General features: G+C 43.9%; 2 protein-coding genes across 4 annotated transcripts; both read left to right on the top strand.

Annotated features, from left to right (window-relative positions):
- The first annotated feature begins 23,283 nt into the window (after positions 1-23,283).
- R3HDML (R3H domain containing like) lies at positions 23,284-37,904 on the top strand. The gene is made up of 5 exons (XM_028735076.2): positions 23,284-23,669; positions 26,641-26,759; positions 28,689-28,791; positions 33,034-33,149; positions 35,265-37,904. Exons 1-5 carry the CDS (start codon positions 23,409-23,411, stop codon positions 35,395-35,397), a joined length of 732 nt encoding a protein of 243 aa, XP_028590909.2. The 5' UTR covers positions 23,284-23,408; the 3' UTR covers positions 35,398-37,904.
- A 5,405-nt stretch (positions 37,905-43,309) lies between these two features.
- HNF4A (hepatocyte nuclear factor 4 alpha) lies at positions 43,310-121,914 on the top strand. Of its 3 annotated transcripts, none has more exons than XM_028735075.2 (10): positions 43,310-43,454; positions 89,670-89,844; positions 100,195-100,289; positions 103,173-103,279; positions 106,738-106,896; positions 109,276-109,363; positions 111,523-111,678; positions 112,410-112,646; positions 113,479-113,604; positions 114,193-121,914. In XM_028735075.2, the coding sequence occupies exons 1-10, from the start codon at positions 43,406-43,408 to the stop codon at positions 114,333-114,335; spliced, it is 1,335 nt and encodes a 444-aa protein (XP_028590908.2). In that variant the 5' UTR covers positions 43,310-43,405; the 3' UTR covers positions 114,336-121,914. The 3 variants fall into 3 exon arrangements, with proteins under 3 accessions (XP_028590908.2, XP_077785387.1, XP_077785388.1); XM_077929261.1 differs by lacking the exon at positions 43,310-43,454 and adding an exon at positions 81,370-82,284; XM_077929262.1 differs by lacking the exon at positions 43,310-43,454 and adding an exon at positions 82,345-82,648.
- Positions 121,915-124,658: the final 2,744 nt, after the last annotated feature.

Below are 124,658 nucleotides of genomic sequence, written 5' to 3'. Positions count from 1 at the left end.
AGCTATACAATGCTATTATATGCAGCATTGCATCAAGTTGATTTCAGTTTGAGGAACTCAGGCAGTGTTTATTCAGCTGCAACAACTGATTTATTTAGCAAAACAGGTTCCGCCTTAGAATTTCCAGCAGAAAGACAACTCTTTGCAGGGGGTCTGTCATTCAGTGCTATTAACATTGTGAACAGAGTCTCTCCAACGTGGTGGTAAATTATATATTTCACACTGAGATGTGACAACTGAGGCTGTGTACACACTAACCCATTTGTAGTGTAGCACCCTGCTTGTGGTTAACGCTTAGCTGGAATGAAATATTCAACGCAGCAACAGAGAAATTAAAACAATAATTTATTTGTCAGACAAATAAATGAGAGGCACAGTGGTATATGGTTACCAAGCTCTGGCCTGGCCTCCTGCCATTATGGCCAGCACTTATATTTCCTTAATCCAGCCCCCTTTGCTCCTCCTGTGGCTGCCTCTGTCCAGTCAGCCTGGTTGAATTTCCTATTGGCTGATTGCTATGACCAATGTAAAAGATACACCCATTTCCTATTGCCTTTTATGGGATACAAATAGCTATATATTCTTCTATCTATAAATGACAAATAAGTAGTCATATATCTTACATTTGTCTCAACAAGGAATCTTAATTACCAGCTCACCTCTTGCCCTCCAAAACAGATGGTTAATAATTTTAAATTTTTATCTTGAACAGATGTCAGAGACCTTGGGTTCATATTCTCATGCATCATCAATGAAAGATCTCCTTTTTGGAGGTCTTTAAACAAATGCCTGACAACTATATATCAGGAGTGCTTAATGGCGTCTTCCTGTCTGGCAGGGGGGCTAGGCTGGTGGCTGACTTAATTTCAGGATAAATACAACTCTTACAACTATATGAAATAAGAATCTAGCATTTCTTAAATCCTTTGCATAATTACATCTATGCCAATATACTTAATACACAACACAGGTAGCCTCTTAAAAGGAATAAGGCCTTTGTAAAGTAGAAAAAGGAACTCAGTAAAAAACAGCTTCAAAAAGAAGCCTGTTCAGTCTACACCCCCTCCCTCAGCCAGCTGCTTTCCCCATTAGCTCTTTCCAACATTTATTGCCCTTCAACTCTCTCAGTTTAAGAAAGAAACAGCTTTTAAAAAAGACTTCCCAAAAATGCTCTTTTTCTGCCAGCTAGATGCTTCTCCATTGCTCTTGGCCTTTTAACCTTAGGAAGAAGATCTGGCTCATTTTACTGGGAGGCACATTGGTATTATTTTACTATTTACTCATTCCTAATTATGTTTATCTCTGCTTTTTTATCTTCTGTAACATGTAGGGTCAATGTCCTCGCTCTTAGCCTGTAATTCCCTTTTTTACGACTTTGAGAATTGTTTTCTGCTATAAATCAAGGGGCCCCTTGTCTAGGAGGAAAAACATTGCCAAGGTTCTCTAAGCAGCTGGTCTTCTGCCTGGCATGAAACTTTTGAAAATCTAAGCCCATTTAATTTAGGAACCTGATCAAGATATAAGCCAATATAAGTCTTGATTAAAAATGCAGTCTATATTCAGATGCTACATTAGCACACACAAAATGTAGTTTTTCCTCAGTCCAGATCATTCATGTTCATCCTCTAGATTGATTCTAGATCCTATTGTCCACAAAGGTGGGTGGGGTTGCTTGATACCCATTTGAAAACACTCCCGTTAGCTTATCCACAACTTTTCCATCCTGCATATGCCCCAGGTGAATGAAGAAGGAAGTGGTGATTGTGGTCTTCATATATGCCCATCCACAATGTCATTGGACAGGTGTGGACACCCCTTTGATGGCTGGAACTGCCTTTTTCTGTTTTCAAATGGACACACTGCAGAGTGATGCAGAATCAATTTACAGTGAAGTATAATTTGTACGCAGCCATATCTCAAAGGAACAGTTACATGCAAGGCTTTTACATGCAAGGCCTTGGACACCATGGAAGCTGTTGCTGTGTTCTCTATGAAATGAGAAAGACAAAGAAGCTGTCACCCTGCCCCTCTCCTCCATCCATCAATCTGGTCAGCCCTCAGTTACCATACATACGTTTACAAAGGATCAGTTTGTCCCTTGCTTCAGCATCCGTCTTCTAGAGAGAAGCTACTGCCAGAGGAAATGACAAATATATTCTTCACAAAAGTAACACCAACGTTGGCGGACTCATCTGTTTGATTGTGGCAGCAACAACTTCATTTTCTTTTCCTTCCTGCGAGAGTACAAGGGGAGAGTGTCACAATCCTGTGCACATCTATGTGGGTGTAATCCCCACTCAACTCAATGGTACTTTTGTTTGCATCCGTAGAGACAATGACTGCTAAACCATAAAGTATGAGTTCTGTAATCCAGACTGGGCAGAAGCTGTGTGTTGTCATGGAGCTAATTGTTGCCACTTGACTTCTCCCATTGCAAACCTAGACAGGCAAAGCTCAATTCCTAGAGTCATGGTTGTTCCAGCTTTACAAAACCATAGTCGCTGAGCCAACAGTGCTTTAAAACTAGTTTCAGCAACACGTAATAAAGAGCAGTGAGAAATATGATGTTACACTGTTACACTGTTTTAGTACCTTCCTTGTGCAATGCACCGTAATTGAATAGGGTTAAGAAATGATAGGTCTGTTTTCTTCTTCTGTATCTTCACAGTTACAAGAGGAAACAGAAGGTGGTGCTATTCTACAAGTACCGTATGTTAGTTTTTGAGCTTGACAGAAATTGCCACCCTCAAACCATCCAAAATTTGAAACAAATTGGGAGGGAACCTTGCTCATGGCAAAACATCTAAATTCTGGGAGAAGTCCAAAGTGATTTAATAGGACTAGCAGATTTTTTTTAATGGAGTGCATGACTGCACTTGTTTTGATTTTATAGAAATTGCTTAAACTTGAGGCCCCTAGTGAACTCCTGTGAACATCTGAAACAAAAAGAAACACAGTGTATATACACAGAGCGCACCTTGCTTGCTTGCTGTCTTTGAACTTTTTTCAGATTTTGCACAAGAGTTCCATTCAGCAGGTTAGTCCAGTGCAATCTACAACCTATTCACACCCGGACAAAACATACTTTATGTCAGTGATGGGATGTTCAGAAGAAGTAGATTGTATATCTTATGTTTATTCTGTTATAATTTTTCAAAGCTCCTTAAAAGAACATGGGATGTCCTATTTTGACTATGAGTGTGAGCCTATGGGGCAAAGAAGTTCAGTGGCAGGGGACAGGCCCAGCAAAAGCTAGGCAATCAAACCAAGCTGGAGTTGCAGAACCTCAGAGAGCTCCAAGCAGGCAACTTACTCAAAGGTGGGATATGTTCACATTACCACTTAGCCTGCACCCAATGTATTCACGCAACATTAGCCACAATCCATATAGATCTTATCGTTCCTCAACAAATATTGTTGCTGGATGCATTTCCCCCTCAAACCACCTTCAATCCAATTAGCAAACAGGATGCAGAGTAAATGGCAATGTGAACATACCCTAACAGTCACTGCACATGTGAAGATGAGTGTGCAAGCAGAGACGATATCTTAAAGAATAGGAGTTCCTGAAACAAACAAAAAAAGTCATGTGCATCAGGTGAAGACATCCCTGCAAATGTAGCTTGAAATGCTGCTGGGGAAAATGACCTTGCTGTGCTTCAAGTACGGTAACTAAAGCGAATGCACCTGTGGTCTGGAGCCAAGCTGAGCCCTTATGTATCCCTAAGTAAACCTTCCAGGTTCTGTCTCTTTGCTGCAGAGTGGAATGCTTTAAAGAGGCAGCGCTCTGGCCTGCGCTCTATTGCCCTTTCACACTGGTTCAGGGCATGTTTCAGGCACTGACAAGTGGGCTCTCTGTCTGCAGTGTGAAGCCCATGGGTTGAGGATATTCAGCAAGACTCCTCAGCAAAATCGGGCTCAGCAGCTGCAGTCTCTGGAGGTCCTGGCCTCAAGGTGACCCTGGTTTTGAGGGTGCAGGCTTGCTGTTAGAGCCCTGGCTTGAAAGTCTACAACCCCTTGCTTTCCTGGCCCAATTTGTCCCCTGCCTTCTGTGTCAGTGGCCAGGTGGCTTGCTTGGACTTGGGGTCATAACATGGAGGAGGATGTCTTTCCGTCTGCTACTAAATTCATGGCTCCCTAGGAAAGCATCACCACATGCACAAAGATGGTTGAATGGAATTCAGTAGGTTTTTAGCAGCAAGCAAGTTCTGGTGACATTAATAGGGGTGTATTGACTAACTTAAGTAATCGTACACCCTCCCTCTGAACCTTTCCCCCTCCCCAAACACCCTCCATAGGTTAGCTTTGCAAATTTAATTTGGTCATTTAATTTCCTATTTCCCCAACACTTTTCAGCCTCCAAAGTTATAAATATGCAATTTACTGGGGTTGTGTTTCCATCACTGAAATAAAGTCTCTGCTGGTGGTTCAGCAAAATTTGTGGAGAGTGATTTTTCTCATTTAAACAGGCTGCCATATATAATAGATGTCTGGCTTGGAAAGTTGTTTGGATATTGTAATAAATACAGGTACCTTACTGAGAGTCACGCAGAAACGCTTTCCCAGATGATGTATTTGAGGACACCGCCTTTCCCCTCATGTTTGCATTTTTAAAAATATTTTTGCATCCTTCAGAAGGCAAACTTGCAATATTTAAGAGGGAGACACACAGGCTTCCCTAACCCACGTGACAGGCAGTTGCCATCCCTTACCCACAGTTCTGGCATCACCACTCTGTCTAGATTTAAAAAATAACTAAATGTTGGCTTCCCACATTTTGTGTCCACTGTTTAGTGAAAAATATAGCAACTACCAATCAGAATTACCACCATTAGTTTTGTCGCAAAGGCTAAAATTCATGGTTTCCAAGACTTTGAATTTTTCTTTAAAATGTTTCATTTGTATCAGGAGTTGCATGCAGAACTTCTGCTTGATGATTTTCAGGGTGTGGACAGGATATAGAGAGTCCAGAAACTTGGCAGATACAGATTGTGAGCACAACCCAGCCAAAGTAAAGCATATTTACATCCCATTGATTTCATTGAGGGAGGGGAATTAAGCACATGCTTAATTCTCTTTTTGAACTCAGTGGGACTTAATATGTGCTTTATAAAGTTATGCATGTTTGTTCTGAAGTAACTTCCATGCATGGAGCTTTCTCTGATTGAATGTTAAACAGCACTGAATTATCCCCCTTTAAATTATGAAACTAATGAACTGTTACTGTCACAGAGTGAGTCGGGACACACACACAAACAAACACACACACACGCTCTCCGCTGCTTTCCCCCTTATGGCAACACCATTTAATCACCCTTCTTGCTCCCAGGTAACCATTGGAACAAAATGCAGGCTGGTCTCCTGGTTTTGAATGGAGAGCCAAGCTCACTTCTCATTTGTGGTGGCCACCTGCCAATTTAATTTACCCCAAATGCAATGTCCTGGCCCATATAGATTTCATAGACATCTATATGAAATCTATCTATATTTTCATAGATCTATGGGGCGAATCCTGCCCACCTAGCAGTTCGAAAGCACCCCTAAGTGCAAGTAGATAAATAGGTACCGCTTTATAGCGGGAAGGTAAACGGCGTTTCCGTGTGCTGCGCTGGCTCGCCAGAGCAGCTTCGTCACGCTGGCCACGTGACCCGGAAGTGTCTCCGGACAGCGCTGGCCCCCGGCCTCTTAAGTGAGATGGGCGCACAACCCTAGAGTCGGACACGACTGGCCCGTACGGGCAGGGGTACCTTTACCTTTACCTTTACTATGGGGCGAAGCACTGCATTTTGAGCAAATTTAAATACGTAGTGGGCAGCTACTTTGGATGGGAGCTGAGCTTAACTCCCACCCAGAAGAAGCAATGCTGCCCAGGGCCCAGCAAGGAAGATGGTAAGGGAACACAGTTGGAGCAGCCTATTGAGGAGCCCTTCTGAGCCACTGGAGCTGTTGGCCAGAGCCCACTGGCAGTGGGGCTGGTCATAAGAGCTAATGGTCAGAGATGTTGTTTGGAAGCAGTAACCGCAACATAATGCATACTACAAACAAAAAAATCCATTTTAGCAGATCCAAAACTTACTTGTTAATTTGTCACAAAAGCTGACAAGAGCATGTAAGCTTGAAATCTTGGGCAGATTTCAGGATGCTATAACACCACAAATTATTGTATAAATTAGAATTGCCATATTTCACCCTGTGAACACCTCAAAAGTTGTCAAGCTTTTTTTGTTTTGTTGTTGTTGTTGTTGTCAAGCTTCTTTTAGACAACCCCCAAAGTTGTTGTTATTACTATCTTTACAATAACACCCCCAAACCACAATTTTTCCACTGACTTGCCTAAGATCCAGGACAAAGCGTCACCTTTTGGAAATCCCCCTCGGACGTCAATTTCACCTTTGAAATCCCAATAGAATTACTGAATACTGACAGCCCTAGAATAAGAATTTGGGAAATATCCTGTACAGATGAAAGTTTTTCTGCAGCAACGGTGGCTTCAGATATCTAGTGGTTTGCCCAGTTCAACAGACATACGACATATGCACTGTAGAGAAAACCCTGAGAGGTTTGTAAGATCCCTGCCTCATATTTGTTTGTCAGACAGTATTTTTCTTTTGAAAGACATGTATCTCTAGTGAGGTAAGCGAGGTGTGTCACGGAAGGTACCGTAAATGCACAGGACAGCCTCCGATTGTATTAAAAGGGAACAGTGTGAACACATTTCAATATTGTTGTAGATATGAACAAACATTATTATTATTATGTTTGTGGAGCAGAACTGAAGACAGAGGCGGCACAGTCAATATCTGGAAAATAACTGATTGTGCCTCACCTCCTTTGCTACAAGGTTATAACCTAGCTTCCAATAATAGTAGCTGGATAAATTCCAATGTTTGCATTGCCTGGTATTTAATGGCTCAAGTTAAGGAATGATGAATGGGCTCCTCAATGGTCAGTTTTTATGAACCACAAATTAATATCTCATGAGCTGTTCCTTGTATGGACCTGTTCTAAGAACAAACAATTTCTTAGCTCACATACTTCTACAAGCTTTAAGCTCCAGGCAGAACTACAGTTTACACAAATCATGGACCTTACACCAAAAGCAACGGGATCATTAAACCCATGTTTGACGCATCATCAAATGGGGCTCCTTCCTGCCCCCAGCAGCAGCAGCAAATGATGTGAATCAGTGATAGGGAGTCACAAAGAGATGATGTCACCATCCCACAGACTAAGCCATCCTACGTCAGCCTACCCCCCCCCCCAAAAAAATGTGTTGAACTACAGTTCCCGTCAGCTCAAGCCATCATGTGCTTTTCGGGGCTGAAATCTGGCACAATCTAGTGCATGCTTGTACACAATAGTTTTCTGTTCTGTTTCTACATCAGCTGCTTACCATTCATAAGTCCGCTCACCCCTCTTGGTGTGGCACCGTTGTGGGACGGAAGAGGCTTCACTGGGGCCCTGATGAGGGAGCTGGAACTTCAATGCTTCCATCGGATCAGTCCCTTGCCCATTTAAGTAGCCTACACCTGGGGCACTGCCTCTTGGTTCCTTTGTCAGGTTTCCCCGTCCACCCATCAGTTTAAGCTGATAGTCAATGACTTTGCTGTGGCTACAGTGGTCGCCATTCTTTATGGGGCCAGGTAGGAATTTGCCCACTGGGCTTATTGGGTCTGACCCAGTGGTTTTTTCTTACCTCATAGCAATCGTCACAACCAGTTGGGCACTGGGGCAATCCTTTGTAGGTTGTAGTCTCTGCCTGCCCCTCCAAACGCTGGGGTATCCCGTTAAAGGGATCTGAGAGGAGTGGTCATGTCCAAGCACCCAGGCGGGGCCAGGGCCAAAGGTACTCCCCCAGACGGCGGTCCCTGCAGGGGTCACCATATTTGATGTAGGTCTTAGAAACCCCGCCTGGATTGACCACGCCTCACTCCCAGCCGGTGGGCCAGAAGTATTTTGATTACCCCATGCGGAAGCCAGACCTCTTTCATCTGTATAAAGCTGTGGCCTGTTTTGAACCAAAACCAGTCTCTTTGGTCTCTTATTCATATGGGTTGGGGTATGGGAAGCCTGATGCCTGGTCCTGCAAGACCACAGGTTCAACTGCCAGCAACTCCCGGTAGGGTTAGGAAAGACTCGCTGTCTGAAACCCAGGAAAGAGTCTGCCTGTCAATGTAGGCAGTACTGAATTAGATGGTGCTATGGGGCTGGCTTGGGACGCGGGTGGCGCTGTGGGTTAAAGCCTCAGCGCCTAGGACTTGCCGATCGAAAGGTCGGCGGTTCGAATCCCCGCGGCGGGGTGCGCTCCCGTCGTTCGGTCCCAGCGCCTGCCAACCTAGCAGTTCAAAAGCACCTTCGGGTGCAAGTAGATAAATAGGGACCACTTACCAGCGGGAAGGTAAACAGCGTTCCGTGTGCTGCACTGGCTTGCCAGATGCAGCTTGTCACGCTGGCCACGTGACCCGGAAGTGTCTGCGGACAGCGCTGGCTCCTGGCCTATAGAGTGAGATGAGCGCACAACCCTAGAGTCTGGCAAGACTGGCCCGTACAGGCAGGGGTACCTTTACCTTTACCTTATGGGGCTGGCTCAGGACATGGGTGGCGTTATGGGTTAAACCACAGAGCCTAGGCCTTGCCGATCAGAAGGTCGGCAGGTTCGAATCCCCACGATGGGGTGAGCTCCCGTTTCTCGGTCCCTGCTCCTGCCAACCTAGCAGTTCGAAAGCACATCAAAGTGCAAGTAGATAAATAGGTATTGCTCCGGTGGGAAGGTAAACCTCGTTTCCGTGCGCTGCTCTGGTTCGCCAGAAGCGGCTTAGTCATGTTGGCCTCATGACCCGGAAGCTGTACACCAGCTCCCTCGGTCAATAAAGCGAGACAAGCGCTGCAACCCCAGAGTCGTCCGCAACTGGACCTAATGGTCAGGGGTTCCTTTACCTTTACCTTTATGGGGCTGGCTCAGTTTAAAGCACCTTTCTATCTTTTACCAAATACAGGTTCCAGAAAACAGAGACTGGTAAATAGGGAATACATGAATGTGTTGTGCTCCTCTGTGGATTATTTTTCAGGTTCTAAACAACTGGAAGATTGGGAGGGCTTTTTTCCCCTTTTTACCTCAGCAAGGAGTGCCAGAAAATGCTTCAAGGCTTCCAGCCAAATCCCCAGGTTTGCAGGATGGCTCTGTTCCCTGTGTAGCAACATATTTGCATGCTTGTGAGAGCTAGTTGCTTTTCCAGAGATCTCAGAGGTGCTGGGGCTTTGAACTCTACTTCAAAGCTGGGGGCTCAAATTAGATTTTTATTTAAACTGAGAGGAATATGCAAATGTTTACAAGAGCTGGTCAACCCTTTCTGTCATTTCCAAATTGGTGAACAGAATTATTCATTGGGTTTTATAAACCAACCCTGCTGGGCCATCAACTTTCTTGAAGTTTTTGCACACCTTAAAAGATATGACAGATTAGCACCCAAAGTGGAATTTTCCTTTCTCAAATTGACTGTATCAGTCTATGAGGAGAAATAAGCATATTGCTTTGCTTGCTCTAGCCTGACATCTTTCAAAGTTAAAAAATATTCCTTTTTTTCCAGAGGAGGAATTAATAGTAAAAAGAGAACTAAGCCTCATTGCTGACATTAGCATGAACCCAGTTGCTCCATAAACTTTAAAGAGTTATTTTTTGTTTTCTGAAAGGCAGTTAAATTGAGACCACAGCATATCCAGCTTGATGTTATTTTAGACTGCAATTTAGTGAATAACAGTGATATTTCCATATTTGGCTTTCAGATCCATCTTCCATTGTTTGAAAAACAGCCCAGCTCCATTGTCCCTCTTTTACTTCTTCTTCTTCTTCTTCTTCTTCTTCTTCTTCTTATTATTATTATTCCATAAATGACAAGAACTGTTACACCGGGTCTGCTAGTTGCATAAATAGCAGAGATGAAGGCGCACAAAATAAGCGGATATGTTTGCAGGCCCATCCAGTCTAGTGTCCTGTTGCCTCAGTGGCTCAAAGCACCCTTTACCAACTGGAATGATAACTACAACCATTTCTGGACTGGGAGAGATTTCTGGGGAAGCCTCAAATCCAAACTCAAAGCTGCTACAGATCTTTGGATTGTGCTCTTACAAAACTTGTGACATGACATCATCACTCTGCAAGCTTCTTCACCTTCACTTCATTGACTACAGGGAGAGGGACATTTGCAAAGCAACATACTGCATTTTGCTTTAGAAGACCTTATAGGGTGAGGAGAAAGGTGGAGACTGGGGGCTACTGCTTTTGACAGTCAGGAACACACATCCTCTGTGACCCAGAAGTAGTTCCCTAAGCACAAGCTAGTTGAGTAAAACTCATATCATTTTCCCGATAGTAAGCTATAAACATTTTTGCTGCCAATAACACAGTAATCATAATTTCAACATTTGGTGTCCCCGTCCCCCCCCCCCCCCCCCAATACAGCTCACCAGATAATTTAGTAACACCTTCAAGGGATTATCTTTGTTTTTAGCAGTGTTATTTTTCTAGAAAAAGAGGTGCCGGAATTCACCATGAACACCTCCCTTGTTCTCTTATAATGGCAATGGTGCCCACCTAAGAGATACCAGAACTGAATTCTGGCAAGTTCCGGCTGGGGAAAAAAGGCCTGGTTTTTAGGTGTTTGATTCTATACAATTTTATACTTCTTAAACTGATTAGAGCATGAAATGAGACGGGCTATGAGTACATACATAAAGTGCATTTGTTTTATGGGTTTATTTGGATTAATACTATTTTGCTTTTTACAAACATAGGCTTACGGTACTTAAGATTCGTTTAAGGTCATGTCAGGCATGCATGTGTTTTGCTTCATGACTTGTTGACTACTATCTGTTTGCTCTTAGGGTTGTGCAATTTCTCCCATACATCATGTGCTCATGCTTCAGTATTGACATATTTACTGATAGGAACAAACTGAAATCCCAATAGAACATCTGGGTAGCATGTTTGAAGATTTGTTCGAGAGTAGTTAAACAACACTCATCCAAACTGTGTTTTAAAACAGTATCATTGCACAATTGGCATTCTTTGGAAATTACGTTTAATTGCAGAAGATGCATTGCAAATGTGTAAGTAATAATAATACTTGGTGTAAGTAATAAAACACAGGTATAGAGCTTTCAGATGCCCAAAGCACTTTATGTGTATTATCTAGCTGTCATGCTTGCAAGAACACTACAGTGGCGCCTCGCAAGACGAAATTAATTCGTTCCGCGAGTTTTTTCATCTTGCAATTTTTTCGTCTTGCGAAGCACGGTGTCGGAAAAGTTTTGGAAAAGCTTCAAAAATCACCAAAGTCTTCAAAAACCTCAAAAAAGGCTACCGCACCGCGTGCTATGAGTTGCTCCTCGAAGTCAAGTCGCAACTGTATTAACGGTTTTAAGAAAAAGGAAACAAACTTGCAAGACGTTTCCGTCTTGCGAAGCAAGCCCATAGGGAAAATCGTCTTGCGAAGCAACTCAAAAAACCAAAAACCCTTTCGTCTTGCGAGTTTTCCGTCTTGCGAGGCATTCGTCTTGCGAGGTACCACTGTATAAAGTGCTATTATCTCCCATATTGCAGATGGGGGGAGAGAGATTGAAAGAGTGTGATTTGCAGTGTCTGCCAACAGATGAGCAATTAGGTCATGATGAATTATGAAGAAATATAAAAACAACAACTACAACAATAACATTTTTATTATTTATACACCACTCATCTGGCTGGGTTTCCCCAGCCACTCTGGGCAGCTAATTATTGAATCATGAGTAGTATTTAATTGGTTAAAAAAATTAAAAGGCAGATTTATTTATTAATCAATTTAAACTTACAATGTATCTACTACATTTTTTTTAAAATAGGCTGACAGCTCTGGGTTTATTTATTTTCTACCTCACCGGAAAATCACCCTGACACAAAATATACTGGTTCCATAGCTTCCAGATATCTTAAGCAGCATTTTTTTTCAGTAGCCAAAAGTGTGTGTATATTCTTCCCAGCTGTGTACAAATGCTGAAAGCAGAGGATGTCGATCCAATGGCAGTGCTGGCATAGAAAGGGTGATGTCATGTCTGCAAAAGTACCAGACACCAGAAGCACTTTGGGGTTCGCCAGAAAAGGATGCTGGGTCTTTGACTGCAATCCTATGCATAATTTCTTGGAAGTCACACTGAATAAAATAGGACTTATTTGCTTCAAGTAAACATTCATAGGATTGGGCTGTTTGCCACATTTCAAGGGCTACAGGGCAGAAGCTTAAGTCATGGAAGCAAAACATTTCCTCGAGCAAGAACTGCAATGAGAGGCAAGGGCCAGTTCATACATGAAAGGCACACTTACTTTCTTTTCAATCATTTGTGTGAGCATATGACCAGTGGCGTAGCGTGGGGGGTGCAGGGGGGGCCGGCCGCACCGGGCGCAACATCTGGGGTTAGGGCAAATCCACAGGTTAGGGGGCGCAAATCCACGGGTTAGGGGGCGCAAATCCACGGGTTAGGGGGCGCAAATTACTTGCCTTGCCCCGGGTGCTGACAACCCACGCTACGCCACTGCATATGACCAAACAGAGAAAAATTAGAGTTGACTGGATGCTACAGATCAAGAGAAGTTTATTTCCATGACTGCATTGGTTTGAAAAACTTGCATTAATGTCACTGAAACTGTGGCTCTGTGTACTTCTGTATCACACTTTCTCTATGTGCATCCATTTATTTACCGAAGTGTCTTCCTGACTGTTTTCCCCAGCCACTCTGGGCAGCTTCCAACAGAATGTTAAAAACAATACAGCATCAGACATTAAAAACTTCCCTAAACAGGGAAGTTGTCTTTTAAAAATAAAATAGTTGTTTATTGCCTTGACATCTGCTGGGAGGGCGTTCCACAGGGCAGGTGCCACTACCGAGAAGGCCCTCTGCCTGGTTCCCTGTAACTTCGCTTCTCGCAGTGAGGGAACCGCCAGAAGGCCCTCGGCGCTGGATCTCAGTGTCCGGGCTGAACGATGGAGGTGGAGACACTCCTTCAGGTACCTGGTTGTCTAGGGCAAAGGAACTTTAGAAATACAGAGAAACCTGCATGGTTGCTGACAAGGGCCAAAAGAGAAACAATTATAACAAGCGCATAACTGTGAAAGAACACCCCCCCCCAACCAGAAAAAAACCACCCTGCTTCTGAACTGGTGCCTGCGGGTCACTTTCTGTCTTAATTTTGGGTTTGGAAAGAAATTGAGCAAATTAATTATACAGCGGTCACAGCGCAAGCTGAGGCACACTTCCTTTCAGGCATGAAAATTGCAGGTTAAAGACTGCCAGGGTGTCCTGATTTCCCTTTGTTGAGTCTGTGCTGGGACACCAAACTAGCCTTTGATCAGGAAGGTACGAAGCCAGAAGCTAATGCTGCAGAGTATTCTAGGCATGACTTGTCAAATGCTTTGCTGAGCTTTATTACTAAGCCATTGCCTATAAGAGTCATGGTTTGGATGCAGTCAATGAAATAATCTATTAATATTTTTGTCTGTGTACTATAACATTATGTAAAGGGAGAGAAATACAGGGGAACTTTTGAGGTCAGCTGACGGCCACCTTTAGACAGTTTTGTGTAAAAAAGTTGGGCTCAGTGGTTTTTTTTTAAAAAAAATGTTTGGAATGATTCACGATCTGGTGGTTTCTTATTTTGAACTTGCTAGATTTTTCTCTTATTGACAGAATGAATAAACTCCAAACTTGGTAGACTCAAAAAATAAACAGCAAACAGTAAAGGATGATTTCTATGGCATGTGGTAGCTATCTCCCTTTAATGTCACACACAAATATTATTGATGCTAACAAAACAAAACAAAATTGAAAGAAAACTTAAAAAAGAAGTATCTAACTCCCTTCAAGTATTTATTTCTTCAGACTGTATGGGGGTGGGATCTCACCTTTAAAGTATATTTTGGCATCCTGGTTGCTATAAGACTTCCACAGATATCTTTATATATTGTAGGGCTGGGCAATAACTGGTTTTCAATATCGCGATATATCACCAGCTAAACAGCATAAAGACAATTAAGGTAAGTTGTCAGTAAATGAAAAGTATGCACCCAAAGAAGTGAAAATGCACTGTTTCAAAATTCAATACAGTAGTACTGCTAAAGAAGCACAACAGTCAATTTCTCTTGTCCTTCCTTTTAGGTGTACATACGGTAGGTATTAAATAGTAGCAAAAATCAGTTAATATGTCCATTGGTGAGCATATGCTGATAGCAGAAATCAACCATGTTATACTGCATTAGCAAAGTTAATAAATGGAAACCAACTTGATTCAAAAGTGCCCTCTTTTCTGCCCATCAGTAACCCTCAACTTTTGCATTATTATTATTATTATTATTATTATTATTATTATTATTATTATTATTTTCCAAAATTGCAACCTGCCACACTCCCTGATACCATAGATCTAATATCACCTCATGAAAATCCTTCCAATTGTGAGCTATGGTGGTCCTTGATGTTGCCAGTACACAACAGCAAGAACACTGTATACTAAGTGAAAATGTAATTTTTATGGGGGGGGGGGTGGCGGGGACTTTTTTGCTGTAGATGCCTTTGCTGTGTGCCAGGACACCTGGAGGTAAGGGCTGTAACTGTGAAGTAATACTTGACAGCAAGGTCAAAAATGTGCCCTAAGTGAGCACGATTTACTGACTCCAGTCCACAGGCATCAGGTGAAACCAATGGATTTGGGGAGAGCGACTAGAATCATCAGGACAGTATTCAACTAGTGCATATATAGGGAATAATCCAGCTAAAGCTGAGCATTTTAGCGTTGCCCTGAAATTTCAGTGGAACCAATCTAACCAACCCACTGAACCAGGTCTTTTGAAAAGACCTCTCCCGGCTAGACCATAATTAAAATAAAGTGGAAATAAATAGAAAAGAGAAAATAGCTGAGTAGGGAAGAAAAGCTAAATATAAATGGTTCACAGAAATATAGCAAGAGGGCAGTAGAAATTAGGTAAAATAGAAGTTCCTGAAGACCGAGTTTCCAGAAAAGTAGCCAGAAGACTTATTAGCTGTCTAACCCACTGTCCACACAACACTCCTGCCTCTCTTTTTCCAGGAAAATTCAAGTTGTAGCAAATGCCAGGAAAGGATATACAGTCATACCTCTTGTTACGGATGCTTCAGGTTACGTGTTTTCAGGTTGCAGACTGCGGGAAACCCGGATGTACCAGCAGGAGTTACTTCCAGGTTTCGCTGCTGGCGCATGCGCAGAAGCACTAAATCACACCGGCGCAGACACGGCGCTTCAGGATGCGAACGCTGCAGGTTGCGGATGTGCCTCCATCACAGCTTACGTCCGCAACCCAAGGTTCCACTGTAAAGATAGATGTAAGAGTAGGAACAGTTTGGCAATGGAATAAACTGTGAACTCTTTCCTTGCAAGATTATAGATAATTATTATTGTTTTATTTATTAAATCTGTATGCCACCCTTCACCCGAAGATCAAATACAAAATGAGAACACAAAATACACAATAAAAACAAACAAACCAATAACCCCACTCCCACAAATAAATTTAAAAGTTCATAGAGTGTTAATCAGCCAAAGGCCTGGTTGAAGAGAAACATTTTTGCTGATGCCTAAAGATATGTAATAATAATAATAATAATAATAATAATAATAATAATAATAATAATAATAATTTATTATTTATACCCCGCCCATCTGGCTGAGTTTCCCCAGCCACTCTGGGCGGCTCCCAATCAGTGTTAAAAACAGTACAGCGTTACATATTAAAAACTTCCCTGAACAGGGCTGTCTTAAAATGTCTTCTGAATGTCAGGTAATTATTTATCTCTTTGACATCTGATGGGAGGGCGTTCCACAGGGCGGGCGCCACTACCGAGAAGGCCCTCTGTCTGGTTCCCTGTAGCCTCACTTCTCGCAATGAGGGAACCGCCAGAAGGCCCTAGGCGCTGGATCTCAGGTGAGTCTCAGGTGTACTGAAGGTGCCAGGTGAGTCTCCCTGGGGAAAGCATTCCACAAATGGGGAGCCACTGCAGAAAAGTCCGGCTCTCATGTTGCAGCGATGGCACAGGGCCTCAGATGGTGATCACAGGGTCCAATTCACTTCATATGGGGAGAGGTGGTCCTTGAGGTATTGCAGTCCTGAGCCATTAAGTCTTTATAGGTCAAAAGCAGCACTTTGAATTGGGCCTGGAAGCTAATTGCCAGCCAATGCAGTCAGGCCAGGATTGGCACTATATGCTCAAACTGTCTTCCCCTGGTGAGCAGCCGAATTCTGCACCAGCTGAAGTTTCCTAACCATCTTCAGAGGGAGCCCTATGTATAACGTGCTGCAGTAATCGAACCTACAGGTTAGTAGAGCATAGACAACAGTAGTTAGGCTCTTCCTGCCCAGATAGCATTGCAGCTGGGCCACCAGCCAAAGCTGATGGAAGGCACTCCACACCACCGAGGCCACCTGAGTCTCAAGTGACAGCAAAGGACCGAGAAGTACTCCCAAGTTATGAACCCGCTTTTTCAGAGGAGTGTAACCACCCAGTAATAGTGCCTCAGCCTTATCTGAATTGAACTTCAGTTTGTTGGCTCTCATCCAGTCCATATCGGGGGCAAGACAATGGTCCAGCACATCCACTGCCACACCTGCAAATGTAAAGGAGAAGTAGAGCTGTGTGTCATCAGCATATTGGTGACAACATAGTCCAGAACTCTGGATAACCCTACTCAGTGGTTTCATGTAGATGTTAAACAGCCTAGGGGATAGACTCGAACCCTACAGAACCACAAATTGAAGGTCCCACAGGGCAGAAGAACACTCCCCATGCATCACCCTCTGGAAATGACCATCCAAATAGGACAGGAAACACCCCAAAGCAGTGTCACCCACCCCTAACTCGGACAGCCACTCCAGAAGCATTCCATGGTCGGCGGTATCAAAAGCTGCTGTGAGGTCAGTGAGGATTAACAAGGACGCATTTTCCCTGTCTCTCTCCCAACAGAGGTCATCGTACAGGGTGACCAAAGCAGTTGCTGTGCTAAAATAGCCTAAACCCCAAGTGAAATGGATCTAGAAAATCAGTTTCTAGATTGAAGAGAAGATTGAATGAGTATATCTACCAAAGGGGAATTTCACCTCGGGGCTTGTCACCTCCAGAGTTTTCAGTGTGTTTGCACTTGTTTGTGTTCCCATTTGATTTGTGAAGTCCACATCATGCTACCTTGAAATAACACTAATCTCAATGCTCCCCCATGTGAATTTGGGCTTATCCCATAAAGTTAATCCAATAAATTGAGGAAAAGCAGGCACCAAACCACTTAGGATCACAGACAAATCATGTCTGATAGGTCATTAGGTATAGGGTGGCATTACCTAAATCTGGGAAATGGTGGTGCTGAGCCCCACGCACCTTCGCCTGCCCCATTTCTGACATTTTTCACTCTTTTTTTAAGCCACAGAAGAGGTGAAATGTTCACATTTGCAGCCTCTGCTTCCATACCTGATACACCACATGACAGGATGCCAGTTGGCATGGAGTAACAGAAACATTGGCCAGGAGACATCATGTTTCTGTCTTGGTGGTTTAGAAAACACTGACCACTAACAAGATTTAAGGTTCAAAGTGGGGCGGAGGGCCAGCAAAGGAATCACGTGAAATCAATAAACAAATGTAGATAACTGAAATAAACGTTATAGTGGAATGTAAGAAAAAGGATATAAAACAAAACTGCGCAATAATACCATGACAACAGAAAAAGTATAACGAGAAAGTTTGGAAGTTTTTTGCAAAAAAATCTTTTTATTTTGATAGTTATAATGTCATATAAATTGTTGGTCTTTTTTTTCTTTTTTATCATTTTCTTGTCTCTGCTTCAAACTTCTCTTTTTAAATATATATATATATATTTTCTTTTTGTATTTAACTTGGTAATACTTATCTTCGTTGTATGGTTGTATTTTAAACCAATAAATATTTAAATAAACAAATGTATCTAAAACAATGACCGCTCCCCACATTAAACGGGGGACGCCCTTTGCGTGGTCACGCGCAGCCCCTGGACCCTGAGCGGCTCCATTAGGACAGGCTTGGCTTCGCCTTCCCCCAGGTGGGATACCTGGAGGTCTCCGCCTACCTCAGTCAGTTGTCCAATCCCGCCTGGGGAAGTGTTGCCAAGGTGACCAGGCCAGTTAAGGGGAGGGACTACCTGCCCACACAATAGAGAGAGGATCTTACCTGGGAATCTTCAGGCCTGGTATCAGGCCTTGGGTGGAATCCTTTAGTCTATCTTCCCTGAATGGGGGGGGGGCATGCAGTGGTGACCCACGCCCCCTTCCTCTTTGCGGCGGCGATACCAGGGTTCCCCTTTAAAGGGGTTTTGAGGGGAGGTTTGGCCGTACGCCTAGAGGTCGTCATTGCTCTCCCCTGCGACGGCGGCGTAACGGGAGCGGGCTCTTTCTGCTTGAACATATGTCCTCCAGAGCCAGCCCATCCCCCACACACACACACTGGATAACCCTGATGTTCCCCAGATCCCCGGCAGGGGACTGGGAGGGATAAAGGCCCAATGCCTGAGCCAAGGTCTACCCACATCTGAAATATAATAAAGTTGTGGCCAATTTTAATCCCATAGCACGTTGTCTTGAGTTGTTATTCCACATGAGGGGGGCCGCCCAGGGTTTGAGGGACTCCGCCTGTCCACACAATCCTGTGAGATCCAGCAAATACCCTCAGGACATCTTGGTTCAACTTCACTGTAGAGGCCCAGTGTCACAATTTTCAGCACAGTCCCTGATTCTTACAGAGAGCATCAACTTTAATCCCATGAGGGCTTCATCTGTAGCTTCACGGTTTGACACCTGAATGGGCTGAGTTCCAACAGCATCTCCTCCCTGGAAACATTCTTGTATGTGCAAACACTGCAAAGTTTCAAGTTTGCTCAAAGTGGATCCATTAAAGAAGCAATGGAATGTGCATTACAAAGATGCCTGCAAATGTGACATGAAGATTGGCAACATTGACCCCACTGTGCGGGAATCCCATGCTGACGACTGCAGTGCCTGGAGACAGTCAGGTTGCGCACCTGTAGCAGTGGCCAGAGGAGGAATGATCGCTGGGAGGGGGGAAGAGAGAAGAAACGCCATGGTGCATCTGCAGCAGCACAACCAGACACCTTCATCTGCCCCAGCTGCAACAAAACATGTCTCTTCTGCAACGGTCTCGATAGCCAGAGCAGGCACTGTAGCTTCCAATGGTTTGTCTTCACACCCAAAGGCACACTTCTTCATTATCTCCCATGACAGATGGATGTTAACCAACGGGTGGGGGGGGGGATAAAAAAATGGTCTCATTATGTACTCAGCAGGGAGATAAGTGCTTTAAAACTGAACTTTAGGGACAGAATTAGGGTACCAGATGCTGGAGGCAAATAACAGGGAAGAGTTATTGTCAGGGCCAGATTTAGGTCTGATGAGGCCCTAAGCTACTGAAGGTAATGGGGCTCTTTATATGTCCAGCTGTCCTTTGTCAACAACAAATTGTAGCTGTTTTTTGTGTTGAATATATGCTATATGGTAATTTATGGACCTAATAGGTATCTAAAGCCATTTGCACATGCAGAATGTAGGCACCCTATATATAGAAATGAGCAAACCAGTGATTTTAGGGAGCAGGCTAGCAGGCGGGGCCCATTACTTACATCATAGAGAGCCAGTGTGGTGGTGTGGTTAAGAGCAGTGGACTCGTAATCTGGTGAAGTGGGTTCGTGTCTCCGCTCCTCCACATGCAGCTGCTGGGTGACCTTGGGCTAGTCACACTTCTCTGAAGTCTCCCAGCCTTACTCACCTCACAGAGTGTTTGTTGTAGGGGAGGAGGGGAAAGGAGATTGTTAGCCACTTTGAGGCTCCTTAGGGTAGTGATAAAGCGGGATATCAAATCCAAACTCCTCCTCCTCCTCTTCTTCTTCTTCTTCTTCTTCTTCTTCTTCTTCTTCTTCTTCTTCTTCTTCTTCTTCTTCATAGGAGCCTACACAACACAAAACACTGTTGCTGTATGTAGGTTTTATTTTATTTTATTTTATCTTATATTTTGGAAATGTATATCCAGGTTGTTTTTTCCTTTAAATTTTTTAGGGACCCCCCCCCCAAGAGAGCAGAGCCCTAAGCTATAGCTTGTTTAACTTATACGTAAATCCAGCACTGGTTATTGTTTTTCTGCTTGCTTGCGAGCTTCCCAGAAACTGCTGGCTGGCTGCTGTTGGACGCAAATGGCTGGACTAGACAGACTTTTGGTTTGACACTGCAGGGCAGGACGTACCATCTTGCCAGGTCTGCAGACAACCTTGTATATTAGAAGCCAATTGTTTCTGCCTGTGTGTCAACCACTGAGCGCTGGTGGTGTGGTGACTGGCCAATGTGAAAGGGGCATGGTTAGCCAGTGTGAAGATTTATCTCCTCTTCCTTTCTTTCTCTCTTTCTCCGGTCATTAAAAAAGAAAATTGGTTGGGGACGGCTGCTGACTTCAGTCAAACTGTGTGTGCTTTTTGGCTCATCGCAAAGCGCTCTCTGCAGATACCGTGTGCTTTGGCAAACAGGACAGTCTGGGCTGCAGGATATTACACCTGGCAGGGATACAAAACCTACCAGTTCCTGGAATGTAGATAGTCTGGCAGGGTGCTGATTAAGCAGGCCTTTCAATCTGCGCCCAAGACAAAGCCCCATAATAAGATGCTTTCAAGTTAGCTTGCTTTATGGCAGTGGCTGACACTCACAGCTGGGCCCCACTGGATCCAGACCACTCAGGCTGCCAAACAGAAACCAAAAGTCTCTTCTCAGACATAATGTGTTTGGAAGGTTAAATGCACATAACGCTGTGATATTGCAGGCTTCAGTGGCGACATGTGCTGAGCTTCATTTTGTCTCCTTCCAGGAGAGACTATAAATCATTAAATACAGTTAGAAAGCCCAGTCCCTTCAGGAAGTTTGGAGGTTATTTAAAAGAACTAAAACAGAGGTTCACAAAATGTATAAAATGCAGGAGAGAGGGCTAGCAGACAAGTCCAAAACGATTCCTGTCCAAGAGAGTTATAAAAATCAAAAGTGGTGTCCAAGAAGGCTGTGAAAATCAAAGAATTTTTTGAAGTATTTTTTATTTTATTTTATCCATATAACCCAAATAACAAAATAGAATTCCATGAGGCAAACACATAAAAACTGAACTGAACCAAACCGAGGCTGGCATGGGATGTTACATTCACAAGAAGAAATTATATATTTGGTTATCCAGATATTTGCGATAAGATACAGGCAGGTGGGTGGAGGGTACCATCATAAGAAACGAGAGAAAAAGAGGTGTGGCACACATGACTTGCGAGATATACAGATACATAGACCTATAACCGAAACCATCCGAGGCACAAGGAGTACAAAGAATAAAAGGCCCTACATTAAGCCAAGAAAAATTTTCAGCTGATTAGATGTTACTTATACCAAATTTGTTGAGAGTCTTGTGGAAGAGACAAAGGCAAATTTTCTTCTTTTAAATGTATCCCATAAAATCCCACCAAAATGAAACAAAAGATGCCGCCTTTGTTTCCCTCCCCTCTTTCTTTCTCTTTCTTTCTTTCTTTCTTTCTTTCTTTCTTTCTTTCTTTCTTTCTTAGCAGAAACTGTACTGAAAGCGGGACCAACATGACCACCCCACAAGCACCCTGAGCACAGATCGTCATAGTGCAATGAAAAGGATGTCTCTGCAGGAGTCCTGGCAATGTGCATGGTGGCAACAGCAGCATTTGAAGGAAGGTGCAGATCAGCAGCGGTGCCTTTCCCCGTCCCAGGAAATGCAATACCTCTACTGCTGGGATGACAAAGTGCAGATCTAGGGGAAAGCAATTAGTTCAGTCACGGAGCTTCTGGAGTGCTGCAACAGGTGCCTGAACTGTGAAGTCCAATGGAAGGTGGAGGGGGCACCAGATTTTGGCGCCGCACATGGCGCCTCTGAAATTTGAGACACCAGGTGTCCTGTGTCACCTGCCACTGCTGGAGACATGCACATTCTCCTGCTTTAGGTCTGACAACAACCCTGGGGACACAGGGATCTGCCTTATAACGAGTCATACTATTGGTCCATATAGCTCAGTATTCTCAGCAGTGAATGGCAGTGCCGTTACAAGCAGAGTTCTCTCCCAGCTCTACCTGAAGATGCTGGAGACTGGACCCAGGACCTTTTGCTTGCAGACTCTGTCACCGAATAAGCCTTTTCCCTTCCCCAAAGTGCAGAAATTCTCCTAAATTAAATGCATGCTGCCCCTGGAGAAAAACTGCTCTCAACTTTCAGGGCATAGGCTTCCATTTACTTGCTCTTCACAGCTTCCCCTACCTCGAAGTTCACAACAAGCAGAGACACTCGGTAGAGACGGAGCCATGTGTACACAGGGGAAAGGCCATAAATTGCTCAGCTGGACCCTTTTCAAACTTGAGGATGTTCCCAAAGGGAAGAGATCAGATGCGGATTTCTGCGTCAGATTGCCATCAAAGACTCCTTGGGCTTGGTTGTGTTAAATCTCTCTGCCACATGTCCCTGAGAGCAGGTTGCTTGCAAAGGTCAGTCTCTGAGCGGCGGTCTGCAGCAGTCTCTACTGCTGCAGCAGCAACTAACAATTCTCAGCTGTTCTTGGCGCAGCCTTCAAGGTATGTAGTCTGGGAAATGTCATCTCAGCTTCTTTAAGGACTAGCTTAGAAGGCTTTTCTAGTACTAAAAAAAGAGAATAAAAAGTCTTTGCTATTTTTATTTTTGTCCTCTTTCTGAACAGAAATGAAGCAAATGGAAAAGAATCCTTTAGCCTTTTGATTTCCTTAATCAACTTTTTAAAAAATGTATTACTTTTTTCTTCTTGCTTACTTATTGCAATAACTTTGCCTGATGGACTGAATATCTGTAAAAACTCTGGGAAGTTGGTGAAGCTACCATAAGAAAATGGTACTAATTAGCACCCCTCTGACAGGTCCCTGCATATGTTTGGAATGGGATTTTTTTCCTGCAAAGATGGGGGGTGGGGCTTTTCTTTTCTAGAACACCAGCAATAAATAAAATACCTCTGGAGATTTCACAGCTGGTCTTAGAAATTTAGCTCTTTATAAATGCAGCCTAGCTAAACTCATTCATTCCTGCTCTGAGTAAAGTTTTCTCTGGGTGTCTTTCTAATCGCCTTTTCCATCTCTGATGACATTCCTCCCCACCCCCCCACCCCAAAAAAGGAAAGGCAACAAATAAAACCGAGTCTCTTTCTTTTCTTTGTATACACACAGAAGCCGGAAGGAAAAATATTTGCCATATTGATTGCCCTTCGAAATCAAAATTAGAGACTCAGGAGGAAAAAGTGTGCAAATCCTAAAATGACTCTCTTGCATGTGCACTTATATTTTACTGGTTCGCTCTTCTGGATGATGCAGAAATCCAGCTCCTACATGCTGCCCAATACTACTGAGGTCCTTTACCCAACCGGTAGCACTGAGGCAGGCCATACATCTGGCCTGGGTGTACCAAGGACTCGCAGGAAACGTTATATTTCCCCCCGGGATATGAGCGCGCTTTTGGACTACCACAACCAAGTGCGGGCACAAGTGTCTCCACCAGCGTCTAATATGGAATATATGGTGAGTTTTCTTTGCGCTTGCTTCTGATGGTGGGTGGGAAGGAACAATGACCACTGAGATGTTATGCAAAGTAAATATGGCACCTGTTTAGTTCCTTTGATGCTTATACATCCATTGGCACCTCAATGCTCCAGGAACGTACGAAGCTGCTATATACTGAGTCAAACAGTTAGTCCATCTACCTCAGTATTGTCTACCCCAACTGGCAATGGTTCTCCAGTGTTTCAGACCTCCTGCATTCAAATCAGATGCTCTACTAATGAACCAAGGCCTTTCCCTTGTCATTCATAATTCTGAAAATCTGCCACTTTGGAGGAGGCGGAAAGGAGCAACAGTGTCAGAGAAGCAGTGTGGTTGGGCTGCCTTGCAGCTAAGCATTTGTGAAGAACGTACCTCAAGCAGAGCAATTTTTCCACAGGGATTTGTTTAAAGCGGCACACTAGATTATTGATTGTGTTTTGTTTGGTGTTCTGCTAAGCGGCAAATGTAGGGTGAGGTTATGTCTTTTTGAGGTTCAAGCACCTAAAGACAACAATGAAGAAAGCAAAAGGTTTCTTTGCAGAGAGTACAGCTCGCTGAGAGATGAGAGCAAGGCACACACACTCAGAGAAAAAGGTGTTGTTGTTTTTACAGAGCACAGTAAATCATCCCTCATTTCAATAATGCAGCCCACAAATGGCATTCTTTTATAAAGTTACAGGGTGGAGACTTATAAACACAGAGAAATGAAATGAGAAGCCCACAGTTTCAAAATATCAAGGTCCTTACTGAAGTAAGAGCAAGTTGCCTTTCAATGAAGCCCGTTTCAAGCTCTTCTCTGGAAAATGGAGGGGGAGGGAAGAAGGCAGCAGAGAGCAGAGTCTTCAGGTAGCCCAGAGTGCCCTTTGCAATGCCCTTAGCAACAAAATTGCAATACTGCCTGATGGGAAAATATTCAATGTTTTAGATAATTCCGCATTAGGCTCGTTCTTTAGCTACTTGCATATCACCACTTTTGGGGAGCCGGGTTCATAGTGTAGGGTCCCAGTGTGCCGTAATGGTTAGAATGTTTGACTAGGAGCTGGGAGAGCGGGGTTCGAATCCCCACTCAGCCATGAAGCTCAATGGATGACCTTGGGCCAGTCACCATCTCGTAGCCTAACCTACCTCACAGGGATGTTGCGAAGAGGAGAGCCATGTACAGCACCTTGGGAATCCTTGGAAGATAAAGGTGTTATATAAATGCAATAAAATAAATAAAAATAAACTCCATGTAACTCTAGCATGCTTGAATCTAATTGGTGCATGAGAAGGGGCATAGGACGCTGATATAGGGGCAGAGGCATCTCTAGGGTGCTTTGGCAAGGAGCTGTGCCAGCAATAGCCACATTAGAAATTACTACCTTTTATGCATCCCAAGTAATCGAAGTGTCTGGAGTGAGGGAAAGGAGAGAAGGAAGGGCAGAGAAAATGCCCCCCCTTGTCCTGCGGAACAAGAAGGACGGGAAACTTCTCCCACATTTGATCTTGCTGTGGCAGCGGTGGCACGTCATCACAGACATATACGTCACAACTCCATGGTCTCTAGCGATCTACCTTCACACCACCTTGCCATTTCTCCTGTCTCTCATCCCCTTTCACTTGTCTAAGCTCATTGCTTTACACAGACAGGGACGCGGACTTATAAAAAATATTGGGGGGGCCCGGGAAAGCTCATGAATAATAAATAAGCTCATGAATATGCAAATAAAGTGGCTCCGGCCCTAAATAGGGCAAGCCACGCCCCCCAGCCAGCCAATCGGCTGGCTGGGAGGTGTGGCCAGTCGGGATTCCCCTGTTCTCGCGGGGGCCAGGAGGAAGGAAATTCCCCCCGGCAGTGCCTTGGCAGTGGCGGTGGTGCTGCGAAGCAGCGAGGCAGGAGCCCCCGCCCCCGGGGATTCCCTAATCTCGCGGGGGACGGCCGGGGCTCTCCGACTAGGGCGCGCGGCTGGCTGGCTGGCTGGCGAGGGAGCAGGTGGGGAGGAGGCGGGGGACGGCGGCGGCGCTCTGCTGGAAGGGCGCCCGAGATTATTGGGGGGGCTGAGCCCCCCCAAAAAATTTTTTGAGGGGGCTCGAGCCCCCTCAGGCCCCATGGTGTCGGCGCCTATGTACACAGATAACTGGAGACAGATTGCTGGAGCCAGTTTCACTAACTCCTAAGTATGCCTCTGCTTAGGGACCCTGCTGGAACCCTCCTTCCCCCAAAGTAATGGGTCTACAATTTCCTGCAACCCCATGATTTCTAAACCCTTGCTGTTCAGGATATCTCTGTGCATAGCCTCTCTTTCTCAGTATTGCTGCCACAGGCATGCATGGCCAGGGGGTGTAGCTTGTAGTCGTGACCCCTTTCCCATGTCCTCATTGGGCTGATTTAAACAGACCACCTGACAACTCAAGCAGCGCTTAAGAACTGACATGTGCACAAATAGCATTGTACGACTTCAGACAGTTCGCCTAGGGTGTTTATTTGTATTCTTTTAAACCCTATTTAGACTCGATTTCATTGTCTGGTTGCAAATTACCTTGAACGTCTATGAAAGTGCATAAATTAAAACAACAACAATACCAACAGGCTAAGCATGTTTGAATGCTCCCCCAAGTGAGAAGACCACCTGTGCATGGAAAGTGAGCATATCAGGCAGAAAGTTGGGCATGTCAGACTGACATGCTAGATTTCCAAGTGCTGGAAGATTTTCAGATGAAGTACCATTCGGCAGGTACTTTCCTAGTCTGAAATGAAGCTGTGCTGTTTGACTTTCTATTTCTGAATCTACTAGCCCATGACACTATATCTTCCAAGGAACAACATTTATGCTTATGATATTTCCCTTGCTTGTATGGCATATATCTTGTTAAGTGTTTGAGAGATTGACAGAGCACTTTGTTTTACCTTGAGCAGTGCTAACTCACTGTCTGTTGTGTGTTCTTTCTCCCCCTGCCTCATATTGACTAGGTGTGGGATGAGAGGCTTGCCAGATCTGCAGAAGCCTGGGCAAAACAGTGTATATGGGACCATGGACCTCCACAACTGATGAAATTCATTGGTCAAAACCTTGCCATTCACTCGGGCAGGTAAGCAGTATCTTCTGGGAATGCTAGGTCTGTAGATGTTGCATTAAAGATGTCACACTGATTGTGCAAATGAACATCACTGCAAGTATACCTCTAAACAGCTGAGAGAGTCTTTTGTCCTGCCCTTCTTTTCATGGATCAATTGGGCTATATTTGTTTTAAGGGATTTCTAAACAGTGCACAACGGACGCGGGTGGTGCTGTGGGTTAAACCACAGAGCCTAGGACTTGCCAATCAGAAGGTTGGCGGTTTGAATGCCCGTGACGGGGTGAGCTCCCACTGCTTTGTCCCTGCTCCTGCCAACCTAGCAGTTCGAAAGCACATCAAAGTGCAAGTAGATAAATAGGTCTACTATTCCAGCGGGAAGGTAAACGGCGTTTCCGTGCACTGCTCTGGTTTGCCAGAAATGGCTTAGTCATGCTGGCCACATGACCTGAAAGCTGTACGCCAGCTCCCTCAGCCAATAATGCGAGACGAGCGCTGCAACCCCAGAGTCGGCCACGACTGGACCTAATGGTCAGGGGTCCCTTTACCTTTATCTTAAACAGTGCACAATGTAAAAAATGGGCATGTGTACTGCAAAGGAAGCAAACATGCTATCAACCTCAGTGTTGCCTCCATCTCACTCAAATATCACGAGTGGAATTCAGTGTAGCACTAAGGAGGTTGCTGCATCTGTGAAATACCGTATTTTTCGCTCTATAAGACGCACCAGACCACAAGACGGAGGAGGAAAAAAAGAAAAAAAATATTCTGAATCTCAGAAGCCAGAACCGCAAGATGGATCTCTGCGCAGTGAAAGCAGCAATCCCTCTTGCTGTTCTGGCTTCTGGGATAGCTGTGCAGCCTGCATTCGCTCCATAAGACGCACACACATATTTCCCCTTACTTTTTAGGAGGGAAAAAGTGAGTCTTATAGAGCAAAAAATGCGGTAATTTCTACTTGCCTGACAGAGTGATCTCCCCTCTCCTCCTGCTAGAGTGGATTTGAGGGAGGCATGGGGAGTGTGTAGAGGAAGGCAAGTTTCAGGAACTCCTTTTTGCACTAGTTTCCCTTAACATTGATTATACATATTGAAGTGCTGTTTTATCACAGCCATGGTAAAAAAAAAAGTCATATAGGTCCAAGGTACATGTTACCAGAGATGCCTAGACACACCAGTGTGTTGTGTGTCCACCTGTGTTTTTGATAAATACATGTCATAGAATATCAATGCCTAGGTTTCCTCTGCCCTTTCCCCCCACTTCAGTGGCTGCCTCTTGCAATGAGGGGGGAGACACTAACACAAAGACATCGTGTTTGACATGTACATGGCAGGGGGTTAGACTAGATGGCCCTTGGGGTCCTTTCCAACTCTACACTTCTATGATTCTGTGTCATTCATCATTCATTCATCATCACTTCATTTGTATGCTGCCTTTCCATAGTTAAAACAATGCTCAAGGCGGCTTACAACATGACAAGATTTACATAATTACCAACATGACAAAAGTCATAAACAATAAATAAAACACATCAAAAAAGTACACAACCAAATGGAAAACAATTTCCACTTAAATCATAAAAATCTAAAACTAAGAATACAGCATTAATATCAATCACAATTTAAAAGGACATATAGAAAAAATAAAAGCAATTTAAAAAGAAAAACAAAACAAAAACGGAGCCCTCTCTGCCCAGCAGCAGCAGCAGCAGCAGCACTCCTTTATGGAGCCTGTCAGGCCCCACCCCAAGCCAGGTGGAGAGGGGCAGGGCAGGGCCCATCAGGCTTCCAGCAGGTCAGTCATGCATCCCTTTCAACTCTGTGCTTACAGGAAGAGGTGGGAAGCCATCTCCTCACCGTCCTGCATCACATGGTTTGTGCCTGGGGCACCTGTGCTTGGATAGGCAGGTTTCTTCACATTTGCATTGTGTGTGACTCTCTATAGGTACCGTTCAGCTTTGGACCTTGTGAAATCTTGGTATTATGAGAAGCACCATTACTCCTTCCCTTCCAAATGCAGCGGCCCTGTCTGCACCCATTATACCCAGGTACAGTATAGTCCTGTAAGAAACAAAGAAACAGCGGTTGTTGCTTGGGTAACAAATCGTATTTGTTTTTAATAGCACTTTCCTTAGATGCTTCACATCCCTTGTTTCAAGAATCACTACAACAAACCTAAATGAGGCCAACAATCTCCACCTCCCCCAATACTGAAGGTTTGTGAGCTGAGAATGAAGGATAACGTTTTGCCTAAGGCAGACCAAGAGAGTTGGTGGGAGAGATTTGATGTGGACCAGGCACAATCATCCCTGCTTTTAACCATGATGCTGCACCAACATAACGGTGCATATCTCAGCAAGAGGGATGGGGCAGAGGTTCAGGAACAAGGAAGCTTCCCAAGAGATCATCTTCAGCCATGCTCTAGGGCAGGTGTGGTGAACCTTTGGCCCTCCAGATGTTGTTAAACTACAACTCCCACAATCCCTAGACACTGGCTATGCTTGCTGGGGCTGATGGGAGTTGAAGCTGAGTCACAGATTCCCCAACCCTGTTCTAGAGCTGCTGGTTCATACTAAAGAGAAGTATTTCTACCTCCATCGTTGCCAACTCTGGTCCTTTATATTGCCACTCACCACTGTCTGCAAACAATCCAAATGCACTGTCTAAACCTCGACTTCTTTTCTGAAAGCATTGCCTGTTTTTTCCATTGTCCTATCCAGCACAGGAAAGGCTTTCAGTTCCAGCTCAGCTAGATGGCTGGAAGAAGAAAAAGAAATGGTCCACACAGGGACATGGAATGTTTTAAGTCACTATGATGAGGATCTGTTACTTAGACAAACAGCTTCTCTTCATGACTCAGGAACATCCTACTTAACATCTCATGGCCTCTGTCATTCCCTGTGGCGGCCTAACAAACCACAAGTATCTGCGAGGTTCTTTTGTGTTTGTTTTTTAAAAAACAACAAAATGAATATGAATATATTTGCACCATATAGGGCTTCCTTGGGGTTTTATTGAGTATTTATCCTGGTTTGCTTGCACAAAGTTTATGCAGAGGTTAGACTATGTCTGGTCCTGACTGAGAATTCATCCCAGGTTGCATATAGTCTTCCCATTGATCATTTTTTCACCACACACTTTCCAGTGCTTTCCCCTGGATCTGTTCCACTGAAGCGACAGTGCAAATTAATCCACTTAACCCACTTAATGCACTTAAATGCAAACCTAAATTTCTGGCCTGTGCCTGAATCCTTTCCGCAAAGGGCAAAATATAGTCTGGGTAAACTGTAGCCAAACAGATTTGTTATAGCATAAGTTTTCATGGTCTGGAAGATGCCTGGACTTCTGTCCTAAGTTTGCAGTTATATAAACATGAAAATGTTAGCAGCGAGGGAAATGGAATGCGAAAATACAGACTGTGGCGATTGTGTTAAAGTTTAAATGGATATAAAGTAATTACAGTGACCATTCACAAACCAGTGGTGATGATGTCACAAACGTCCTGGCCTCTTAAAAGTTAATTAACATACAGGAACATAAAAACTTGCTAACTTGAGGCAGGTTGCAAGTGATAGAACTGAACTTCTTGATAGTTCAGCGGTTCCATGCTGGAGATTTCCATCCCATAACTTGAAAACTATAAGGCATAGGAAGTTTTTATTCACACCACTGACTTTGACGTGTGAAATAATCCAGTACAGCAACTTTATTCAAAATCTGAAATATGTATATATATATATATATATATATGCTTTCGTAGATTTTCACGGGTACAGGAATGCAGGTTTTGGTGTCCTCGGGTGTCTTCCCGTGTAAAAGTTGGGGTGTCTAGGCGACGTTTCGACGAGGTCTCACTCGTCATCTTCAGGCTGGTGCTTTTGGCTTCTTGTTACTGGAACAGAGCAGGATCTCAGTGTTTGAGTTCCTATAAATACTGTTGAGGGGTGTGGTGTATAGCCTCCAATGTTCTGGGCAGAGAGGAAGTTCCCAGGCTAGTGTGCCTTTTCTTCTTTTGTTCCTTAATTGCTTGAGGGATATCTAGAGTGATTTCTTGAGTGATATCCTGAGTACCACTTAGGTGGGTCATTAGGTGTGGATTAGTTGCTGAAGCCTTTGTGTCTTGACCTCTTGAACTTTGTGAAGAGTTTTTTTGAGAAGATGGCTGTACTGCATTTAGTTGTGCTCTGGCTTGGCTTCGTGTATAGGGGCGAGCTGTGGTTTTGTGGCCTGTGCCAGCCAGATCTGTGTAGGGATTGCAGGGGGGTGCAGCACCGGATTGGTTCCAGTAACAAGAAGCCGAAAGCACCAGCCTGAAGATGACGAGTGAGACCTCGTTGAAACGTCGCCTAGACACCCCAACTTTTACACGGGAAGACACCCGAGGACACCAAAACCTGCATACCTATACCCGTGAAAATCTACGAAAGCATATATATATATATATATATATATATATATATATATATATATATATAAAATTATGACAATCTGTCACAACTGAACAACCCCACCGAAGAAGATAACAGTGGTTACCTAGACCTTTTGCTGGTTGCAAAGGAGACACCCAATTGTAGGTCTGCCCGTGTACAAGAGTGCTTCTCCAGATCACAGTAATATGATAACATTGGAAAAAATGCTACAGAACTACTGCTAAAGCAGAATGATCTGTAGACCGTCCAGTATATGCAAATCCACCACTAAATGTACTTTTTATTGTGTCAATGACATGTTGCAGAATACACCCAGGAAGGCAAAATTCCTTCAGTCTGGAGGGGCCCTTAATATTATGGTAGTTGGCCCTGGGTGATGGAGAGAATGGTCCACCTGGGGCTCTGAGATCTCCTTTGCCTGCCTGCCTGATTCTCCTGATCCTTCTCACAGAGTAGCTGGTGTTGAACAAACAGCACCTCAAGGAAAGGGAAAGCCCTTTCCTGCCTCCTTCACAGTGAGTCATCTCTGTGGTGACAAGATGTTTCTGAAACATCTGGCACCTCAGTGAATACATCTCCTTCATTTGCTCATCCCCAAGTATGAGTGGCCAGCCCAAGGTGGAAAACCGCCTTCTCCCACCTGGTCTGTGGCAAAGCGTTTCCAACCCATAATGAACAGTGTTCCTCACAGCTCCAGAATGTTCTGCTCTTGTCTCTGGAAATACCCAGCCCCACATATTTGTCTGGGTGTCTGTCTGGTTCCTAGACACCTTTTTCTCCATTTCCCTGAAGGTTCATCTGTCTCATTTCCAGTGTGTTGTGTCTGGAGAAATGGCAGTGAAGAGACAGGAGGCAGACTAGAAAGAAGAGGAAGAAGGAAAAAAAGAACACCTGCTTCTTAAAAAATTAAGAATTATATTCAGCTGCTCAGGAGTAGCACATCTGCTTTGGGGCTGGGAAGCATTCCCTGTCTGAAACCCTAGAGATCTGCTGTCAGTGTGGACAATACTTAGCTGGATGGACCGATGTTTTGATTCAGTATAAGGCAGCTTTATATCTACATTCATGCAGTTAGCAATTTTGTGAGTGGCTTTCAAAAAGAAACCTGCAGATGCAGGGGACCCTGGTTTGGGGTGGTCTTTAACTCTTTCTCTCTTAATGCAGTCTGCTACAGACTGTCCAGCTACACAAGCCTTTGCTAATCTGGCATCCTCCAGATGTTTTGAATGGGGCTTATGGGAGCTGTAGTCTAAAACATATGGAAGGCACCAGGCTAGTGAAGCCTGAGCGACACACATGCAGCTCTGACCCTTAAATCTTTTAGCCATTGGTAGACCATGCCTTCATATACTTAAGGCAAAATCCCATAGTCATGGGTGTGCCCTAACAAGGACAAATATTCTCTGTGATATTAAAAATTAGAAATTACTTGAAAGTACCTAAATAGGCCTAGGATTAAATTAAGAGTTAATTAAATAAATAAGATTTAGAACCTTAAGGAAAGTTAAGAAATTTTACTTTAATTGGAATACTGTGTTTTTTAAACAAATGATATCAGAAAACTGCTACATTTTAATTAAAAGGAAATTCAGATGGGAGGGCTCAGAGGAATCCCAAAATATGTTTATGAGGATAGAAGTCTAATTAATTAATTAATTTGTGTTGTTTAGGTATTTACCGGTTCCTTGTTTTTATTTTATTTTTGTTTATATTTGTGATCTTGTCTTTTTTGTTTTTGTCCCCCCCCCCCGTTTTTCTTTTGTTGTGATATGTGTTATATCTGTAAGAAACTTAATAAAAATTATTTTTTTTAAAAAAAAGAAAAGAAAAATAATAACTGGTTTAATGTGTCTCAAACAGATGGTGTGGGCTTCTAGCAACCGAATTGGCTGTGCCCTCCATACGTGCACCAACATCAATGTGTGGGGCAGCACGTGGCCCCGAGCAATCTACTTAGTGTGCAATTATGCCATCAAGTAAGTAAACTGGGGCGGGGGGTTCATCCTGGAAAACACAGCAACTTTGGGGCAGAATAGAGGCGGAAAGCTGGAAAGCTACCTAGTACATAAAGTCCACTGGTGGACTGCGGGCCATTTTCTGATGAACTGTCTAGTGCAGGGCTGGCAAATGCGCTGCTCTCCAGATGCTGTTGGACTCCAACTCTCAACAGCCCCAGCCCTCGTGGTTATCGGTCACAGATGATGGGAGTTGTAGTCCAGCAACAACTGGAGAGCTACACTCTCCCCATCTCTGGTATAGAGAAACTGAAACTTCATATGAGAGTTCCAATGGTGGGGTGGGAGGTGTGTGTAGAAGCAATATTGGATAGGAAGAGCTGGCCAGAGGGGAAAGGGTGAATCGCCACTCGCCTTGCCACTCCTCTTTGAAAAAAATATGTCCTCCCAAAGGTTCTTTTAACTTAAAGAGATAGCCATTGAGGCATTCTTTCAATACAAGGAGGGATACGTAGTATGTTCTTTGGTATAGCTGGGTAGATGACTGTGCACATGAATTCACCCTAAAGCCCAAATTCCCAAAATGTGCACCAGATACAGGAAATTAGATAATGCAGCCTTCCCCAGAGTTGGCTGATCACAGTATTTCTGCCTGATTTATTGTTGTGCTTCCTTCAAGTCAATCTGGGTAAATGCTGCTGTGTGTGTGCACCATTCCTGATACAGACATGCAGCAGGTTCATCTTGGTCAGGGGTGGGCAACCTCCCCTGAACTGAGCCACCCACTTGACGAGTCCCCGCGCGCTGCCTTAAACCAACGCAGCGCGGCATGGGGACTCACTTCTGCGGTGCTGGAAATCGTGTCTGTGCACGCTCAGACGCCGGAAATTATGTCTGCATAAGCTGAGGTGCCGGAAATTGCGGCTGCACGTGCTCACGATTTGGCCCACAGAGGGATCTCCGATGGAGTGAACCAGCCCAGGTGAGGTAAACCTTGCTGACCCCTGATCTTGGTCATCTGCATACTATCCCTTGCTTTTTCCTGTAGGACTAATTGCGGTCGTTAATAGTTGTCAACAGGTTTACCATACCCATTGAGTCCATCACCCATCTCCTACTACCCTTCTGAGAAAAACCCCACCCCACCCTCCCACTATATATAAGGGTCTGGTGACTTCTGTTTCAGTGTACAGTGGACGCTCGGGTTGCAAACGTGATCCGTGCGGGAGGCATGTTCGCAACCTGCAGGTTCGCAACCTGCAGCACCATGTCTGAGCATGCACGGGTTGCAATTTGGTGCTTCTGAGTGAGTGCTGAGACCCGGAAGTAACCCGTTCTAGTACTTCCGGGTTTGGCATGGTGCACAACCCAAAACGCGCAACCCGAGGTATGACTGTATCTGAAGCAGTGTGTGTGCACATGAAAGCTTATACCCAGAACAAACTAGTTGGTCTCTAAGGTGCTACTGGACAATTTTTAAATTTACTTACTTACTTACTTACTTACTTATTTCGACTGCATCAGGCCAACACGGCTACCTACGTGTATGCAGCAGGTTCAGTTACCTCCAGACATGACTCTCTGTTGCTTCAGTTATTAGTCTAGGCTTGCTCTTCTAGGCATGCGCAGATCAGTGATTCATGCAGAAACGTAATTCATTTATGGAACTTACCGTAGTAGCTGTGTTAGAGGGCTTTGAAAGGAGATAGGACAAATTAATGTTGAGAGGTCTATCAGTGGTGGCTACTAGTTATGAAGGCTATATGCTACCTCCAAGATCAGAGGCAGTTTACCTCTTTGAATCTGGGCATCAACAAAGGAAGAGTGCTAGAGCCTCAACACTTTGGTGCTTGGGTCCCTAGAGGCATCTGGTTGGCCATTGTAGGAACAGAATGCTGGAAGAGGAGAACTTTTGGTCTGATCTGTTAGGGCTCTTCTTATGAGCTGCAGGTGGACTCCTCAGAGATCAGGTAACTCTTATTCAACTGAATAATGAAACAAGCATAAGAACATAATAGAAAGCTGGGTGTATGGTGGGTAGGCAGCCCTTTGGGAGGGTGTGTTAAGAGTGACGTGTGACATCCAAATGTCCAGCAATGAAACAAACATGTCTCATGCCTCTTTTTCTCTTTCCAGGGGAAACTGGGTAGGAGAAGCACCTTACAAAATGGGGAGACCTTGCTCAGCCTGCCCACCTAGTTACGGAGGAACCTGCAGCAACAACATGTGTTACTCAGGACTCAGATCCAATAAAGTGAGCTGGTTCTGAACCAGGCATATGGGCTCTGAGTGCCAGCACAGATCCTCTGGAAATGGCAGAAGCGTTGGCACAAGTGTACAGCAAACTGTAAAATAAGTTGATTATTTATGCACATGAAGTCTTGGGCTGCTGCTCTTTCCCTTTCATTTGGAACCTCTCCCATAGATTAATAAAGTTTCAAGTATATTTCTTCTCATGACTATATACAGGTCTATCTATCTATCTATCTATCTATCTATCTATCTATCTATCTATCTACTGTATATAGATATATAAAGGGCCTGCATTTGCAATAGATTTCTATAGGGAAAAGGTTCTTAAACTTTGCTGTATTTGTGTGTTCTTACAATATATTTTTTTACATTGTACCCACCACATGGAAGCCCATTTCAAGGGCTTCTCGGTTTTTGTTTATGTCAAAACAACTAATTGCTCTGGTGCTGCTTCTCTCAGTGTTCCTTGCAGCTAGAAAACAAATCAGCACATTTTCAAGGTAAAAGCAGTGTTGGAAACTCCCACTGTTCTAGGCACATTTTGCGACAGGGAATTTCATTAGTGCACAGTACAGCGCCTAAGATTTCAGATTAAAACTGCAGAGTGGAATGAAAGGAGGATCTTTTTCTGCCTCCCCACTTCCAGCCACTCTCAGAAGACTGGAAATATGGCTTTTATCTTTCTTTCTTTTTGTTTTGCAGCCTTCAGATGAGGACTAGACCATGTGAAAAATGGACATAATATTTTAGCTGCAGTTCATTCATTTTCGGCTTTGTATTCTCGTTATAAAAAAGCGGCCTAGACATTCCATTGTTGCACCCATAACCTAGGTTTAAGGTACCATTTAGCTCCTAGCTTTCATATCTCAGTTTCTAACACTGGGTAAAATAGGTGGTTTTTGATCCCAACTCACCACTATCTAGGTCCTGTAGCACCCCCCCTCCATGTTATCAAACTCCCATCAGCCCCGGCCAAAATGGCCAATGGTCAGGAATGCTAGTCCAGTATCAGGAGGGCCACAGGTCCTCCACCCTGATTTAGGCACGACATGAACCATTTTCACAGCGTCCCTCATCCAGTTTCCTGACTAGTTCTAAAGCAAGTGTGATGCTCTCATAATTTATTCCTCCTCCTGTTAGCATATTTTCATACCTGATTAAATCTTTCCTGTCTATGTAACCATCATAATTGTTAAATTTGATTACTGCCTTCTCCCAAAGCATTTACTATCGTCAAAGTTTCTTTAGCAAATGTTGACTAAAGCCTTTTGCTTTGGTTACTCTCTTAAACAACTTATAAAGCGATCAGTGGGATGGCATTACTATAAAAGCTATGGGGCTGGCATAACTCTGGGCCCACTTTGTGGGGATGGTTAAGAAAACAGGGAGCTCAAATCTCTCTGTATGTTCAAATCTCTACTGTAAACATCCCATTCATTCTTCCATAAGTAGGCTTCTTCTTCCTCTTCTTCTTCTTCTTCTTCTTCTTCTTCTTCTTCTTCTTCTTCTTCTTCTTCTTCTTCTTCTTCACAAGACTGCAATAAATTCTTTGGTTCCCAAAGCACTTGCGTATTTCTTCTTTATTTGAAAATGTAGCTCAATAATCCCATACACCAACTGAAAGCAGATACCTTCATTCGTAAGACATATGATCACAAGCTGAACATGAGTCAGCAGCGCAATGAGGCTGCAAGGAAAAGGCTAATGGACTGCAGGCTTTGCTAATGGAACCATAGTTTCCAAGTCAGGAGAAATAATAGTTCCAATTCAGTCTGCACTGGTCAGACTTCTTCTGGAGTACTCTCATTCAGTTCTGGGCAATGTATTTCAAAAATGATATGGACAAAATGGAAAGTGTTCAGAGGATGGCAATGATGATATTCAGGGGTGTTTAAAAAGCAAGTCCTATGTGGAGCGTTGGACTTAATTGCATTCTTTAAATCCCAAAGAACTGTTGCATAGACAAGATCCAACACAAAAAGTGGGACTAGACCTAATAGGCTTTAGTTAAAGGAAGGTAGATTTGGGTTCAACACTAGGAGAAACTTATTGATGTTGAGAGCAGTTTGACCATGGAACCAATTGTCGGTGTTTGTGTGAACACTTTTTGGCTCTACAGACCCGATCTGTATTAGATTATGATATTAAATGCATAAATAAAGGTTCACATTGATCCTGAAGCAAACATCTTACAAGACCCAGCGGGCTTCTTTCAACTAAAATATAACTTTTAAAACCCATGGAGTCCTAAGGTGTTTATTTGGGATAGGGGGCATTCTCAGTGACAAAAATTAGGGTTTGCTTGATTTTTTACAGCTATGTAGGTGTGACAGGCACAGGAGTCCAGAGAGAGCAAAAAGTTGGCAACTCAAGTAGACAGGAAGGAGGAGCCAACCCTGATTTCCCTTCTACTGGGGGTCTTGCCATCCTCCCTGCTTTGCCTAATAACTGCCTTTCTCCTCAACTGCCATGTCCTTTTGTGACATCAGAGGCAGTCTGTTGCTAATGGCAACAGCTGGGGAGGCATCAGTACAGCCCTCCTAGGCCTGACAATTGTGGGGACACCTCAGCCGTTAGTTTATTATTAACAATATTAACAATATGCTTCATGCGTACTAATGGGGGGGTCACCCCATAAACTCATATATTTGACCTTCCATTATCTGTTCTTGAAGAATGGACAGTACAGGTAGATGTACTTAGAAGAATGAAAGCCCCTCTCACTTCAGAAAGCCCTGTGGTTCTCTTCGTTGTTTTTATGTTTTGTCTTGAGAAAGCTTCACTGACTGCATGACATTGAGCTTGCTGACTGGGAGCAGTTATGGACCACTGGTGTTAAATTTACGGCATGTAATGCCTTAAGAGAAAACATTATGAAAATGATCTACAGGTGGTACATGACTCCGGCTAAGTTAGCAAAGATCTATCATCTGCCCAATAACAAGTGTTGGAAATGTAACGAAACGGAGGGAACCTTCTATCACCTTTGGTGGACCTGCCCGAAGATTAAGGCTTTCTGGGAAATGATCTATAATGAAATTAAAAAAGTTCTGAAGAGAACCTTTATCAAAAAACCAGAAGCCTTTCTCTTGGGCATGGTGGGCCAAATGGTGCCAAAGAAGGATAGGACATTTTTTATGTATGCCACAACAGCAGCAAGAATCCTTCTAGCAAAGTATTGGAAGACGCAAGATCTACCCACGTTGGAAGAATGGCAGACGAAGGTGATTGATTATATGGGTCTGGCAGAGATGACTGGCAGAATTCGAGACCGGGGGAAAGAGGCGGTGGACGAAGATTGGAACAAATTCAAAGTTTATCTTAAAAACTGTTGTAATTTGGAAAATTAGGGGCTCAGGGCAATAAGAGATAAAGAACTACAGTTGTATTAATAACTTATGGAAGTTAAATTTATGAAATATTAACAAGTTTATTACGAAAGGGTTGCTGAAAAATCTTGAAACAAGAATGCAGAAAAGGGGTGGTACGGGGAAGTCGATTTTGTGTTTGTTTATGTTTTTGCTTTGTTGTTTTTTTTTTGTATTTGTGAAAAACTAATAAAAATTTATTTAAAAAAAAAAGAGAAAGCTTCACTGACTTCAGACATCTCCAAACACAAAATGAGGGGTATCTGACAGCATCACCCAGTTACCTCCACCAGCTTCTTCCTGGCAACATCAGCCACTAACTTCAGCCCGCCAACTTCCACAGATGTCATCTATTCAAAAATATCCACCGGTTTCCTTTCACACATCACATTCACATAGGGGGAAGTGGGGCAGATTGATGCAGAAAAATTCAACCTCATATTTTATGTAACAAAAATGAGTCAAATAATAATTTTTTTGGCTTGATGCATGGCATAACTAAACAATATTATAATAGCAATCAAAAGAACCATTAAAGTTAGAAGATAATGAAAATATAATGAACTTCTGTAAAAACAATGGGTTTTGTATCATTCAGCCCCACCTACGGGGCACTTTGATACAAAGTGTAAATTGTATGAGAATGGTAATTATTTGCAAAAGTTTAATGAAAAAACAATTTTTATTGTGAGAGATCATAATCAGCCTTACAATTTGTTATTTAAAATCTAAATTACGTATCAAAACTAACAGTGTTTCACACGTATCATAGACTTTATGGCAGGTTTTCTTAACAAAACATCAAAACTTATTTTAATCTTTCCTCAAACACCTATCCATTTAAAAAAAAAAAAACTTTGGGAAAAGTTTAAAAGTATAAGAACTCACATTAGGTAGTCAAAAAATAGTAATTTAAACAAAAAGCCATTTAAACGGCAAAACAACATCCTTGAAATCAACGCTTGCCTTATCGTCTACAATGGGGAAGACGAACATACAAAATCCTGGTTTTTTCCTGAGATATGACACTTGATAATCGGTCATATTATATTTAGAAATGACTTTGGCCACATAGTAAACAACAGTTTTTTTCTTTTCAAATTTAATGAGTTTAGAGATTTCATGCAAACATGTATATTGGGGCACTATTATATACTAACGAGGCACTTTTATTTGTATCAATGTGTCTTAGTGTATCAAAGTGCCCCAATGGACATTTTTAAATTATTAATTTTAACAATTATTAATAAATCCACAAACATTTAACAAACATTTTAACAATTATTAATAAATCCACTGAATTTGTTTAAAAACCACGTGTAATCCTGACTACAGAGTGGAATAATTTACCTTTGGTATTTTTAAATCTTAACTAAATGACGTAAAACAGCATTGGAACACTCTTACATTTCACGTAATTTTTTAGTTGGCTGCGCTGAAAACACACCTACTCTTGTCAAAAGCCAATGGCTAACTGGCGGACGGCGCGGTTGCAACTGTTGTACTCACACATGTATAGACACGTTTTAGTGATGTCGCAACACGAATAACATTTTTTAAAAAAACAACAACACTATATTTAAGGTAGATAAGGACAAGATGAAATTATACAATTGAATATAAATATAGATGGGAAACGGCTATGTATAGTGAATACTTATCTACTTTTAAAAATTTTCACCTATGATCTTTTTCTTTTACTTCTTCTTTCTTTGTTCTTTTTTCCTTTTTTCTGATATTTTATCTTTCATTTCACTCCTTTGTTGTGAATAGCATTTTATAGAGGTATAAATAACTGTAAATATGAAGAGAGACAAAGTATTCTCTAATTTTTTTCCTTGGTTATATGTATTTTCTTTTTCTTTTGTATTTTCTTTTGTTGTAAATATGAAAAAAAAAATCTCGATACTGAAATATTGTATCAATGTGCCCCGTGTATCAATGTGCCCCACTTCCCCCCTACATTCGCCTGAACCACGTTTGAAACCTCCCATTCATACACACAAGCAGACATCCACCAACATCCATGAAGAATGCCAACGGACATCTTCACTCATCTTTCACTCTCCATTCACATTTATGCCCCACATATATCCACCGGCTTCTATCAACCAGCTTCAAAAGATGAATGTCAACCAGCTTACATCCACAAGCGTCAGCCTGCTTCAACCTTGTGGCACCCGCTGGTTCACTAATGTGAACTCCACCGGCTTCTACCTACCAACATTTGCCAGCTTCTGCTAGGTCCATTACTAGACACCAGCCAGCTTCCAATTGTGGGTATCAGCCATCTTCAAGCTACGATCCTGCTCAACAAGTAAGCTTGCCTTACTCTCACTCCATAGCATTCCACTGCCTCTGTCCATCTGCCACTTCTTGTTCTCCAAGTAGAAGAAAACCAGGCAGTGCTGAAGGTCGCAGCTGTTGTCTGCTGTGTTCTGCTAGGGTAGAGGAACAGGCCCACCTTTATATCCACTCAGGCTTTTGTGATGTCACAAGTAGTCCATAACCAACAGCAACAGCTGAGGACGCATCATCATAATCTCCTCAGGCCTCACAATTGTGGTTCCATCTCAGCAGTAATTGATATATGCGCTTGTTTATTATTAAAAATATTTAAAGACCACCCATAATCTGTACTGATACCAGGGAGAGCACACCATGAAAAATGTTGTAGGGGGACCATTTTCAACAAAAGGCCTAAATTCCCTTGTAAGGAACCCAACAGGAACCGGATGCAGGTGGAGGGTCAGAGACAGAGGGGAGGGATGCAGCACATGTGTTACAGACTGCCCAACTTTCACAAGATATATTGCACTTATATTTGATTTGTAGTAATTAGCAAATATTTCCAAATTCTTATCTACTGTATACTTTGGTAATTGGTCTGCTTGTTGGCTTGTCTGTTCTCGCAAAGTTTTGTCACCTCACAAGATATCGCCGCCAAACTCGGCATGAGTTGTGGGTGGCAGTCATTGTTGACATTTGGATGTCGGATACCATTTTGAATCAAGATGGCAAACTGAAACATGACTTTGGCGTAGGTTCAGCTGCCTCCAGAGATATTGTCATCAAACTCAGCAGAAGGGTTCCTGAGGTGGGGACAGCTGTCTCCATTGATGTTTGGACGCCAGGCACCATTTTGAATCAAGATGGTGAACCGAAACATGACTTTGCCCAATGCTTGGCGTGATGGGTTCAAACTCATAAATTGCCATATCCATTTAAAAAATCACAATATTTTTGGGTTTCTAAGTAATTCCTAGGCAGTGCCAGGCACTCCCCACTATTATATACACATTGTATAGATCAGCATATACAAATTTTATGCAAATCTTTGTCATTTTTGGGTGTGGGTGTGTGTGATGCATTTCCTCTTTTTTGGTGACACCCTAAATGGCCACCTTAACCCAAACTTGTTTGCCCTGAAGGAGAGAACAAATTGTCATCTATGCTGTATTTTTCATGCACCCCCCAAAATAAAAGCAGTATACTGAAATTGAATCTTCCAGTGGGAATAATTTAACACCAGGAACACGACTTGTCAAGTATGGAACATACAACAATAAGAGTGGATCCAGAGTTCCACCAGTAAATCTTTGTATAACTGTCAGTGCAAAAGCATCCCCAGGTCTTAGCTAATCCACAGTTGTGACTGCCCTAACCATTTGGCATTCCTTTGGGATTTAACTTTTGTACGAGTTTTTAATTTTGTTTTATTTGTTTGGCACCAACTTTGCTATCCTTTCGGCACCACGCAAAGACATTTTTATTCTCGAGTTTAAATTATTTCCCCTGCTGCTATAGTTTACTGGGGGGGTATTATTATTATTATTTGGTACATGTGTGTCATTTGCATTTTTTAATTATCCTGTTTTGATGTAATCTCCTTCGGGAGCCTGAGTAAAGGTCACTTTATACTTTAAAATAAATATATATAGAATGTACATACACCTACACATAAGCCCCGGTCCTTAGAAATGCCTATCCTCAACCACACACATTTACTACACACCCTGATCTATCTATTTACACTATACATGTATGCTGCTATGAATTAATACACAACCCTCTATGCTTTTACATATAATCAAATGTACACCTGGGTATGTACGCACGGCACATCAACAATGATGGCGTGCAGGGCCTCAAGCGCGTGCACGCACAGACACAAAGCCTTTGTTCTCTGTGTTTGCTTGGCGAGGGCAATAAATGCCCCGTGTCTCTGCAGCTGTGAAACTGACCTAGTTCACAGCTCCCAAAGGAGAGTTCTCTGCCTTGCCAGGCTCCGGGGCGACTTCCCTTTAGCCTCTTGTCTTGGAGGAATAAGAAGGAAAGCAATCGCCCGGCAATGGGGTCACCCAAGGCCTGAAACCAGGTGTCGGTAGGAGTCCCAAAAGTGTGCCATAAAGTCATGTTTGAGTTTCAAGCTTGGAAGCAGTTACTATAGCTACCGTGGCAGACGGCACCTTGCAGGTTGGTTTCCATATGAGCTTGGTTACTATTTAACATCTCCACCCACATTAGGCCTGATTAAGCGAATCAATAAGATAACAGAGGAGGCAGGTTTGCTCACCCTTCCGCCCGCCTCCTTCACCCAGCTTTTCTTGTAATTTTACACTTTCTCCGTTTTCTCCAGAATTATACTGATGAGAAATGGTCAATGTAATCGCACAGCTAAGTGCTAAGATGGAGGCGCCATATGGTAAGTACACAGGTTACCATCTTCTTTCCTTGTTGCTGATGAGAGAGAGCCTTAAGAGAGGCTGAGAGATTATGGGCAGCGTTGTGTATGGTGAGGGCATGCCAGTCACACATTGTCGATCTGGGGAGCCTTATTCCCCCCCTCCCCTAAACGCTTTAACCACGCGGTGTGTTTCATTGTAACGTGCTTCCCCTCAGGTTATTGTGTCGTCTTCAGTCAGAAATTACCCTTCCTAAAAAAAAGAAAACAACCTCTCTCTCTCTCTCTCTTTTCTTTTACGTGTGTGAGCAAAAGTTTTCAGGCTGAAATGTCCTGATTCAAACTGCTGGCCTGGGAGAGCCTTTAACGTGCAAACCGGAAAAGGAGGCTCTTTCCTTGTTCTTTGTGCAGTCTGATGCGTGAGAGAGAAACGAGGTTTCCAAGGGAAGAGTGGAAATTGATACTAAACAGAAGGACTTGACCCAGATCCATCGCTCACAAAGCTTTGCAAAGTGGCTGAACATAGTAACACCAAGAGATATTTTAGTTGACACAAGTTTAGTTCATGAATGGGAGGCAGCTGGGTTCTAGTGAGATAGCTCTAAGACTCCTTTGTAAGTTCTGTCAGCATAAAGGTAGAAACCTTTCAGTAGATATCTCCAGTTAGGGATACTTTCTGGAGGGGCATGACGTGTTCTCAGGACCTTGGGCCAAAGTCCCGCTCCCCCAATTGCATTTTGCAGAACTGAGTTGGCGATCCCCATATTTGTATGCATGGAAAATAATTTTAGTGGTGGTAAAATAGAAACACCACAGTCATATATCCATGAGCTAGAAAAGCATCTACCAACATTGCGGCGCTGGTGGGTTTGTTTCAAATACAGCACATGCATAATATTCTCTCAGCATATTTTCCTATGTCTGCAGACAACATCCTGTGTTTGCAGCTCATACCAGAACGTAATCTAGGTGAAAATCCCTTTTATCAGATGGATTGAAACTGGTCTTAAATATACAGTTTGAAACTGGTCTTAAATATACAGTTTGGGGTGTGAGGAATTCAAATCTGATATTATTTTTGTAGCTGGACGGGATTTAGCTTGGAAAGTCTAGGTTTGATGAAGAAGCACATAAGCTACTTTCGGAAAACAAAGTATTTTAGTTTTACCTTCTGAAAATGTCAGGTACTGCTAAAAAAAATAAGGAAATAAAATCTAATACAACTGTGAGTACTTCACAATCATTTTTAACGTTTTCTATGCAATTTTAGTCAAATTTTAATATAACTAAGCTACATTAATTTAACCAAATTATCTTTTGAATTCCCAAGTCATGCTACAACTTTTTAGCACCCCTCATTTGGGGAATTTGAAAGTTGAAAAATTCAACACACCCAAATGAGCAGTTGGTTCATTGGGTCCTGAAACTTGAAGGCCTGAGAAACTAAGCCATTGAGGCCTGGCCAGGCTACCCCTAACACAGAATATCTCTTAAGGGAAAGTGCAGAACAAAACTCTAGGTATTTCAAAATTGACTCTTGCATGTTTTCCCCCACAGATGCACACTTTTCTTTATTTCCAGGCTTGAGTATAGAAACACTTCAACCACAGAGCACCCAGAGTAGTGACCTTAACATAAGATCAATGAAAACAAAATAGTTACTGCTTACAAGTTTTACAATCTAAAAGACACCACACAAAAGAAAAAAAGGATGAGGAGGGAAGAGGAAACAAGCAAACCCAGGCACTTATTTTTAAGTTACACACTAGTTCTTATAATGACAAGCTGGTAATGATCTTTCCTTCAAGGAGGTCAAGGTAGTATGCATGATTCTTTTCCCTCTCCCTTTTAATTTCCACAGCAACTTTATGAAGTAAATTATGATGAGCTACAGTGATGGTATTAATGTCACCCAGCTTTGTGGGTGTGGATTTGATCCTGGGTCGCCCCAGTTCTGGTCCAGCACTCTCCAGGACGCCATACTGGCTCCCAAAGTTTTAAAGATCATTTACTGAGGATTTAAGGGTGATTGTTGTGATGAGCTAAAAGAAATATACACAAGATTCAACATGGATGGAGTGTTATTTTGAATTCACCATAACAGTAGAGTAGGCAGACCACAGTTAAAGCATCCAGACTTCCAGCTGGAGGCTGAGTTCTGTGCAATGCAAAAAAAAAACCTTACTTCAACAATAGGCATTGCCTGATCCATATTAATTTGATCGTGCTTTCCTGCAGGAGCTGTGGTTTTGTTTTGTTTTGTTAGCCAGCCCTCGATTTCACTCATAGGTTAAGCTGGTGATCATACGCATGCTTATTGCATGCTTAAGAGCACAGACTCAGTTTTGATACCAGATTGCAACCACATGGAAAAGCTACGGCTGCAACCCAGCACCCAAATCTGACTTCCACCAAATTCAGGGGATGGTATCAGCAATGACATGTACACAACCAACTCAGTCTGGCGCAACGCAGGTGGAAGTTAGCAGAGGCAGATTAAAAAGTCACACCTTCCATGGGTTCAAAAGGTCATGTCTGCTGTAGATTGTCTGCTGTAGATCTCAACAGTCTTGTTACAGAGGTGTAGGGACTCAAAGACGTTAAAGGTTCTGGCAAACCTGCAGGCAAGGTCATTCCCAGCATTTTGTGAATGCATATACAGACATACCTTGGGTTAAAGTAGCTTCAGGTTGAGAGTTTTCAGGTTGCGTTCCGCAGCGACCCGGAAGTAATGGAACGGGTTACTTCTGGGTTTCGCCGCTCGTGCATACGTTCAAAATGATGTCATGCGCAGAAGCGGCGAATCAGGACCTGCGCACGCGTGCAGACGCGGGTTGCGTTCTGCTCAGGATGCAAACGGGGCTCCAGAACGAATCCTGTTTGCATCCAGAGGTACCACTGTACTATACAGAGAGACTTCCTGATATTTAGTGCTATAAACCCCATGTTCTGTAAATGCATAAGCATTTTATCTTCAGTTATATGAAGGAGCAGTTACTTAGCTATGACGAAAGCTTGCATTGATCACTCAGCATAGGTTTGAATTATGAATTTTTTATTTGCAATCCTGCTTTATTCAGCCTGTTAAGATGTCTATAAGGAGTCAGTCTTATTTTAAACCACTCGGCTGATCAGCAGATGAATTTCATTTAGGTGAGTTGAGTGGCTGGTTGGTTGGTTGGTTGGTTGGAAAAGCGATGGAATATTCTGTCCATCCTCTGCTACTCCACTGCTCTTTTATGCTGGAGAGTAATTAGGTTTGGTTCACATTTCTATGGAAATCTACCTAATTTGCACGTCCCCAAACAATATGTGAACAGGAATGAATCTTTCCTTCAAAATTCACACCTTTCTGAATTTTTCAATGCAGTTCTCCAACCATATGTTTACAAAAATCCACGCATTCAAGGAAACCGTATAAAAGCACATATAACAACAGTGAAAAAGAACATTAAAAATGTAGTGTATTAGAGGGAAATGCTGGCAAAAATATGTGCATTAGGCACTATTTCATAAAAAATGTGTATATTGAAAGAAGTGTGCACTAAAAAGCTAATTAATTTTCAGGATAATTGTTTAAAAATTGCATTATGATGTGGAAATGTGAAGAACTGAATAGTGGAAAAATGAAAAATGGAGAGAAACCAAAATTGACAGATTTATCCATCCCTAGTGAGGGAAGGAGAAACCCCTTCTTCCCTGCCCAGCACAGAAACCAAATCTCCATCTAAATTCTACTCACAGTTGACCCATCAAAATTAATAGGCTTAAGTTAAGCTAGAGCAACGTTCACTAAATTAGCAAAACCAATAAATGTACGAGACACTACCAATAAAACAAAGCAGCAGCAACTGAATGTCAGCTAATATGCTACTGTTGATTCCCTCAAATTAGGATGCTAAGACATAAAGGGGTTAACAGACCAGACTCCAATACTGGAGAGGTTAATTGCATCTAGGTGACCAGGCAGAGAAATTTTACATCAAGTAGCAGGAAGTCTCTGTCAACTGAAGGTGTCAGGGCCTGCGGACTTTAACATTGCGTGCATTTTATATGAGTGGAATGGATCCTCAGTTATAGACACATTCTGACAGCATCAGCCTTGTTTTTAAGTCCATTTGGCTGTGGCTGCTGCAAACACCTGAATGATCTGTGAAATAATAAATGGTCAGGTCACCATGTCCACTTCTCTTTGAATTAAAGGAAGCAGTTGTCCGCCAGCTTCAACATAAAAATGATTTGCTGGGGCTGAAGCACCATTAATTAAGTGGTATCGTCACCGGTTTCCGAACTGGCTCTAAACCTGGATTGCAGGAGAGACAAGGGGTGGCCCATGAAGCAAAGAGCTGGCTCAATGTCGGGCTGAGTTACTGTAGCTTTAATGGGTGCGTGGAAGGGAAAGGTTTTGCGCATGCGGATTTTTCACTTAGTGCACTGCATGGGAGAGGAAATTGCACCTGCTGTAGTCGTGCATTCTGCACATCTCTTTAAGTCATACCCTCCAAAATTCCTCAGATGAAAATAGGAACATTTCTCATTCCCCCCACCCAACTGATGCTCCTTGACCCCGCCCCCATTTTTTGTCCCCTTCCCCTGAGCATTTCCACCACCACTTCCCCAATGGGACACACCACATATGCCTTCCACCGTCCTGAGAAAATCCCTCAATCCCAATTTCATTTAATTTTATTCTTTGGTTTATGAAAAGAAAAACGCACACCAAAAAATAAATTTTAGAAAGGGACATGGTTAGATCCAGATGCACAAAGCATAAAAACGACTCCTTGCGCTCCACTCTGCTCCCACTTTCTTCCCGATCTCTGTCTGCCCCTCAGAGCTGGCAGGGCGCACAGGACTGGGCAATGGCTGTGGCAGCCTCTCCTCCTCCTCACCTGTGCTCCAGCAGCTGCTACAAGCTGCCCAAGGGAAGAGGCAGGAAGCAGTGGCAGCAGCCATGGAGAGGCACTGGGATGCTCCCTCACAGCTGCCGCCATTCAGAACAAGCACATCTTCCTCCATGAGTTTGGCGGTGGCAGCACTGGCAGGGGAAATAGGGACATTCCAGGGTAAAATCAGAAGCCAGGATAGCTTTCATAATTCCAGGACTGTCCCTGGAAAATCAGGACACTTGGAGGGTATGTTTAAGGTGCATGTTCTGAATCTAGCTGCCACCCCAGATGGAAACATGCTCTCTTCAGAAGGCAGATGTCATTTCTATCTGCTGGATTGGGGAAGAATGACTGCTTTGCGCGCCACCAGCCAGCCACGTCTTCCCCATCTGTTTTAAGTGATTAAACAAAGGGTGCGCTTTCCTCCCCAGACTTTTCTTGTTTAAATGTTGGCCACGAGAAAAAGCCTGCCAAGTCTAGCAGAGTCTAAAGATTTAGAGGGAGGAAACAACAAAGAGGAAATGGGAGCAAATGCAGAAGAGCAACCGACTGTTGGCAGAGGGAAGGGCAGTCCTTCTAAATAGCTAGGTTACAAAGTTATCCAAACAGAAGACGAAGGAAAACAGAGGATGGATTCAGGGACTCCATAAGTCCTAAAGCCAAGTGGAATTTGGAAAAGGATTAAGGAACCTCTCTGTTCTGCATGAGCTAATGTCAGGCTGAACTCTTCAGAGTCCTATTGAGGAACCAATTTCTGAGCAGCTGCAAGACAGACATTGCTAATTGCCCCAGGATGCAAAGCAGCAGCAGCAACAGACCATAAAACCCATGTTAACACCAAAAACCCATATGAAGAAGAGCAATAACTCAGTGGCAGAGCACGTGTTTTTCTTCAAAAAGGTCCCAAGTTCAATCCTCAGCAACTCCAGCTGAAAGAATCTCAGATGAACCCAAAGAATCACTGCAAGTCAGAGGAGATGGCAATACCAAGCTTGATGGACAAGGAGGGTATAATTTAGACTACGTGTTGCTGGGGAGAAACAGTGGAAGAGGGCAAGTGAGCTTCTCACAGGCATCTAATCGGCTGCTATGAGAAAACAGATGTTGGTCTAGATACATCCTTGCTTTGATTCAGCTCTTCTCATATTCTGAAGGCAGAAGCATATGTTCATCACTTTTGCCTTTCTCACTCTCTATCCCCAGCTAATTCACACAACTATGTTGGTATTCTGGGGACATGGACTGACTGGATCCATTGTGAAAGGGGTCAAAGGGTGCCTTTGCCATGTATCTAGCTCACAACTCAAACCACATTTATTGCTCAACACGCTTTGCTGCAGAGTAACAAGTGTGAGTTGACTTTCAAATGGATGTGTGGGGAAGCAATGGTGTAATCAAATGACTGCCCTACCCAAGAGAGATGCTGGTTTGTTTATGGCAAAAGAGTTGCCTGGCTTGTTTGCCAGGAGCAAATCCTAAAGTAAAATGTTCTTGGCCTAGTAACTTTTGTTGTTGTGGGGTGTGTGTGTGTGTGGCGGTGGCATTGTGGATTTTGCAAGGCTATCACAAGATTTGCAAGCTATTCAAATGCTTTGGGTGGAGGGGGACATAAACAATGAGGACAAATCCCACCATGTTGTGTTCAGCGTCTCTCACACAGTGTGGTTTTCAGCAGTAATCTGCATGCTTCAGGGAAAGAGAGCAAGCAACACAAGGAGATGGGGATTAGACATGTCCTTCCCACTTGCCACAACCCAAGCGCTGGGTAAACGCTGCTAATCCCACAGCGATTGTCAATAAAGTCCTTATACAGTGCCTGCTACAGGTTAATCCACAGGTACATACACAAATGGCACAGGAAGGATAGCTCCTTTATAGTACTCAGTAATTTTGGGAACTTCAAAACAAATGGTGACCCTGTTAGGAAGGGTCCTTTTGAAAACCAATGATACAATTGATCCTTAATTGCAGATGTTTATCAGTGCAGCAACAATGCATCTGCCAAGCACAGAGAGCTTGGTGTAGCGATAAAGTGTGCAAGATCAGTATCTCGAAGAAATTATAAGAGCTGCTGCAGTTTTAAGGTACTATGTTTAATGAGGGAGGCATATATCAGAAAACTTGTATTTACTGTGTAGTTAATTCTCTTTGCAGTCCCCCCCTCCCATTTATTTCCCTTCTATTTCTGCTCATTCAAATATGTGGTGGTGCACATGGTACAATCCTCTCACAGGACTGTACCACATCAGAATCCACATGGGATGTGGTTTGTTTCAAAACACTATCCTCATGTCAAAATCTCCCTGTTTGATGTAGTGTTGGTGGGACATAGGATGATGTTGTGGCCATTGCTGTGGATGTCATTCTCTCAGATGAGGCAAATTCAAGGAGGATATGCCTATCAAAGTCTTGACCACTACAACTGAGCCCCTCATCTTCAGAAATAGTATCATGATTTAGGTTAATAGCAAACTCATCTCCATATACAGATCCTTAGGTAGCCCAAACAGCACCATCCAAGCACAAGAGAGAGTTATCAGCAGGCTTCGGGGAAACCTTAAAGGATGGGCTAGCCCCAAAAAGGTCATTGAGGACTAAGCATGTTCAGTGGCCAACAAATGCTTACTGAGTAGTGTTGAATAGCTAGAAGGGAGGGTGGAAAGAACGGAGTATCCTGAAGATGGTGTGGCTGCTGGGTTGGCACTATGAACAAAGAATTGAACACCACAACAAATTGTCGCAGGTCCAACTTGTTTCTCGGAGTGTGAGATGCTGGCAACAATAATGGGAGATGGCTATATCCGTCCTGTCCTGCTTGCAAGCTTGTCTGGCACTGAGTTTTCATGGACCTCCAGCCTAATCCAAGATACCAATTGTTTTGAGCAACTAATTGGGTGCACGGTGATGAAGCTGGCATAGAAAGGTTCCCTTTATCAACAGTTGAAAGAGCTCATCTGTATAATTGCAAAAACCATTAACGGCTGTCAAATAGACTGGAGCAGGGGTAAGGCCCAGGGGCCGAATCCGGCCCAATCGCCTTCTAAATCCGGCCCACAGACAGTCCGGGAATCAGCGTGTTTTTACATGAGTAGAATGTGTCTTTTTATTTAAAATGCATCCCTGGGTTATTTGTGGGGCCTGCCTGGTGTTTTTACATGAGTAGGATGTGTGCTTTTATTTAAAAAGCATCTCTGAGTTATTTGTGGGGCATAGGAATTTGTACTCCTTTTTTTCAAAATATAGTCCAGCCCCCCACAAGGTCTGAGGGACACTGGACCGTCCCCCTGCTGAAAAGGTTTGCTCGCCCCTGGAGGAACTGGACATAGAGGAAAGGGTTGATTTCCTTCACAAGTACAAATGGTCCCATGTATGAGAGGAGCCAACAGGTGCATGTGAGCCAAGCCAGTTGCTATGGGGCAACAGCCAGTGTCTTCTATATAAGTGATGAAGGCACTTCAGCTCATTGGCGTGCTGGGTTCTTTGTCTATGTGTTAGGGTCAATCCATGAGTTGGAGTGTGTGTTGCGTCTTGAGTTACGGGAGCAACAGGGTCCCTTCCAACTGACTTACTAGCAGTACATGTGAAAAGGATCTAGGGGTCTTGGTGGACCACAAGCTTAACATGAGTCAACAGTGTGATGCAGCAGCAAAAAAAGCTAATGCTGTTCTAGGCTGCATCAACAGAAGTACAGTGACCAGGATCAAGGGAAGTAATAGAGTAATAGTACCACTCTATTCTGTCATATTCAGACCATGCTTGGAATACTGTGTCCAGTTCTGGGCACCACAATTTAAGATGGATGTTGACAAGCTGGAACGTGTGGAGAGGAGGGCAACCCAGATGATCAAGTGTCTGGAAACTAAACCCTATGAGGAACGCTTGAAGGAGCTGGGTATGTTTAGCCTGGAAAACAGTAAACTGAGAAGAGATATGATAGCCATCTTCAAATATCTTAAGGGCTGTCACATGGGAGAGGGAGCCGGCGTACGGTTTTCTCCTGCTCTGGAGGGTAGGACTCAAACCAATGGCTTCAAGTTGCAAGAAAGGAGATTCCGACTAAACATTCGGAAAAACTTTCTGACAGTAAGAGATGTTTGGCAGTGGAACAGACTCCCATGAGAGGTGGTGGACTCTCCTTCCTTGGAGGTTTTTAAACAGAGGTTGGATGGCCTTCTGTCGTGGGTGCTTTAGCTGAGATTCCTTTCATTGCAGGGGGTTGGACTAGATCAGGGGTTTATCTTGCCTGGGCCGGATTGGTCCCACGGAGATCCCTCCAAGGACCGGATCGTGCACCCGCCTGTGATTTTCGGTATCTGTGCATGCGCAGACGCAACTTTCAGTGCCTGCGCCTGCACAGATACGATTTTCGGCACCATGGAAGTAAGTCCCCGTGCTGCGCCAGTGCTGCGCCAGCTTGATTCGGGGGTGGCTCGTCGGCTGGTCAAATGACGTCTGCGGGCTGCTTCTGGCTCATGGGCCTTAGGTTGCTGACCCCTGGACTAGATGACCCTTGGTGTCCCTTCCAACTCTAAGATTCTATGAAATGTTTTGTACTTGTATATACATATATGTGTATCTACAAAGCCTACAAGCTGTTTGTATATATCAGCATCCAGAACTGGAATACTGAAGCCTGTTCTTCTGCAGCAGTAAACTATTTGGGAACTTAAGCTGCCTCTGTGTGGTGACTGGAACTGGGGGCAACTACCACTATATGGGTATCTCACCTAAGATTCCCAGCAAAACAGCCATTCTGTTAGGACTTGAATCACTTTAACGTGAAACTGGAGGAAGGCCAGGGAAGAAGTCACTCTGTGCAGGGCCCCTCCGCCAAGTACCAGTAAAAGAAGCCTCTTGTGCAGTATCAGCAGACCATAGCAGGTCATCTTGCAAGGTCTAGCATCAACAAAAAGTGTTCACATCAGGGTTGTTGTCTTGTCTCTGAGTAATGAGGAGATGCTTTGCTGATCCTGGTCCTGTCCAGCACCTGTTTTCTCTTTACTCAGTCTCTGCTAGGACCGTACTGTATGTTCACATGTGAAAATGTGGGTTCTCAGGGGTTCCAAAATATGCCTTGACGGCACCTTCTCATCCCCTCCCTTTTCCCTTTTTTGCCTCTCTTCACTCTTTGTCTCTTTGTTTACCAATCAGTGCAGTTCTTTTGCTCTAGCGACATCGCGTAACCAAACAGATTTGATTAAAACAATTCTTTTAGAAGATAGTTAAAAAGACTCTTCAGCATGCACACGAAAGCTCATACCTAAAACTACTCAGTTGGTCTCTAAGGTGCTACATTATAATTTTTAAACTCTTTTGGAAGGCTTCTTTTAAAGACTTTCTTAGATCATATTACTTTTTTGAAGACTTGATTCTTCTAAGGGAGTTTTTAGATTTTTAGGAAGAGTCTTTAACTAGAATCAATTTAATTTATTTTGACTATGGCAGACCAACACGGCTAGCTACTTGAATCAAACAGATTTGATGACACCTTGAAGCCAGCTCAGAGTGAGGGCAATGCCCTCTGCCATCTCTCCAAATGGGCGAATATTTTACCCTGCTCACAGACATTCAAATCCTGAGAAACTACTAAAAAGTAGTCATGCTATTCACAGGTCGGAAAAATCTGTAAGAAAATGCGTCCTTCCCTAGTCTCTGCCTTGCCTTGCTTCTCCTCTTCCTTCTTTTGCTTCACTGCTGCTGCTGCTGACCTTGCTTGTCTCCCGGGATTTTGCCATCCTGATGTTCCATGACCCGGGTCTAATAAAGCCTCTGTTTCTTCCATTGATCAGTTCTCATTGATTGAATGCCTAGAATGAGTAACCATTTCATACTCTGAAGGAAATGTACCTTTCACCCACCTTCCGCCCGGAAAACCTGAGGTTGGGGACTGGGTGTGTCACACAGCAGGTAACCTCCAAGGAATTGGGAGGATGGAGAAGCCGAGGCAGAGCACAAGGCAGCCAAACATTTGGCTTCCTGGAGTGGCGTGGATACACACCACTTAGCTCAGCCAATGTCAACAAGAGACCTGAGGGAATAAGGCAAAACCAAACAGATTGACACTCCTCAGAACAAGAGTCATAAAACCTGCGCAAACCTGAACAAGTGGCACAACAGCCTTTTTATACTGTCCAAATCAATAACTAGACCTCGCTAAGAGTGTTTGCCGACACATAAATGACACCCGCCACAGATTGGTTCACCGGGTTTATGGCTCAAAGCCCCAAGCTCCTGATGGAGACTGTCGGCTGGGGCCTACCGGCCACCTTCCTCCCAAGACTGACTCCATGTGCAGTTGCTAATCAGTCACCAACTTCTGCTTACAGTCTTTGGAAAATTATATCTCCACGACAAGAGATTTGTAAGCACGTGTCATGTCTGAGTGCCTTGCATATCTCGTTGGGTGTAGCTGCAATCTCTTCCCACAGCAAATATACCCCATGGCATTGGCTGTCATTTGGAGCAGACTTTTAAAATGCAGGGCCGATTAAAGAGGAGGAATGATGTTCCATAGAATCGTGGAATTGCAGAGTTGGAAGGGAACATGAGGGTCATCTAGTCCAGCCCCCTGCAATGCAGGAATCTTTTGCCCAATGTGGAGCTAGCTTGAACCCATGACTCTGGGGTGAATAGGCTCATAGTCCGTTAATCCCTTTTCTTCCTTGGTCCATTTTCAAAACTGCTTTCCTGAATTGGGATGCAGGGGATGTAAGAGAAAATGGCAGCTGGACCTATTCAGTGATGTGTGGCGAGAGAAAACCAAAATTCTTTACCAGGAAAAGCCCATCTCTGTGATCTAAATGAGGTGTTCAGCTAATTTGTGGGTTGTTGTTTTTGTGTGTGTGTTTGCATAATTGATTTTACTTCTGCTTGCTGGGGGAAGAAATCTATGTAGAGCAGTAAACCTCCAATATCCATTGGGACTCCAGACTAATGGACAGGTTTTTATTATGGATGTTTTGTAATGTGCTGAACGCTGCCCTGAGATCTTTAGACAAAGGGCAGAATAATGATGATGATGATGATGATGATGATGATGATGATGATGATGATGGAAGTCTCACTAGGTTACATTCAGGTCAAACCTGAACTTCTCCTTTCTTGGTGAACAGGGGGCAGTGTGTCCTGTTCTGCCAACATGGGAACATGTGGCAAGGTTTACAGTGGAGATCCCTCAGTGGGCAAGATTGCTCGCACGTGTGAGTGCGCGCACCCACAATTTCCGGCATCTGTGGAAGCGAGTCCCCGTAACACGCTGCGCCAGTTTAGCACAGCGCGTGGGGACTTGCTGAGCGGGCGGCTCGGTTTGGGGGTGGCTTGTGGGCTGGTTAAACGACCCCCGTGGGCCGCTTGTGGCCTTAGGTTGCCTACCCCTGGCTTCTAGTTTGTGGTTTGTCTGAGAGAGCCAAGTTCAGACAACATGCTAAGCCAAAGCATAGCTGAGTTCAGTGCAGAAGCAGCATGACCAGAGGAGGAGTAAAGCGGTCACAATCTCCGCTGTGGGAGCCTGAACATTCGTTGAGCCATGCTTTGGCTTAGCGTTATGTGTGAAAAAGGGCCCTGGCAGCTTCCTGTGCTCACAGAAAAAAACCTAAACTCAATTAACAGCAGTACTGAATATGTTGTACCAGTCTGTAGCCAAAGAATTGGCTGGCCAGTTAAAATTTATATGTAAAATTCAGCACCACTCAATGACTTTTTAGATTCCTTACTGTCTGGGGGCTCTTTGCTATCCTCCCCATGGCCTACAAAGAATCTCTCCAGACAAAACTGGCATTCCCTTTCCTTCCTCAAAATAACAATGAATATTCCAATAGATTGTTCCCTGAGCACTTTAAATACTTGTGAACATTCCATGACATCACAGCAGCTCAAGACAACAAGTGTAAGAGGCTTTACGATTGCAAATGTGATACAACAGAGATTCATGACTGCTTTCTAACACTGATAAGTAGGACTTGAGAGCAGCTTGTTTATGCTTTTTGTGCACGGGCATCTGGTGGAAAAAAACCACACACTTATAACACGCATGCTATTAAGGATTTACTTTTTAAAAAACCTACTATGTTCTCCATAAACATGTGAGCAACAAGCAGGAAAGACTCAGGGCTATATTGAGTCTCACATACTTGCAGACCGTCTTCGCATCTGACATGCTTTGTGCATATTTTGTACATCCCCGAGTTTATCATAAGAGGAAACTGTGGGATGGCTCTGTCCTGTACCTGCAGTTTGAAGTCGCCTTTCATGGAAAAGGGAAAGTTACTTGGATTCAATGACTTGTCACTAGGGGGCGATGAGAAGTCAACAAAAGGAAACTGAGAGAGGAACCTTAGCAGTTGCTTTTTAGTAGCATTTAACTTAAAACATATTCCTGCCAATAAGCACGTTAAATGAATATTTGCGAACATTTGGCAAGGACCATGCCTACTAATATCCATGGATTTCTGCACTCCTTATTTATTAAATCTTTCTGCAATAGAAAAACATAAAATCACAATACAATAAAGCACACTCATGGGTAACTGCAAAATAGTAACTCTAATATTAACAATGTAATTGCATTTGCATAGTTACATAGCTCATACTGGAATCAGAAGAGTTTTCTGTCTGCAATTCTAAATGTGTTTACTCAGAAGGAAGCCACGTTGTGTTCAGTGGGGTTTACCTCTTTGTACGTGAGTTGAGTGTGTTTAAAAATGTCAGCCAAGGCGACATTTTTCCTCCTTCGTCGCATCAAGCAGTTGGTCCCTTACCTTTCCCACCCTGACCTGGCCACAGTGATCCATGCGACAGTCATCTCCAGGCTTGACTATTGTAAATCGCTCTACGCGGGGCTGCCCTTGAAGCTGTCCCAGAAACTCCAGCGGGTGCAGAATGCTGCAGCGAGGCTCCTCACGGGGTCTCTGCCATGGGAGCATATTCATCCAGTGCTTTTCAAGCTGCACTGGCTCCCGGTGGAGTACAGGGTCAGATTTAAGGTGCTGCTTTTGACCTTTAAAGCCCTTCACAGCCTAGGACCCTCATACCTACGGGACCGCCTCTCCCAGTATGCCCCAAGGTCCATAAATAGCAACACCCTAGTGGTCCCGGGCCCTAAGGAAGTTAGATTAGCTTCAACCAGAGCCAGGGCCTTTTCAACTCTGGCTCTGGCCTGGTGGAACGCTCTGCCTCATGAGACCAGAACCCTGCAGGATCTGATTTCTTTCCGCAGGGCCTGTAAGACAGAGTTGTTCCACCTGGCCTTTGGCTTGGAGCCAATTTGATTCCCTCCCTCTCTTTCTTTTTTCTTTTCCTTCTCCTCCTGCGAGGAGGCTACATTTTAATATTTTAATGTTTCAATATTTTAATGTTGTATTTTAATTTTGTTTTTAAGTTGTAATCATTCAACTTGTTTTTATTATTGCTTGTAAGCCGCTCTGAGGCTGGCCTTGGCTGGGGAGGGCGGGGTATAGATAAAAATTATTATTAATAATAATAATAATAATAATAATAATAATAATAATAATAGGGCTTACTCCTGGGTAAGTGTGCAAAGCACTGCAGCCTTACAGTAAAATCCTATGCATGCCTACTGGGAAGTAAGTCCCATTTAATGCAGTGTGGCTTCATGGAATGTGCATATATCTACCTGGGAGCAGCCCCACTGAATTCAGTGAGACTGACTGTTGAATAGGGATTTAAAGAACTGTGGTGTTGGGCTGCTGTCATAGACCCATATACGTGCTGGGAGCATGCCCCATTGAACTCAATTGGATTGACTTTTGACTAGGTGTGCATAAGTTTGCACTGTTGGTGTCTTCAGTCGAATAATTCCTTTTTCACAGCCTCTCGACAATCGATTCATCCCCGTTGCACAGAAGCCACATTTTATTCATTTCCAAATCATTATACTCCAACAGCGTTTCTGCAGACTGCAGCTTGCCTGTGCAAAAAGAGGGTTCATAGAATCATGAAACTGTAGAGTTGGAAGGGACCCCATAGGTCATCTAGTCCAAACCCCTGCAATGCAGGAATAGCAACTAAACTAAAGCATCCATGGCTGATGGCCATCCAGCCTTTGCTTAAAAACCTCCATGGCACCCCACCTGCATGTATACCTGCAAAGAAGTGTTTGGTTTGGGTGGCATATCTCCATCTCCATGCCAGCAGAAAGCTTTCCAGTAAGTGAGAAAGGAACTGCCTTATCTGCTCTCGGAATTGTTGTATATCATCAAAAACTGGAAGTGCTGATGCCCGAGAGACGCCAGTCAAATTCTTCCCCTTGTCAAAAAGCATTTGGGATGGGAAACTAGGAACAATAATATACAGTGTGGTTGCAGTGGGCCCTGGGAAACCTTACAGATGTGGATTTGAAATCAGCCCAACTCTTAAAAGACACACCAGATAAGCCATTTTCACAACAGAGCATCCTTTTGTATCAGTGCAATTCAGCTGCACAGTCTAGCTCCCCCACCTGCGGCTCATTCTGCCAGCATGTGAGAAGCAACAGAGTGGCTTTGCACACCTACTGAACATGCAAACAACAGTATCAGACATTCCATGTGTCCCTATTTTCCAGTCCCAGATATACAGAAGCCATCCTGGTTTCTGATTTGATCCCAGAATATCCCGCTTTTCCTTAGGATGTCCCTATTGTCATTGGAGAAAGGTTGGAGGGTGTGGAGTTATGCAACCCCCGAACCAAGCAGATAAGTAACTATACAACCTTTAGAAGACATCTGGAGGCAGCCCTGTATAGGGAAGTTTTTTTAAAAAACGTTTAATGCTTTAGCATGTTTTTATATATATTGGAAACTGCCCAGAGTAGCTGGAGCAACCCAGCCAGATGGGTGGGGTATAAATAATAAACTTCTTGTTTTTGTTGAATAGGACATCCCTATTTTCATCAGAGAAATGTTGGAAGGTATATAACTGGCCACATCCACTCCAGACATTTAAATCACATGCCTCCCCCCGTAAGAATCCCGGGAACTGAAGTTTACCTCTCACAGAGCTAACCTTCCCAGCACCCTTAACAGACCCAAGATTCTTTTGGAGAAACCCTATGCTTTAAATGTTTGGTGTGGATGTTCTCTGAGATAACGTGCTGCAGACATGCTACGTATTTATTACATTTAAACTCTTTGACTCCAGGCGAATCACATGCAGACGCAAGTGCATATTCAGCAGCAGCCACTTTGGAAAAGTGGTCTGTTCAGCACAGGATGGTCATGGGACATGGCCACAGTAGCACAGCTCTTGGGGCTACCTTACGAAACCTGTTCCAGCACTCAGCAGCACTCCTTAAACTCCACAGCATGAACTCCTGCCTCCAATCAAATCTCATTGTGACTGGCATTAAGGGGATTATCTTAGCCCTGCAGCCCACACTCCAGCTGGCTTCTCTTTTGCTTAGTCAGACAGAACATGGCTCCCTGCTCAGAACCCCTATGCTGCTTGCTGGGCAGAAGTCCCTCTCGGGGTGTGAGGCTCCTCTAGCTCTCTCTTTCTCTCTTTGGAGAACCATCTGGAACATGAATGGCTATGATTTCCTTCAGGAAACACCAGGTACTGGGTCCTACTAGGACTTTAATTTTGACCATCAGCCTGTTTGGGGAGGAAAAAGTATTACTGGGTGTTTTTCCCTCCCTCAAGTGTTGCCAGAGTTTAACCAAGCAAATTGCGCAAATGGTTGCCTTAAGTTGTACATCTAACTTCCGTGCATGTCGCTGAAAAGCTCCCAGAATCTGAAATGTGAAAGTAAAATCTTGATTGGTTAGAATGTACCTTTCAGTTTTAAAATTCATTCTCCATCCACATTAGCAACATTCACACATGCACCCAAATATTTAGTGCATGGGAATGAATGTTTTGAATGTTAATGCTACTTGTGGAAACACCCAGAGGGGTTAACTCTCAAAGCCCCCTCCCCGTAGGAGAAAACAGCACCCAGATTCATTGTTTATGCAAACATGTTAACAGCTTTAAACTTATCAAAGAAGAGTCAAGCCTGGTGCTTTTTTTGTGAGGATTAGTACTCTTGAGTTTTCAAACCTGATTAGCAGGAAGTTTTCTTTGCTCCTTTATTGTCCGGTAATTTCTGGGCAAACATTCTCTGAAGCCAACATATCACAATAACCCATTTGGCCTTCAGATTCTTCTAGATGTTTGAGGTTCCTGGAACTGTGGAGAAGCTACTCACCCATTTTGTCTCTATGTCCCAGAACCCCCTTGGATCTGCTCGCTGAAACAAGCATCTTCTCTTTGCCCTAAAGTTATTAAGCTACCATTGCTTGTATAATGGATGTGGTTGAATTCTCAGCTTTTAGAAAGTTTCAATTGAGGGGGACGAGAACCCAAACCACATGGGAGTAGATCTAAACTTACCTCTTTTGTAAGAGGTATTCCCATGGCAGCAGCTTTTGTGCAAGGCTGCTGAGAGGCTTCATAAGTGAGTCCTCAGGGCAAACGTGTTATCCCCCCCATGCACCCCAAATATTGCAAAATTAGAACCGGAGCCTTCATTTAAATAACAAAAACCCTATGCTGCTGTCTCTTTAAATGGATTCCCTTTCCATGGCCCTATTCCATGATGCCTTCCTGCTCTTTAGTGCTTTTGGCATAGTGTACAACCCAAAAATGGGACGCGGGTGGCGCTGTGGGTAAAAGCCTCAGCGCCTAGGGCTTGCCGATCGAAAGGTCAGCGGTTCGAATCCCCACGGCGGGGTGCGCTCCCGCTGCTTGGTCCCAGCGCCTGCCAACCTAGCAGTTCGAAAGCAGCCCCGGGTGCAAGTAGATAAATAGGGACCGCTTACTGGCGGAAAGGTAAACGGCGTTTCCGTGTGCTGCGCTGGCTCGCCAGATGCAGCTTTGTCACGCTGGCCACGTGTCCCAGAAGTGTCTTCGGACAGCGCTGGCCCCCGGCCTCTTAAGTGAGATGGGCGCACAACCCTAGAGTCTGTCAAGACTGGCCCGTACGGGCAGGGGTACCTTTACCTTTACAACCCAAAAATACAGGGCACGTCCCTAGAAAGATCAGGTAATCCTTTGCTCTTAAGACTCAGGATCCAAATTCTGTGGCCTACATCAGCTGCGCATCCTGTACCGATCCGGTAATAATTACCTTTCACAGCTACAGAGTGTGATGATTTCATTCTAGCACATCATCCTCAGAATGAATCATGTGCTGGCATGCCCTAAGGGAAGAGAAACACATTTAGAATATTCGTATGGTATAGTTGCACGAAATTAAAAGACGCCTCCTTCTTGGGAGAAGGGCAATGACAGGCCTAGACAGCATCTTGAGAAGTAGAGACGTCACCTTGCCAACAAAGGTCCGTATAGTTAAAGCCATGGTTTTCCCAGTAGTGATGTATGGAAGTGAGAGCTGGACCATCAAGAAGGCTGATCGCCGAAGAATTGATGCTTTTGAATTATGGTGCTGGAGAAGACTCTTGAGAGTCCCATGGACTGCAAGAAGATCAAACGCATCCATTCTTAAGGAAATCAGCCCTGAGTGCTCACTGGAAGGACAGATCGTGAAGCTGAGGCTCCAGTACTTTGGCCACCTCATGAGAAGAGAAGACTCCCTGGAGAAGACACTGATGCTGGGAAAGATGGAGGGCACAAGGAGAAGGGGGCGACAGAGGACGAGATGGTTGGATAGTGTTTTCGAGGTTACCAGCATGAGTCTTGACCAAACTGCGGGAAGTAGTGGAGGACAGAGGTGCCTGGCGTGCTCTGGTCCATGGGGTCATGAAGAGTCGGACACGACTAAACGACTAAACAACAACAACAACAACAACATAGTTGCTTCAGGCTACATATTTAAATAATCTCTTATGTTTCATTCCTGCAGTTTGAAAACAGAGACCCCAGGGGAAAGAAGTCTAGCTGAACCTAAACCTCTGCCTGTTGTACTAGTGTTCCAAGTAGAATAATAGAATTGCAGAGTTGTAAGGGACCCTGAGGATCATTTAGTCCAACCCCCTGCAATGCAGGAATATACAGCTGTCCCATATGGGGACTGAACCTACAACCCTGGCATTATCAGCACCATTGAATCAGCTCTAATTGAATTTGAGATGCTCTGCTACTGAGCAACAGCAATTCCCTGAGGGTAGAGGGAGCCACTACGATGGCATGACTGCTTCCCACACTGCTTAGAAGCTCTGGACCACCATGTTGGTGTTTTCCTATGGGAATGGTGCCCCAGTTTTTGGAGTTGCACTTCCCACGTGGTCCAGAGGTTTTGATGGCACCCTAGTTGTGCAGGAAGGAACTGTGCTGATGTTGTAGCTTCTGCACTGCCGAGTAATGTCAGGGAAGGCTGTGTAAGAGATGCCAAGTAATAGCCACTATTCTCATGCAAGAAGAAGGAAAAACACTGGAGATCTCTGGACAGTTCACACTAGGCTTCCCCCCGCCCCCGCCAGATCACGTCAAACGCATGCTAGGTTTATGCCCCGCCAACGTTCCCCCTCCCGCAATTAACTTACCCAATATCATCCGCCCTCAGCATGTTTTCAATAAACCAACTTTGGGGACACCAGTTCTGGGAGTTAATCATTGCTGTGTTTATCAGTTGATGATTGATTTATAAAGGTTCATGGCTTCAGCTTGCCACCATATTCCAATTTGTTGAAATGCTTGGTTGACTTAAATTATGCACTTTATGGTTGTAATATAATTTAATTATTTTATGGCAGAACAACGGGGCATTAGCTAAGGATGGTTTCTGGGAGAAACAAGTGGTGAATGATCAAAATACTATGCTACTAACATGCTCTCTCATTCAAGATGGCTCGGCAGCTTTGGGTTACATGAGCTTTTTTTCCCCCTTTCCTTTTTTGTTGTTGTTTGCAAGTTGTTTGGGTAGCTCATTCACACCTGCATGATTAATTAGAAGAGGTAGAAGGTTTTAATCTACCATCCCGGCCTCCATGCAACCCTGGAAAGAAAACCGGAAAAATAAGTAGATTAAACAACTTCACAGCATATGCCAATGCTTCAGAGGAAGGGGCTGTCTTCAGTGAAATAAGCATATAATTATTTCCTATTCTTCCTCATTGGAGGTTAATGACGGTTGAAGTCCCGCAGGCTTACTTCGGCCCAGGGCTAACCATTTCATAGAGTTCCAAAATGATTTGTAATCACACTGGCCCTTTTACAGATGCATTGCAGTTAGTGAGGGGTGACTCCTGCCCACAGCCCACAACTTGGCTCCTGTCAGATTTGGATTGGAAATAAGCCACGGCCATTTCCCCCAAAACCGGGAAGCATCGTTTTGTTCTTGTTTATACAGAAATTTTCTATTGACAAAGGGTTCTGTTGAAACGCATTGGGGATTATATCAGTCTGTGGAGCTGCCTTTTTTGTGGGGTGTATTGGGTGTTTTTTGGGGGGTGCCTGTACTTGATCCTCTGTTTTTCTGTGGCCTAGCCTACACTGTATCTGTCCACACTCCACGACCCCTCAAATCCCCTTCCTCTTTTCCCCATCCCCAACTTTATTGGGTAGATAGGCTAAGAGAGGAATGAATTGCTTGGATGAAATATCTGAACACAGGGATTTCAACATTGGCCTTCTGTCCCTGGAAATAAAGGTTTGGGTGACATTAGCTGCAATCAGCCTGGCAGTTTCACTTTTTCAGTGGGAGGGGGGAACCAGGAGTATTATATTTACGTGCCACCAGAGAATATTTAAATGGTCTTGTAACTGAGCAAGAAGGTAGCCATATCAAAGATACTTCTGTAATCGTTATTACAAAATTCTGTAAGGTAAAGGTAAAGGGACCGCTGACCATTAGGTCCCGTCGTGGCTGACTCTGGGGTTGCGGAGCTCATCTCGCTTTATTGGCCGAGGGAGCCGGCATTTGTTCGCTGACAACTTCCGGGTCATGTGGCCAGCATGACTAAGCCGCTTCTGGCGAACCAGAGCAGCGCACGGAAACGCCGTTTACCTTCCCGCCGAAGCGGTACCTATTTATCTACTTGCACTTTGACATGCTTTCGAACTGCTAGGTTGGCAGGAGCAGGGACCAAGCAACGGGAGCTCACCCCGTGGTGGGGATTCGAACCGCCAACCTTCTGATCCTAGGTTCTGTGGTTTAACCCACAGCGCCACCCGCATCCCAAAATTCTGTAATGGAGCATTAATAAGCTGTTTGGAAGGCGGTGTTGAAAAGGTGTATCCATTGTAAAAGATGGTTTGCTGCTCAGCTTGTTCACAGTGACCACCTTATCTCATGGTAAACCAGGGATAGCCAATGTGGACCACAACTCCCATCAGCCCCAGGTAGCATGGCCAAGAATTAGAGATTCATCTTATTAGATCTCTATTCTGCCTTTCTTCCCAGGAGTCCTGGGCAGTACAAAGGAGACCAGGCAACATCCCAGGGTGGGATGATGGGGGTTCAATTCCAAAATATGTGGAAGGCACCATGCTGGCTACCCCAGTGCAAGAGCTGCTTCCCCAGCGGGGTGAAGCTGCAGCAGTAACCTCCCAGCAGCAGCATTGATGCTGATTACTGGGAGAGGGGGCACCAAGTAGGCAGTGATGTTGGGGGCTCTTCAATGCTCCGGTGGAGCCAATCTGGAACTCCTGCCAGTGGAGCCCCAACTTTGCTGCTGCCTCACTCCTGCTGAGAAATGACAGCAATGCTATTGCTGCTGCTAGGAGGCTATTGCTGTAAGCTCAGCCCCACTAGGTGAGCTTCTCCTGCCCTGCAGTAAACCACAGTTGATGGTTTCCCATAGAACCAAGGATGGTTCCCACTTTGTTCATCTCCCTCTAAGCAGCATGAACAATGCCCCACTCCTGAATACCATTATGACTAAACCACGGGTTGCGGTTTGTTTCGCTGCAAGCAAACCATGATGCAAAGCCAATGTTTGATCTTGGCTTCCTGATCATGGTTTGTCTGAGTAAAGCAAACCACAATCTCTGGTTCAGACGAAATGCTAAGTCATCAGTTGTGGTTTGTTGCTCCTGCTGGCTAAAGGTGAGGAAGCCATCTGCATTTCCAGGGCTTTTTTTCAGCTGGAAATCACTGGAACTCAGTTCCCACAGCTCTCAGGTGGGGCCACTGCCATTATAAGAGAACAAGGGAGGTGTTCATGGTGAGTTCCGGCACCTCTTTTTCTAGAAAACAGCACTGTGCATTTCCAGGATAAACCATTAAGAATTAACAATGGCTTACAGTGATGTGTGAATGGGGCCTATATTTTTCAATGTTGACACTTCCCGGTCTCTCTCCTTTCTCAGGTAGTGTTTGTTTATTACTGAGCCTTTGATTACGTACAGCACTTTGAGGATGTTTTAGTTCCCTTTCATAGGTTGAGTCTGATAATGTCATGAACAGCCAAATAGGGCATCTTTTGTGTGTTTATTCGACTTCCAAACAGAACAGTTCAAGAAAGAAAGGATTCAGATGAGATTTATAAAAGGCCTATAAATCAAATTTTATGGGGAAAGACTGTATATTTGTTGACAGAATTCTGGTTCTCCACACATGGCTTTCAGCTAAAACCTAAAATTACTTTTGGTCTTTCTGTACATGAATTTTTTTTTAGTTATAACTAATGGCAGCTGAGCATTATGGTCTCTAAGGAAAAAACAAGACTGTCATCAAAATGAGAGAACCATTTACAGAAACCCAGACCCTACAGACATTATTACTATTACTAATATTTCAATTTGCATTGTGCTCTGAAGGAGCCCAGAGAAGTCATAATCAGTATTTTAGAAAATGAGGATGAAATCACAAGTTGGCAACCCTACTTTCAGCAAACAGTGATGGTCAAAGAGGCATAAAACTGGTTTAAGTTTGCAATGCCGTTGTAACCTCTGCAAGAAACAGTGCTAAGGTCATTTTGGTAGCACTGACACTTCCTTGGTCACCTGTTTATAAGAGATGCAAACACCACATCTCTTCAGGTAAACAGGAATCTCCTAGAAAGAATTGGTCTAGACAGCCAAGGCTAGATCAGCAGATAATGCACAGGAACTCAACACTGGAACAAACAACTATGTCAGAGGATAGTGACCAGTCATATGACCTGAAGGGTGGGGGTGGGGGAAAATCACTATCACACAAGGAGTCAGTGATCCATTCCCGAATACGCTGCCCGGGCCAATTACCAAACTGATTAATTGGTTCAGTGTGGTCTCTCTCCTTACCACAACACCATTTTCATGTATTTGAAGAAGATGGGTGATGTTTAATTTAATTTACCCAAGGATTTTCATTTATTCAAGCCTTAATGCAACTGAGGCGAGAGCTGGCGTGTAATGTAATGGCTAAGAGGCTGAGCTACAAATCAGGAAGTGTCAGATTCAAATCTCTCATTTGCCATGAACTCACTATGCCATGCCCTCCAAGCGGGACACCCCAAATTTATAAAAGCTGCCCTAGCAGCTTCTAATTCCAAACCGAGGATGTCCTGTTTTGGCTCCTGTCCTCTGAACCACGCCAGAACGCAGGGCACTTCTGTTTTTTTAAAAAAATATTTTTTATTGAGTTTCTTTTCTTAGATTCATATCCACAAAATAAAAGTAAGAAAGTACAAGAAACAAATACAGAGAAAGATAATAGAAAAAAAGGTTATTTCAGTCCAACTTTCAATAGTTTTTTTTCAATATTCCAAATGGACTTCCCCACATCCTCCAGACTCTGCGTTCTTTGCAATAAAAGTTTCAGCAATTTGTTACCTTGTTTCTTAACTTACTGTATCTTTCAGTTATTATGTTCCCAAATTCACAATCTCGTATCCCAACTTTGTACATTTAAAATTAACATAATAAAGTTGATTCATATTACCACCTCTTTTTTCTTGTCTTAATTTTCAGTTTACCTAATCAAGTTGCTAAAGCAAAAAGTTCCTAATCGTGCATATTTCTTAACATTCATACAACTTATAATGTTTTTGCAAATAGTCCTTAAATTTTTTCCAGTCCTCTTCCATTGTTTCCTCACCCAGATCTCGGATTCTGCCAGTCATTTCAGCCAGTTCCATGTAGTCCATCAACTGCGTCTGCCACTCCTCCAGCGTGGGTAGATCTTCCAGTGCTTTGCAAAAAGAATTCTTGCTGCTGTGGTAGCATACATAAACAAAGTTCTGTCCTTCTTTAACACCTTCTGGTCCACCATGCCCAATAGGAAGGCCTCTGGTTTCTTAGGGAAGGTATACCTAAATACCTTTTTTAGCTCATTGTAAATCATTTCCCAGTAGGCCTTCACTTTTGGGCAGGTCCACCAAAGGTGAAAGAATGTCCCTTCTGCCTCCTTACATTTCCAACATTTATTATCAGACAGGTGATATATCTTGGCTAACTTGACTGGGGTCATGTACCACCGGTATATCATTTTCATAATGTTTTCTTTCAAGGCATTACATGCCGTAAACTTCATACCGGTGTTCCATAACCTTTCCCAGTCTTCAAACATAATGTTGTGTCCAATATCCTGTGCCCATTTTATCATGGCAGATTTGACTGTCTCATCCTGTGTATTCCACTTAAGCAGCAAGTTATACATTTTCGATAGTGTCTTAGTTTTTGGTTCTAACAATTCTGTCTCTAATTTCGATTTTTCCACTTGGAAACCAACTTTTTTATCCATTTTAAACACCTCTTGGATTTGAGCATAGTGTAACCAATCCCGCACCTTATTTTTTAACTTATCTTGGCTCTGCAGCCTCCAATTGTCTCCAGTTTTTTCAATTATTTCCCAATATTTTGGCCAGTAGGCCTCCATATTAGGTCTTTTCCTAGCCTTGGCCTCTACCGGTGATAGCCACCTCGGGGTCTTGCCCTCCAATAAGTCTTTGTATTTCAACCAGACCGCAAACTGTTGCGGCACTTCTGGAAGCTGGTGCCAGCAGCAGAGGTGGCAGCTGTGTCTTCCACTAGGCTGTGCGGACCAGCACAGCATCTTCCGAGGCCGCAATGGTGAAGGCCAGAGGACAATGATTGGAGGGGGGAGGGAGGGGAGGAAGTGGGTGAGCGACAGTGTTCGTGTGTTGCTCCAATTTTCCTTCTTGAAATGTTGGGGGGGAGGGGATATGCTATGCAGCCTTCATCAAGCCGGTCTCTCTCACCTCCATCTAAAATACAGGGTAATAATAGAATGATGCACCTTCCACTTGGTGCTGGCAAAACAGCCATCTGCACTGGGCTGCCATACGCCCAGATTTTTCTGGACATTTCTGGGATTTCAAAGATAGAATTGGTGGTGCTTTGTCCTGGAACTTAGGCAAGTCAACTTTTGGGGTGTCCTGGTTTTTACTTTTTGATATACGGCAACCCTACACCTGCAGAAGCAGGGTAGAAGTCTTCATTCATCAGTTGACAATCCAAGAGTTTGATCCTGTTGGAGCTGCTTTCCTAACATGTTCCCTGTGTGGAACAAACTGGCATATCAGGTCCCTCCCTCCCGTGGATCAACTTTGACAGGTGAGCCTACCTATCAATCACCTGACGTCATCAGTGTGGGTAGCGAGATAAAGCTCTGGTCCGCCAAGCCAAACAGGCTCCTCACTCCTGCCTTATAGGGTTGCTGTAGTTATTGTAGTTAGGGACGTGGGTGGCGCTGTGGATTAAACCACAGAGCCTAGGACTTGCCGATCGGAAGGTCAGCAGTTCGAATCCCCGTTACGGGGGTGAGCTCCCGTTGCTCGGTCCCTGCTCCTGCCCACCTAGCAGTTCAAAAGCACATCAAAGTGCAAGTAGATAAATAGGTACCGCTCTGGCAGGAAGGTAAACGGCGTTTCCGTGCGCTCTCTGGTTCACCCGAAGTGGCTTAGTCATGCTGGCCACATGACCCGGAAGCTGTACGCTGGCTCCCTTGGCCAATAAAGCAAGATGAGCGCCGCAACCCCAGAGTTGGCCACGACTGGACCTAATGGTTAGGGGTCCCTTTACCTAGTTATTGTAGTTAGATGTTGCATGTGGCCTTGCCTTAAACTTCCAAAATATTTGTCTTCCTCAAGTAGAGAGTTATTTTGGATGAAATGAGCACCGTAGATTTACCATGTCTTTTGTAATGTTTATCACCATAAAAACAGAGTAGGTAGAGTGCAGACATCTTTAGAGGCGAGAACAAGTAGAACAAATGCTAATTTTGCATCAGAATCCCAGCTAGAAACAGCATGGAAGCCCCCATAGCCGCCACACTCAGTAGCAGATGCTTTTGCGAGGTAGCAGTGCTCACTTGACATCCTGACAGTTGAGTCGCCGCTTAGTGGGAGGTCAGCATAGTGAAAACACACCAGCAGGAGCACTGCGTTTGCGCCACACTGAACTCGCCACTCTCCCTCCTGCTAAGCAGCAGCAACACAGCTGTCGGGGCTGACTGTGAATGGTGATTTCATCCTTCCCATAGAAAATGGCTGTATGAGTAAAGTATGATTTTGCTGTTTATGTACATAGTCAAATGGCTATGCAAATCCAATTCCACGTCAGGATAATTGACTGTGGATTCCCCACAAGTTTCCAGCAACCAACTAATGTCCCATGTATCAGAAATGCATTTACACTTAAAGATTTCCTTACTTTTTCGAGTTGACCTTGCATTGAAATGGAGTGTAGAAGGGGAGGGGATTCCATCTCATGGCTGCCAGCTGTTTTTTGTGTTGTTTTTTTTAATCTAGCAGGGCTGCTCTTCAACAACTACATGGCAAGCACAACATTTACTTGGTGAAGCTTTTTTCTAACAGGGTTCCTCCAGATGACCTATTTAGTAAGCATTCAATACTGATTTGCTTGCACAAAGCTTATGCAGAGGTTAGATTATGTCCGGTCTTTCTTGAGCATTCATTCTGATTTGTTTGTTTGCAGGGAGGTTGTTTGACAATGAACATGCATCCTGACTTATTAATCATTGATTCCCCCCTCCCAATTTTTTCAGTGCATATCCCCATCATTTATTTCCATCATTTATTTCTAAGGGGATTTGTTGCACTAGGGCGACAGATTGAATCTACCTGAATTGTGCAAACCTAAATTGCCAGTATTCATTTCACTCCCTCCTGCAAAATGCTGACAGCCTGGAGGCAACCCTGCAGTGAAAGGGAAAGCTTTGCTTGCTGATTTCCTGCTTGTCATGCAGTTGTTTTAGTCACAGGAGCCCTGCTAGATAAAAAGTTGGCAGCCTTGCTTGTTTCTGATAGAGGAAGGTCTATGCAGGAAATGCATTGGCGGGGTGTGTGGGGGTGTGTGTGCAGGGGTGCCAACTTTAATAAAACTGGGGGAGGGCAGGTAAGCCCCGCCCCACATAATCGATCGCATAACGTGGCACGCACACACCATTTAAATGGCAATGCCCATCAAATTTGGGGACTCCCGGACCCCTCAAATATTTTGGGGGTGCAAAGGGACCTCCTGTGTGTGCTCTCTGATTTTAGGCACATCAATAAAACAGATTCCCGAGTTCTTGGCTCAGCTTTTGGAGTGCTAACCCAGAACATCACCAGGAAAGGTGGACCTATATTTTCTACATGCATTTTCACTAGCATTTGGAAGCCAGGCATAAAAATTGTAGAGTGGCCTTGCAGTGGCTCATATCTGTAAGACAAGCCAAAGATATTTTGCTGCCGGGAACAAAACAGGAAGTGTCATAGTCATGGTGCATGTCACCCAAGGCTAATCAAGTTGTTTTAGCACCCTGGGAGTAAAAATGCAATAAAATGAATCCAACAACTAACGATTTGCTGCCCTTTCATAACACTGAAGAGCAGCTGCCTGAGGTGAGTGAACTTGTTCTGCTGGGCTGGCGCTGCTTGTCTGTCATGTGAAAAACCAGTGCGGTTGAAGCCTCTGTTTGCCTGAACTGTTTACCCGGGTTCTGCACCAGTCGCATACCTGACCCCTTTCTGAGCTGCAGCATGGATATACCCCCCTGATACCTATATCTGCTGCTTTTTCCTTTTCTTCCAGTTGGCTAGTAATCCATAAATGTGCTTCATCCTTCTGATTCAGCTGAATTCCACAGGGGTGGTTATTAACACGTGGGGGAAGGTGGGGGGAACTGCTCTGTAATCATTTAAGACATGAATTCAGGCAAAAGGCAAACGGGATTTGATGGTGTGGAAAGAAGATCCCTGTTTACTAATGTCTGACAAAATACAAGCCTTTGCGGGGTTTATCTGCTTCATTTGGAAACAGCCGGAGAGCAAATATATACTCAGGTCATGGAAAAGGGGCAGGAACAAAATATTGACTTTAGAGGGGTGGGAATAATCATTCTTTTTAAAAACTTTTGAAAACTTAGGTGCCTAGATCCAAAGCAAGATCTTGCACAAGGGCTCCAGAATTCAGCCTGGCAGCTTTGTGTGCCATTTCTTGCAGTTGTTAGCAAGTCATGCAGTAAACTATTCTCTGTTAATTTTTTAATGCAAGATAAACAGGCCGAGAAATGATTAGCACAAAAGTAAGTTTGAACTAATCTGGGGAGAATCAGAAGGGATGAGAGCGAGAAAGCTGTTCTGGAGAGTTATCTGTTAACTACATCAAATGTCTCCAACTGGAGTTCCTTCCTTCCTATCTCTTTGGCTTTCAGTAGCCAAACCCTTCTACATTGTTTTCCTTTTTTAATCTTAACCAGTGGCCCAAAATGAATACTTCAAGCACAATAGACGCTTTCGACTCTTTCCTTTGAATTAGAGGCTTTCTGGAACTACAGGCGACAAGGATCTTCCTACCTGGCTGGTTACTGGTGATCAGAAGGTTATCCTCTTCCATAGCCACAAAAAATGGCCCCCCAGATCCACTCTTCAAAGGTGCACAGCTGCTCAGGCATGAATAGCTGGTTCGCAAACCTTTCCTGCAGCTCCAAGCACTGAATGTCAGAGCCTGGGGAGAAGCATAACTAGGTAGTTGCTTGGAATGGAGTTTGGTCAGTGGTCGGAGATCTATATTCTCAGATAGATAGGACTTTGTCCACAAACTGGAATTTGAAATTTCAAAGGGGGGTGTGTGTGTGAAAAAGCAGAAGGGACGGTTTGAGATGATTGTGCTGGCGTGATTCTTGTAACTCAGGTACTCCTGCCCAAACTGGCTTACCACATGGGCTAGTAAACAGAAGACTGAATAGCCTCAAATAGGCAGCCTTTGCGCATGTACACTTAAACATTCATCTCTACAGAAGCAAGAGAAAATCCAAATGATTTTAAATACAAGGAAGGCCTCTTTATGGAACATCAGGAAAGACACGAACTTCTCCCAAACTCCTCTGAAGCAGACTCCATCGCCCACCTTAGTGAAAAGGGTCAGTTCTCCTCCCACCTCCACATTACCCATGCAGTTTGCATGGTGAGACTTCCATTAGAAATGGGTTAGCCAACGTGGCACCCTCGAGAAGTTGTTGGACTCCAGTCAGTCCTAGCCAGCATAGCTAATGGTCAGGGAGGATGGAAGGTGTAGTCTAACAACATCTAGAGGGCACCAAGTTGGCTACCCCTGCATTAGAACATTAAAAGATCCCTGCTGGGTCAAACCAAAGGTCTATGTAATGCAATATTCCTGCTTTCCATAATGGTGAACCAGGTGCCTCGAAGAAGCCCACAAAGCAGAAGTACAAAGAACCCATCCAGTGCTGATGTTGCTCCACAACAGCTGGATATTCTGTGGCAGCATACAGAAGTTCTGTATAGACATTGCCATGGCTCGTAGTCATTGGTAGAAACTTTCCTCCATGAATTTGTCTTGCCCCTTTTAAAGTGTTGGTGGTAGACAGCTTTAAATAATGCATTTTAAAAGCAAGTGAGGTGCTTCTTTCTTCTCCCAAGGATGTAAAGGGAGTGAAAGGCGGGATATCAAATCCAAACTCTTCTTCTTCTTCTTCTTCCAGTTTCCGCCCCAGTTGGGCTGTCATCTTGCCATTTCCTATCAGTTAAAAACTGTGTCTAGAAACTGCATACACTGGTACCTCGGGTTACATACGCTTCAGGTTACAGACTCCACTAACCCAGAAATAGTACCTTGGGTTAAGAACTTTGCTTCAGGATGAGAACAGAAATAGTGCAGCAGCGGCACGGCGGCAGCAGGAGGCCCCATTAGCTAAAGTGGTGCTTCAGGTTAAGAACAGTTTCAGGTTAAGAACGGACCTCCGGAACGAATTAAGTACTTAACCTGAGGTACTGTATATGGGAGTTAAAATTTCAAAAGCTTGAGGAGAGGGCAGGGCCCCCAGAAACAGCTTTGCTCACTGTCCTGCTACTGAACTGTGAACTTCTTCCATTGTCACATTCACACCGTACATTTAAAGCACACGACTTCCCCTAAAGAACCTTGGGAACTGTAGTTTACTACCACCAGAACCACAGCACTCTTAACAAGCTGCAGTTCCCAAAATTCTTTCTGGGAGGTGACCTAAGCCATGTTCCTGTCTCTATTTGGTACCAGAACTTGTAATGTCACTGCACACGCCACAACTAAGCACAGGCAAGGCTATAGATCACCAGCCATTTACCCACTCTGTAGAAATGCATTGTACACATTTCCATCTAGGTTAGAGACAGTGCATGTCTCCCCTGTTGTTATTTTGAGTGGAGAACAAAGGTACAGCTTCCATAGTATGGGAGCAGAGGATCATGTTCTGGCATCAAACTGCTTCATAGTGCTGAGAAATTTAACTGGCTGGTGCCCCCTTGCACCTGGTAGTGTGGAAGGCAGAGAGATCAACAGTAGGTGGTGTCAGAGCCAACCAGTTCTAGCTTTGTCTCCCTCCCTGCTGAGTTCTACAAGAGCAACAACTAAGGAAGGGGAAGATGGCAGGCTTTGCCCCCCAATGGACTGGTTCTAAGTAAGAAGGTGGATGGGGAGGGGGGTCACTGAGGACAAACTGAGGTTGGTGGTCACTATGCCCCCTTCCCACTAATCCAGCAGCCTCCACTTCTGGAAAGTTGCCTGTTCCTTGGAAGCTAGGCTGAAAACACTAGCAATAATATATCTGAGTCATCAGCACTAAAGGAGAAAGGCTAAATATGGCCCTTTGGCAATTTCCAGGTATTTAATCGTTCTGTTCCCCTTAAGAAACTCCCCACCCCGATACCCTTGTGCATACACTTCTTTCGTTTGCTATTTCTAGCATCTTTAATCCTTCCGGAGCTGGTTCCCGCAGACCTTGTAGGGGCGAAGAAGCTATTTTTGCCTTCCTTCGTAAGGAGTTTATTGAGCAAAAGGCTTGTTTTGCTGAACGGAGCAAAATAGGCCGGAGGTTTACGATATTGTACTAGACACTACGGCAAATCCTGCACATATTTAACTTGATGTCTGTACGCGTTTATCTAATCATAGGGATCACTCTATCCAAGCCCAGATTGAGGTGGAAGATCCCTCAATGGGGCTGCTAAAGCTCTTTCTCCACTTCCCTGACCATCTCGTACTCCATTGTTCCTTTCTAACAAGCAAATGAATTATTGGCTTAGCAGGCTCCTAGCTGAAGGGGAAATAACCTGGCCGTGTTATTTCAAGGAGCAACCTTTATATCTTTGATAGTCACACACCAGATGCCATCACCAACAGAGAGGCAGATGTCATGATTTGTGCAACCATGGTGCGCTGCAATTGCACCAACCACAGTGGTCAGGTGGTCATATCAGAGGGCCTTCTAGCAGTTCTCTCACTGAGTGAAGTGAGGTTACAGGGAACCAGGCAGAGGGCCTTCTCGGTATTGGCGCCTCCCTGTGGAAAGCCCTCCTACCAGATGTCAAGGAGATAAACAACTACACAACCTTTAGAATACATCTGAAGGCAGTCCTGTATAGGGAAGTTTTTAATGTTCGATGTTTTGTGGTGTTTTTATATTTTTCTGGAAGCCCCCCAGAGTGGCTGGGGCAACCCAGTCAGATGGGTGGCATATAAATAATAAAGTTGTTGTTGTTGTTATGAACTTCTAGAGACAGTATATGCCCCTGAATACAGTGGTACCTCAGGTTACATACGCTTCAGGTTAAATACGCTTCAGGTTACACACTCCGCTAACCCATAAATAGTGCTTCAGGTTAAGAACTTTGCTTCAGGATAAAAACAGAAATCGGGCTCCGGCGGCGCGGCGGCAGCAGGAGGCCCCATTAGCTAAAGTGGTGCTTCAGGTTAAGAACAGTTTCAGGTTAAGAACGGACCTCCGGAACGAATTAAGTACTTAACCCGAGGTACCACTGTATCAGCTCCTGGAGAGAAGCAGTAGGAAGGAGCCCTAGCCTTTCATCCCAATGTCCTACCTGTGGGCTTCCTACAGGTATTTGGTTTGCTCTACAGGAAGCAGGATGCTAGACTATGTGAATCCTTAGTCTGATCCAGCAAGGCTCTTATCTTTTCAGTGAGGTCACATGGATGGGTGGAACACACAAATGCAGGAACTTCCTAACTGTGCGATAGTCTTGCATACTCATTAAGTGCACTCATAGAGCGCATGGTATTAAAATGATCCATGTATACAGCCATCAGAAAGCATTGGTTTGTTCCAAATGACCTGTGTTCTCAGGGGTCATGCAGTGCTATTCTGTTTAATATCCCGCCACGAGGAAGATGGTAATTCTGAACCAGGCCTCTCAGTTTTGCTGCTTTTAGTTTAGGAACTACAGTGGTGCCTCGCAAGACAAAATTAATTCGTTCCGCGAGTTTTGTCGTCTTGCGAAGCACGGTGTCGCGAAAGTTTTGGAAAAGCTTCAAAAATCACCAAAGTCTTTAAAAACCTCAAAAAAGGCTACCACACCGCGTTCTATGAGTTGCTCCTCGAAGTCAAGTCGCAACTGTATTAACGGTGTTAAGAAAAAGGAAACAAACTTGCAAGATGTTTCCGTCTTGCGAAGCAAGCCCATAGGGAAAATCGTCTTGCGAAGCAGCTCAAAAAACAAAAAACCCTTTCGTCTAGCGAGTTTTTTGTCTTGCGAGGCATTCGTCTTGCGAGGTACCACTGTACATGCAAGAAATATGTGACCGTGGTAAGAGTGTGGCTTATGTTTGTGTGTGGTTCCCATGGGCAGTCTGTGCTCCATTGTTTGTTTGTTTCCTTTGCTGGCGTATTCTGCAACATGCCATTGTCACAATAGTAGTGCATTCGTGGTGGATTTATACTAGACCGTCAACACATCATTTTGCTTTATTAGTGGTTTTGTGATGCTCCCCCAATGATCAAGGTAGTGCAGTGACTCCCTTATGAAGAAAGGTTGCAGCGTTTGGGACATTTTCGTTTGGAGAAAAGGCAAGGTGACATGACAGAAGTTTATCAAAGTTTGCGTGGCATGGAGAAACTGGACATGGGGAAGTTTTTCCTCCCTCTCTCATAACACTAGAACTCATTGGCATCCAACAGAGATGAATGTTGGAAGATTCAGGACAGGGAAAAGAAAGCACTTTTCCAGGTAGTGCATATACAATGGAACTCAGTTCCCCAGGACACAGTGATGATGACCACATCCTGGATAGCTTTAAAAGAAGATGAGACAAATTCGTGGAGGAGAGTGCTGTGCTCTGCCTCATCCACAGTTGGGGGAAGCATAGAATCATAGAATCATAGAGTTGGGATAGACCACAAGGGCCATGAAGTCCAACCCCCTGCCAAGCAGGAAACACCATCAGAGCACTCCTGACATATGGTTGTCAAGCCTCTGCTTAAAGACCTCCAAAGAAGGAGACTCCACCACACTCCTTGGCAGCAAATTCCACTGTCGAACAGCTCTTACTGTCAGGAAGTTCTTCCTAATGTTTAGGTGGAATCTTCTTTCTTGTAGTTTGGATCCATTGCTCCGTGTCCGCTTCTCTGGAGCAGCAGAAAGCAACCTTTCTCCCTCCTCTATATGACATCCTTTTATATATTTGAACATGGCTATCATAAATGCTTTTGAAATGCTTTCGAAAACCACCTGCCGAAAACCACAGGAGTAGAGAGTGCTCTTGTGCTTGAATCCTGCTCACTGGTTCTCCACCGGCATCTGGTTCGCCACTGTGAGAATAGGATGCTGGACTAGATGGGCCATTGGTCTGATCCAGCAGGCTCTTCTTATGTTCTTAATGTTACTGCATTGTTGCTGTCTGGAGGGGCCCTCTTGCACTATGGCCGAACGAAAAAGTGTGTGGGGGGGTGGATAACAACAGAACATTTGTGTTGTAAACAGTTACAGGTTTTCAGCAGGAAGTTATGGGGCATGCACTGGTTGGAAACCAAGCTGCTTATCCCTTGTGGTACTTTTGTGCATAAACAGTGTTGAAAGTAGGTTTGCCTAGAACAGGGGTAGTCAGCCCTTTTATACCTACTGCCCACTAATACATCTTTCTTGATGGTAAAATTTCCTTACCACCTACCAGTGCTCGATGGAAGGAGGATTCAGCTTGTGCCCTACCACCCACCTACAATCCTGAAACGCCCACTAGTGGGTGGTAGGGACCAGGTTGACAACCCCTGGCCTAGAACCTTCCAAATGGCATCATGAGCAGAAGTATTCATGAATGCCCAATAAAAAGGATGTCTGGGGGTGGGAGGACCCTCACCTTGAATCATAGGCTTCCTGTTTTCATTGAGAACCATGAGCTACTTCATCCAGCCCATGGTTTGGATCCAGATTACGTTAGTTGCCCATAGTTCTCACTGAAATCAACAGGACGTAAGTCTTGATTAACCTGTCCCATCGATCTCAGTTCTGGCTAACTGAAAGCAACTCACTTAGTTTGGATGTGTCCAATATATCACTACACTCAAGTGCTATGCAAACACATTTTCTCCAAATGGTGAGACGTTTTCAGGGTTCGAGGGCTACCTAGGCTTGGTTTCCTTTGAATGCAAGTACTGGAGAGAGCCACTGGCAATGTGTGTTACCTTACTGGCCCGAATATAAGCCACACTCCCCCCCCCCAATTCAGACCCTGAAAAATTACGCCACCGGAAAAGTGGGGCGACTCCTCCCCAGGAAGCAGCCCGGGTATTGTCTTTTTTTCTTTTGTCCCCTTCAATTGTAAAGGTACAACTTATTTGCAGGTGCGGCTTATATTCGGGCCAATACGGTATATGGTTTACTTACACATAGATAGAGGTTGAGAATAGGTAGAGGTTTGCAGCATAATGTTTCAGATCTGACCCCACCACATTTCTAGGGCTTTGTTCCCTAAATATGTGTCACGGTCCAAGACCAACCAACTTGTATTTGAAACAGATGTAGGTGGTAGCTTCTCTCCATTTAGTATATGGCTGCTTTTTTCAGATTCTTTCACTGCCCCCTCCCCAATCTCATGGCCACTGCCACTTGTCCTGCCATGTTCTTCTTTTGAGTCTGTGTTGGTAACTGGGGGGCTGGTAGATTGGAGAATACCCCTTTGGAAACCAGATTTATCCACGGATTTAAATCAGTGGCTGGTTTACCTAGCAAAGAGTTGCTGAAAACTAGTTCAGGGTCATTAATTTATTCCATGGAAACTAAATCATAAAAATGGTTGCAAAAAAAATAAACAAAACTGCCATAATCATTAATTATTACTGGCTTTTCAGTGCAATTCAGCTGATGCTGTTAAACAATAAATTGATTTACAGTTATTAATCTGTGGTGGTTACACAACAGAATTTCCAGTGGGTCATAAAACTCCTCCCCAGTTGAGGCCACTGAAAACCAACTCACTGCATATAATGATATCTCTCCAAGCTTGAGATGAAAACAAGTAGCAGAGAAAGGACAATTAATTTTGGGGTTCCCTCCATACTTGCTAATCAGAAACTTGTGCACAAGGCCAGTCAGCTGTGTGAAGAAACTGTGAATGCCTTTAATGGGACTTTGGATAGCTCTAACTAAAATATATGTACTGTACTTTTCCATCTATAAGACACCCCCATGTATAAGATGCTTCCTATTTTGGGGGACTGAAATTTTGGAAAACAGGGGGAGATGGAAAACAGTAAGTTGAGCTTTTTTGTGGAGGATTGCTCAGAGTTGTTGAGCTTTTCTTTGGGGGGGGTATTATCGAGGGTTGCTGAGCTTTTTTTAGGGTGGGGAATGCCAAAAATCGCTCACCAGCACACATTGCAAAATCATCCTCCCATCTGTCCCCTCGTCGGCAGAGGCTGCCAATCGCCCGACCAATTGCCGCAGCGTCGGCCAATCAACACACCCATTGACGCTGCAACCAATAACACGCACAATAATTGCTGACAACCGCAGCAGCAACCAGTCAAACGTCCACCCTATGCACTACCCGTGTATAAGACGGCCTCCACTTTTTTGCATGATTTTTAAGGAAACAAACCTTGACTAATACATGGGAATGTACGGTAGATTGATTTGAGTGATGCAGACTCCGAGAGAAGATTTTATTTATTTAAAATCATTTATATACCACTTAATTATTATTTTGGGGTGAGGAGGACAACATCTCTACATTGTGTACTGTCTAAAAAACAAACAATATGATAGGAATTTAACGTAGTGCAAAGGAGATTGCTCTGTCAATGCAAGAGGAATCCTGTTGCACTAGTGGAGGTCCTAGTGGCATCAGTTAGTTAAATCCAGCCCATAATAATTAAAATATTTAAAAAGCACAACCTAAAACAGAAAAACAGTATAAAAGCAAATAAAGCATAAATGTAGAAGAAACATGTAAAACAGGGTCTCATCTTATGAGTCTGAGAAAGAACATGTACAAATCTAGTAGTTATTGATTCTGCCCCAAATGCAGGAATAAGCACTTGAATGTCAAATCAATGATGCATAGGCAGTATAATATCCACAAACATTAAATGGGGCATAGAGGCATACCCTCCAACATTTCTCCGATGAAAATAGGGACGTCCCATTCCATAAGGATAATATTACTATTTATACCCCACACATCTTACTGGGTTGTCCCAACCACTCTGGGCGGCTTCCAACATATATAAAAACATAATAAAACATTAAACATAAAAAAAACACCTTCCCTATACAGGTTTGCCTTCAGACAGCTGGGGGGTGGGATAACATTATACCCTCCAACATTTCTTCAATGAAAATAGGGACATCCTAAGGAAAAGCGGGACATTCCGGAATAAAATCAGAAACCAGGGCGACTTCTCTAAAACAGGGACTTCTCTCTAAAACAGGGACACTTAGAGGGTCTGCAAAGGCTACTTTTGGTACAATTGCAGAAGAGATTCATGGTTTGATAGTGGTCAAGCCAAATAGCCAAAGGTCTTATTCACTTGCTTTTCACAATCAATGCAGTGATTATGCTTCTGAAGTGAGCAATGGTGCAGATAGGAAATATTACAGAGCAATTATTTGCACCCAGATCGTCCTAGTCCAACACCACACTGCATGGGCTTTCTAATTTCTTTTGGCATAACCTGCCCCCCCCCCCCAATATTCAAAACCTGTGTTTCCCTGCATAATAGAAAACACATGCTCATATGTAGACAACTCAACTTCTGTGCATATTTATTGGAATCTGAATCAGCTGTTAATTGGTTGGAGTAAAAGTGCAGGTGTCTGCACTGTACCTGCCAAGGCTATTAGCAGTCGGGTTGAGGAGGGTGGATAGAATTTCAATCAGGAAAATGACACAGGGGGAAGGGCTACGCAGAGCCCCCTCCCCAGCACTGCTGCTCAAAGCCTCTCGCAGGAGCTTCCAAGCTTCTAAAAAAGATATTGGGCAATCTGATCGTAGTTTTTGAGTGTCACATGCCATTTGGCCCAAATGCTAAACGGTACCTGTGGGAGGGGACCACAAGGAAGATCTTGTAGCAAAGCTACAGGGAACCAGGCAGAGGGCCTTCTCGGTAGTGGCACTCACCCTGTGGAACGCCCTTCCAGCAGATGTCAAAGCGATAAACAACTACCTGACATTCAGAAGACATCTTAAGGCAGCCCTGTTCAGGGAAGTTTTTAACGTGTGATATTTTACTGTATTTTTGGTTTCTATGGAAGCCGCCCAGAGTGGCTGGGGAGGCCCAGCCAGATGGGCGGGGTATAAATTATTATTATTATTATTATTATTATTATTATTATTATTATTATTATTTGTCCAAGCGAAGTATCATCGCATGATGGAATATGACGAAGGCCCACTTTGACATTTCAGGGCTCGCCTGGCCCTGAAAGATGTGTGGTGGAAAAATGCCATGAGGTGGGAGTTGTTTACAGTGAAGTCGCAGCCTGTAAAACATCGTTTTATAGGGAAGTAAAACGAAAGGCCTGTGTATGACAGAACAGGAATTACAATTCTGCCGACCTTCACCAAACAGAGAGACAACAGGGCGTGAGAGGAGAAAGAGTTAGATTGGTGAAATGGCGGCAAGCTAGGAATAGAAAAATCAGTGCTTTTTTTTATATTCCAGATCCGTTTGTCCAATTCTTTGGCACTTTAACTACAAGTAAGGTAATCCCAGGACTTTTTTTCCAGCTGGAACTCAGTTCTGGCACCTCTCAGGTAGAGGTGCCATTATAAAAGAACAAGGGAGGTGTTCATGGCGAGTTCTGGCACCTCTTTTTCTAGAAAAAATAGCACTGGGTAATCCTAACAGCTGGGCATGAGGTATAGAAGACCCTGAGAAAGTTTGGCATAGATCACTTGCATACCTATTACACCTGTCTCAGACCTGAAGTCCTCGGCATTGTGCCGTTGACTAATAAGAAATAATAAACAAAATTGAAGTGAGAGGGGAAGACAGAAGGAGCTGAGCAGAGCAGTCCGCACCAGTGAGATGATTAAAGATTAACCCCCCTTGCCTCCTGCCTCCACCCCTCTGGGTTGTATAGGCCTTGAAGCTCAGCAGATCCTTTCAGAGAAATATTTGAAATAAAGGCCAACAGATAGGGGACGCCGGCAAAATCAGTTGGAGAGGTTGAGGGGCCAATAACCTCTGGCTGCGGAATCACTGCAATCTGGCCTGTGTTTGCTGATGATAATGCGCCTTTCCAAAGCCCTGATAGACATGGAGATGGCAGATTATAGTGCGGCTTTAGACCCGGCATACACGACTCTGGAGTTTGAGAACATGCAAGTCTTGGCAATAGGCAACGGTAAGTCCGACTCGGAACTTTGCTCTTCTCTGTTAAATTTTGGGTAAGGGACAGCTGGCCTTCAGAGGCGCATTTGCAAACAGGCAGCGGCGGCCAGATGGTGTGGAGGCTTCATTGCGTGTCTGTTTCCTTGTTGTCCCAAGGAAAACCTTCCCTGTCGGCGGAGGCTCTTCTCCAGGCTCCAACCTCCCTGCCTGTTTATGGCAAGATTTTGTTTGACCAGTGCTCTGCTTAGCTCGAACCGGGTGACTTTTCCAGGGATGGGTGCGGCGTAGAAATCTTGTAGAGTATTACGGGTTTTCTCCCACATGACATATCTGTCAGAGGAAGGCATAGAAAGAACCCCAGAAGGTTGCAATGGATGGTGAGCATATAGGGGGAAGGGAACAAAGTAGAGAGCTAGGTCATTGCTCCGGAGTGTAGGACCCAAACCAAGAGGTTTAAATTCTAAGAAAAAATATAATTTAGAATCGGAAAGAACTTGGCAGCGGGGCTGTAGTTGATCTCCTGTATCGGCATCCCTTCCAACTCGTGTCTGTGATTGTCTCCTGAAGGGATTGGCTTCGAAGGGATGTGATTAGATAATACAGTATAGTTTTCCCTGCCTAGAGGCACTTCTGCGGTACAAGGGCTCATTAGGAACAGAATCTGTCTTTATGCGAAATACATTTCTTCATGTTGCCAGTGCAGGGGGGCAATTTGAATGGGGAGGGGGAAAATTTGAGAACGAGTTATTAATAGGTAATGGCCTTTTAGGCTTCCTCCACGTGAATAGGTGTTCACTTTTTGAATAAAATGTCACCGGGGGGGGGGGGGCACCAGGATTTTATAGATGCTTAGGTGGGGCATGGCCAAAAAAAAGGTTGGGAACCACTGACTTAGAGGGATACTGGTTCAGAATTCAGGAAGGATTGGAAAAGATCTGTTACTTCAATCCTATGCACATAAACCAGGGAATACGCCCTGCAGAACACATTAGAACTTAATTGCAAGTAAATTTACACAGAATTGTGCTATAGAGATGGGCCACTGTGTGCTTATTTCACATAATAATATTTGCTGTTTATATCCAGCGCTGTTTATATCCAGCGCCAAAGAGCTCATCCTTAGAGCAGCACTGCACCGTTGGCCCAGATTATTATTCCCATATTGCAGGTAGCAGGGCTGAAGCTAATAAACATTGTCTGGCTGAAGTGCACCTAATGATTTTGTGGCCGAGGCCAAATTTGATCCAGAAACTTCCTTCCTCATGGATCAAATGCATAAGATACCTCACAAATTCCTGGATTACCTTGTCAAGTGTGTATGTAGCCTTTTGGGGCGTTTTGCCAGTCACATTTCGTGGTGGAAAATGACATCCTGCCTTATGCCAGTGTGTGCATAGACTGTAAGGCCAAAATAATAGCCTTGCAGCTTTTCAAACTGCAAACAGCTTCAGCATGTTTCATAGCAAGGAATGAAGAAGTACTGCGGGCTGACATTTCTGCTTCCTTCAGCTGCTTTAGCCCATAGGAGTCATTAGCTTATTCCACTCCTAAAACGTTTGGGGATTTGTTTTTGTTCACAAGATCCAAGATTTGTGTTTTTGGCAAGTTTACCCCCGGATTCTCTGAACAACAGGCTAATGGCTAATCTTAGTGTAATTCAGAAGCATGCCTTACATTAATTCTGCAATTCAGAAAGATATCTTCTCTACTCAAACTTTCTTAATACGGACACCTATTGGGTCTTTACTGAGTGATTTTACAAGGAGAAAGGGTTTCATACTTTGCACTTGTCATTATTTAATAAGCACAACACCAATTCTCTGAATACAGGTCACCTCTATAGTGCATGCATTGAATATTTGCCTGGTTGTCTGGTTTTTTTTAATACTTTATTTTTGATTGCCTTAACACTGGGAAGGTGGATATATTATCATTGATTTTTTATTTTATTTTTTATTTTCACTTCTGATGGTGGAATATAAATACTTGAAATGTACAATCATATAGCATAGCCTTGGAATATAATCCAACCCTGTTTGGGACAGCATCATTATACCGGGGCATCTCCCCCCCCCCCCCCCAGTTGTTGTGTGAAATTTAATTGCCATGAGCCAATTCAAACCTGTACATAATACTGTGGGATATTGTAGAATGGGATGAGCTACTTGTGCCCCTCCAGAGCTTTGCTGGACTCCAACTCCCGTCAGCCCCAGCCAGCATGACGAATGGCCTGGGATGATGGGAGTTGTAGTTCGGCGCGCCTGAAGGGTCACGGGTTCTTTACACCTGTGACAAACCAATGGCAGAAGGAGAAGAAAGCTGGGGGTGGAGGGAGGGAGAGAAAAAGAGAGGGGGGAGAAGGAGCGTTGTTGTTAGTGGGGGAGAAGAGGAGGAAGTGGGTGGGTGCAGTGCCGGATTTATGTATAAGCTAAACAAGCTATAGCTTAGGGCCCCACTCTCTTGGGGGCCCCCAAAAAATGTAAAGGGGAAAAAACTGGATATACAGTTCCAGAATATAAGATAAAAAACAAATAAAATAAAACCTACATACAGCAACAGTGTTTTGTGTTGTGTAGGCTCCTATTTGTTATGTGCAAATGGCTTTAGATACCTTTTAGGTCCATAAATTACCATATAGCATATATTCAACATAAAAACAGTGACAATTTGTTGTTGACAAAGGACAGCTAGACATATAAAGGGTGCCATTACCTTCAGTAGCTTAGGGCCTCATCAAACCTAAATTCGGCCCTGGGTGGGTGTCAGTGGCATAACAAGCAGTGCAGACTCCCTGTGCCAGCCCTGCCTATCCCCTTACTGGGATCTTGATCCTCACACTTCCTATTTGTTCCCCACCCCTGTTGCAGGATCAGAGTTGAAAGGCACCACAGAGCTCATTAAGGCAAACCCCCATTCAGTACAAGAACTACAATGCAGGATGCAGCTATGGTGTCCCTGACAGGTGTCCGTCTAGCCTCTGATTAAACAGAGAGCACACCACTACCTGAGGCTGTTTCACTGCCAACCACGTCTGCCAGTTAGGAAGTTTCTCATAATACTTACTTACTTAGACAATATCATATATATCACTTATATTTTAGGAGGTGGGAGAACCTCCAAGCAGTTTACAATGCATTTTAAAGGCATCGTATACAAACAGCGTATTTTTATGTTTCACAGAAAATTACTGTCCTGCAGTTTCCACTCAGCGATAACCAACAGGGTTTTCTTAGTTTGGGTGTCTTAGCCATTTCTAAATGCTCCCTCTAAAACCCAGCAGAGAAAGCTGCTGTATGATAAATTATGCAATCCTAGCAAAATTCCAATGTAGGCAAAGACATGCCACCCATCCTTTAAAAGAACCACAACAGAGCTTTGCACTCTCTTTTCAATTAAATACTAAATTTTCTCTTCTTGTCCTATGCTCCTAATTTTCAACAGTCTAATACTTTCCAAAATTCTGTATTCCTAACCCTTGCCCTTATTGTCATATTACAAGCTAATTGTGTACAACCAGTAAGGATGGGGGAGAAACTTGGTTTTGTGCAAACCTACCTAATTTGCACACAAACCAAAAGTCATCCTGTGAAATTCACACTTTTTTGGATTTTGAGATGCAGTCCTCTGTGTGTACAGAATTGCATATATAAGGGGAAAACATATATTAGTTAAAATAACATACTAAAATGCATTACATTGTGGAAAAATTATTGCAAAGATGGGTGTATTTGGAGAAATATGTACAGGATTTTTTTGGGGGGGGGGGAAACAATTTGCAAAATTGAGAGAAACTGAACTTGACAGACTTGTCCATCTGTAGAGATGAGTAAGGAAAAAACTGTGTTTTAAGGACTGTGTGCAGACTAGCTTTTCAGACAAATAAAAGCAGTCATACAGTGAGCTTCTATTACGTATGTTCATTTCCCACCCCCAGGAAGCATGAAGCAGAAGAGCATGGTCTCTGGTTAAACTTTTGCAGGTTTCTCCAGAATATATTTTGACATTTGGAGTGACTGTCAGAGGCCGCTTTTGCGAGGTAGCTACGGTAAGGAAATCAGTCCTCTCCTCACCCACAGACCTCCACCCACCATGGAGCTAGTTGTTGTTGTTGTTGTTGTTGTTGTTGTTACAGCTGCTGCTGTGCTTCCAAGATTCCTGCACTGACCAGCTGGATTAGGTGGCATCCAAGGTCCCTTCCCAATTCCAAAATTCTATGAAATTGTGTTTTTAAGAATAGGAAAGCAGTGCAGCACAAACATTCTCTTTCTCGCAGTAATGCACCAACAGCCAGGGAGCTTGCTTGTTTGTTTCTGAGCTTTCTTTCAGAAGTGAACTTGATTCTAGTTATTTTCGACCTCCTCACCCCACCCCTCTGCCATCACTCTCAGTTATGTGGATTCCCCACCCCCAGGAAACTGATGTAATTAGAAGCAACAAAGTACCTTGTGACATGACAAGCAGATTTTCTGTGACATAAACTTTTGAGGACCGTGAGATCCACTTCATTAGAAGCACAAAGAGAAGTATGCATGTGTATTTGAGTATGTTGGAGCTCTAAAACAAGATTAATACGGTTTCCAGTCACAACAGCAACGGCTGCAAGCGCTGTTCAGATTCATTGCAGGCTGGAATTAAGAATTAGGATGAAAATGAATAGGCCTCCTTTTCTTCCTGACACATGCAGATGCTGCCTCCTCTCCATTGTTTTGGGGACCACCTGCTCTCATATCATAGAATAAACGAATCATAGAATTGTCGAGTTGGAAGAGATCCTGGGGGTCATCTAGTCCAACCCCCTGAAGTGAAGAAATATGAATCTCCTTTCACTCTTAAATCTTCTGGGGATGTTCTGCCTGCTTCATGTGGCACTACAACAAGCCATGTTTCACTAGACTTTGTAAGGAAGACTCTAGTAACATCTTAGAAATATAAATAATAAAACAGCTCTGATCAAGCTAGCAAGGCTGGATCAAGACCCAAGCCTTGAGGAAAGTGGCTCCCAACATGCTTCAGAAATGATTTTCCAAGAACAGCCTAAGTCAGGGTGGGCAGAAGATATATTGGGATCTACAAGTAGATCTCCAGGTAGTTTGCAGCAGGCTGGCAGGAATTTCTGTCAGTCAGTCCCAATTGTAACAACAACAAAATGATGCGCACACTCTAAATTAGGCTGCTGGGATGAACAAAGCTTGGGGTAACTAGGAATGGGTTTTTGTGTGAGGTCAGCTTAGTTCCAGTACTTGCAACAAATCCTTTGCTCAGGGACTACTCAGGGGCTCTAAGTCCCACTAGACTGAAGTCTGTCTTTTCCTGGCTTAACTTATCCGGCAGAAGCCTGAAAACTTCCCATCAGCAAATAGCTCATATCTTAACCTCTTTCAGGCTAGAAAACTAAGCCTCGTTGTAAATTCTTTGAGAGAAGGGTGTTTTTTGGAGGTGGGGGGTGGAATTGCCACAGTACCAAGTATCTCAACTAATTCATACAACGCATCACAACGGGCAAATGATATTGTTATGGCAGCAAGCTCTCAAGTTGTAGAAAGCTGCTGTTCAGGCGAGAAGTTAGTTTTGTGGCCCTCGCAAGCTTGCTTCCCTATCAGAAATGTTGGTCCAGTAACAGAAATCATTTGAACCATTCCAGAGCCTCCTTTGACCCCTGCAATGTTTGTCGGATAAAAATAAGGACCCTGGTTGTTATGCATTACATGAAGACATAACTTTTCCCGTAGATTGCCATCGAGTGGCGAGATTGTAAAAAACTTTAATTTCAAAATGCTCAGCTTCCTATCAACTAGAAGACATGTTTATTTAACATTTAGATATCATATTTTTAAATATTATGTTTCATACAAATAACTACAACATGCATTATATGCTAGCAAGACAATAAAATGGCACAAAGCTGTGTGTGTTTGTTTTGTGGGGTACTGTTTTGGAAATAGAGGAAATGTTAGGATTTGTTATACAAACCCCTTTATCTTTCTGTATTTTCCTGGTAAAAAGGTAAAGGTACCAGTACTGTATTATTAGATTACTTGGTGCAATCAGTTGCTGAATTTCTAGATTAAAGAGTTCAGATGTAATGGAGCTGGCTATCAGGATTTCAGTTTTGCCAGCTAAACCCTCCCTAACTTCCTCTGTTGCCTTCCGTCTTCAATTGCATCTTCACCATTCTGATGCTTATTGGGAAACAGGTATAAAATTGCATGAGCTGTTGTGGGTGGGGAGACGGGCAAATATCCCCCCCCCCCCAAGCAGCAAGAGCCGCCTCCCCTTTCCATGCCACAGGGATGGCATCACAACCTATTGATACTAGATCAACAGGAGCTCAAGTACAGTAGTCAAGGGAAAATGAATAGGTTTTGAATCTTCTGGGAGAGCCCAATATGCCATAACAAATCTGTACAGAAAGGAGTGAGTGTTGGGTTAGCCATCATAATGGAACTGCCAACTCAAAGCTAGTGAGAAGTATTGGTCCCAGAAGGAGTGAATTATTGGGAGTATTGGCACTCATGTGTATCTAGCACCACCAGTGTACGTGGTGTTTTTTTTCAGTGTTGAGTAAAAATAAAAGGGCCCTGCCCCAAGGACCTTACAGTCATAGGTTTTGACAGTGAGAGAGACAATTAGGGGAAGGGAAGAAGGACAGAGGCTAGGATAAGAGGATTAATATGAAATGTCCATATTGCAGGGCTTCAGTTGATCTGATTCCTTGATTTGTTCCCATAGATCAGTGGTTCTCAAAGGGTGTGGTGTGCCACACTGGTGTGGCAAGAGAGATGGCATGTGCGGCAGGAATAGTCAAGACTATCAATATTATATTTTGAGAATGGTTCATGTTCTTAGGTAGCTGCATTGTTTTGTACTTTCTGGATGTCCCATGATCATATTATATAGTAGTTGCATTCTATGTTACAGATCAAGCGCTGCTAGGAGTTGATTCTTTTTGTTTTCCAATGCATTTCTCATCAATTAAAAGTTCGGTGCAGCACGAGCAAATTTTTATTCTGAAAGTGTGGCCCAGAGAAAATAAAGTTTGAGAACCACTGCCATAGATACTGAATTGAAATTTTATTTATGCGTTGATACAGCATTGCTTTTCATTTGGTTTGCTGCCTGATATTATCGTATTGGTTTTTGGTATTGTTGTATTTATTTTGGTATGCTATGGGCTTCCCTTTGGAAGGAAAAACGGGCTGCAAAGATTGAACTTGGATTAAGATGTCACCTCTGCTGGAGCTCATCAAGCAGCCCAAGGCAAGTTGCTCTGTCAGCCTGAAGCGCCTGCCCTGTTGGGATAATATTGCTTTGTAGGGCCTGCCCTTGTAATTTCCTGCTTCGATCTGAACCCATTCCCAATTGTTTCACAGTTGCCCTCCCTGTCTCCCCTTTGAACAGACACCTCCCCTTCTGAAGCAGCAAACCTCAATGCGTCCAACAGCATCGGGGCCAGTGCGTTGTGTGCCATTTGCGGAGATCGTGCAACGGGGAAACACTATGGGGCCTCCAGCTGTGACGGCTGCAAAGGCTTTTTCAGGAGAAGCGTCAGAAAGAATCACATGTATTCCTGCAGGTAAAGGGGGGAAGGTGGGGGCAGCGGGATGTTACCGGATAGATCCTTAAAAGATGTGATACAGCCCAGCTTGGGTTGACAGGTTATAACCTAGGGAACATCTCTATATGTGCACCAAGGAGCTGGAAGGCAAGAGACAGAGCAATCCCACACGTTTCCTTGGAAAAAAGGGCTCACCCAGACTTCTTTTTGTGCTGTATTTCTAGGCACCGTGTCGTAGTGTTCTTGTTTTTTGCCATTGCGCTTTCCCTGTGAAAACACACTCTCTACTGCTGAACTGGAGCAGGCGGCAATCTACAGAAACTCGAATTGCCATTTGTTCCGATTCAGTGTTAAAGAGCAGGTTTTCACGGGTAAAGTGTCAGGGCAAAAAAAGCGACCAGACAGTAAAGCAGAGACCTGTCAGTATGTGTGGATGCAGCACTGCAGCCTTAATTCCTGGTGTTCATGTCCAGTTCCCCCCTCTGTCCTTTATTCCCACTTCTCTTTTTTTTAAAAATAATATTTATTAAAATTTTCAAAAATACAGAAAGTAAAGATTAAAGTACGTTCAAAGCCTTATTTTCATACATCTACTTTCCGGGACTCCCCCCTTCCCCCACCCCTACCATATTCCCCTTTCATATTGTTGGCTCCACAAGTTCTCAGTTCTAATTAAAACTTAATTTGTTTGAACCATTATTCAAATTTAAATTTAAATTTATACAATCCTCATATTGAAAGACAAAAGTTCTCTCCCCAGGGCCCACCCCATTTCCATTCCACAATTTCCCTTTTTTTTTAATGATAAAAACACCCCACACAATAGAAATATAAGAAATAAGAAAATAAAAAGTGTAGTAGATGAAAAGAAACCAATTCAGAAAAAAGTTGACAAGCCTTTGGATTCTAGTTCTCCCCCCCCTGTCCCCGGTTTAATTTCCCCCTGATCACCAATCCATGTTGTCTGCCTGGAATTCTTAAAATCCATAAATCCCATTTTTCCCCCAACTCCTTGCTGGCTTTTCTTTTTATAATTATTCTTAAGGTTATTTTTAAACCATTTAGCTTCAAATCTTTAATAGGACTCCCCCCATTGTTCTTTCCAAGTTGTAGTCCAGTTTCCTCTTGTTCTGCTTGTTTCCTCTTGTTCTGCTGCTAGTTTCCTCTTGTTCTGCTGCTAAAACGTTCTTGTTCAGAAATTTAGTAAGTCTGCAGGGATCATTGTTATTCAGGAACAAAAACTTGCGTTCAGTCCCTTCCTTTCTTCAATAGAAAATTCTATTGTCTCCTTTAGCTGAACACCCTGTAGACACAATATTGCAGCTTTCCCAGAAGATAACCAGTCCTGTAGAATTCCAATGGTATTTTTCCACTCACGACCTTCTTTGTAATGTCCCGAAACTCCTCTAGGGGGATTGTTGTAACTTTGTTTTCTCTAGTCCAAAAGTCCGATTGTTATCCATGTTTTCGCCATTTTGTATCCAAGTTTTAACGGATTGTAAAAAATTGTAACAAAATTAACCAGCAAAGTCCTCATAATAAAGTCCTCTTTGTATTTCCGACTTTGACAGCTACTTTGACAGCTGTCAAAATCTCCTTCGCTTTTCGCCAGGCTCCCTCCTTAATCACCCCGGTTCCCAGGGGGGGGGGTTACGTTTTCCTTCTCCCTCAATTCTTCCTCCAGCACAGTTCTTGTAGTTTCCCATCGTGGAATTCTTAGTTTAATACAATTCTTTTTGGACCTTGGTTTCCCAGTCCTTGTTTTGGAAGGTTTACAATAGGGAGGGGGACTGACTTCCTTTTTGGATCCCACCCGCTCGTATCAAATCCGAAAAAAAATTCTTTTTTTCTCCTTTTAAACCCGGTTTCCAAATTACTCACGGGTTGTTGTTAAAAGTCCGAATTCTCAATGGAAGAAGTCAGCGCTCTCCGCCGGATGGCATGCGGCTTCGCTCGGCAGGGATAGCGAAGGACTCAAAGCACCACGCTTCTCCCCGGCACCCGATCCGTAGCCTTTAAAAAGGCTCCTTCACGAGTCGGGAGGGCGCTAGCGGTGCCAGCCGAGTCTCCATGTCCACGGCCTCCGTGGCCGTGGTTTTTAAGGGTCCCCGCATCGCCGGTGCGGTAGGACCCAGCCCCTGCCGAGCAGGCTCCCTCCGGAGCTCGGAGGGAGTCCGCCATTCGGCGATGGCGCCAACCCGGAAGTCCCCTTTATTCCCACTTCTCTCTTCTTTGCAGTAGAAGGTAGTGGAGTTCTGCTCATTAGGGCAGGAGAAAAAAGAGGAAGGTGGCTGAAAGGACTGGTGAAGAATAGAGGCAGCTGGATCTACATTACCTCTCACTATATCCATACATTTATTTTTTTTTTTTAAATATTTTTTATTGCTTTGTTTTCCAGGGTCAAAGTACAACATTAATACATCGTCAATAACACAACAAAAGCTTTTTTTTTTACAAAATAAAGAAACAAGAAAAAAAAGATTCACTTTTTCAAATCCTTTTTCAACATCAACTGGACTTCCCCACATCCTCCATCCCTGCATTCTTTACAATAAAAATCAACAGCAAATTAGAACCTTGTTTCATATGTATTTGTATTTTCATCTAATTATTTACTCTAAAAGTTAAACTTTTCTCAAACCTAACTTAGTTTCAATCATTTCCGAATCTCAATACTGAAGCATGTTTTTCTCAAAACTTAGCAAATTCTCAACATTCATATAACTTAAAATGTTTTTGTAAATAGTCCTTAAATTTTTTCCAGTCCTCTTCCACTGCCTCTTCTCCCTGGTCTCGGATTCTGCCGGTCATTTCAGCCAATTCCATGTAGTCCATCAGTTGCGTGTGCCATTCTTCCAGTGTGGGTAACTCCTGTGCCTTCCAATATTTAGCTATAAGAATTCTTGCTGCTGTAGTTGCATATAAAAAGAAAGTTCTATCTTTCTTTAGCACTCTCTGGCCCACAATGCCCAGGAGGAAGGCTTCTGGTTTCTTATGAAAGGTATACTTAAATACCTTTTTCAACTCGTTATAAATCATTTCCCAAAAAGCCTTCACCCTCGGGCATGTCCACCAGAGGTGAAGAATGTTCCTTCAGCCTCCTTACATTTCCAACATTTATTATCAGACAAATGATATATCTTTGCAAGTTTGACTGGGGTCATGTACCACCTGTACATCATTTTCATAATATTTTCTTTTAAGGCACTACATGCCGTAAATTTCATACCGGTGGTCCATAACCTTTCCCAGTCTTCAAACATAATGTTGTATCCAATATCTTGTGCCCATTTTATCATGGCTGATTTAACTGTCTCGTCTTGAGTATTCCATTTAAGCAACAAGTTATACATTCTTGAAAGCACTTTCGTTTTAGGTTCAAGTAGTTCTGACTCTAATTTTGATTTTTCCACCTGGAAACCAATTTTTTTGTCCTTTTTAAAGATCTCTAAAATTTGGGCGTAATGAAACCAGTCTCGCACCTTTCCTTTCAATTTTTCAAAGCTCTGCAACCTCCAAGTGTCCCCTACTTTTTCTATTATTTCACAGTATTTTGCCCAGCCACCCCCCATATTAAGTATTTTTGTGGCCTTAGCCTCCATTGGTGACAGCCACCTCGGAGTCTTGTTTTCAAATAAGTCCTTGTATTTAGTCCAGACAATAAACAAAGATTTCCTGACAATATGGTTTTTAAATAACTTATGAGACTTTACCTTGTCGTACCACAAATATGCATGCCATCCAAAAGCATTGTTGAACCCTTCCAGATCTAGGACATCAGTGTTTTCTAGCAAAAACCAATCTTTCATCCAGCAGAGGGATGCAGCTTCATAGTACAACCTTAAGTCCGGCAGGTGAAATCCCCCTCTTTCCTTCGCATCTGTTAATATTTTAAATTTTATTCGGGGCTTTTTGCCCTGCCAGACAAACTTCATAATATCCCTCTGCCACTTTCCAAAACACTCCACCCTGTCCACGATCTGAAGGGCCTGAAACAGAAACAGCATTCTTGGCAATACATTCATCTTAACTGCTGCAATTCTTCCCAACAAGGAAAGTTTCAGTCTTGACCAGATTTCTAAGTCCTTTTTGATTTCAGACCAACATTTTTCATAATTATCTTTAAACAAGTTCAAATTTTTCCCAGTCAGATTAACCCCCAGGTATTTCACTTTTTTAACCACATTTAACTCCGTTTCCTTCTGAAACCCCTCTATTTCTGAAGGTGTCAAGTTTTTCACCAAAACCTTAGTTTTTTGTTTATTTAACTTGAATCCCGCCACCCGACCAAACTCAGAGATTAGTTCTAAAGCTCTTTTTGTACTGGGTTCTGGCTCCTGTAATGTCAAAACCAAATCATCTGCAAAGGCCTTCAGTTTGTATTGTTTACCTCCGACCTGTATTCCTTCCACCCGCTGGTCCTTCCTAATCAAGTTCAGCAACACCTCCAGGACAGAAATAAATAGCAAGGGTGATAGGGGGCACCCCTGTCGTGTTCCTTTTTCAATTTTAAACTCCTCTGTCACCACATTGTTTACTATCAATTTAGCTTTTTGTTCTGAATAGATTGCTTCAATACCATTTTGAAACGCCCTTCCCACTCCCATCCCTTCCAAATTTTTCTTCATAAATTTCCAAGATATGTTGTCAAAGGCCTTCTCCGCATCTATAAATATCAAAACTGCTTTCGTATTCAAATTTGTCTGTAGTAGTTCCAAGACATCCACAATGTTCCTAGTGTTGTCAGACAAATGTCTGCCAGGGAGGAAGCCTGCTTGGTCTTTATGAATTACTTCATTTAAAACTTTTTTCAATCTGTTTGCCAAAATGTCAGCAAAAATCTTGTAATCCACGTTTAGGAGTGAGATAGGACGATAGTTCTTAAGTTGAGTCTTTTCAGATTCCAATTTTGGTATCAAAGTAATGAATGCCTCTTTCCACGATTCTGGTGCCCCCTTCCCCTCCATAATTTGGTTGCATACCTCCATCAATGGTTGAGTCAAGTATTCCTTCAAAGTCTTATAATACTTGGAGGTAAGTCCATCTGGGCCCGGGGATTTGCCTAATTGCATGTTCTGAATGGAACTTTCAATTTCCTGTTGTGTTATTTTATAGTTCAGGGCCGTTTGTTTATCTTGTGTTAGTTTTTCCAGGCCGTAGCTTTTTAAAAATTTATTTATCTCAGTCTCCACTTGGGGGCCTTGGGTAAACAATCTTTTAAAATATTTCTGGAAACACTTTCTAATTTCCTCTGGTTTCTGAATACATTCTCCTTCAACCTCTAGATTGGTAACAAAGTTCAATTTTTGTCTCCTTTTCAGCTGCCATGAAAGCAGCTTCCCACATTTATTTGCCGATTCAAATGATCTTTGTCTCATCTGCTTAATTTTCCATTCAACTTCTTGATTTATCAGTTTCGCATATTGTGCTTGATGGAATTTTATTTCTCTTAAAACTTCTTTTGATTTTGGGTTAAGTCTCAACCTTCTCTCTCCGTCCTTTATCTTTTCCAAAATCTTGTCCTTTTTACCATTCCAGAGTTTTTTCCTAATAGTGTTCTGTTGTATCAGGAACCCTCTCATAACAGCTTTACTTGCGTCCCAGATTGTTTTCTTTTCCACCGAAGTGTTCAAATTTATTTCGAAATAGTCTTTCATCGTTTTTTGGGCCTTCTTTACAATCTCCTGATCTCTGAACAAAGAGTCATTCATTCTCCATCTGAAGGATCCAGCTGGTGTGAGTCTCAAATCCATTTTCAAGGCGTTATGGTCGGAGCAAGTTTTGGGGCAGATTTCTATTTTTTTAGTCTTAGGTGCCAGTCCTCTAGATATCCAGATTTGGTCGATTCGTGTCCAAGATAGGTGGGCCTCAGAAAAGAATGTTCCCTCTTTACCTAGAGGATTCTTTATCCTCCAAATGTCAATCAGGTCCATATTGTCTGTAAGTTCAAAAAAAGTCTTTGGTAGTCTTCCATCTTTAGTCAAATTTTGGTTTTGTGACTTATCCATGTGTGTGGAGACAACCCCATTCATATCTCCCATCAGGATGATGTTATTATAGTCAACATGGTCCAGCATTGTCTCATGCAGCTTCTTGTAAAATTCCGATTTCCCCTCGTTCGGTGCGTAAATTCCTACTATCAGAAATTTTTCTCCTTGTGATTGTATTTCAATCGCCAGAATTCTTCCTTGTTCATCTTTGAACACAAATTTTGGTGCTAGGCTCTCCTTAGCATATATCACTACTCCTCTTTTCTTGACTTTATCTGATGAGATAAATTCTTGGCCTAGTCTCTTGTTAATTAATACTCTTCTGTGGAGCCTGGTCACATGAGTTTCTTGAAGACAAATGACGTCTAGTTGTTCTTTCCTCAATATATGAAAAATCCTTTTCCTTTTTTCGGGGGAATTTGCACCATGAATGTTCCAACTGAAGAGCTGCAGAGACATCCTGGATCAGTTTGTCAGCCAATAGGGTTGTCTCCCTTGTCGTCTATTCCTGGAGGTGGATCTTTTTGGCCAGGCAAGGGGGGTGGCCAGGTACCTGCTGTTCCTTTCCGAAGGTCCTCCCCGTGGTCGTTCAGGAACTTTTCTTGCTCCTCTGCTGTTCTAATTCTTACCTTCTTCTCTTTCCAGTTAAAAGATAGACCTTGGGGGAATTCCCACCTATAAGGGATTGTGTTGTTTCTCAGTAATCTTGCCAGATCTTTATATATAATTCTTAAATCCAACAGCTGTTTTGGTATGTCTCTGAAGATTTCTGCTGTCTTTCCCTGTATCACCAATGAATTTTTGAAATGTAGGCCGAGTATATTATCTTTTTCTTGCTTAGATCTCAATATGATCAAGCAATCTCTTGGTTTATCCTTCTTGGCCACTCTTCCCAGTCTAAAGGCGGTGACAATTTTGAAGTCCTTCTCTTCTGCCAAGCCCCAGAACTTGGATATTTCTGCAGTCAAAAAGCTGGTCAAATCTTCCTTTTCTAATTCTGGGATATTTCTAAGCCTAAGATTGCTTTCTTTGCTTTTCAGTTCCGCCATAGACAGATAGGCCTGCTGTTCAGTAACCTGTCTACTCAGTGGTCTTACTTCTCCTCTTAGTTCCTCTATCCTTTTTGTATTTTGGTCTGCTTTTGCACTTGCTTCCTCGGCTAATTTTCGACTCTCTGTTGTGGTCTTTTCAATATTTCCTATCGCCTGTGTATTTTGAGCAACTTGGTCTGTCAATTTATTAATTGTAGCTGTCACCTGGTCAAATTTAGCCGCTTGTTCATCAGCTTTTTTGTTTAAAGCTGCCAGTTGGTCCAATATTTCTTTAGAGATAGGGTCTAGCCCTCCTGCAGCCATATCCTCCAAAACTGGCTGTTTAGGTTGACCTTCTTGCAGACCTGTCACAATTGGAACCGATGACCTACGTTGCTGCACAGGCAAAGTTAATTGCAGTAGTTCAGCTTGTTTTGCTTTCTTGCCGGCCCTTGTTTTTCCTGCACCACTCATTCCACAGCTGTCTATGTTTCAAGGTCAAATTGTAAATCCCATGGGAAAAGCAATCCAGAAAGTAAACATCCAGACATAAAAAATTCCAAAACAACCAGCAGTTCTCAGAGACTGATAATTCTACAATCCAGCAGGGGGAGCACCCCAGAGGTTAGAGAGAAAGATGAAAGTTTTCCTTTAAGTTCCCAAGTAAAGTAAATCCAAAACAAAGGGGGGGAACCCTCTAAAATTCCTTTAAATTGCAGAGTGTAAAAGGTCCTTGCAAAGGTGCTTGCAACAGTTCCTTTCTTGTAACTTACAAAATAGCCCAATGGAACTTTGTATCCCTATACACAGTCACCACAGTCTGATGTTACTTTGTATCCAGCCAGCCCGAGAGCTGGGTCTCTTAACTTTGTAATCCACAAAAGAGAAAGAGGAATAGCCCAGTCTCTGTCCACTTATAGTACAGTTTTAATTTATCCTTAACTTTTTGGCAATCAATTCCGAATTTGCAAGGTAAATTCCAGGTTCTTTTGAACTCCTTTCAACGCTTCCGTTTTAGAAGGACTTTGCTCAGCACTTTAAACAGGGACGGAAGACTGACTTCCTTTTTAACGTCTCCCGCTTTCAGCCGAAATTCACAATTTATTGTTCAAATAGAGTCTCAAGTCTCTTACTCACGAGTATGTTGTTTCCAATCAAATGTTCAAAGAAGAAAGGTCAGCGCTCATCAGCAGCAGCCGCGCGGCTTCACTTCCGCGGAAAGAGCGATGGATTCACAGCACCGCTACCCCCTCCACGTTCCGGAGCCCCTTACGGGGTCCCTTCTGCGTTTCCGAGGTCGCTCCTGGTGCCCGCCGAATCCCACGGCCACGGGCTCACTCTACCCGTGGATTTTCTGAGTGGGTCGTCGCTGTGCCGTAGCGCACGACCCTTTTCCGCGGAGCCCCTCTTCAGCAGCTGAAGAGGACCGCCATTGCCGTTTCGCGCCGCCTCCGGAAGTCCGCGCCGCCTCCGGAAGTCTCACTATATCCATACATTTAAATGGACAGGCTCATTCCTTAGGTTGCAACCTGTCCTACTGGACCTTACTGTTTTTCCTCCCTGCCTGTCCCCTATCATTCCAGTTACCCTTTCATGTTGCATTAATATGCTGCTTTTTGTACATGTGTTGAGCACTCCACAAAATTGCAGCGGAGGAATCGTTTCAGAGTCAGGGCTTGCCCACACTTGTCCTGTGCTTTCTAGGCCTGGGTACAAGCAGTTTTGCCTTCGCCCTGCCATTTTCTCTCGGAAAACCCTCTTTTTAGCGCTAAATCAGAGCAAGTGTCAGTCAGGAGAAAACCCAGTTACTCTGATTCATTGGTAAACAGCAGGTTTCCCCAGGGGGAAAGCAGCAGGGAAAGCAGACGTGTGGGTGATTCTTAGTCCTGGTAACTCTTGGTCTAGTAAGTTTCATGCTTTGGAACGGGGATTATTTCGGGTTTTTTGCACATGTGATAAGATCCGATTCAGCGCGTAATGGCCGCTTATTGTACCTCCTCGGTGACCCAGCTGCCTCGGCCGCCACTGGAGACTCACGGGTTCCCGCCAAACCCACTGTTTCAAATGAGCCAAACTGCAGTGGCCTTAGGGGGCGCGTGGCTTGATGAACGGACCTGAGGGAGGCAGGTTTCACTCAGGTCTGCTCGGCAACTATAATTCCTGGCCGACTCTGCCCTCCTCATCCAGTCGGCCAGGAGCGTAACCCACCCTTCTCCCTCCCTTCATTCCAGTTGTTTGGTGCTTTAACCAATTCCTTTTCAGCTAAGAGGGCTTTACTGTGGTCTTTTGACGGTCTTCATATTCGGGGTCAGGAAGGAATTTTCCCTGCACTTCCCTTTTTTCCCTGTGGCGACGATAACGGGGTACCCCGTTAGAGGGGTCTGGAGGGAAGTCTCTGTCCAAAAAGCCAGTTGCATAGGGCTAGTGGGCCATAGAGCTTCCCTCAGCATTTGGGGCCCATCCACTTAAACTTGCGTTTTGCGATGGATCCACCCCCAAATAGACCCTGTCATGTCTCAGACCCAGCAACCGGGGGTGGGGGGCTGAGAGGGATACACGCCCAGTGCCTATGCCAAGTTTGCCTACATCTGAAATCAATAAAGTTATGGCCATTTTAAATACCAGATGGCTGTCTTGTCCATTTACTTTATCGCTTCCTTTATGCTGTGAGTGTGGGGGGCAGGCCTTCTACAGCTGGGCACACAATATCTAATTTTAGCAAGGCACAGCCATGGAACAATGAGAAAAGTTCTCAGCTCCAGAAGAATTAATCAGTACAGAGTATGACGCAGGTGGCGCTGTGGATTAAACCACAGAGCCTAGGACTTGCCGATCAGAAGGTCGACGGTTCAAATCCCCGCGACAGGGTGAGCTCCTGTTGCTCAGCCCCTGCTCCTGCCAACCTAGCAGTTCGAAAGCACATCAAAGTGCAAGTAGATAAATAGGAACCGCTTCGACGGGAAGGTAAATGGTGTTTCCGTGCGCTGCTCTGGTTCGCCAGAAGTGGCTTAGTCATGCTGGCCACATGACCCGGAAGCTGTACACCGGCTCCCTCGGCCAATAAAGCGAGATGAGTGCTGCAACCCCAGAGTCGGCCACAACTGCACCTAATGGTCAGGGGTCCCTTTACCTTTACCTTTACCTTTATGACCAAAATTCAGTTCAAGCCAAAGTGTAGATGAGCCCAGAGTTACTATCGTTTTCCTGCTTATTCATTCCTTGGGGTGCTGATCAGTACTCGGGCAATTATAGTGCCTAATTCAACTCACCCTCTTAAGTCTCTGAATGGTGTTTCCCTTTTAAACTCATGATTCTGTCTCCTTCCTCTCTCCACCCCACCCCGCCAGGTTTAACAGGCAGTGTGTTGTAGACAAGGACAAAAGAAACCAATGTCGATACTGCAGGCTAAAGAAATGTTTTCGAGCAGGAATGAAGAAAGAAGGTGAGGTCTCTTTGTGTGTCACTGATTGCAGCTTCCCTCTTATTGTGTGCCCAAACTGCAGGCAGCGTAAGCTGTAAACCAGCCATGTAGGCCCTTGGTTATGAAACAAATGCCTTCTCCTTTCCCTACACGTCTTTGCAGTCCCACACCTGCTTAACTTCTGCAGTGCTGCAGCACCAGGTGTTCTCAGACCATTTGCTGTGCCAGCTGCTGCTCAGTTTTCAACAAAACCTGAAGACACGAGAGCAGTTTTTCGCCTTGATGCTACACTAGCATTTGACCTATTCAACAACTATTGATCAACAAATGAATAGTTTTCTTCAGGGGTGGGGAAACCTATTTCCCTGCTCACAACCATCATCCAGCATATTACAAACTGAGCCTCCAAACCCACTGAGACAATAACATCCATATCAGTTCGCACCTGAAGGGATTGTTATGCAATTCCAATAGAAGCTCCCCGAATCACTGTTTCAACCTTTGTCAACTTCTGAGGATGTTCTCGAGAGGAAATGGACTTTTGTGGGAATTACTAACATGGTGCAGACGAAGTGGTTTGAACATTTGATATCTTCTATAGAAAAAGTTCCAAGTATATTTTTTCATTAGTTATTAAATTTTTAATACTGCCCTTCATCCGTAGATCACAGCGCGGTTCACAACGTATTCAAGATTAGGAATGGAAGAAAGAAGCTACTTCTTCACACAGTGCATAGTTCAGATGTAGAATTTGCTCCCACGAAATGCAATGAAGTCTATCTTAGATGCTTTAAAAGGACGGCTCTATGCTTCTTCCTACCAACCACTGGGGTAGTATGAGACTGCTGTTCCTCGCATGTCCTCCTTGTGGCCTCACCAAAGACATTTGGTTGCCCGCTACAAGAAACAGGATGCTGAACTAGTTAGTCTTCAGTCTGCCCCAACAGGGCTCTTTTTATTTTGTTATGATTCTGGCCCAAACACACCTGATAAAGGGGGCTCTGTCTTGCAAAAGCTTATGCCGTAATAAATACGTTAGTTCTTTCAGAAGCCACAAGGTGCTCTTTTTTGGCACGGTTTTTGTGCTTTAGATTGGGCCCCAGTCCATAAAATGGTTAGGCTGGAATAAATCTGTCTTTTCTTAAAGGTGCCTGAGGCTCTCTTGTCACTTTTGCTGCAACAGACTAATGTCATTAACCCCAAACCCTGGAGATTCATGTTCCTTCCACAACATTAGTTATTATAGTTGCATCAGTGGGCTTCAGCGTTTCTGTGGTTTGTGCAAAGGATAGGGGAATATTCTCTTTTCTCTATGGAGTGCCTACTCAACTTGTATTTGCCTGTTAATATTCAATAGAAGTTACATTAGGTCCGTGACCAGCTAAATACTGAGTAAACATTTAGAATACATCATGACGTGACAGAGCTGCGTGGATCCCGATAACACATGGCGTAACCTTGAGCACCTCTGTTAACAGCCGCTGACTGCAAGGTTTTAATTTCAGCACAGCCTCATTATAGCTGTATTATCAAGCAGAATGATATGACTAGGAAATAAATCTGGAGAGGCACAGGTGTAACAGTAACAATCAGATATTGTTTGGTATCTCCATTAATTGTGGAGTTATCATAGGTGATAGTTTAGGCAACTCCATGACTCGGCAAACTTGGCTAACCTCCCAGGAAGTCGCAAGTGGACTACGTGTCTTAAAAGAACACAGTTCCCTGGTGCGCTTAAAATGATCAAAACATTTTGGAACACTTACAAAGGAAGTGGTGCTTGGAGTTTATTGATTTAGGAAAGAAAGCTGACTATGGTCACATCCACATTTAAAGCACATGGCTTTCCCCAAAGAATCCTAGGAACTGCAGTTTCTTAAGGGTGATGTAGCTCTTGAGAGTCCCATGGACTGCAAGAAGATCAAACCTATACATTCTGAAGGAAATCAGCCCTGAGTGCTCACTGGAAGGACAGATTGTGAAGCTGAGGCTCCAATACTTTGGCCACCTCATGAGAAGAGAAGACTCCCTGGAAAAGACCCTGATGTTGGGAAAGATGGAGGGCACAAGGAGAAGGGGACGACAGAGGACGAGATGGTTGGACAGTGTTCTCGAAGCTACCAGCATGAGTTTGACCAAACTGCGGGAGGCAGTGGAAGACAGGAGTGCCTGGCGTGCTCTGGTCCATGGGGTCACGAAGAGTCAGACACAACTAAATGACTAAACAACAACAACAACAACAACAACAACAACAACAGCTCTGTGAGGGGTAAACTATGGTTCCCACGATTCTTTGGTTGGGGTACCATGTGGATTAAATGCATGGCTTGAAAGTGACCATAGCGTGGAGATGGCAGAAGTTTATAACATAGCATGCAGCTCTTTTAAACTAAGAACTCAAATAGCTGAAGACAATTCCCATTGAGTTGACTTCCTTAGAATAAGGGCATGCATTTATCTGGATGTTTCATACGTATATCCCATTCTTTCTTTTACTTTTACCCACTTTAAATAGTTGGGATAGGGCAGGTGATGGCATCACCACCTTAACCCCTGCGTTTCCTTTGCACTTTTCCAAACTAGAGAAATTAAAATCTAGAATCATAGAATTGTAGAGTTGGAAGGGACCACCAGGATCACCTAGTCTAGCCCTCTGCAATGCAGGAATCTTTTGCTTAATGTGGGATTCAACCCTGAGATGAAGAGTCTTATGCTCTACCAATTGAGCTATCCCATGTTATGTTATTATGTTGTATTAAAATGTTATTATGTTGTATAAAAGTGATGACAAAAATGTATGAGGTGATGACAGCTTCTTGCTTTGTCTTGTGCTTCTTGATAGTAATTCGAAGTGTTTTGCATTTTCATTTTTGGGATCGTTTTTTGTTTGTTTTGGTTTTGCAGCTGTACAGAACGAACGCGACCGAATCAGTACTCGGAGGTCCAGCTACGAAGACAGCAGCTTGCCGTCCATTAACGTTTTACTGCAAGCAGAAGTTCTCTCACAACAGGTACGTCTTTTGTTTTAGAATGTAGCGAAATAATAATCATTTTAGTCTCCAGACCACCAGTATTTTGTGGGACGGATTCAAACACATACCCAGATGTTAGTTTTGCACAGTTAAAGTGGATTAAAGGGCTCTGTTTCCCCAGCAGAACAAACCTGCTTTCAAAAATTGGAGTTTTCTTGGTTGGGAAAGTGGAGTGGAAATACATGGGAAACTGTGGGATGGATGAATGATTAATGGGAAGATGTAAAAACACCCTGTAAACAAATCAGGATGAGTGCTCATTGTTATATAACCTCCCCATAAAACCAATTGGAATGAGTGCTCTATAAAGGCCAGATGTAGTCTATTCACCATGTAAGCCAGGCTTCCTCAAACTTGACCCTCCAGATGTTTTTGGCCTACAACTCCCAGGATCCCTAGCTAGCAGGACCAGTGGTCAGGGATGATGGGAATTGTAGTCTCAAAACATCTGGAGGACTGAGTTTGAGAAAGCCTGATGTAAGCTTTGTGCAAGCAAATCTGGATGAATGCTGAATAAAGAGGTTGTCTGGAGGAGCCTGTGGTCTCTTCAACAGACACCTGTAAATTGAAAGCCACTTTCAGGCATCATAAGCCTCTTGTGCTGCAGTACTGTATACATTTATTTGGGAATAAGCACCACTGCATACAGTTGAGCAGTCATAGGCAAACTTGGCCCTGACCAGTGGTCAGGGATGATGGGAATTGTAGTCCCAAAACATCTGGAGGGCCGGGTTTGCCTATGCCTGAAGTTGAGTTTACTTCTTAATAAAAAAGTATTGAGTTGCACGGTTTAGTCTCTGGCTGGACAGCTTCCAGTTTGATGGATTGCAGATGACAGAGGGAATACCCAACAGATCAACACAGTACTTGTACAACCACGTTTGCCATCTCAGTCATAGCATCGCATATGCTGTCAGCAGCTTCCTAGGTGCAAAATGCTGCCCTGAGGAGTCCGAGAAAATGTAACAGAAGTGCCGCCTTAATGGAAGGAAGGCGCTTAGCTCGTGTGAAACAAATAACAACTGTGCATTGACTACACCGAAAATATGAACTCTGGGAAAGGCCCCCAAACTGGGCAGATACTGATGTGGGACTTCTTCCCCATTGGCCTAGGGTCATCCAGCATCAGTATTATTGTATTAAATCTTGCAGGTTCACTATACTAAACAGCCTGGTTTTTGTTTGTTGTAAAGACTGTAAGAGAGAATAATTGGGTGCACTCTTCCCACCTTGGATCCAATCTATGCTTCCAGGTGCCATAAGAAAGCTGCAGAGATAGTGCAGGACAGTGTGCACCCCAGAAATGATCTCTTTCAGCTTCTGCCTTCTGGAAGAAGGTACAGGGTTATAAAGACTAGGACTAGCCGCCTGAGAAACAGTTTCTATTCAAATGCGATTTTGGTTTTAAACGCAGTGTAAGGTAGTCTCTATGGGAGTATATTGTATTAATTATGGGGTATCAGAGTTTTGAGGGGGCTAACCAGGCTGGGATAGCAGGCTTCTTGGTTTTTGAATGTCTGATGCAGATTTTTCAATTTCATTGTTCTGTATGGGACAATGACAATAAAGATTATCGTATCGCATCGTAAAGCATTGCTTATTTGATGACATTTCTAGAGTTGCCAAGATTGCAGCAGATAAAACTGCTTGGGAAAGATTAAGGTGGTGCTGGGGATTGTTTTCTAGGTCGTTTCAGAGCCACATTTCTTTCCCAAACGGAACTGGGATCTTTGCATTAACATGGGAGAAGGAATAGCACAAATATGGTCCTGGGAGAGCAAAGAAGGAGGAGAGAATACGCAAATGAAATAGCTGACAGGAAGAGAACAGTTGACTGGGGAGGATGGCTTGGATTTCAGTGTGTTTTGCAGGGGTTGCAAACCATGCATGCAGGTGGACTTCTTTGTTGCAAACAGACACACTGAAAAAGGGCATTCTTCTTCGCTGAGATTGATACTTAGCACTTTTTAATGTATCTGTCAGAAGATGCATGTTCACACTCCCCTGATGGCCACTTTGCACAGTGCTTTCTCTGCCACTCAGCTCCCTTCTTTCTCTCATCGGCTGATGGATCTCAGGGCTCCAGGGAAAACCAAAGCAGATTGTGCAATCCTGAATTCTACCCACCCCTACTCTAAATACTGAACTATATTGGCTCGTATCTGGGTATTTGCTGCTCAGGACTAGCCAGGATTGGAAGGCACCCAAGAGGGAGGAAGCATAGCCCAAAGCATCCGTCTAGAACTCGAATTGCACTTCTGGTTCCCATCATAAAAGCAGATCTGTACATCATGTACATGACTTTATAGCTCATCACTGTAGCAGTTATGGCTCAACTGGTTCCCTGCTGAATGTGAACTGCCTCTGCTGGGAAGCATTGTGTTTCAGTGATGCAAACAAATGTTATGCAGTATATCTGAAGGAGCGTCTCCACCCCCATCGTTCTACCCGGACGCTGAGGTCCAGCGCCGAGGGCCTTCTGGCGGTTCCCTCACTGCGAGAAGCCAAGTTACAGGGAACCAGGCAGAGGGCCTTCTCAGTAGTGGCGCCTTCCCTGTGGAACACCCTCCCACCAGATGTCAAAGAGAACAACAACTACCAGGCTTTTAGAAGACATCTGAAGGCAGCCCTGTTTCAGGAAGCTTTTAATGTTTGATGTATTATAGTATTTTAATATTCTTTTGGAAGCCGCCCAGAGTGGCTGGGGAAGCCCAGCCAGATGGGTGGGGTATAAATATTAATATTATTATTATTATTATTATTATTATTATTATTATGCAGGCTCTGTCTGCAATCTTCAGCAGCCATTTCACAAACACAACACACATAATCACTGGATTCTGTGCTGTTTTCATCAACTGAGAAACATTCCTGTGTGAACTTCCCTTTAGGACCATCTAGAAGTGCTCCAAGAACATTTGGCTTTAAGATGTTGCAACCGGAGCCAAATCCCAAACAGATGAATGCAGCGGCATTTCAGTTTAAATGGGTTTAGCATTAGAGCAGGGATGTGACCTTCCAGATATGGCTAGACTTCAACTTCAACCACCTGTCATCATTGGCCATGCAGGCCACGGCTTCCTCATCCCACCTTTCCATCTCTTATTTGCTGGCCACAAGGCTAGCTAGCAGAGTACTTTGAAGAAATAGGGAGATGGGGGAGAGGAAATCTAAAACCTAGCTTGTTTGTGGACCATGGTATTTGATGGAGAACGGATTTGACCTTGGTTAGAGGGCAAGAGCCTTTGCAATTCTGCAGCAAAAACATAGCAAATTCTACAGCAAAAAAGAAAGGTGTTACAGTTTCTCACATAAATCTGCCGCACGGATTTTGATGATGATGATGGTGATGATGTTGTTTGTGCAGCTTCCTTACAGCTTACCTCTCCCTCTCCCGCTGAGCAATGTTAGGTAAAACCTCTTTCTCCCCCCTGCAGATATCATCGTCACCAATTTCAGTGATCAATGGTGATATCAGAGGGAAGAAGATCGCGAATATTGCAGACGTCTGCGAGTCCATGAAGCAGCAGTTGCTAGTGCTAGTGGAATGGGCCAAGTACATCCCGGCCTTCTGTGAGCTTCCTCTGGATGATCAGGTGAGCCGGTTATTGGGAGTCCTATTTATCCTAGCTGAAACTAAACGTTGGTTTTCCTGTTCCATTTCTAACAATTCAGTGCAAGGCCCATTGTGAATGACTGTGGTGGAGCTATCCGTCTCCAGGAAAGGGTGCAGCTATTGTACAACCTAAGTTGATAAAATACTTATGAACTGTGACTCACGGGGGCTGCATGCACATCAAAGCTGAACTAATGCAGAACCAGCCCTTGAAAGTGACTGATGCAAACAAGCTGTGATGCAAGCAGACATTGTCTAGTATTTGGCCCGCAAGGATTACTTCCTTACTGCCAGCAGCGCCTGCATTTACAGTTGCACAGCAGAGCAAAGAAGAAGAAGAGTTTGGATTTGATATCCCGCCTTTCACTCCCTTTAAGGAGTCTCAAAGCGGCTAACATTCTCCTTTCCCTTCCTCCGCCACAACAAACACTCTGTGAGGTGAGTGGGGCTGAGAGACTTCAGAGAAGTGTGACTGGCCCAAGGTCACCCAGCAGCTGCATGTGGAGGAGCGGAGACGCGAACCCAGTTCCCCAGATTACGAGTCTACCACTCTTAACCACTACACCACACTGGCTCTCAAAGTGGGTTGATAGGCTGTTTTGAAAGCTGTGTGCCTTTTAACATTAGGGTACCTTTAAATCAGAACTCTGTTTGGACAATGAACTTTCCTTAAGTTCGTTCCCTCCCAGTGGTGAGATCTAAACCTCCGGAAAATAATGCTCTCTCCTCTTTCCTTTAGCTCTTTCATCGCAAGATATTTCTTCATGTTTGTTCAGTGTATACAGATGGGCCCATCCCTATAAAGACACCCTTTCCCAAATCCTTTGGTTAATGTTTAGTGGTTGTTTGCTGCACAGCTGAAGTCCCGGTTGGACATTAAGAAGCATCCATGCCACACTGCGTCTTAGTATTAACCTTAGTTTCCACAGATTTCTTCTTTTAAAAAACAGAAGTGGGACAGGAGATATAGAACATTCTTGAGGATCACTGAAGGGCATAAAGTGACAGAATGCAATCATTAACAACAGAGCAAGAGAAGAGGGTTTAAGAGAAAAACAACAACCACGGGTTGCTCATCACAGCAAGATGTCCACAGTCAGCAGAGACATTAATTACAATGCTAGACTTGGGGAAAGTAGTCCAACATGTGGCCATTTGAGTAACCTTATGGCTTCCTTAGAGAGCCCTAATGTCGCTGGATCCCAACCTCTGGATTGGAGGGCCAGCATTATTTTACTTGTTTATGAACTAGGCGCAATCCACCTTCACCTTTGCATGTATGTGCCCTCAGGAGAGGATCAGCGTAGGGCTCGACAGAGCATTCTTTTCCCTCTGCAACTGGACCCTGGGAACAAGCTTGCAAAGGGGGTGGTTGAGCACCTCTCACTTACGCATCTGCCTGCTGCTCTGTTCCAGGGGCCTTTGTTCCAACCAGTTATTCCTGCTCTGGTCCCCAAACATCCTAGCACTGAGTGAGGAAGGTGGCTATATATCATTGTTATATTAGTCTTCAACCTCCACTGCCTTGCGGGATATCTCTGGGAGAAGAAAAGGCTAAGGAGTAAGCCCTACACAGATTCGGAGTAGAGTCCATAAGACAGTTAGATGGCACCTTGTACGCCTCCTTCCGGCAACTCCTGCCAAACATATTGCTCTGCTTTCCTTTGGACCATATCAGTGAGGTGGGGTGTGGGTGTCTTGTCATCTGGGCAGCCTAAGATCTCCATACACACTGCCCAGGCTTACGCCCAGGGGAGGGCACTTCAGTACTGCTAATGCAGCAGATTGACTTCACCCCTGGAGTCGCACTCCATTGCCTGAGACAGACGGGTGCCAACAACAACTAGTCCCCAGAAGCTGATGAAAGATCAGGCCACGTTACCGAGCAATTTAGAGGCCCCCCCCATATCCTGTTGAACATGAGACATACTGTGCCACTTCCTGAAAAACAGAAGGATGAGTACTTCCCATATGGGAATTTATAGGAAGTGCTCACCAGCCTACTGTTGTAAGTGATGCCTGGGATGCTTGTGTAGGCAAACATCAGAAGAGAAAGGGGAAGGAGCTAAGAAGACTTCATTGATCCCCTTCTCTGGGGAGAGCTGTGCATGTGCAAGTTCCACAGGAATTGCTATTCCTCCGTGTTGTGTTCCCGCCCACAGAAAACTAATCCCCTTATGGGTCATGACGTTAGATAGCCGGCTTATATTGTGATCCTTTCAATCATGTGGAGTAGTTTAGCAAGCTGCAATTTCTGCGCTCTTCTTCTGCGCTCTTCTTCTTCTTTCTGTCTCCCTCTGCCCTGCCATCTGTCCTCCTCTTGCATCAGCCCTCTAATAATAGGCCTTTGTTCCTCCAGGTGGCTTTGCTACGGGCCCATGCAGGGGAGCACCTGCTACTGGGAGCCGCCAAGAGGTCGATGGTGTTCAAAGACATCTTACTCCTAGGTAAAGGTGCATCGTATAACAACATGCCTCCCATCTCCTGTTAAAAATACTGTATTTTATTGCTTTTTTTCAGCGTGGGGGTTTGGAAGGAAGCAGGCAATGTACTGTATTTTTCCATGTATAATATGCCCCTGTGTATAAGACGCCCCCTATTTTGGGGGACTCAAAATTAAGAAAATGCACTATGCACTGTCTGTGTATAAGACGACTCCTTATTTTAAACTTCAAAAATTTAGGGGGGAAATATAGTCTTATACACGGGAAAATACGGTAATCTGCCAGGTTTCTTTGTCACCTACCGCAGGGGTGGGAAACCTCAGTTTCAGGGGCCAAATGCCCTCTCTGTTTGGCCCTTGGGACTCTCCCCAGGCCACACACCCTCCTGAGTCACACCCCTCACCAGCCCTGCTTTGTACCGCCCGCTTGGATGTTTTTGCCAGGCTGGAATGTGTCACTGAACTCTGATAATGCTTCTTGCTCGCTTGGATGTTTGTGTGGAAACTAGCCTACTGTACACAAAGGTGTAAAGGGCACATTTGTTGCTTTGCCCACTGTTGCCTCTGACCCCACCCAACACTGGGATGCGGCCCCCTGAAAGGGAGCGTGGCCCACAAGTGCAAGAAGGTTCCCAACGCCTGATTTGATGGTTTTCAGTTATCTCTACAGTTCTGTAAGCAAACATTATAACCTGCAGGTATATTTAGGCAGGGTGAGTTAAGAGCTGAATGTGTGTTGCAACAGGCATCACTCCTTTGTCCAACTTTGCAAGAACTTTTCACCAGAGGTAAAAGTGGGACGTAGGTAGACATTTTGAGTTGCGGTTCCTTTCTCCTGCCTTCAACTCTGAAAAATAGAGAACCATCTCCCCTCTGTCTCCAGCCTGAGCTAGCCTCACAAAGCAACACAGCGTTGCAGCAGTGGGACTTTACTTTTATTTTATTTTATTGATTTTAATTCGTTTTGCTACATCAAACATTAAAACAAACGAAAGAAACATACATAACACATACACACAAAAAAGAAATACATAAAAAAAGAGAAATAATAATAAAGAAAACAAAAGAAAAAACATCTCCTAACATAAGATACCAACAAATTAGGTTACATTTACTAAATAACACACAACACTAATTGACTTCCCTTCATCTCGGTTTCAGAATATATTATATGATTTTTTATCTGCAGTTTCTTTTTACAGCAGTGGGACTTTACAATGACTGAACTGGCTGAAAACTGACTCTCCCCACCCCCACAGGCCCCATCCAACTTTTAAAAAATGTTTTCAGTGGGTTTTGGAAGTAGAAAATCCATTTGCTCAATGCAAGCCATTTATAGAGTGGAATTGCTGATGAGGAACATGTTTAGGATCCAGTTTAGACTTAAAACATGCTGCTACTCCTCCTGAGTATATCAGTGAGTCGGTGGGAGAAGAAGCAAAAATCAGGATGGCCAGATACAAAAGAAGTCAGGACTCCTGTACTTTCAGAAACAGTGCAGAAGATCCATATCATGCCAGTTACATCTGTTGAAACCCCCTTTTCTACACTACTGTCAAAAGGTGCAGAAGTCCTGCCCTCTTTGAATCTGAGCACCCTTTTTGTGGACTGGGAAACCAATTGTCAACTTCTGCTTCTTTGTCCTCTGAAAGAAAATAGTGGTGCAGTACAAAAATGTCATAGCTCAACAAATTCCTTCCCCAATTCCAGACATCTTGGATCGTACAAATGGCAGGCAAGTCCTTGTTGATGTTGCCGTCACTGGGGGCTGTCTAATTGGCAGTGACGTGTGAGGGACCTTTTCAGTGGTGGTTCCCTGTTTGTGCAATACCCTCCCTAGTGAGATATTTTATTTACCCAGGCACTTGATGGCTGAAATACACTGTTCCTGGAAACCCTGAGATGCTGGCTCAGAATGTTTTAAACTGTTTTTAGAATGTTTTCAAATTTCTTTTGGTTGGTTTTTTAAAAAATGTTTTATCATTGCTATGATATAAATCGAAAGAAGAAGAAAAAGAAGAAGAAAAAGAAGAAGAAGAAGAAGAAGAAGAAGAAGAAGAAGAAGAAGAAGAAGAAGAAGAATGGGTTGTGGATTACAAATAGTGAACAGTGACGATTTTTGATAGAATTGGGTTTTAATTAAAACAAACAATTCTCCTGCAGGAAATGACCACATAATCCCCCGTAATTGTCCGGACTTGCTGGAGATCAGTCGTGTGGCTGTACGCATCCTGGATGAGCTAGTGCTCACCTTCCAAGAGCTGCAGATTGACGAAAACGAATACGCATGTTTGAAAGCCATCATCTTCTTTGATCCAGGTAGGTGCTGATTTTTCATTAACTTGGAAGAGGCATCTAAGGCTGCTTCCATGCCCCAACCCCTTTAACATGGCTGGGGAATTGCTTTTCTACAATGTGTGGGGAACAAAGCTAAAATGAAGGTTCCGCAGAATACAGGACTGTATTGTCTAGCAATGCCCTTCCTCGTGGCCAAGTTCCTCCTATAATGTTTATTCACGAAAAAGAACCATTCAGTAAGGTTCCCAACAACATGAGTGCAGGTGAGGGAAGTAGAGAAGTAGAGAAAGCAAATAGGTTTTTTTCTCCTAGAACACAGAACATCTGGCAAAGCTGAATGGGAGAAATTCAGGACAGGCAAAAGGAAATAATTCTTCACACAACATATAGTTAAAATCTGGAATATGTAGTGATGGCTGCCATCTAGGATGGCTCTAAAATGGGACTAGGTAAGGATGATAGATAACTAGTTGAGGCACAGGTGTCCTGTGTTGCATTTGTTCACCCTGTTTCATAAGCCGGAGTTGTCACAGCGTCCCTCTAGTTGCTCTTACACAATCAGAACTCATTCAAAGTCTGTGTTAGTGCAGGATGAGGAGAATGAAACTGGCACACCTTCCCCAGTGCCTGCCAAAGGAGTTTGAGCAATGTAAGGAACCAAGTGCTTCAGGAGACCACCCAGACTGGCCCACTTGAAACTGCATCTTTCTTGAGAAATGCCATAGTCCGTAATTTCTTACGGTTCCCCCCAGATGCTAAAGGGCTGAGCGACCCCATCAAGATCAAGCGAATGCGGTACCAAGTTCAGGTCAGCCTGGAGGACTACATCAATGACCGGCAGTATGATTCACGGGGACGCTTTGGGGAACTCCTCCTCCTCCTGCCCACCCTCCAGAGCATCACTTGGCAGATGATTGAGCAGATCCAGTTCGTCAAGCTGTTTGGCATGGCCAAGATCGACAACCTTCTGCAGGAGATGCTGCTAGGAGGTGAGTGTTGACCCTACAGGAAGCGGGATTTTTTGGCTATTGAATTTCAGGGGCTCCTCCAGATGACCATCTTATTCAGCATCTATCCTGGTTAGCATACACAAAACTTACACAGTGGTTATACGTCCAGTTTTTATGGAGCATTGGTCATGATCGGTTTATGAGGCCATTATATGACAATGAGCATTCATCCTTATATGCTTACTGGACCTCTTCTTAACAGGCTTCAGGCTCTTTGGAAAATCCAAGCATTTTGTGTTGCCCAATTCCATTTAGGACAGGGATCCTGTGCATTTAACTCAGTTAGGAACAAGCTGGATGTACTGTAGGGAACTGGGACTGCCAAACAGCTGAGGGTGGACATTATTCAAAACAAAGTCAGCGAGGAGTTGCAGGGGAATAGCAGTAGAGGGGATAGATAGGTTAAGCAACCCTCATCTGCTGAGTTTCCATTTCAGAGGTCACAATCTCCCACCAAAGCAAAGCTCTCCCACCAGCCTCACAGACCTGTCTGTGGAGAACCTATGCAGACTGCCAGTGTTTTTATAGCATGTAAAGTGACATTTGCCTGGCGCCTGCTTCGTATAATATAGTCAGGTGGTTAGAAAAAAACTATTTTATTTTCTCAGGTTTTTAATCAATTAAACTGGTTGGGTTGTTGGTTTTTTGAGCCCCTTTGGAACTGGTATCGTTACGCTATTGCTTTGTGCTGCATTCTCTGCTTCATCGAATTTTGCATGTAACCATTTTACTGCATTTTTATTTATTTTTTTAAAAAAGAAGAACTATATCCATATATTATGCAGTACTTAGAATAATATATATAATTTAGGGTCATCAAGTGACACTCCTCACGCTCATCACCATGCTCTTCACCCGCACCTGATCCAGGAGAACCTGGGGACAAACGTGATTGTGGCCAACACAATGCCTGCTCAGATGCACAACGGGCAGCTGTGTGAGTATTCCTGCACAAGAGAACCAGCTCTCTAGGTGTGCTGTTTGTGTGCTGAGTCATGGTAAACCGAGTAAGTGGAGCTGTATGCAGATTTGTCAGTTTGCTAGAGTACTGGGAGCAACATCTCCCATAATGCTCTGCTCTCCCCAACACCAGTAGGAAAGGAAGAGGAAGGAGCCTCAGTCAGACTTTTTAGAAAACACAATAAAACCCCATAGGATGGTGTACATGATTACATGAGTACGTGAAGAGGGAGAACACACATCCTTCGAAGAATAAGAAATATTTAAAAGGAAAGCATTCTAATATTGATGGGACAAGAGCAGAAGGGAGTAATGTTTCATTTTCCCACTTTTAAAGAGGCTACCTTGGTGCACAAGTACATAACAACATTTGGCATGTACATCTAATCAAAAGTAAAGAAAAGACTTTTGAAAAGGCTATTGAACCCGGTAGGATTTACCTCTAAGTAAACATGCATTGGGTTGCACTGTTAACCTTCTTTTGATGTGATCCTTTATACTCTAACTGATCCTGTACAATGCCTTTTATATATAATATAAAACATCATTTTTTTTCTTTCAACAGCCACTCCCGAAACTCCCCAGCCTTCCCCACCCGCTGGCTCAGGAGCTGAACAATACAAACTGCTTCCTGGGGCCATTGCAACTGTGGCCAAGCAGCCTAGTTCAATCCCTCAACCCGCCATCACGAAGCAAGAGGTCATCTAGCATCCAACCAAATGAATGTATCAGATGCCACAAAGACCATGATGAGGGAGACAAACCCTTTCTCATTCCCGTTTTGATCACTCTGGAGGTTGAATATTCACAGAGGCATCCCAGGGCACAAACGCATCAAATTGTTATTTGGAAATTAGATGGGGAGAAAGCCATCTTCCCAAAGCTGACTCTTCATGTGGCTGTGGAGAACATCTGCACCCAAGCACTGCCAAACGAATGAACTAGCCTTGGTGGAAGTCTTTATCCTATAGAGCCAGAGCCCAAATTTCAGATCCGTAGCTGACTATTTCAAAAATTGCACTGACATGCTTGTTTCATCACTGCCACTGAGTTACACAACGTTATTGTGTTTATTTCGCTTCAAATCTTAACTTTTTTTATTTAAGAAAAGGCATCCGAATGAAAGGGAGGGGTGAACACCTTCCCTGCAAGATCTCTAAATAGCTACAAGCCCTCTCGTGACAATCCCAAGCAGGCATGGTGGTCCACACTAAGGAAGAGGCAGAAAGTTTGACCCGGATGTTGCAGAAGTACAGCCTCTTTATTGCCTTCTCCACAGTTCCACTCACTGCCTTGGGGCAGTAGCAGAAGCAGGAGCCAGGACTAGATGCTTCCGGTGATCTTCAGAAATAAACAAAATTCAGTGGCCAAAGTAGTTGGCGGTGCTTTTTCCACCTGGTGATTTCTATGAGGAAGTAGCAGCTTGTTTGAACAAAGCATTGGCTTGCTGGATCAGACCAAGATCCATCCAGTCCAGCATTCTCTCCTTCAAACAGCAGTCAGCCAGATGCCTCTTGGACTCACAAGTGACGCATGAAAGTGGATGATGGTCTTCTCTTGGCTACGCTCTTCTTTTCCTCACTTGCTACTCATGCGCATTGTCTCTGCACATGGAGGTCCCATGTCTGATAAAGTAGTCCTCCTCGAATTTGTCTAGTCCTTGTTGAGACTGTAAGATTTGCCTTCTTGCTGCAACAGTGCCAAGGGTCCCTTTATTTGAGGGGATGCCTGTATGTGGAAGTGCTACACAAATGTCGATTTCAATGTCATCCTTCCTTCAAGAGATAATTCAGTTGCATTAATGATGCCAGATTCCTCTGCTTCAGTGAATCTCCTAATCAAGCGACCCACTACCGGCCTCGTCCATTTCTCGTCCCTATTCATAATGATTCCAGGTGCTACGTTGTTGGGAATTATGGAGAACAAATGAGGGGAAGATCTGAAGGTGACGCAGGTTCAGGGCTGGCACTAGCGAACCTTTCTCCTAGGCCTAGGCGCTGCCAAGGAGGTTGATAAGCCAGGGCTGCATGGGCCAAGTGCACTTTTTGCCAGAATTCACGCAGACTGCACTGTGATGCAAACCATCCCCTCTAGATGCAAAGTTTCTACCTGATCTTAAGCCCTTGCTGCCGTGCCCCTTGGGTAGTATTCCCAGTTGTGAGTGGCAGCCATCTTGATGCACCCCCTGCGTGTGGCAGCTCATAGGAACGCAACATAGACTGCCGTATACAGAGTCAGACCATCGGCCTCTCCAGCCTAGTATTATGCTGCAAGCCTGATGCAGGCATCTTTCCCAATCCCACAGCTAGAGACCCTTTTAATTAGAGATGTTGGGAATTGGACCTGAGACCCTCTGAATGCAAGGCATGTGCTCTGCCACTGAGTCATCGATCCTCCCCTAAATACAAGAATTGGGGACCTCATTCCAATGAATATACAGCTGACAATCTTTTAAAAATGCCCTAGATCCGATGAGAGGTCAAAAGGAAATTAACTTACTTTCCCATTTTAAAATTTTACCTCAGCAAGCATGAGGGCTTGGACTCGTTCTGTGTGAGGATAATTTTTTAATTCAATCTAAGCTGTTAGGCCAAAGTCATGCCGACATCACATGTGATATACAGTGGTACCTCGGGTTACAGACGCTTCAGGTTACAGGTGCTTCAGGTTACAGACTCTGCTAACCCAGAAATAGTACCTTGGGTTAAGAACTTTGCTTCAGGATGAGAACAGAAATTGCGTGGCAGCGTGAGGCCCCATTAGCTAAAGTGGTACCTGAGGTTAAGAACAGTTTCAGGTTAAGAACAAACCTCCAGAACGAATTAAGTTCTTAACCTGAGGTACCACTGTATGTTGACTACTGTGGAATTTCCTTGGCATTTAAAACACAGCTGAAAAATGTCATTATCTGCACACTGAACCACACCCCGGGGGCATGTTTACACCATCAGTTATTCTCAGTTAAGAAGCCCTGATTTTTGCTCAGACTGATTCATTTAGCACATTCAAGGAGCAAGTAAGAAACTGAAGTTGAAAGAGAATCAAAGGCTACTGAAAAGATCAGGGGCTCGTGATTTGATCTCAGGATAAGCATAACAATAGTTGAATTCTTCTCTGATGAGTAAAATTACCTGTTTCTTGGAGAAGGCAGGCCTCATCCATAAGACAATTTCAGAGATGCAAGAATCCCTATGAGGTGACTTCCCCTGCCCAGTGTTTATGTGGTAAACTATAGGGTGAGATTACAAATTAGTTAAATGAAACTTAAGAGTTGCCAGCCTTTTGGTGCTAGTGAGCACACTGGGAATTTTGAGAAAGCGCTGTGGGTGCCAATTGCAAAATTCACAAGGGTGTGAAATGTCACACAAAGTGGCACCCACAGCTAAAAAAGAGGCAGAGCCACAAAGTAATGTGATGTTGTCCCATCAATGGAAAAAATGCACCTCCATCTGTCATTGCCACACTCGGACACAGAGGGAAGTCCTTTGCAGTCTCTTAAATTTCAAACAAGTGGGAGGGTGGGTGACTAGTCCCGGCATCCAATGAAATGTGGCCATGTTTAAAGGTGTGTGTACGATGTAGGAGAGGCAGGAAGAGCAAATGGTCCTTTGTGTCCTGGATTTTTGAGGGGATATTCACTGAGGCCTTCCAAAAACACTATAGGAAGTTCTGGTGGACACCCTAGTGCATGCAGATACCACATTGGTGGCTCGTGGTGGTTGTTCCATCTCAGAAACACTCATGTGAAATGGCCCAGGGTGGCTGCTGAAAATATTTATTTTATAGAACTATTTCTTCATGGTATTTCACTCCAGAGAGTACCAAAGCAATTGACAACCACAAAAGATAACGTAGTAATAAAATATATCAGTCAAATAATATCATAGAATCGTAGAGTTGGAAGGTACCCCAAGGGTCATCTAGTCCAACCCCCTGCAATGCAGGAATCTCACCTGAAGCATCCATGACACATGGCCATCCAACCTCTGCTTGAAAACCTCCAAGGATGGAGAGTCCACAACTTCCCAGGGGAGACCGTTCCACTGCTGAACAGCTCTTACTGCCAGAAAGTTCTTCCTGGTGTTTAGTTGGAATATCCTTTCTTGTAACTTGAAGCCATTGGTTCGAGTCGTACCTCCCAGAGCAGGAGAAAACAAGCTTGTTCCCTCTTCCATGTGACAGCTCTTAAGATATTTGAAGTTGGCTATCATATCTCCTCTCAGTCTCCTCTTAACCTAAACATACCTAGCTCCTTCAAGCGCTCCTCATAAGGCTTGGTTTCCAGACCCTTGATCATCTTAGTTGCCCTCCTCTGCACATGTTCCAGCTTGTCAACATCCTTCTTAAATTGTGCCCAGAATTGGACACAGTATTCCAGGTGTGGTCTGACTAAGGCAGACTATTACTTCCCTTGATCTGGACACTATACTTCTGTTGATGGAGCCTAGAATAGCATTAGCTTTTTTTTGCTGCTGCATCCCACTGTTGACTCATGTTAAGCTTGTGGTCCACCAAGACCCCTAGATCCTTTTCACACGTACTGCTAGTAAGCCAGGTGTCCCCCATCCTATATCTGGTTCTTCCTGCCTAAGTGCAGAACCTTACATTGATCCCTATTGGAATTCATTTTTTTAGCTTGAGCCCAGTTCTCCAATCTGTTAAGGTTATTTTGAATTATGATTCTGTCTTCTGCAGCATTAGCTACCCCTCTCAGTTTGGTGTCATCTGTGAATTTGACGAACAAGGTGCTAAAATCTAAAAACTGGCAATAATAGTCTGGAAATGCCTGAGCAAATCAATGACTTTTAAAAGCATGCTGGAAGCATCTGACACTTGGTACCTGCCTAATCTCTAAGGTGAGGAAGGTGCCACCACAGAGAAGGCTCTTTGCCTTACCATTGTATGTGGTATGGAGTTCACCAGTTGAACTTCTGCCTGCTATGCAGATAACAGAGCCTCCTCTATTGAATGCCTTATTCTCAACATCCAGGATTAAGTTTCTTCCTTCAGCTGTTTTTCTGACTTCTGTTCTGTGTGGCTGCATATCAGTGCCAGAGCCTCCATTTTCTCTCCATCTCTCATGGTGCACCAGGGAATAGACTGCACTCCGTGTCCTTGTCTGTCCTGAGTCCTCAGCTGGAAACTGTTCCAGCCAGAGAAAGTTAATGGAAACAGAATAATTAAAGTCTCGTTCTGCAGCACCAGATATGATGCCTCTCAAGGTTAGGAGCCAAGGCAGCTAGCAAGACAGGGTATCTGAAATTTATTTGGATTCCTTGGAGTACATGCAGACCAGAGTTAAGTTTATCTTGGGATAACCATCTCCAAACGTGTACAGAGTGCTATTTTTCTAGAAAAAAGAGGTGCTGGAACTCACCATGAACACCCCCCTTTTCTCTTATAATGGCAATGGCGCCCACTTGAGAGGTGCCGGAACTGAGTTCCTGCAAGTTCCAGCTGAGAAAAAGGCCTGAGTGTACAGATATTCTGAATCTTTCCCAGAGTCCAAATTCAATATTCATTATCCAATGATGTCCTGTGCTTATCTGCTTTCTCTTGCTGAAACCCTAATAGATACTGACATGTCCCTTAATTTTACAGAAGAAACATCCAATTTAATGTGTCCAGAATGTAGACAGACCATAACAATCTTCAGATGTTGGGGCTGAAGGTATGTAGCTCAGTGGGAGAGCACATTCATAACTTCCCCAGGTAGACATGGAAATAATACAGATCTGAAAGCTTGGAGAACGGCTGTCGGTCAGTGTAGACAATACTGAAGCAGATTGACCAGTGTCCTGAACTCAATAAATTATTATTATTATTCAAACTTTTAGAAGACATCTGAAGGCAGCCCTGTTTAGGGAAGCTTTTAATGTTTGATGCATTATGGTATTTTAATATTTTGTTCGAAGCCACCCAGAGTGGCTGGGGAAGCCCAGCCAGATGGGCGGGGTATAAATAATAAATTATTATTATTAATAATAATAATAATTAAAGGTTACCTTCCTCTGTTCCTTTGGAAGGATGAGCACAGCGCTCTCTGCTGATCATCTGCTTCATTATCACATGCCATGGCTGAGAAAGGTAAAGGTAAAGGTAAAGGTACCCCTGCCCGTACGGGCCAGTCTTGCCAGACTCTAGGGTTGTGCGCCCATCTCACTCTAGAGGCCGGGGGCCAGCGCTGTCCGGAGACACTTCCGGGTCACGTGGCCAGCGTGACATCGCTGCTCTGGCGAGCCAGAGCTGCACACGGAAACGCCGTTTACCTTCCCGCTAGTAAGCGGTACCTATTTATCTACTTGCACCTGGGAGTGCTTTCGAACTGCTAGGTTGGCAGGCGCTGGGACCGAACAACGGGAGCGCACCCCGCCGCGGGGATTCGAACCACCGACCTTTCGATCAGCAAGTCCTAGGCACTGAGGCTTTTACCCACAGCGCCACCCGCGTCCCGCCATGGCTGAGAAAAGAAAGACCAATTTTCCAAAAAGGGCACTGACTGGGAAATAGAACTGTTTGTGATATATACTCACTGGTGGATTTCAGATTTTCTGTCTTTGGGGAACCCCTTCTGCTAAGGAACTCTCTGTACATCTGCCACTGAATCCCTGTGTATTGCAGAGGGTTTGAAGAATGAGGAAACGCCCTAGGGTGCAAACTGAGATCAAATAGGGTACACACTAGCCTGAACTGTTGGGGCTTTAAAGCACTGTTTAAGGCTATTTGAAAGCCTTTTTGCAAACAGCCTGTGCTGCTTTTTGAACCTCTGGTTTGCAGGCAACCAAACTGAGCAGGATTTCAGTCTTGCTCCAGTTCCTAAAACCAACACCCCCTGCACGCTCTAGCTGATTTCACCAGTGCTATTTTTCTAGAAAAGAAGTGCTGGAACTCACCATGAATGCATCGCTTGTTCTCTTATGGCGCCCACCTGAGAGGTGCCGGAACTGAGTTTGGCTGAAAAAAGCCCTGGGTGTTACCCCTCATCAGAGTGATGCCAGCTGATTGGCAGGTGGGTGTGGTTTTTTAAAAGTAGTCTCACAGACCAAAGTTTAACTCCTGGAGGTCCAATACAGTGGTACCTCAGGTTACATACGCTTCAGGTTACAGACTCCACTAACCCAGAAATAGTGCTTCAGGTTAAGAACTTTGCTTCAGGATGAGAACAGAAATCGGGCTCCGGTGGCGCGGCAGCAACAGGAGGCCCCATTAGCTAAAGTGGTGCTTCAGGTTAAGAACAGTTTCAGGTTAAGTACGGACCTCCGGAACGAATTAAGTACTTAAACTGAGGTACCACTGTACTGCCCCGCAAATTGGAGATTCCTCACCACAGACTAGACCTTACTGTGCCTATCACCCTATGTGAATTGAGAACATGCCCTATATCCACCCCCGATGTGCAGGACAGGGAAAGATCAGAAGGGGTGAACTAATGACGTTGCTTTTCTGCTGCAGCTGCTTCTGAGATTCTTTAAGATGACAGTGCCAAAGATTGAGACCTCTCTGTGTGTTTGCATAACATGGGCCCAAGCCACTGAGCTATGACCAAAGGTGCCATCCCTCTTTCGTGGAAGTTATGTTCATCACTGCATATTTTTTTGTCAAAGTATCATGGGGTTCCTTGCAAGAGTTGGAAAGACACTGCTGTAGAAGGTAGATAATAAGCGAGTGCCATCCCTTTGAATTCAAGAACTGGAATTATAGTTCGGGAGAAATATTAGCTGTTTTGCGAATTCTGTGGAGTTGTCTCCTTGTAAGAATAGTTCTAACTGCCAAAAAAAAAAAAAAAAAAGCCTCAAGCAGGATCCTTGACTGGAATAAATGGACCAATGGATATTAACTGAGGTCATCTCATTTACAGCTGCTTAAGGATTAGTCCCTTACCTTCATATGCAAAAATAAACACCCTGCCAGCAGACCTTGGGTGTCAAAGTATTCTAATGTTTGCCAGACACGACTGTGTTGTGCTATGTAATTTATTGTAATGATGGGTCAAATCATCCCCCCCTAAATTATTGTGTAAATCATATTGATTATGTGTAATTGCAAAATTGAATGTGAATAGTGTAAATTACAGGGTTGTTTTTCCAGCTGCAACAACATTTCCTATACGTAGGGATAGTTGGAAGAAGGTATTTGGGGTGTAGATTTACTACATGCCAGAAATCTCTTAGTATGGTACATTAATGTTTGTTGACTACCGCCTTCCAATGGAAAAGAGAGAGCTGTATTTCTTTTATTAGTGTTTTAAAGAAAAATAAATACAAAATGTTTTCTAACCTTTCACAGATAGGTGTCGTAACATGAAACTTTGTACATTGATTCCCTGCCTCTCCCACGCACCCCCCCCCCAAATTGTGAGCCAATGGAGTGCAGTAAGTAAACATATCCTCCAACATTTCTCCTATGAAAATAGGGACATCCTATTTAATAATAATATTAAGATTTATAATATTTTTTATTTATACCCCACTCATCTGACTGGGTTGCCCCAGCCACTCTGAGCGGCTTCCAACATATATAGAAACATAAAACATTAAACATTTAAAAAAAAAACAAAACTTCCCTATACAGGGCTGCCTTCAGATGTCTTCTAAATTTGTAGTTACTTATCTCCTTGGCTAGAGGGTTGCAAAACACCCTACCCTCCAACATTTCTGTGATGAAAACAGGGACAGCCTAAGGAAAAGCAAACTGTTCCAGGATCAATTTAGAAACCGGGACTGCTTCTGTAAATCCGGGACTGCCCCTGGAAAATTTAGACACTTGGAAGGTCTGAGTAAATCAGTGGATTTAGACCAGAAAGACAAGAGACACGTAGCTATTGATAGACAGACAAACAGATCTTTAACATACAATCCTATACCTGTCTACTCAGAAGCAAGTTCCATTTGGTTCAACAGGCTTTGTTCCCAGGTCAATCTGTATGTGTAAGGATGCAGTGTTGCTAAAAGGCTACAAAATACCAGAGGTGCAGAAGTTTTCAGGATAAGTGCACAAAAATTATAGGCAGATTGATTGGTTCTGAAGAAAGCGGTGCTCCCACAATTAAATAAGGGAACAGTTCCCCCCCAAACCCCCTCTTGAATACACCTCCATAAACCATAGCCATCTTAGAAGGGACATTTCCCCTTTCTCTCCCTTTCATGGAAATGGGAATGCTTTTTCTGTGGCTTGGCTCTCAAAACCAGCAGCAGAGCCAGTCAACTTGCATGCGGACTGCACCACTTTGGGCGGTAGGGGCCATATGACTGACTGTCCCCCAACTGTTTATATCGGGGAGAAGGCCAGGAAAGAGTACACCTCCTCTCTCCCCCCCCCCCCACAATTTTGCATGGAAATACATTCAGCCATGGGTGCTACAGACCAACCCAGACATGGATCGATCATGCATTTGCTCAGGCATTTTCCTGCTTGAGACAAAGCACTAGATGGCAGCTCTTCTGTATGTTGCATCAGGACAGCATCCTCCACTGCACCCAAGGGCAGCAGGCACACACAGCTGCGTCCTCCCAACACTTTGCGGCCATGCCCCAGTATCTGCCGCCTGAGGCAGCCCCCTCACTCTGTTTAACGGTAGGGCCAGTCTCGCCTCTGTTGTTTTAGACCTGGGCAACCTAGGAGGGTTCTTGGTGTGACAAGATACAGTGGTACCTCAGGTTACAAACACCTCGGGTTACAAACACTTTGGGTTACAGACTCGGCTAACCAGGAAGTAGTACCTCGGATTAAGAACTTTACCTCAGGATGAGAACAGAAATCGCGCTGTGGCGCAGCGGCAGCGGGAAGCCCCATTACCTAAAGTGGTACCTCAGGTTAAGATCAGTTTCAGGTTAAGAACGGACCTCCGGAACGAATTAAGTTCATAACCCGAGGTACCACTGTATTTTTATTCTTCACTTAAAGCTGAGACCCTGGGACACATTGGTGGGTTCTACCTTTGAGGCTCCAGGGAATGGTCTAAAAGCATTGACTGGGCTCGGCAGATGGCCTGGGCCTGGATCAGATCGCCTGGAAAGCCTCCTAGCATGCTACCTTCAGCTCGCTTGAAGAGAAGTGGGATATAAATGTGATGAGATAGTGTCCCTTTCCAAGGACGTCTGAACTTGCATGGCTGAGACAGAAGCAGCCGTCCTGTGGGACCACTAACCCGAGCCAAGTAGGTTTTGTGCCTGCCTTAATCCTTCGCATAGCTCGCTGGGTTAAGTGGATGACGCCAAGGCAGGATAGAGCCAACAAAGCACAAAAGGAAGATAAAGTGAAAGTTAATTTGTTACCGGTTGTAAAAGTGAAGAAACGCACGGAAGATTAGGATAGGTTGTAAACAGTTTTCACCCCCTCCTCGCCAATCACAAGACCTCTGTGTGCCGTCGGTCGGACATGGCAAAACATGTGCATTGAACCACAGAAGAGAGATGCAGACATGGTGGTTAAGGGAGCAGGATCGCAAGGGCAAAGCATCACTGACCGGCATGGTCCTACTGGTACTGGGAGTTTGCCCGTGAGAGACTAGCAGCCATTGGTGCTCCAGTAGGATCCAGCAGTGACTGACTACAGTTTCACTGGAGATGTCTGAAAAGGAACAGAGGGGCTACATGTGGAGTTGGACGTCTTTCTGGACATGATGGTTGGAAGGATGACCCCTTCAAGAAACGGAATGGCCCCTTAGCCTCAACATGGGTGCTAAAGCATTAAGGAACAGGGGCTCCCAGTGAAGCGGCATGCAAATGGGGTGGTGGTGGTGGTCCATTTACAACTTAGGTCCAGAATAATCAAGCAGGTGAAGCAACTCCCTTCTGGGGGAAAGGCTGCAGCATTTGTTTGGGACTTCTTAGGTAAGAGAAAGGTAAGAGGTAAAGTTGACGACACTATGCTTGGCACAGAGAAAGTGGACAGAGAAGAGTTTTCCTCCCTCTCACTAGAATTGGTGGCCATCCATCCAATGAAGATTAATGTTGGAAGATTCAGGACAGATATTTAAAAGTACTTCTTTGGGGAACTGTAGTCCCTTAGAGGTGCTGACAGGATTTAGGA

Source organism: Podarcis muralis, chromosome 5 (assembly GCF_964188315.1).
Source record: "Podarcis muralis chromosome 5, rPodMur119.hap1.1, whole genome shotgun sequence".
Lineage (NCBI taxonomy): Eukaryota > Metazoa > Chordata > Lepidosauria > Squamata > Lacertidae > Podarcis > Podarcis muralis.
Note: the sequence above shows the minus strand (reverse complement) of the source record. Positions and strands in the feature narration are given on the sequence as shown.

Excerpts from the sequence above, each read along its gene's own strand:
- HNF4A (XM_077929261.1), top strand. The coding sequence starts at position 82,164 with ATGATAATGCGCCTTTCCAAAGCCCTGATAGACATGGAGATGGCAGAT. Across the intron at positions 100,290-103,172 it reads AGCAGGAATGAAGAAAGAAG|CTGTACAGAACGAACGCGAC; the intron begins GTGAGGTCTCTT and ends TTGGTTTTGCAG. Across the intron at positions 111,679-112,409 it reads CATCATCTTCTTTGATCCAG|ATGCTAAAGGGCTGAGCGAC; the intron begins GTAGGTGCTGAT and ends GGTTCCCCCCAG.
- R3HDML (XM_028735076.2), top strand. The coding sequence starts at position 23,409 with ATGACTCTCTTGCATGTGCACTTATATTTTACTGGTTCGCTCTTCTGG. Across the intron at positions 23,670-26,640 it reads CGTCTAATATGGAATATATG|GTGTGGGATGAGAGGCTTGC; the intron begins GTGAGTTTTCTT and ends CATATTGACTAG. Across the intron at positions 33,150-35,264 it reads GTGTGCAATTATGCCATCAA|GGGAAACTGGGTAGGAGAAG; the intron begins GTAAGTAAACTG and ends TTCTCTTTCCAG.